The sequence below is a fragment of the Phalangium opilio genome, unplaced genomic scaffold (assembly GCF_054372755.1).
Source record: "Phalangium opilio isolate 3A_F unplaced genomic scaffold, DU_Popi_V2 ptg000087l_1, whole genome shotgun sequence".
Classification (NCBI taxonomy): domain Eukaryota; kingdom Metazoa; phylum Arthropoda; class Arachnida; order Opiliones; family Phalangiidae; genus Phalangium; species Phalangium opilio.
Window position 1 is genome coordinate 2,650,363 of NW_028324192.1, and position 144,179 is coordinate 2,794,541.

The 144,179-nt window shown below is 38.0% G+C and overlaps 6 non-coding genes and 29 pseudogenes across 6 annotated transcripts; 11 read left to right on the forward strand and 24 right to left on the reverse strand.

Moving 5' to 3' along the window:
- The first annotated feature begins 37,579 nt into the window (after positions 1 to 37,579).
- On the forward strand, positions 37,580 to 37,652 carry TRNAT-GGU (transfer RNA threonine (anticodon GGU)). Its single transcript has one exon. It is a non-coding gene; the product is annotated as a tRNA-Thr (tRNA).
- Positions 37,653 to 42,112: 4,460 nt separating this feature from the next.
- Positions 42,113 to 42,185, forward strand: TRNAT-GGU (transfer RNA threonine (anticodon GGU)). The gene has a single exon. It is a non-coding gene; the product is annotated as a tRNA-Thr (tRNA).
- Positions 42,186 to 46,756: 4,571 nt separating this feature from the next.
- Positions 46,757 to 46,875, reverse strand: LOC149650096 (5S ribosomal RNA; annotated as a pseudogene).
- A 122-nt stretch (positions 46,876 to 46,997) lies between these two features.
- LOC149650097 (5S ribosomal RNA) lies at positions 46,998 to 47,100 on the reverse strand (annotated as a pseudogene).
- A 137-nt stretch (positions 47,101 to 47,237) lies between these two features.
- Positions 47,238 to 47,356, reverse strand: LOC149650098 (5S ribosomal RNA; annotated as a pseudogene).
- A 209-nt stretch (positions 47,357 to 47,565) lies between these two features.
- On the forward strand, positions 47,566 to 47,684 carry LOC149650099 (5S ribosomal RNA; annotated as a pseudogene).
- A 361-nt stretch (positions 47,685 to 48,045) lies between these two features.
- LOC149650100 (5S ribosomal RNA) lies at positions 48,046 to 48,164 on the forward strand (annotated as a pseudogene).
- Positions 48,165 to 48,302: 138 nt separating this feature from the next.
- On the forward strand, positions 48,303 to 48,421 carry LOC149650101 (5S ribosomal RNA; annotated as a pseudogene).
- A 138-nt stretch (positions 48,422 to 48,559) lies between these two features.
- On the forward strand, positions 48,560 to 48,678 carry LOC149650102 (5S ribosomal RNA; annotated as a pseudogene).
- A 361-nt stretch (positions 48,679 to 49,039) lies between these two features.
- On the forward strand, positions 49,040 to 49,158 carry LOC149650103 (5S ribosomal RNA; annotated as a pseudogene).
- A 137-nt stretch (positions 49,159 to 49,295) lies between these two features.
- Positions 49,296 to 49,398, forward strand: LOC149650104 (5S ribosomal RNA; annotated as a pseudogene).
- A 122-nt stretch (positions 49,399 to 49,520) lies between these two features.
- On the forward strand, positions 49,521 to 49,639 carry LOC149650105 (5S ribosomal RNA; annotated as a pseudogene).
- A 4,865-nt stretch (positions 49,640 to 54,504) lies between these two features.
- Positions 54,505 to 54,577, reverse strand: TRNAT-GGU (transfer RNA threonine (anticodon GGU)). The gene has a single exon. It is a non-coding gene; the product is annotated as a tRNA-Thr (tRNA).
- A 4,166-nt stretch (positions 54,578 to 58,743) lies between these two features.
- Positions 58,744 to 58,816, reverse strand: TRNAH-GUG (transfer RNA histidin (anticodon GUG)). The gene has a single exon. It is a non-coding gene; the product is annotated as a tRNA-His (tRNA).
- Positions 58,817 to 72,784: 13,968 nt separating this feature from the next.
- Positions 72,785 to 72,857, forward strand: TRNAT-GGU (transfer RNA threonine (anticodon GGU)). Its single transcript has one exon. It is a non-coding gene; the product is annotated as a tRNA-Thr (tRNA).
- A 1,817-nt stretch (positions 72,858 to 74,674) lies between these two features.
- On the forward strand, positions 74,675 to 74,747 carry TRNAT-GGU (transfer RNA threonine (anticodon GGU)). The gene has a single exon. It is a non-coding gene; the product is annotated as a tRNA-Thr (tRNA).
- Positions 74,748 to 78,730: 3,983 nt separating this feature from the next.
- On the reverse strand, positions 78,731 to 78,849 carry LOC149650110 (5S ribosomal RNA; annotated as a pseudogene).
- A 122-nt stretch (positions 78,850 to 78,971) lies between these two features.
- On the reverse strand, positions 78,972 to 79,074 carry LOC149650111 (5S ribosomal RNA; annotated as a pseudogene).
- Positions 79,075 to 79,211: 137 nt separating this feature from the next.
- On the reverse strand, positions 79,212 to 79,330 carry LOC149650112 (5S ribosomal RNA; annotated as a pseudogene).
- A 138-nt stretch (positions 79,331 to 79,468) lies between these two features.
- Positions 79,469 to 79,587, reverse strand: LOC149650113 (5S ribosomal RNA; annotated as a pseudogene).
- A 138-nt stretch (positions 79,588 to 79,725) lies between these two features.
- Positions 79,726 to 79,844, reverse strand: LOC149650114 (5S ribosomal RNA; annotated as a pseudogene).
- A 361-nt stretch (positions 79,845 to 80,205) lies between these two features.
- On the reverse strand, positions 80,206 to 80,324 carry LOC149650115 (5S ribosomal RNA; annotated as a pseudogene).
- A 137-nt stretch (positions 80,325 to 80,461) lies between these two features.
- LOC149650116 (5S ribosomal RNA) lies at positions 80,462 to 80,585 on the reverse strand (annotated as a pseudogene).
- Positions 80,586 to 80,947: 362 nt separating this feature from the next.
- LOC149650117 (5S ribosomal RNA) lies at positions 80,948 to 81,066 on the reverse strand (annotated as a pseudogene).
- Positions 81,067 to 81,203: 137 nt separating this feature from the next.
- Positions 81,204 to 81,327, reverse strand: LOC149650118 (5S ribosomal RNA; annotated as a pseudogene).
- Positions 81,328 to 81,464: 137 nt separating this feature from the next.
- Positions 81,465 to 81,588, reverse strand: LOC149650119 (5S ribosomal RNA; annotated as a pseudogene).
- Positions 81,589 to 81,950: 362 nt separating this feature from the next.
- Positions 81,951 to 82,069, reverse strand: LOC149650120 (5S ribosomal RNA; annotated as a pseudogene).
- A 361-nt stretch (positions 82,070 to 82,430) lies between these two features.
- On the reverse strand, positions 82,431 to 82,549 carry LOC149650121 (5S ribosomal RNA; annotated as a pseudogene).
- Positions 82,550 to 82,686: 137 nt separating this feature from the next.
- Positions 82,687 to 82,810, reverse strand: LOC149650122 (5S ribosomal RNA; annotated as a pseudogene).
- Positions 82,811 to 83,172: 362 nt separating this feature from the next.
- Positions 83,173 to 83,291, reverse strand: LOC149650123 (5S ribosomal RNA; annotated as a pseudogene).
- A 360-nt stretch (positions 83,292 to 83,651) lies between these two features.
- LOC149650124 (5S ribosomal RNA) lies at positions 83,652 to 83,770 on the reverse strand (annotated as a pseudogene).
- A 360-nt stretch (positions 83,771 to 84,130) lies between these two features.
- LOC149650125 (5S ribosomal RNA) lies at positions 84,131 to 84,249 on the reverse strand (annotated as a pseudogene).
- A 137-nt stretch (positions 84,250 to 84,386) lies between these two features.
- LOC149650126 (5S ribosomal RNA) lies at positions 84,387 to 84,505 on the reverse strand (annotated as a pseudogene).
- Positions 84,506 to 84,642: 137 nt separating this feature from the next.
- Positions 84,643 to 84,766, reverse strand: LOC149650127 (5S ribosomal RNA; annotated as a pseudogene).
- A 362-nt stretch (positions 84,767 to 85,128) lies between these two features.
- On the reverse strand, positions 85,129 to 85,247 carry LOC149650128 (5S ribosomal RNA; annotated as a pseudogene).
- Positions 85,248 to 144,179: the final 58,932 nt, after the last annotated feature.

A 144,179-nucleotide genomic window follows, 5' to 3' on the forward strand; every position in this document is an offset into this window, starting at 1 on the left:
CAAAAATTAAATGGTCGTCAGGTATTGTGGAAAAACTTTGGCTTTCTACGTCACATCTGAGACCTCACAACACCGCTCCCGGATGAGCTCGAACCACCAACCTATTGGTTAACAGCCGAACGCGCTAACCATTGAGCCACGGAAGCTCAGAAATTAAATGATTGTCACGTATTGTGGATAAGTTTTGACTTTTTACGCTACATATGAGACCCCACAACACCTCTCCCGGGTGGGCTCGAACCTTCAACCTTTCGATTAACAGCTGAACGCGCTAATCATTGCGCCACGGAAGCCCAAAATTTAAATGTTCGTCAGGTATTGTGAAAAACTCTGACATTTTACAATACATCTGAGACCTCACAACACCGCATCCCGGATGGGCTCGAACCACAAACCTATTGGTTAACAGCCGAACGCGCTAATCATTGAACCACGGAAGCCCAGAAATTAAATGGTTGTCACGTATTGTGGAAAGGTTTTGACTTTTTACGCTACATCTGAGACCCCACAACACCTCTCCCGGGTGGGCTCGTACCACCAACCTCTCGATTAACAGCTGAACGCGCTAACCATTGCGCCACGGAAGCCCAAAAACTCAATGTTCGACAGGTATTGTGGAAAAACTCTGACATTGTATGTTACATTTGAGACGTCACAACACCGCTCCCGGGAGAGCTCAAACCACCAGTCTTTTGAATAGCAGCTGAACGCGCTAACCATTGCGCCACGGAAGCCCAAAAGTTAAATGCTCGTCAGGTATTATGTAAAAACCTTGACTTTTTACGTCACATCTGAGACCTCACAACACCGCTTCCGGATGGGGTCGAACCACCAACCTATTGGTTAACAGCCGAACGCGCTAACCATTGCGCCACGGAAGCCCAAAAATTAAATGGTCGTCATTTATTGTGCAAAAACTTTGGCTTTCTACGTTACATTTGAGATCCCACAACACCGCTCCCGGGTGGGCTCGAACCACCACCCTATTGGTTAAAAGCTGAACGCGCTAACCATTCAGCCACGGAAGCTCAGAAATTAAATGGTTGTCACGTATTGTGGAAAAACTTTGGCTTTCTACGTTACATTTGAGATCCCACAACACCGCTCCCGGGTGGGCTCGAACCACCAACCTATTTGTTAACAGCCGAACGCGTTAACCATTGCGCCACGGAAGCCCAAAAATTAAATGGTCGTCAGGTATTGTGGAAAAACTTTGGCTTTCTACGTTACGTTTGAGATCCCACAACGCCGCTCCCGGGTGGGCTCGAACCACTAACCTCTCGATTAACAGCTGAACGCGCTAACCATTGCGCCACGGAAGCCCAAAAATTCAATGGTCGTCCGGTATTGTGGAAAAACCTGGACTTTTTACGTAACATCTGAGACCTCATAGCACCGCTCCCGGGTGTGCTCGAACCACCAACCTTTCTGTTAACAGCCGAACGCGCTAACGATTGCGCCACGGAAGCCCCAAAATTAAATGGTCGTCCGGTATTGTGGAAAAACCTGGACTTTTTACGTCACATCTGAGACGTCACAACACCGCTCCCGGATGGGCTCGAACCACCAACCTATTGGTTAACAGCCGAACGCGCTAATCATTGAGCCACGGAAGCTCAGAAATTAAATGGTTTTCCCGTATTGCGGAAAATTTTTGACTTTTTACGCTACATCTGAGACCCCACAACAACTCTCTCGGGTGGGCACGAACCTTCAACCTTTCGATTAACAGCTGAACGCGCTAATCATTGCGCCACGGAAGCCCAAAAATTAAATGGTCGTCAGGTATTGTGGAAAAACATTGGCTTTCTACGTTACGTTTGAGATCCCACAACACCGCGCCCGGGTGGGCTCGAACCACCAACCTAATGGTTAACAGCCGAACGCCCTAACCATTGCGCCACGGAAGCCCAAAAATTAAATGATCGTCAGGTATTGTGGAAAAACTTTGGCTTTCTACGTTACATTTGAGATCCCACAACGCCGCTCCCGGGTGGGCTCGAACCACCAACCTTTCGGTTAACAGCCGAACGCGCTAACCATTGCGCCATGGAAGCCCAAAAATTAAATGTTCGTCAGGTATTGTGGAAAAACCTTGACTTTTTACGTCACATCTGAGACCTCACAACACCGCTCCCGGATGGGCTCGAACCACCAACCTATTGGTTAACAGCCGAACGCGCTAACCATTGAGCCACGGAAGCTCAGAAATTAAATGGTCGTCACGTATTGTGGAAAAACTTTGGCTTTCTACGTTACATTTGAGATCCCACAACACCGCTCCCGGGTGGGCTCGAACCACCAACCTATTGGTTAACAGCCGAACGCGCCACGGAAGCCCAAAAATTAAATGCTTGTCAGGTATTGTGGAAAAACCTTGACTTTTTACGTCACATCTGAGACCTCACAACACCGCTCCCGGATGGGCTCGAACCACCAACCTATTGGTTAACAGCCGAAAGCGCTAACCATTGAGCCACGGAAGCTCAGAAATTAAATGGTTGTCACGTATTGTGGAAAAGTTTTGACTTTTTACGCTACATCTGAGACCCCACAACACCTCTCCCGGGTGGGCTCGAACCTTTAACCTTTCGATTAACAGCTGAACGCGCTAATCATTGCGCCACGGAAGCCCAAAAATTCAGTGTTCGACAGGTATTGTGGAAAAACTTTGACATTGTATGTTACATTTGAGACGTCACAACACCGCTCCCGGGAGAGCTCAAACCACCAGTCTTTTGAATAGCAGCTGAACGCGCTAACCATTGCGCCACGGAAGCCCAAAAGTTAAATGCTCGTCAGGTATTATGTAAAAACCTTGACTTTTTACGTCACATCTGAGACCTCACAACACCGCTTCCGGATGGGGTCGAACCACCAACCTATTGGTTAACAGCCGAACGCGCTAACCATTGCGCCACGGAAGCCCAAAAATTAAATGGTCGTCACGTATTGTGCAAAAACTTTGGCTTTCTACGTTACATTTCAGATCCCACAACATCGCTCCCGGGTGGGCTCGAGCCACCAACCTATTGGTTAACAGCCGAACGCGCTAACCATTGAGCCACGGAAGCTCAGAAATTAAATGGTCGTCACGTATTGTGGAAAAACTTTGGCTTTCTACGTTACATTTGAGATCCCACAACACCGCTCCCGGGTGGGCTCGAACCGCCAACCTATTGGTTAACAGCCGAACGCGCCACGGAAGCCCAAAAATTAAATGCTTGTCAGGTATTGTGGAAAAACCTTGACTTTTTACGTCACATCTGAGACCTCACAACACCGCTCCCGGATGGGCTCGAACCACCAACCTATTGGTTAACAGCCGAAAGCGCTAACCATTGAGCCACGGAAGCCCAAAAATTAAATGGTCGTCAGGTATTGTGGAAAAACTTTGGCTTTCTACGTTACATTTGAGATCACACAACACCGCTCCCGGATGGGCTCGAACCACCAACCTATTGGTTAACAGCCGAACGCGCTAACCATTGAGCCACGGAAGCTCAGAAATTAAATGATTGTCACGTATTGTGGATAAGTTTTGACTTTTTACGCTACATATGAGACCCCACAACACCTCTCCCGGGTGGGCTCGAACCTTCAACCTTTCGATTAACAGCTGAACGCGCTAATCATTGCGCCACGGAAGCCCAAAAATTAAATGTTCGTCAGGTATTGTGAAAAACTCTGACATTTTACAATACATCTGAGACCTCTCAACACCGCATCCCGGATGGGCTCGAACCACAAACCTATTGGTTAACAGCCGAACGCGCTAATCATTGAGCCACGGAAGCCCAGAAATTAAATGGTTGTCACGTATTGTGGAAAGGTTTTGACTTTTTACGCTACATCTGAGACCCCACAACACCTCTCCCGGGTGGGCTCGTACCACCAACCTCTCGATTAACAGCTGAACGCGCTAACCATTGCGCCACGGAAGCCCAAAAACTCAATGTTCGACAGGTATTGTGGAAAAACTCTGACATTGTATGTTACATTTGAGACGTCACAACACCGCTCCCGGGAGAGCTCAAACCACCAGTCTTTTGAATAGCAGCTGAACGCGCTAACCATTGCGCCACGGAAGCCCAAAAGTTAAATGCTCGTCAGGTATTATGTAAAAACCTTGACTTTTTACGTCACATCTGAGACCTCACAACACCGCTTCCGGATGGGGTCGAACCACCAACCTATTGGTTAACAGCCGAACGCGCTAACCATTGCGCCACGGAAGCCCAAAAATTAAATGGTCGTCATTTATTGTGCAAAAACTTTGGCTTTCTACGTTACATTTCAGATCCCACAACATCGCTCCCGGGTGGGCTCGAACCACCAACCTATTCGTTAACAGCCGAACGCGCTAACTATTGAGCCACGGAAGCTCAGAAATTAAATGGTTGTCAGGTATTGTGGAAAACCTTGACTTTTTACGTCACATCTGAGACCTCACAACACCGCTCCCGGATGGGCTCGAACCACCAACCTATTGGTTAACAGCCGAACGTGCTAACCATTGCGCCACGGAAGCCCAAAAATTAAATGGTCGTCAGGTATTGTGGAAAAATTTTGGCTTTCTACGTTACATTTGAGATCACACAACACCGCTCCCGGGTGGGCTCGAACCACCAACCTATTGGTTAACAGCCGAACGCGCTAACCATTGCGCCAAGGAAGCCCAAAATTTAAATGCCCGTCAGGTATTGTGTAAAAACCTTGACTTTTTACGCTACATCTGAGACCCCACAACACCTCTCTCGGGTGGGCACGAACCTTCAACCTTTCGATTAACAGCTGAACGCGCTAATCATTGCGCCACGGAAGCCCAAAAATTAAATGGTCGTCAGGTATTGTGGAAAAACATTGGCTTTCTACGTTACGTTTGAGATCCCACAACACCGCGCCCGGGTGGGCTCGAACCACCAACCTAATGGTTAACAGCCGAACGCCCTAACCATTGCGCCACGGAAGCCCAAAAATTAAATGATCGTCAGGTATTGTGGAAAAACTTTGGCTTTCTACGTTACATTTGAGATCCCACAACGCCGCTCCCGGGTGGGCTCGAACCACCAACCTTTCGGTTAACAGCCGAACGCGCTAACCATTGCGCCATGGTAGCCCAAAAATTAAATGTTCGTCAGGTATTGTGGAAAAACCTTGACTTTTTACGTCACATCTGAGACCTCACAACACCGCTCCCGGATGGGCTCGAACCACCAACCTATTGGTTAACAGCTGAACGCGCTAACCATTGAGCCACGGAAGCTCAGAAATTAAATGGTCGTCACGTATTGTGGAAAAACTTTGGCTTTCTACGTTACATTTGAGATCACACAACACCGCTCCCGGATGGGCTCGAACCACCAACCTATTGGTTAACAGCCGAACGCGCTAACCATTGAGCCACGGAAGCCCAAAAATTAAATGGTCGTCAGGTATTGTGGAAAAACTTTGGCTTTCTACGTCACATCTGAGACCTCACAACACCGCTCCCGGATGAGCTCGAACCACCAACCTATTGGTTAACAGCCGAACGCGCTAACCATTGAGCCACGGAAGCTCAGAAATTAAATGATTGTCACGTATTGTGGATAAGTTTTGACTTTTTACGCTACATATGAGACCCCACAACACCTCTCCCGGGTGGGCTCGAACCTTCAACCTTTCGATTAACAGCTGAACGCGCTAATCATTGCGCCACGGAAGCCCAAAAATTAAATGTTCGTCAGGTATTGTGAAAAACTCTGACATTTTACAATACATCTGAGACCTCACAACACCGCATCCCGGATGGGCTCGAACCACAAACCTATTGGTTAACAGCCGAACGCGCTAATCATTGAACCACGGAAGCCCAGAAATTAAATGGTTGTCACGTATTGTGGAAAGGTTTTGACTTTTTACGCTACATCTGAGACCCCACAACACCTCTCCCGGGTGGGCTCGTACCACCAACCTCTCGATTAACAGCTGAACGCGCTAACCATTGCGCCACGGAAGCCCAAAAACTCAATGTTCGACAGGTATTGTGGAAAAACTCTGACATTGTATGTTACATTTGAGACGTCACAACACCGCTCCCGGGAGAGCTCAAACCACCAGTCTTTTGAATAGCAGCTGAACGCGCTAACCATTGCGCCACGGAAGCCCAAAAGTTAAATGCTCGTCAGGTATTATGTAAAAACCTTGACTTTTTACGTCACATCTGAGACCTCACAACACCGCTTCCGGATGGGGTCGAACCACCAACCTATTGGTTAACAGCCGAACGCGCTAACCATTGCGCCACGGAAGCCCAAAAATTAAATGGTCGTCATTTATTGTGCAAAAACTTTGGCTTTCTACGTTACATTTCAGATCCCACAACATCGCTCCCGGGTGGGCTCGAACCACCAACCTATTGGTTAACAGCCGAACGCGCTAACTATTGAGCCACGGAAGCTCAGAAATTAAATGGTTGTCAGGTATTGTGGAAAACCTTGACTTTTTACGTCACATCTGAGACCTCACAACACCGCTCCCGGATGGGCTCGAACCACCAACCTATTGGTTAACAGCCGAACGTGCTAACCATTGCGCCACGGAAGCCCAAAAATTAAATGGTCGTCAGGTATTGTGGAAAAATTTTGGCTTTCTACGTTACATTTGAGATCACACAACACCGCTCCCGGGTGGGCTCGAACCACCAACCTATTGGTTAACAGCCGAACGCGCTAACCATTGCGCCAAGGAAGCCCAAAATTTAAATGCCCGTCAGGTATTGTGTAAAAACCTTGACTTTTTACGCTACATCTGAGACCCCACAACACCTCTCTCGGGTGGGCACGAACCTTCAACCTTTCGATTAACAGCTGAACGCGCTAATCATTGCGCCACGGAAGCCCAAAAATTAAATGGTCGTCAGGTATTGTGGAAAAACATTGGCTTTCTACGTTACGTTTGAGATCCCACAACACCGCGCCCGGGTGGGCTCGAACCACCAACCTAATGGTTAACAGCCGAACGCCCTAACCATTGCGCCACGGAAGCCCAAAAATTAAATGATCGTCAGGTATTGTGGAAAAACTTTGGCTTTCTACGTTACATTTGAGATCCCACAACGCCGCTCCCGGGTGGGCTCGAACCACCAACCTTTCGGTTAACAGCCGAACGCGCTAACCATTGCGCCATGGTAGCCCAAAAATTAAATGTTCGTCAGGTATTGTGGAAAAACCTTGACTTTTTACGTCACATCTGAGACCTCACAACACCGCTCCCGGATGGGCTCGAACCACCAACCTATTGGTTAACAGCTGAACGCGCTAACCATTGAGCCACGGAAGCTCAGAAATTAAATGGTCGTCACGTATTGTGGAAAAACTTTGGCTTTCTACGTTACATTTGAGATCCCACAACACCGCTCCCGGGTGGGCTCGAACCGCCAACCTATTGGTTAACAGCCGAACGCGCCACGGAAGCCCAAAAATTAAATGCTTGTCAGGTATTGTGGAAAAACCTTGACTTTTTACGTCACATCTGAGACCTCACAACACCGCTCCCGGATGGGCTCGAACCACCAACCTATTGGTTAACAGCCGAAAGCGCTAACCATTGAGCCACGGAAGCCCAAAAATTAAATGGTCGTCAGGTATTGTGGAAAAACTTTGGCTTTCTACGTTACATTTGAGATCACACAACACCGCTCCCGGATGGGCTCGAACCACCAACCTATTGGTTAACAGCCGAACGCGCTAACCATTGAGCCACGGAAGCCCAAAAATTAAATGGTCGTCAGGTATTGTGGAAAAACTTTGGCTTTCTACGTCACATCTGAGACCTCACAACACCGCTCCCGGATGAGCTCGAACCACCAACCTATTGGTTAACAGCCGAACGCGCTAACCATTGAGCCACGGAAGCTCAGAAATTAAATGATTGTCACGTATTGTGGATAAGTTTTGACTTTTTACGCTACATATGAGACCCCACAACACCTCTCCCGGGTGGGCTCGAACCTTCAACCTTTCGATTAACAGCTGAACGCGCTAATCATTGCGCCACGGAAGCCCAAAAATTAAATGTTCGTCAGGTATTGTGAAAAACTCTGACATTTTACGTTACATCTGAGACCTCACAACACCGCATCCCGGATGGGCTCGAACCACAAACCTATTGGTTAACAGCCGAACGCGCTAATCATTGAGCCACGGAAGCCCAGAAATTAAATGGTTGTCACGTATTGTGGAAAGGTTTTGACTTTTTACGCTACATCTGAGACCCCACAACACCTCTCCCGGGTGGGCTCGTACCACCAACCTCTCGATTAACAGCAGAACGCGCTAACCATTGCGCCACGGAAGCCCAAAAATTCAATGTTCGACAGGTATTGTGGAAAAACTCTGACATTGTATGTTACATTTGAGACGTCACAACACCGCTCCCGGGAGAGCTCAAACCACCAGTCTTTTGAATAGCAGCTGAACGCGCTAACCATTGCGCCACGGAAGCCCAAAAGTTAAATGCTCGTCAGGTATTATGTAAAAACCTTGACTTTTTACGTCACATCTGAGACCTCACAACACCGCTTCCGGATGGGGTCGAACCACCAACCTATTGGTTAACAGCCGAACGCGCTAACCATTGCGCCACGGAAGCCCAAAAATTAAATGGTCGTCATTTATTGTGCAAAAACTTTGGCTTTCTACGTTACATTTCAGATCCCACAACATCGCTCCCGGGTGGGCTCGAACCACCAACCTATTGGTTAACAGCCGAACGCGCTAACCATTGAGCCACGGAAGCTCAGAAATTAAATGGTTGTCAGGTATTGTGGAAAACCTTGACTTTTTACGTCACATCTGAGACCTCACAACACCGCTCCCGGATGGGCTCGAACCACCAACCTATTGGTTAACAGCCGAACGTGCTAACCATTGCGCCACGGAAGCCCAAAAATTAAATGGTCGTCAGGTATTGTGGAAAAATTTTGGCTTTCTACGTTACATTTGAGATCACACAACACCGCTCCCGGGTGGGCCGAACGCGCTAACCATTGCGCCAAGGAAGCCCAAAATTTAAATGCCCGTCAGGTATTGTGTAAAAACCTTGACTTTTTACGCTACATCTGAGACCCCACAACACTTCTCTCGGGTGGGCACGAACCTTCAACCTTTCGATTAACAGCTGAACGCGCTAATCATTGCGCCACGGAAGCCCAAAAATTAAATGGTCGTCAGGTATTGTGGAAAAACATTGGCTTTCTACGTTACGTTTGAGATCCCACAACACCGCGCCCGGGTGGGCTCGAACCACCAACCTAATGGTTAACAGCCGAACGCCCTAACCATTGCGCCACGGAAGCCCAAAAATTAAATGATCGTCAGGTATTGTGGAAAAACTTTGGCTTTCTACGTTACATTTGAGATCCCACAACACCGCTCCCGGATGGGCTCGAACCACCAACCTATTGGTTAACAGCCGAACGCGCTAACCATTGAGCCACGGAAGCTCAGAAATTAAATGATTGTCACGTATTGTGGATAAGTTTTGACTTTTTACGCTACATATGAGACCCCACAACACCTCTCCCGGGTGGGCTCGAACCTTCAACCTTTCGATTAACAGCTGAACGCGCTAATCATTGCGCCACGGAAGCCCAAAAATTAAATGTTCGTCAGGTATTGTGAAAAACTCTGACATTTTACGTTACATCTGAGACCTCACAACACCGCATCCCGGATGGGCTCGAACCACAAACCTATTGGTTAACAGCCGAACGCGCTAATCATTGAGCCACGGAAGCCCAGAAATTAAATTGTTGTCACGTATTGTGGAAAGGTTTTGACTTTTTACGCTACATCTGAGACCCCACAACACCTCTCCCGGGTGGGCTCGTACCACCAACCTCTCGATTAACAGCTGAACGCGCTAACCATTGCGCCACGGAAGCCCAAAAATTCAATGTTCGACAGGTATTGTGGAAAAACTCTGACATTGTATGTTACATTTGAGACGTCACAACACCGCTCCCGGGAGAGCTCAAACCACCAGTCTTTTGAATAGCAGCTGAACGCGCTAACCATTGCGCCACGGAAGCCCAAAAGTTAAATGCTCGTCAGGTATTATGTAAAAACCTTGACTTTTTACGTCACATCTGAGACCTCACAACACCGCTTCCGGATGGGGTCGAACCACCAACCTATTGGTTAACAGCCGAACGCGCTAACCATTGCGCCACGGAAGCCCAAAAATTAAATGGTCGTCATTTATTGTGCAAAAACTTTGGCTTTCTACGTTACATTTCAGATCCCACAACATCGCTCCCGGGTGGGCTCGAACCACCAACCTATTGGTTAACAGCCGAACGCGCTAACCATTGAGCCACGGAAGCTCAGAAATTAAATGGTTGTCAGGTATTGTGGAAAACCTTGACTTTTTACGTCACATCTGAGACCTCACAACACCGCTCCCGGATGGGCTCGAACCACCAACCTATTGGTTAACAGCCGAACGCGCTAACCATTGCGCCAAGGAAGCCCAAAATTTAAATGCCCGTCAGGTATTGTGTAAAAACCTTGACTTTTTACGCTACATCTGAGACCCCACAACACCTCTCTCGGGTGGGCACGAACCTTCAACCTTTCGATTAACAGCTGAACGCGCTAATCATTGCGCCACGGAAGCCCAAAAATTAAATGGTCGTCAGGTATTGTGGAAAAACATTGGCTTTCTACGTTACGTTTGAGATCCCACAACACCGCGCCCGGGTGGGCTCGAACCACCAACCTAATGGTTAACAGCCGAACGCCCTAACCATTGCGCCACGGAAGCCCAAAAATTAAATGATCGTCAGGTATTGTGGAAAAACTTTGGCTTTCTACGTTACATTTGAGATCCCACAACGCCGCTCCCGGGTGGGCTCGAACCACCAACCTTTCGGTTAACAGCCGAACGCGCTAACCATTGCGCCATGGTAGCCCAAAAATTAAATGTTCGTCAGGTATTGTGGAAAAACCTTGACTTTTTACGTCACATCTGAGACCTCACAACACCGCTCCCGGATGGGCTCGAACCACCAACCTATTGGTTAACAGCCGAACGCGCTAACCATTGAGCCACGGAAGCTCAGAAATTAAATGGTCGTCACGTATTGTGGAAAAACTTTGGCTTTCTACGTTACATTTGAGATCCCACAACACCGCTCCCGGGTGGGCTCGAACCGCCAACCTATTGGTTAACAGCCGAACGCGCCACGGAAGCCCAAAAATTAAATGCTTGTCAGGTATTGTGGAAAAACCTTGACTTTTTACGTCACATCTGAGACCTCACAACACCGCTCCCGGATGGGCTCGAACCACCAACCTATTGGTTAACAGCCGAAAGCGCTAACCATTGAGCCACGGAAGCCCAAAAATTAAATGGTCCTCAGGTATTGTGGAAAAACTTTGGCTTCCTACGTTACATTTGAGATCACACAACACCGCTCCCGGATGGGCTCGAACCACCAACCTATTGGTTAACAGCCGAACGCGCTAACCATTGAGCCACGGAAGCCCAAAAATTAAATGGTCGTCAGGTATTGTGGAAAAACTTTGGCTTTCTACGTCACATCTGAGACCTCACAACACCGCTCCCGGATGAGCTCGTACCACCAACCTATTGGTTAACAGCCGAACGCGCTAACCATTGAGCCACGGAAGCTCAGAAATTAAATGATTGTCACGTATTGTGGAAAGGTTTTGACTTTTTACGCTACATCTGAGACCCCACAACACCTCTCCCGGGTGGGCTCGTACCACCAACCTCTCGATTAACAGCAGAACGCGCTAACCATTGCGCCACGGAAGCCCAAAAATTCAATGTTCGACAGGTATTGTGGAAAAACTCTGACATTGTATGTTACATTTGAGACGTCACAACACCGCTCCCGGGAGAGCTCAAACCACCAGTCTTTTGAATAGCAGCTGAACGCGCTAACCATTGCGCCACGGAAGCCCAAAAGTTAAATGCTCGTCAGGTATTATGTAAAAACCTTGACTTTTTACGTCACATCTGAGACCTCACAACACCGCTTCCGGATGGGGTCGAACCACCAACCTATTGGTTAACAGCCGATCGCGCTAACCATTGCGCCACGGAAGCCCAAAAATTAAATGGTCGTCATTTATTGTGCAAAAACTTTGGCTTTCTACGTTACATTTCAGATCCCACAACATCGCTCCCGGGTGGGCTCGAACCACCAACCTATTGGTTAACAGCCGAACGCGCTAACCATTGAGCCACGGAAGCTCAGAAATTAAATGGTTGTCAGGTATTGTGGAAAACCTTGACTTTTTACGTCACATCTGAGACCTCACAACACCGCTCCCGGATGGGCTCGAACCACCAACCTATTGGTTAACAGCCGAACGTGCTAACCATTGCGCCACGGAAGCCCAAAAATTAAATGGTCGTCAGGTATTGTGGAAAAATTTTGGCTTTCTACGTTACATTTGAGATCACACAACACCGCTCCCGGGTGGGCTCGAACCACCAACCTATTGGTTAACAGCCGAACGCGCTAACCATTGCGCCAAGGAAGCCCAAAATTTAAATGCCCGTCAGGTATTGTGTAAAAACCTTGACTTTTTACGCTACATCTGAGACCCCACAACACTTCTCTCGGGTGGGCACGAACCTTCAACCTTTCGATTAACAGCTGAACGCGCTAATCATTGCGCCACGGAAGCCCAAAAATTAAATGGTCGTCAGGTATTGTGGAAAAACATTGGCTTTCTACGTTACGTTTGAGATCCCACAACACCGCGCCCGGGTGGGCTCGAACCACCAACCTAATGGTTAACAGCCGAACGCCCTAACCATTGCGCCACGGAAGCCCAAAAATTAAATGATCGTCAGGTATTGTGGAAAAACTTTGGCTTTCTACGTTACATTTGAGATCCCACAACACCGCTCCCGGATGGGCTCGAACCACCAACCTATTGGTTAACAGCCGAACGCGCTAACCATTGAGCCACGGAAGCTCAGAAATTAAATGATTGTCACGTATTGTGGATAAGTTTTGACTTTTTACGCTACATATGAGACCCCACAACACCTCTCCCGGGTGGGCTCGAACCTTCAACCTTTCGATTAACAGCTGAACGCGCTAATCATTGCGCCACGGAAGCCCAAAAATTAAATGTTCGTCAGGTATTGTGAAAAACTCTGACATTTTACGTTACATCTGAGACCTCACAACACCGCATCCCGGATGGGCTCGAACCACAAACCTATTGTTTAACAGCCGAACGCGCTAATCATTGAGCCACGGAAGCCCAGAAATTAAATTGTTGTCACGTATTGTGGAAAGGTTTTGACTTTTTACGCTACATCTGAGACCCCACAACACCTCTCCCGGGTGGGCTCGTACCACCAACCTCTCGATTAACAGCTGAACGCGCTAACCATTGCGCCACGGAAGCCCAAAAATTCAATGTTCGTCAGGTATTGTGGAAAAACCTTGACTTTTTACGTCACATCTGAGACCTCACAACACCGCTCCCGGATGGGCTCTAACCACCAACCTATTGGTTAACAGCCGAACGCGCTAACCATTGAGCCACGAAGCTCAGAAATTAAATGGTCGTCACGTATTGTGGAAAAACTTTGGCTTTCTACGTTACATTTGAGATCCCACAACACCGCTCCCGGGTGGGCTCGAACCACCAACCTATTGGTTAACAGCCGAACGCGTTAACCATTGCGCCACGGAAGCCCAAACATTAAATGGTCGTCAGGTATTGTGGAAAAACTTTGGCTTTCTACGTTACGTTTGAGATCCCACAACGCCGCTCCCGGGTGGGCTCGAACCACTAAATTATTTGTTAACTGCTGAACGCGCTAACCATTGCGCCACGGAAGCTCAGAAATTAAATGGTTGTCACGTATTGTGGAAAAGTTTTGACTTTTTACGCTACATCTGAGACCCCACAACACCTCTCCCGGGTGGGCTCGAACCTTCAACCTTTCGATTAACAGCTGAACGTGCTAATCATTGCGCCACGGAAGCCCAAAAATTAAATGGTCGTCAGGTATTGTGGAAAAACTTTGGCTTTCCACGTTACGTTTGAGATCCCACAACACCGCACCCGGGTGGGCTCGAACCACCAACCTATTGGTTAACAGCCGAACGCCCTAAGCATTGCGCCACGGAAGCCCAAAAATTAAATGATCGTCAGGTATTGTGGAAAAACTTTGGCTTTCTACGTTACATTTGAGATCCCACAACGCCGCTCCCGGGTGGGCTCGAACCACTAACCTATTAGTTAACAGCCGAACGCGCTAACCATTGAGCCACGGAAGCTCAGAAATTAAATGGTTGTCACGTATTGTGGAAAAGTTTTGACTTTTTACGCTACATCTGAGACCCCACAACACCTCTCCCGGGTGGGCTCGAACCACCAACCTTTCGATTAACAGCTGAACGCGCTAACCATTGCGCCACGGAAGCCCGAAATTTCAATGTTCGTCAGGTATTGTGGAAAAACTCTGACATTTTATGTTACATCTGAGACGTCACAACACCGCTCCCGGGAGGGCTCAAACCACCAGTCTTTTGAATGAGCCCACCCGGGACCGGTGGTGTGGGATCTCAAATGTAACGTAGAAAGCCAAAGTTTAGCCACAATACCTGACGACCATTAAATTTTTGGGCTTCCTTGGCTCAAAGGTTAGCGCGTTCGGCTGTTAACGAATAGGTGTGTGGTTCGAGCCCATCCGGGAGCGGTGTTGTGACGTCTCAGATGTGACGTAAAAAGTCAAGGTTTTTTCCACAGCACCTGACGACCATTTAATTTTTGGGCTTCCGTGGCGCAATGATTAGCGCGTTCAGCTGTTAATCGAAAGGTTGAAGGTTCGAGCCCACCCGAGAGAGGTGTTGTGGGGTCTCAGATGTAGCGTAAAAAGTCAAAACTTTTCCGCAATACGTGACAACCATTTAAATTCTGAGCTTCCGTGGCTCAATGGTTAGCGCGTTCGCCTGTTAACCAATAGGTTGGTGGTTCGAGCCCATCCGGGAGCGGTGTTGTGACGTCTTAGATGTGACGTAAAAATTCAAGGTTTTTCCACAATACCGGACGACCATTTAATTTTTGGGCTTCCGTGGCGCAATCGTTAGCGCGTTCGGCTGTTAACAGAAAGGTTGGTGGTTCGAGCACACCCGGGAGCGGTGCTATGAGGTCTCAGATGTTACGTAAAAAGTCAAAGTTTTTCCACAATACCGGACGACCATTTAATTTTTGGGCTTCCGTGGCGCAATGGTTAGCGCGTTCAGCTGCTATTCAAAAGACTGGTGGTTTGAGCCCTCCCGGGAGCGGTGTTGTGACGTCTCAGATGTAACATAAAATGTCAGAGTTTTTCCACAATACCTGACGAACATTGAAATTTCGGGCTTCCGTGGCGCAATGGTTAGCGCGTTCAGCTGTTAATCGAAAGGTTGGTGGTTCGAGCCCACCCGGGAGAGGTGTTGTGGGGTCTCAGATGTAGCGTAAAAAGTCAAAACTTTTCCACAATACGTGACAACCATTTAATTTCTGAGCTTCCGTGGCTCAATGGTTAGCGCGTTCGGCTGTTAACTAATAGGTTAGTGGTTCGAGCCCACCCGGGAGCGGCGTTGTGGGATCTCAAATGTAACGTAGAAAGCCAAAGTTTTTCCACAATACCTGACGATCATTTAATTTTTGGGCTTCCGTGGCGCAATGCTTAGGGCGTTCGGCTGTTAACCAATAGGTTGGTGGTTCGAGCCCACCCGGGTGCGGTGTTGTGGGATCTCAAACGTAACGTGGAAAGCCAAAGTTTTTCCACAATACCTGACGACCATTTAATTTTTGGGCTTCCGTGGCGCAATGATTAGCACGTTCAGCTGTTAATCGAAAGGTTGAAGGTTCGAGCCCACCCGGGAGAGGTGTTGTGGGGTCTCAGATGTAGCGTAAAAAGTCAAAACTTTTCCACAATACGTGACAACCATTTAATTTCTGAGCTTCCGTGGCGCAATGGTTAGCGCGTTCAGCAGTTAACAAATAATTTAGTGGTTCGAGCCCACCCGGGAGAGGTGTTGTGGGGTCTCAGATGTAGCGTAAAAAGTCAAAACTTTTCCACAATACGTGACAACCATTTAATTTCTGAGCTTCCGTGGCTCAATGGTTAGCGCGTTCGGCTGTTAACCAATAGGTTGGTGGTTAGAGCCCATCCGGGAGCGGTGTTGTGAGGTCTCAGATGTGACGTAAAAAGTCAAGGTTTTTCCACAATACCTGACGAACATTGAATTTTTGGGCTTCCGTGGCGCAATGGTTAGCGCGTTCAGCTGTTAATCGAAAGGTTGGTGGTTCGAGCCCAACCAGGAGAGGTGTTGTGGGGTCTCAGATGTAGCGTAAAAAGTCAAAACTTTTCCACAATACGTGACAACCATTTAATTTCTGAGCTTCCGTGGCTGAATGGTTAGCGCGTTCGGCTGTTAACCAATAGGTTGGTGGTTAGAGCCCATCCGGGAGCGGTGTTGTGAGGTCTCAGATGTAACGTAAAATGTCAGAGTTTTTCCACAATACCTGACGAACATTTAATTTTTGGGCTTCCCTGGCGCAATTTTTAGCGCGTTCAACTGTTAATCGAAAGGCTGGTGGTTCAGGCCCACCCGGAAGAGGTGTTGTGGGGTCTCAGATGTAGCGTAAAAAGTCAAAACTTATCCACAATACGTGACAACCATTTAATTTCTGAGCTTCCGTGGCTCAATGGTTAGCGCGTTCGGCTGTTAACCAATAGGTTGGTGGTTCGAGCCCATCCGGGAGCGGTGTTGTGAGGTCTCAGATGTGACGTAAAAAGTCAAGGTTTTTCCACAATACCTGACGAACATTGAATTTTTGGGCTTCCGTGGCGCAATGGTTAGCGCGTTCAGCTGTTAATCGAAAGGTTGGTGGTTCGAGCCCAACCGGGAGAGGTGTTGTGGGGTCTCAGATGTAGCGTAAAAAGTCAAAACTTTTCCACAATACGTGACAACCATTTAATTTCTGAGCTTCCGTGGCTGAATGGTTAGCGCGTTCGGCTGTTAACCAATAGGTTGGTGGTTAGAGCCCATCCGGGAGCGGTGTTGTGAGGTCTCAGATGTAACGTAAAATGTCAGAGTTTTTCCACAATACCTGACGAACATTTAATTTTTGGGCTTCCGTGGCGCAATTATTAGCGCGTTCAACTGTTAATCGAAAGGCTTGTGGTTCAGGCCCACCCGGAAGAGGTGTTGTGGGGTCTCAGATGTAGCGTAAAAAGTCAAAACTTATCCACAATACGTGACAACCATTTAATTTCTGAGCTTCTGTGGCTCAATGGTTAGCGCGTTCGGCTGTTAACCAATTGGTTGGTGGTTCGAGCCCACCCGGGAGCGGTGGTGTGGGATCTCAAATGTAACGTAGAAAGCCAAAGTTTTGCCACAATACCTGACGACCATTAAATTTTTGGGCTTCCTTGGCGCAATGGTTAGCGCGTTCGGCTGTTAACCGAAAGGTTGGTGGTTCGAGCCCAACCGGAAGAGGTGTTGTAGGGTCACACATGTAACAAAAAAGTCATAACTTATCCACAATACCTGACAACCATTTAATTTCTGAGCTTCCGTGGCTCAAAGGTTAGCGCGTTCGGCTGTTTACCAATAGGTGTGTGGTTCGAGCCCATCCGGGAGCGGTTTTGTGACGTCTCAGATGTGACGTAAAAAGTCAAGGTTTTTTCCACAACACCTGACGACCATTTAATTTTTGGTCTTCCGTGGCGCAATGGTTAGCGCGTTCGGCTGTTAACCAATAGGTTGGTGGTTCGAGCCCATCCGGGAGCGGTGTTGTGAGGTCTCAGATGTAACGTAAAATGTCAGAGTTTTTCCACAATACCTGACGAACATTTAATTTTTGGGCTTCCGTGGCGCAATGATTAGCGCGTTCAGCTGTTAACCGAAAGGTTGGTGGTTCGAGCCCATCCGGGAGCGGTGTTGTGACGTCTCAAATGTAACGTAAAATGTTAAAACTTTTCCACAATATGTGACAACCACTTAAATTCTGAGCTTCCGTGGCTCAATGGTTAGCGAATTCGGCTGTTAACCAATAGGTTGGTGGTTCGAGCCCACCCGGGAGCGGTATTTTGGGATCTCAAATGTAACGTTGAAAGCCAAAATTTTTCCACAATACCTGACGACCATTTATTTTTTGGGCTTCCGTGGCGCAATGGTCAGCGCGTTCAGCTGTTAATCGAAAGGCTGGCGGTTCAAGCCCACCCGGAAGAGGTGTTGTGGGGTCTCAGATGTAGTGTAAAAAGTCAAAACCTACCCACAATACGTGACAACCATTTAATTTCTGAGCTTCCGTGGCTCAATGGTTAGCGCGTTCGGCTGTTAACCAATAGGTTGGTGGTTTGAGCCCACCCGGGACCGGTGGTGTGGGATCTCAAATGTAACGTAGAAAGCCAAAGTTTTGCCAATATACCTGACGACCATTAAATTTTTGGGCTTCCTTGGCTCAAAGGTTAGCGCGTTCGGCTGTTAACGAATAGGTGTGTGGTTCGAGCCCATCCGGGAGCGGCGTTGTGGGATCTCAGATGTAGCGTAAAAAGTCAAAACTTTTCCACAATACGTGACAACCATTTAATTTCTGAGCTTCCGTGGCTCAATGGTTAGCGCGTTCGGCTGTTAAATAATAGGTTGGTGGTTCGAGCCCATCCGGGAGCGGTGTTGTGAGGTCTCAGATGTAACGTAAAATGTCAGAGTTTTTCCACAATACCTGACGAACATTTAATTTTTGGGCTTCCGTGGCGCAATGATTAGCGCGTTCAGCTGTTAACCGAAAGGTTGGTGGTTCGAGCCCATCCGGGAGCGGTGTTGTGACGTCTCAAATGTAACGTAAAATGTTAAAACTTTTCCACAATATGTGACAACCACTTAAATTCTGAGCTTCCGTGGCTCAATGGTTAGCGAATTCGGCTGTTAACCAATAGGTTGGTGGTTCGAGCCCACCCGGGAGCGGTATTTTGGGATCTCAAATGTAACGTTGAAAGCCAAAATTTTTCCACAATACCTGACGACCATTTATTTTTTGGGCTTCCGTGGCGCAATGGTCAGCGCGTTCAGCTGTTAATCGAAAGGCTGGCGGTTCAAGCCCACCCGGAAGAGGTGTTGTGGGGTCTCAGATGTAGTGTAAAAAGTCAAAACCTACCCACAATACGTGACAACCATTTAATTTCTGAGCTTCCGTGGCTCAATGGTTAGCGCGTTCGGCTGTTAACCAATAGGAAGGTGGTTTGAGCCCACCCGGGACCGGTGGTGTGGGATCTCAAATGTAACGTAGAAAGCCAAAGTTTTGCCACAATACCTGACGACCATTAAATTTTTGGGCTTCCTTGGCTCAAAGGTTAGCGCGTTCGGCTGTTAACGAATAGGTGTGTGGTTCGAGCCCATCCGGGAGCGGTGTTGTGACGTCTCAGATGTGACGTAAAAAGTCAAGGTTTTTTCCACAGCACCTGACGACCATTTAATTTTTGGGCTTCCGTGGCGCAATGATTAGCGCGTTCAGCTGTTAATCGAAAGGTTGAAGGTTCGAGCCCACCCGAGAGAGGTGTTGTGGGGTCTCAGATGTAGCGTAAAAAGTCAAAACTTTTCCGCAATACGTGACAACCATTTAAATTCTGAGCTTCCGTGGCTCAATGGTTAGCGAATTCGGCTGTTAACCAATAGGTTGGTGGTTCGAGCCCACCCGGGAGCGGTATTTTGGGATCTCAAATGTAACGTTGAAAGCCAAAATTTTTCCACAATACCTGACGACCATTTATTTTTTGGGCTTCCGTGGCGCAATGGTCAGCGCGTTCAGCTGTTAATCGAAAGGCTGGCGGTTCAAGCCCACCCGGAAGAGGTGTTGTGGGGTCTCAGATGTAGTGTAAAAAGTCAAAACCTACCCACAATACGTGACAACCATTTAATTTCTGAGCTTCCGTGGCTCAATGGTTAGCGCGTTCGGCTGTTAACCAATAGGAAGGTGGTTTGAGCCCACCCGGGACCGGTGGTGTGGGATCTCAAATGTAACGTAGAAAGCCAAAGTTTTGCCACAATACCTGACGACCATTAAATTTTTGGGCTTCCTTGGCTCAAAGGTTAGCGCGTTCGGCTGTTAACGAATAGGTGTGTGGTTCGAGCCCATCCGGGAGCGGTGTTGTGACGTCTCAGATGTGACGTAAAAAGTCAAGGTTTTTTCCACAGCACCTGACGACCATTTAATTTTTGGGCTTCCGTGGCGCAATGATTAGCGCGTTCAGCTGTTAATCGACAGGTTGAAGGTTCGAGCCCACCCGAGAGAGGTGTTGTGGGGTCTCAGATGTAGCGTAAAAAGTCAAAACTTTTCCGCAATACGTGACAACCATTTAAATTCTGAGCTTCCGTGGCTCAATGGTTAGCGCGTTCGCCTGTTAACCAATAGGTTGGTGGTTCGAGCCCATCCGGGAGCGGTGTTGTGACGTCTTAGATGTGACGTAAAAATTCAAGGTTTTTCCACAATACCGGACGACCATTTAATTTTTGTGCTTCCGTGGCGCAATCGTTAGCGCGTTCGGCTGTTAACAGAAAGGTTGGTGGTTCGAGCACACCCGGGAGCGGTGCTATGAGGTCTCAGATGTTACGTAAAAAGTCAAAGTTTTTCCACAATACCGGACGACCATTTAATTTTTGGGCTTCCGTGGCGCAATGGTTAGCGCGTTCAGCTGCTATTCAAAAGACTGGTGGTTTGAGCCCTCCCGGGAGCGGTGTTGTGACGTCTCAGATGTAACATAAAATGTCAGAGTTTTTCCACAATACCTGACGAACATTGAAATTTCGGGCTTCCGTGGCGCAATGGTTAGCGCGTTCAGCTGTTAATCGAAAGGTTGGTGTTTCGAGCCCACCCGGGAGAGGTGTTGTGGGGTCTCAGATGTAGCGTAAAAAGTCAAAACTTTTCCACAATACGTGACAACCATTTAATTTCTGAGCTTCCGTGGCTCAATGGTTAGCGCGTTCGGCTGTTAACTAATAGGTTAGTGGTTCGAGCCCACCCGGGAGCGGCGTTGTGGGATCTCAAATGTAACGTAGAAAGCCAAAGTTTTTCCACAATACCTGACGATCATTTAATTTTTGGGCTTCCGTGGCGCAATGCTTAGGGCGTTCGGCTGTTAACCAATAGGTTGGTGGTTCGAGCCCACCTGGGTGCGGTGTTGTGGGATCTCAAACGTAACGTGGAAAGCCAAAGTTTTTCCACAATACCTGACGACCATTTAATTTTTGGGCTTCCGTGGCGCAATGATTAGCACGTTCAGCTGTTAATCGAAAGGTTGAAGGTTCGAGCCCACCCGGGAGAGGTGTTGTGGGGTCTCAGATGTAGCGTAAAAAGTCAAAACTTTTCCACAATACGTGACAACCATTTAATTTCTGAGCTTCCGTGGCGCAATGGTTAGCGCGTTCAGCAGTTAACAAATAATTTAGTGGTTCGAGCCCACCCGGGAGCGGCGTTGTGGGATCTCAAACGTAACGTAGAAAGCCAAAGTTTTTCCACAATACCTGACGACCATTTAATGTTTGGGCTTCCGTGGCGCAATGGTTAACGCGTTCGGCTGTTAACCAATAGGTTGGTGGTTCGAGCCCACCCGGGAGCGGTGTTGTGGGATCTCAAATGTAACGTAGAAAGCCAAAGTTTTTCCACAATACGTGACGACCATTTAATTTCTGAGCTTCGTGGCTCAATGGTTAGCGCGTTCGGCTGTTAACCAATAGGTTGGTGGTTAGAGCCCATCCGGGAGCGGTGTTGTGAGGTCTCAGATGTGACGTAAAAAGTCAAGGTTTTTCCACAATACCTGACGAACATTGAATTTTTGGGCTTCCGTGGCGCAATGGTTAGCGCGTTCAGCTGTTAATCGAAAGGTTGGTGGTTCGAGCCCAACCAGGAGAGGTGTTGTGGGGTCTCAGATGTAGCGTAAAAAGTCAAAACTTTTCCACAATACGTGACAACCATTTAATTTCTGAGCTTCCGTGGCTGAATGGTTAGCGCGTTCGGCTGTTAACCAATAGGTTGGTGGTTAGAGCCCATCCGGGAGCGGTGTTGTGAGGTCTCAGATGTAACGTAAAATGTCAGAGTTTTTCCACAATACCTGACGAACATTTAATTTTTGGGCTTCCCTGGCGCAATTATTAGCGCGTTCAACTGTTAATCGAAAGGCTGGTGGTTCAGGCCCACCCGGAAGAGGTGTTGTGGGGTCTCAGATGTAGCGTAAAAAGTCAAAACTTATCCACAATACGTGACAACCATTTAATTTCTGAGCTTCCGTGGCTCAATGGTTAGCGCGTTCGGCTGTTAACCAATAGGTTGGTGGTTCGAGCCCATCCGGGAGCGGTGTTGTGAGGTCTCAGATGTGACGTAAAAAGTCAAGGTTTTTCCACAATACCTGACGAACATTGAATTTTTGGGCTTCCGTGGCGCAATGGTTAGCGCGTTCAGCTGTTAATCGAAAGGTTGGTGGTTCGAGCCCAACCGGGAGAGGTGTTGTGGGGTCTCAGATGTAGCGTAAAAAGTCAAAACTTTTCCACAATACGTGACAACCATTTAATTTCTGAGCTTCCGTGGCTGAATGGTTAGCGCGTTCGGCTGTTAACCAATAGGTTGGTGGTTAGAGCCCATCCGGGAGCGGTGTTGTGAGGTCTCAGATGTAACGTAAAATGTCAGAGTTTTTCCACAATACCTGACGAACATTTAATTTTTGGGCTTCCGTGGCGCAATTATTAGCGCGTTCAACTGTTAATCGAAAGGCTTGTGGTTCAGGCCCACCCGGAAGAGGTGTTGTGGGGTCTCAGATGTAGCGTAAAAAGTCAAAACTTATCCACAATACGTGACAACCATTTAATTTCTGAGCTTCTGTGGCTCAATGGTTAGCGCGTTCGGCTGTTAACCAATTGGTTGGTGGTTCGAGCCCACCCGGGAGCGGTGGTGTGGGATCTCAAATGTAACGTAGAAAGCCAAAGTTTTGCCACAATACCTGACGACCATTAAATTTTTGGGCTTCCTTGGCGCAATGGTTAGCGCGTTCGGCTGTTAACCGAAAGGTTGGTGGTTCGAGCCCAACCGGAAGAGGTGTTGTAGGGTCACACATGTAACGTAAAAAGTCATAACTTATCCACAATACCTGACAACCATTTAATTTCTGAGCTTCCGTGGCTCAAAGGTTAGCGCGTTCGGCTGTTTACCAATAGGTGTGTGGTTCGAGCCCATCCGGGAGCGGTTTTGTGACGTCTCAGATGTGACGTAAAAAATCAAGGTTTTTTCCACAACACCTGACGACCATTTAATTTTTGGTCTTCCGTGGCGCAATGGTTAGCGCGTTCGGCTGTTAACCAATAGGTTGGTGGTTCGAGCCCATCCGGGAGCGGTGTTGTGACGACTCAAATGTAACGTAAAATGTTAAAACTTTTCCACAATATGTGACAACCACTTAAATTCTGAGCTTCCGTGGCTCAATGGTTAGCGCGTTCGCCTGTTAACCAATAGGTTGGTGGTTCGAGCCCATCCGGGAGCGGTGTTGTGACGTCTTAGATGTGACGTAAAAATTCAAGGTTTTTCCACAATACCGGACGACCATTTAATTTTTGTGCTTCCGTGGCGCAATCGTTAGCGCGTTCGGCTGTTAACAGAAAGGTTGGTGGTTCGAGCACACCCGGGAGCGGTGCTATGAGGTCTCAGATGTTACGTAAAAAGTCAAAGTTTTGCCAATATACCTGACGACCATTAAATTTTTGGGCTTCCTTGGCTCAAAGGTTAGCGCGTTCGGCTGTTAACGAATAGGTGTGTGGTTCGAGCCCATCCGGGAGCGGCGTTGTGGGATCTCAGATGTAGTGTAAAAAGTCAAAACCTACCCACAATACGTGACAACCATTTAATTTCTGAGCTTCCGTGGCTCAATGGTTAGCGCGTTCGGCTGTTAACCAATAGGTTGGTGGTTTGAGCCCACCCGGGACCGGTGGTGTGGGATCTCAAATGTAACGTAGAAAGCCAAAGTTTTGCCAATATACCTGACGACCATTAAATTTTTGGGCTTCCTTGGCTCAAAGGTTAGCGCGTTCGGCTGTTAACGAATAGGTGTGTGGTTCGAGCCCATCCGGGAGCGGCGTTGTGGGATCTCAGATGTAGCGTAAAAAGTCAAAACTTTTCCACAATACGTGACAACCATTTAATTTCTGAGCTTCCGTGGCTCAATGGTTAGCGCGTTCGGCTGTTAAATAATAGGTTAGTGGTTCGAGCCCACCCGGGAGCGGCGTTGTGGGATCTCAAATGTAACGTAGAAAGCCAAAGTTTTTCCACAATACCTGACGATCATTTAATTTTTGGGCTTCCGTGGCGCAATGCTTAGGGCGTTCGGCTGTTAACCAATAGGTTGGTGGTTCGAGCCCACCCGGGTGCGGTGTTGTGGGATCTCAAACGTAACGTGGAAAGCCAAAGTTTTTCCACAATACCTGACGACCATTTAATTTTTGGGCTTCCGTGGCGCAATGATTAGCACGTTCAGCTGTTAATCGAAAGGTTGAAGGTTCGAGCCCACCCGGGAGAGGTGTTGTGGGGTCTCAGATGTAGCGTAAAAAGTCAAAACTTTTCCACAATACGTGACAACCATTTAATTTCTGAGCTTCCGTGGCGCAATGGTTAGCGCGTTCAGCAGTTAACAAATAATTTAGTGGTTCGAGCCCACCCGGGAGCGGCGTTGTGGGATCTCAAACGTAACGTAGAAAGCCAAAGTTTTTCCACAATACCTGACGACCATTTAATGTTTGGGCTTCCGTGGCGCAATGGTTAACGCGTTCGGCTGTTAACCAATAGGTTGGTGGTTCGAGCCCACCCGGGAGCGGTGTTGTGGGATCTCAAATGTAACGTAGAAAGCCAAAGTTTTTCCACAATACGTGACGACCATTTAATTTCTGAGCTTCGTGGCTCAATGGTTAGCGCGTTCGGCTGTTAACCAATAGGTTGGTGGTTAGAGCCCATCCGGGAGCGGTGTTGTGAGGTCTCAGATGTGACGTAAAAAGTCAAGGTTTTTCCACAATACCTGACGAACATTGAATTTTTGGGCTTCCGTGGCGCAATGGTTAGCGCGTTCAGCTGTTAATCGAAAGGTTGGTGGTTCGAGCCCAACCAGGAGAGGTGTTGTGGGGTCTCAGATGTAGCGTAAAAAGTCAAAACTTTTCCACAATACGTGACAACCATTTAATTTCTGAGCTTCCGTGGCTGAATGGTTAGCGCGTTCGGCTGTTAACCAATAGGTTGGTGGTTAGAGCCCATCCGGGAGCGGTGTTGTGAGGTCTCAGATGTAACGTAAAATGTCAGAGTTTTTCCACAATACCTGACGAACATTTAATTTTTGGGCTTCCCTGGCGCAATTATTAGCGCGTTCAACTGTTAATCGAAAGGCTGGTGGTTCAGGCCCACCCGGAAGAGGTGTTGTGGGGTCTCAGATGTAGCGTAAAAAGTCAAAACTTATCCACAATACGTGACAACCATTTAATTTCTGAGCTTCCGTGGCTCAATGGTTAGCGCGTTCGGCTGTTAACCAATAGGTTGGTGGTTCGAGCCCATCCGGGAGCGGTGTTGTGAGGTCTCAGATGTGACGTAAAAAGTCAAGGTTTTTCCACAATACCTGACGAACATTGAATTTTTGGGCTTCCGTGGCGCAATGGTTAGCGCGTTCAGCTGTTAATCGAAAGGTTGGTGGTTCGAGCCCAACCGGGAGAGGTGTTGTGGGGTCTCAGATGTAGCGTAAAAAGTCAAAACTTTTCCACAATACGTGACAACCATTTAATTTCTGAGCTTCCGTGGCTGAATGGTTAGCGCGTTCGGCTGTTAACCAATAGGTTGGTGGTTAGAGCCCATCCGGGAGCGGTGTTGTGAGGTCTCAGATGTAACGTAAAATGTCAGAGTTTTTCCACAATACCTGACGAACATTTAATTTTTGGGCTTCCGTGGCGCAATTATTAGCGCGTTCAACTGTTAATCGAAAGGCTTGTGGTTCAGGCCCACCCGGAAGAGGTGTTGTGGGGTCTCAGATGTAGCGTAAAAAGTCAAAACTTATCCACAATACGTGACAACCATTTAATTTCTGAGCTTCTGTGGCTCAATGGTTAGCGCGTTCGGCTGTTAACCAATTGGTTGGTGGTTCGAGCCCACCCGGGAGCGGTGGTGTGGGATCTCAAATGTAACGTAAAAAGCCAAAGTTTTGCCACAATACCTGACGACCATTAAATTTTTGGGCTTTCTTGGCGCAATGGTTAGCGCGTTCGGCTGTTAACCGAAAGGTTGGTGGTTCGAGCCCAACCGGAAGAGGTGTTGTAGGGTCACACATGTAACGTAAAAAGTCATAACTTATCCACAATACCTGACAACCATTTAATTTCTGAGCTTCCGTGGCTCAAAGGTTAGCGCGTTCGGCTGTTTACCAATAGGTGTGTGGTTCGAGCCCATCCGGGAGCGGTTTTGTGACGTCTCAGATGTGACGTAAAAAGTCAAGGTTTTTTCCACAACACCTGACGACCATTTAATTTTTGGTCTTCCGTGGCGCAATGGTTAGCGCGTTCGGCTGTTAACCAATAGGTTGGTGGTTCGAGCCCATCCGGGAGCGGTGTTGTGAGGTCTCAGATGTAACGTAAAATGTCAGAGTTTTTCCACAATACCTGACGAACATTTAATTTTTGGGCTTCCGTGGCGCAATGATTAGCGCGTTCAGCTGTTAACCGAAAGGTTGGTGGTTCGAGCCCATCCGGGAGCGGTGTTGTGACGTCTCAAATGTAACGTAAAATGTTAAAACTTTTCCACAATATGTGACAACCACTTAAATTCTGAGCTTCCGTGGCTCAATGGTTAACGAATTCGGCTGTTAACCAATAGGTTGGTGGTTCGAGCCCACCCGGGAGCGGTATTTTGGGATCTCAAATGTAACGTTGAAAGCCAAAATTTATCCACAATACCTGACGACCATTTATTTTTTGGGCTTCCGTGGCGCAATGGTCAGCGCGTTCAGCTGTTAATCGAAAGGCTGGCGGTTCAAGCCCACCCGGAAGAGGTGTTGTGGGGTCTCAGATGTAGTGTAAAAAGTCAAAACCTACCCACAATACGTGACAACCATTTAATTTCTGAGCTTCCGTGGCTCAATGGTTAGCGCGTTCGGCTGTTAACCAATAGGAAGGTGGTTTGAGCCCACCCGGGACCGGTGGTGTGGGATCTCAAAGGTAACGTAGAAAGCCAAAGTTTTGCCACAATACCTGACGACCATTAAATTTTTGGGCTTCCTTGGCTCAAAGGTTAGCGCGTTCGGCTGTTAACGAATAGGTGTGTGGTTCGAGCCCATCCGGGAGCGGTGTTGTGACGTCTCAGATGTGACGTAAAAAGTCAAGGTTTTTTCCACAGCACCTGACGACCATTTAATTTTTGGGCTTCCGTGGCGCAATGATTAGCGCGTTCAGCTGTTAATCGAAAGGTTGAAGGTTCGAGCCCACCCGAGAGAGGTGTTGTGGGGTCTCAGATGTAGCGTAAAAAGTCAAAACTTTTCCGCAATACGTGACAACCATTTAAATTCTGAGCTTCCGTGGCTCAATGGTTAGCGCGTTCGCCTGTTAACCAATAGGTTGGTGGTTCGAGCCCATCCGGGAGCGGTGTTGTGACGTCTTAGATGTGACGTAAAAATTCAAGGTTTTTCCACAATACCGGACGACCATTTAATTTTTGGGCTTCCGTGGCGCAATCGTTAGCGCGTTCGGCTGTTAACAGAAAGGTTGGTGGTTCGAGCACACCCGGGAGCGGTGCTATGAGGTCTCAGATGTTACGTAAAAAGTCAAAGTTTTTCCACAATACCGGACGACCATTTAATTTTTGGGCTTCCGTTGCGCAATGGTTAGCGCGTTCAGCTGCTGTTCAAAAGACTGGTGGTTTGAGCCCTCCCGGGAGCGGTGTTGTGACGTCTCAGATGTAACATAAAATGTCAGAGTTTTTCCACAATACCTGACGAAAATTGAATTTTTGGGCTTCCGTGGCGCAATGGTTAGCGCGTTCAGCTGTTAATCGAAAGGTTGGTGGTTCGAGCCCACCCGGGAGAGGTGTTGTGGGGTCTCAGATGTAGCGTAAAAAGTCAAAACGTTTCCACAATACGTGACAACCATTTAATTTCTGAGCCTCCGTGGCTCAATGGTTAGCGCGTTCGGCTGTTAACCAATAGGTTAGTGGTTCGAGCCCACCCGGGAGCGGCGTTGTGGGATCTCAAATGTAACGTAGAAAGCCAAAGTTTTTCCACAATACCTGACGATTTAATTTTTGGGCTTCCGTGGCGCAATGGTTAGGGCGTTCGGCTGTTAACCAATAGGTTGGTGGTTCGAGCCCTCCCGGGCGCGGTGTTGTGGGATCTCAAACGTAACGTAGAAAGCCAAAGTTTTTCCACAATACCTGACGACCATTTAATTTTTGGGCTTCCGTGGCGCGATGATTAGCGCGTTCAGCTGTTAATCGAAAGGTTGAAGGTTCGAGCCCACCCGGGAGAGGTGTTGTGGGGTCTCAGATGTAGTGTAAAAATTCAAAACTTTTCCACAATACGTGACAACCATTTAATTTCTGAGCTTCCGTGGCTCAATGGTTAGCGCTTTCGGCTGATAACCAATAGGTTGGTGGTTCGAGCCCATCCGATAGCGGTGTTGTGAAGTCTCAGATGTGACGTAAAAAGTCAAGGTTTTTACACAATACCTGACGAGCATTTAATTTTTGGGCTTCCGTGGCGCAATGGTTAGCGCGTTCAGCAGTTAACAAATAGGTTAGTGGTTCGAGCCCACCCGGGAGCGGCGTTGTGGGATCTCAAACGTAACGTAGAAAGCCAAAGTTTTTCCACAATACCTGACGACCATTTAATTTTTGGGCTTCCGTGGCGCAATGGTTAGCGCGTTCGGCTGTTAACCAATAGGTTGGTGGTTCGAGCCCATCCGGGAGCGGTGTTGTGAGGTCTCAGAAGTGACGTAAAAAGTCAAGGTTTTTCCACAATACCTGACGAACATTTAATTCTTGGGCTTCCTTGGCGCAACGGTTAGCGCGTTCGGCTGTTAACCGAAAGGTTGGTGGTTCGAGCCCAACCGGGAGAGGTGTTGTAGGGTCTCAGATGTAACGTAATAAGTCATAACTTATCCACAATACCTGACAACCATTTAATTTCTGAGCTTCCGTGGCTCAATGGTTAGCGCTTTCGGCTGTTAACCAATAGGTTGGTGGTTCGAGCCCACCCGGGAGCGGTGTTGTGAGGTCTCAGATGTGACGTAAAAAGTCAAGGTTTTTACACAATACCTGACGAGCATTTAATTTTTTAACTTCCGTGGCGCAATGGTTAGCGCGTTCAGCTTTTAACCAATAGGGTGGTGGTTCGAGCCCAACCGGGAGCGGTGTTGTGGGATCTCAAATGTAACGTAGAAAGACAAAGTTTTTCCACAATACCTGACGACCATTTATTTTTTGGGCTTCCTTGGCGCAATGGTTAGCGCGTTCGGCTGTTAACCGAAAGGTTGGTGGTTCGAGCACAACCGAGAGAGGTGTTGTAGGGTCTCAGATGTAACGTAATAAGTCATAATTTATCCACAATACCTGACAACCATTTAATTTCTGAGCTTCCGTGGCTCAATGGTTAGCGCGTTCGGCTGTTAACCAATAGGTTGGTGGTTCGAGCCCATCCGGGAGTGGTGTTGTGAGGTGTCAGATGTAACGTAAAATGTCAGAGTTTTTCCACAATACCTGACGAACATTTAATTTTTGGGCTTCCGTGGCGCAATGGTTAGCGCGTTCGGCTGTTAACCAATAGGTGGGTTGTTCGAGCGGTGTTGTGTGATCTCAAATGTAACGTAGAAAGCCAAAGTTTTTCCACAATACCTGACGACTATTTAATTTTTGGGCTTCCGTGGCGCAATGATTAGCGCGTTCAGCTGTTAACCAATAGGTTGGTGGTTCGACCCCATCCGGAAGCGGTGTTGTGAGGTCTCAGATGTGACGTAAAAAGTCAAGGTTTTTACATAATACCTGACGAGCATTTAACTTTTGGGCTTCCGTGGCGCAATGGTTAGCGCGTTCAGCTGCTATTCAAAAGACTGGTGGTTTGAGCTCTCCCGGGAGCGGTGTTGTGACGTCTCAAATGTAACATAAAATGTCAGAGTTTTTCCACAATACCTGTCGAACATTGAATTTTTGGGCTTCCGTGGCGCAATGGTTAGCGCGTTCAGCTGTTAATCGAGAGGTTGGTGGTACGAGCCCACCCGGGAGAGGTGTTGTGGGGTCTCAGATGTAGCGTAAAAAGTCAAAACCTTTCCACAATACGTGACAACCATTTAATTTCTGGGCTTCCGTGGCTCAATGATTAGCGCGTTCGGCTGTTAACCAATAGGTTTGTGGTTCGAGCCCATCCGGGATGCGGTGTTGTGAGGTCTCAGATGTAACCTAAAATGTCAGAGTTTTTCACAATACCTGACGAACATTTAATTTTTGGGCTTCCGTGGCGCAATGATTAGCGCGTTCAGCTGTTAATCGAAAGGTTGAAGGTTCGAGCCCACCCGGGAGAGGTGTTGTGGGGTCTCATATGTAGCGTAAAAAGTCAAAACTTATCCACAATACGTGACAATCATTTAATTTCTGAGCTTCCGTGGCTCAATGGTTAGCGCGTTCGGCTGTTAACCAATAGGTTGGTGGTTCGAGCTCATCCGGGAGCGGTGTTGTGAGGTCTCAGATGTGACGTAGAAAGCCAAAGTTTTTCCACAATACCTGACGACCATTTAATTTTTGGGCTTCCGTGGCTCAATGGTTAGCGCGTTCGGCTGTTAACCAATAGGTTGGTGGTTCGAGCCCATCCGGGAGCGGTGTTGTGTGATCTCAAATGTAACGTAGAAAGCCAAAGTTTTTCCACAATACCTGACGACCATTTAATTTTTGGGCTTCCGTGGCGCAATGATTAGCGCGTTCAGCTGTTAATCGAAAGGTTGAAGGTTCGAGCCCACCCGGGAGAGGTGTTGTGGGGTCTCAGATGTAGCGTAAAAAGTCAAAACTTTTCCACAATACGTGACAACCATTTAATTTCTGAGCTTCCGTGGCTCAATGGTTAGCGCTTTCGGCTGTTAACCAATAGGTTGGTGGTTCGAGCCCATCCGGGAGCGGTGTTGTGAGATCTCAGATGTGACGTAAAAAGTCAAGATTTTTCCACAATACCTGACGAGCAATTAATTTTTGGGCTTCCGTGGCGCGTTCGGCTGTTAACCAATAGGTTGGTGGTTCGAGCCCACCCGGGAGCGGTGTTGTGGGATCTCAAATGTAACGTAGAAAGCCAAAGTTTTTCCACAATACGTGACGACCATTTAATTTCTGAGCTTCCGTGGCTCAATGGTTAGCGCGTTCGGCTGTTAACCAATAGGTTGGTGGTTCGAGCCCATCCGGGAGCGGTGTTGTGAGGTCTCAGATGTGACGTAAAAAGTCAAGGTTTTACCACAATACCTGACGAACATTTAATTTTTGGGCTTCCATGGCGCAATGGTTAGCGCGTTCGGCTGTTAACCGAAAGGTTGGTGGTTCGAGCCCACCCGGGAGAGGTGTTGTGGGGTCTCAGATGTAGCGTTAAAAGTCAAAACGTTTCCACAATACGTGACAACCATTTAATTTCTGAGCCTCCGTGGCTCAATTGTTAGCGCGTTCGGCTGTTAACCAATAGGTTAGTGGTTCGAGCCCACCCGGGAGCGGCGTTGTGGGATCTCAAATGTAACGTAGAAAGCCAAAGTTTTTCCACAATACCTGACGATCATTTAATTTTTGGGCTTCCGTGGCGCAATGGTTAGGGCGTTCGGCTGTTAACCATTAGGTTGGTGGTTCGAGCCCACCCGGGCGCGGTGTTGTGGGATCTCAAACGTAACGTAGAAAGCCAATGTTTTTCCACAATACCTGACGACCATTTAATTTTTGGGCTTCCGTGGCGCAATGATTGGCGCGTTCAGCTGTTAATCGAAAGGTTGAAGGTTCGTGCCCACCCGAGAGAGGTGTTGTGGGGTCTCAGATGTAGCGTAAAAAGTCAAAAATTTTCCGCAATACGTGAAAACCATTTAATTTCTGAGCTTCCGTGGCTCAATGATTAGCGCGTTCGGCTGTTAACCAATAGGTTGGTGGTTCGAGCCCATCCGGGAGCGGTGTTGTGACGTCTCAGATGTGACGTAAAAAGTCCAGGTTTTTCCACAATACCGGACGACCATTTAATTTTGGGGCTTCCGTGGCGCAATCGTTAGCGCGTTCGGCTGTTAACAGAAAGGTTGGTGGTTCGAGCACACCCGGGAGCGGTGCTATGAGGTCTCAGATGTTACGCAAAAAGTCCAGGTTTTTCCACAATACCGGACGACCATTGAATTTTTGGGCTTCCGTGGCGCAATGGTTAGCGCTTTCAGCTGTTAATCGAGAGGTTAGTGGTTCGAGCCCACCCGGGAGCGGCGTTGTGGGATCTCAAACGTAACGTAGAAAGCCAAAGTTTTTCCACAATACCTGACGACCATTTAATTTTTGGGCTTCCGTGGCGCAATGGTTAACGCGTTCGGCTGTTAACAAATAGGTTGGTGGTTCGAGCCCACCCGGGAGCGGTGTTGTGGGATCTCAAATGTAACGTAGAAAGCCAAAGTTTTTCCACAATACATGACAACCATTTAATTTCTGAGCTTCCGTGGCTGAATGGTTAGCGCGTTCAGCTTTTAACCAATAGGGTGGTGGTTCGAGCCCACCCGGGAGCGGTGTTGTGGGATCTCAAATGTAACGTAGAAAGACAAAGTTTTTCCACAATACCTGACGACCATTTATTTTTTGGGCTTCCTTGGCGCAATGGTTAGCGCGTTCGGCTGTTAACCGAAAGGTTGGTGGTTCGAGACCAACCGAGAGAGGTGTTGTAGGGTCTCAGATGTAACGTAATAAGTCATAACTTATCCACAACACCTGACAACCATTTAATCTCTGAGCTTCCGTGGCTCAATGGTTAGCGCGTTCGGCTGTTAACCAATAGGTTGGTGGTTCGAGCCCATCCGGGAGCGGTGTTGTGAGGTCTCAGATGTAACGTAAAATGTCAGAGTTTTTCCACAATACCTGACGAACATTTAATTTTTGGGCTTCCGTGGCGCAATGGTTAGCGCGTTCGGCTGTTAACCAATAGGTTGGTGGTTCTAGCCCATCCGGGAGCGGTGTTGTGAGGTCTCAGATGTGACGTAAAAAGTCAAGGTTTTTACACAATACCTGACGAGCATTTAATTTTTAGCTTCCGTGGCGCAATGGTTAGCGCGTTCAGCAGTTAACAAATAGGTTAGTGGTTCGAGCCCACCCGGGAGCGGCGTTGTGGGATCTCAAACGTAACGTAGAAAGCCAAAGTTTTTCCACAATACCTGACGACCATTTAATTTTTGGGCTTCCTTGGCGCAATGGTTAACGCGTTCGGCTGTTAACCAATAGGTTGGTGGTTCGAGCCCACCCGGGAGCGGTGTTGTGGGATCTCAAATGTAACGTAGAAAGCCAAAGTTTTTCCACAATACCTGACGACCATTTAATTTCTGAGCTTCCGTGGCTCAATGGTTAGCGCGTTCGGCTGTTAACCAATAGGTTGGTGGTTCGAGCCCATCCGGGAGCGGTGTTGTGAGGTCTCAGAAGTGACGTAAAAAGTCAAGGTTTTTCCACAATACCTGACGAACATTTAATTTTTGGGCTTCCATGGCGCAATGGTTATCGCGTTCGGCTGTTAACCGAAAGGTTGGTGGTTCGAGCCCAACCGGGAGAGGTGTTGTGGGGTCTCAGATGTAGCGTAAAAAGTCAAAACTTTTCCACAATACGTGACGACCATTTAATTTCTGAGCTTCCGTGGCTGAATGGTTAGCGCGTTCAGCTTTTAACCAATAGGGTGGTGGTTCGAGCCCACCCGGGAGCGGTGTTGTGGGATCTCAAATGTAACGTAGAAAGACAAAGTTTTTCCACAATACCTGACGACCATTTATTTTTTGGGCTTCCTTGGCGCAATGGTTAGCGCGTTCGGCTGTCAACCGAAAGGTTGGTGGTTCGAGCCCAACCGTGAGAGGTGTTGTAGGGTCTCAGATGTAACGTAATAAGTCATAACTTATCCACAATACCTGACAACCATTTAGTCTCTGAGCTTCCGTGGCTCAATGGTTAGCGCGTTCGGCTGTTAACCAATAGGTTGGTGGTTCGAACCCATCCGGGAGCGGTGTTGTGAGGTCTTAGATGTAACGTAAAATGTCAGAGTTTTTCCACAATACCTGACGAACATTTAATTTTTGGGCTTCCGTGGCGCAATGGTTAGCGCGTTCGGCTGTTAACCAATAGGTTGGTTGTTCGAGCCCATCCGGGAGCGGTGTTGTGAGGTCTCAGATGTAACGTAAAATGTCAGAGTTTTTCCACAATACCTGACGAACATTTAATTTTTGGGCTTCCTTGGCGCAATTATTAGCGCGTTCAACTGTTAATCGAAAGGCTGGTGGTTCAAGCCCACCCGGAAGAGGTGTTGTGGGGTCTCAGATGTAGCGTAAAAAGTCAAAACTTATCCACAATACGTGACAACCATTTAATTTCTTAGATTCCGTGGCTCAATGGTTAGCGCGTTCGGCTGTTAACCAATAGGTTGGTGGTTCGAGCCCACCCGGGAGCGGTGGTGTGGGATCTCAAATGTAACGTAGAAAGCCAAAGTTTTGCCACAATACCTGACGACCATTAAATTTTTGGGCTTCCTTGGCGCAATTGTTAGTGCGTTCGGCTGTTAACCGAAAGGTTGGTGGTTCGTGCCCAACCGGAAGAGGTGTTGTAGGGTCTCAGATGTAACGTAAAAAGTCATAACTTATCTACAATACCTGACAACCATTTAATTTGTGAGCTTCCGTGGCTCAAAGGTTAGCGCGTTCGGCTGTTAACTAATAGGTGTGTGGTTCGAGCCCATCCGGGAGCGGTGTTGTGACGTCTCAGATGTGATGTAAAAAGTCAAGGTTTTTTCCACAACACCTGACGACCATTTAAATTTTGGGCTTCCGTGGCGCAATGGTTAGCGCGTTCGGCTGTTAACCAATAGGTTGGTGGTTCGAGCCCATCCGGGAGCGGTGTTGTGAGGTCTCAGATGTAACGTAAAATGTCAAGGTTTTTACACAATACCTGACGAGCATTTAACTTTGGGCTTCCGTGGCTCAATGGTTAGCGCGTTCGGCTGTTAACCAATAGGTTGGTGGTTCGAGCCCATCCGGGAGCGGTGTTGTGAGGTCTCAGATGTGACGTAAAAAGTCAAGGTTTTTACACAATACCTGACGAGCATTTAATTTTGGGCTTCCGTGGCTCAATGGTTAGCGCGTTCGGCTGTTAACCAATAGGTTGGTGGTTCGAGCCCATCCGGGAGCGGTATTGTGACGTCTCAGATGTGACGTTAAAAGTCAAGGTTTTTCCAAAATACCTGACGACCATTTAATTTTTGGGCTTCCGTGGCGCAATGGTTAGCGCGTTCAGCTGCTATTCAAAAGACTGGTGGTTTGAGCTCTCCCGGGAGCGGTGTTGTGACGTCTCAAATGTAACATAAAATGTCAGAGTTTTTCCACAATACCTGTCGAACATTGAATTTTTGGGCTTCCGTGGCGCAATGGTTAGCGCGTTCAGCTGTTAATCGAAAGGTTGGTGGTACGAGCCCACCCGGGAGAGGTGTTGTGGGGTCTCAGATGTAGCGTAAAAAGTCAAAACTCTTCCACAATACGTGAAAACCATTTAATTTCTGGGCTTCCGTGGCTCAATGATTAGCGCGTTCGGCTGTTAACCAATAGGTTGGTGGTTCGAGCCCACCCGGGAGCGGTGTTGTGGGATCTCAAATGTAACGTAAAATTTCAAGGTTTTTCCACAATACCTGACGAACATTTAATTTTTGGGCTTCCTTGGGGCAATGGTTAGCGCGTTCGGCTGTTAACCGAAAGGTTGGTGGTTCGATCCCAACCGGGAGAGGTGTTGTAGGGTATCAGATGTAACGTAATAAGTCATAACTTATCCACAATACCTGACAACCATTTAATTTCCGAGCTTCCTTGGCTCAATGGTTATCGCGTTCGGCTGTTAACCAATAGGTTTGTGGTTCGAGCCCATCCGGGATGCGGTGTTGTGAAGTCTCAGATGTAACGTAAAATGTCAGAGTTTTTCACAATACCTGACGAACATTTAATTTTTGGGCTTCCGTGGCGCAATGGTTAGCGCGTTCAGCTGTTAATCGAAAGGTTGAAGGTTCGAGCCCACCCGGGAGAGGTGTTGTGGGGTCTCATATGTAGCGTAAAAAGTCAAAACTTATCCACAATACGTGACAATCATTTAATTTCTGAGCTTCCGTGGCTCAATGGTTAGCGCGTTCGGCTGTTAACCAATAGGTTGGTGGTTCGAGCCCATCCGGGAGCGGTATTGTGACGTCTCAGATGTGACGTTAAAAGTCAAGGTTTTTCCAAAATACCTGACGACCATTTAATTTTTGGGCTTCCGTGGCGCAATGGTTAGCGCGTTCAGCTGCTATTCAAAAGACTGGTGGTTTGAGCTCTCCCGGGAGCGGTGTTGTGACGTCTCAAATGTAACATAAAATGTCAGAGTTTTTCCACAATACCTGTCGAACATTGAATTTTTGGGCTTCCGTGGCGCAATGGTTAGCGCGTTCAGCTGTTAATCGAAAGGTTGAAGGTTCGAGCCCACCCGGGAGAGGTGTTGTGGGGTCTCATATGTAGCGTAAAAAGTCAAAACTTATCCACAATACGTGACAATCATTTAATTTCTGAGCTTCCGTGGCTCAATGGTTAGCGCGTTCGGCTGTTAACCAATAGGTTGGTGGTTCGAGCTCATCCGGGAGCGGTGTTGTGAGGTCTCAGATGTGACGTAAAAAGTCAAGGTTTTTACGCAAAACCTGACGAGCATTTAATTTTTGGGCTTCCGTGGCGCAATGGTTAGCGCGTTCTGCTGTTGACCCATAGGTTGGTGGTTCGAGCCCACCCAGGAGCGGTGTTGTGGGATCTCAAATGTAACGTAGAAAGCCAAAGTTTTTCCACAATACCTGACAACCATTTAATTTCTGAGCTTCCGTGGCTCAATGGTTAGCGCGTTCGGCTGTTAGCCAATAGGTTGGTGCTTCAAGCATACCCGGGAGCGGTGTTGTGGGATCTCGAATGTAACGTAGAAAGCCAAAGTTTTTCCACAATACCTGACGACCATTTAATTTTTGGGCTTCCGTGGCGCAATGGTTAGCGCGTTCGGCTGTTAACCGAAAGGTTGGTGGTTCAAGCCCATCCGGGAGCGGTGTTGTGACGTCTCAGATGTTACGTAAAAAGTCAAGGTTTTTCCACAATACCTGACGAACATTTAATTTTTGGGCTTCCGTGGCTCAATAGTTAGCGCGTTCGGCTGTTAACCAATAGGTTGGTGGTTCGAGGCCACCCGGGAGCGGTGTTGTGGGATCTCACATGTAACGTAGAAAGCCAAAGTTTTTCCACAATACCTGACGACCATTTAATTTTTGGGCTTCCTTGGCGCAATGGTTAGCGCGTTCGGCTGGTAACCGAAAGGTTGGTGGTTCAAGCCCACCCGGGAGCGGTGTTGTGGGATCACGAATGTAACGTAGAAAGCCAAAGTTTTTCCAGAATACCTGACGACCATTTAATTTTTGGGCTTCCGTGGCGCAATAATTAGCGCGTTCAGCTGTTAATCGAAAGGTTGGTGGTTCGAGCCCACCCGAGAGAGGTGTTGTGGGGTCTCAGATGTAGCGTAAAAAGTCAAAAATTTTCCACAATTCGTGACAACCATTTAATTTCTGAGCTTTCGTGGCTCAATGGTTAGCGCTTTCAGCTGTTAATCGAGAGGTTAGTGGTTCGAGCCCACCCGGGAGCGGCGTTGTGGGATCTCAAACGTAACGTAGAAAGCCAAAGTTTTTCCACAATACCTGACGACCATTTAATTTTTGGGCTTCCGTGGCGCAATGGTTAACGCGTTCGGCTGTTAACAAATAGGTTGGTGGTTCGAGCCCACCCGGGAGCGGTGTTGTGGGATCTCAAATGTAACGTAGAAAGCCAAAGTTTTTCCACAATACGTGACAACCATTTAATTTCTGAGCTTCCGTGGCTGAATGGTTAGCGCGTTCAGCTTTTAACCAATAGGGTGGTGGTTCGAGCCCACCCGGGAGCGGTGTTGTGGGATCTCAAATGTAACGTAGAAAGACAAAGTTTTTCCACAATACCTGACGACCATTTATTTTTTGGGCTTCCTTGGCGCAATGGTTAGCGCGTTCGGCTGTTAACCGAAAGGTTGGTGGTTCGAGACCAACCGAGAGAGGTGTTGTAGGGTCTCAGATGTAACGTAATAAGTCATAACTTATCCACAACACCTGACAACCATTTAATCTCTGAGCTTCCGTGGCTCAATGGTTAGCGCGTTCGTCTGTTAACCGATAGGTTGGTGGTTCGAGCCCATCCGGGAGCGGTGTTGTGAGGTCTCAGATGTAACGTAAAATGTCAGAGTTTTTCCACAATACCTGACGAACATTTAATTTTTGGGCTTCCGTGGCGCAATGGTTAGCGCGTTCGGCTGTTAACCAATAGGTTGGTGGTTCGAGCCCATCCGGGAGCGGTGTTGTGAGGTCTCAGATGTGACGTAAAAAGTCAAGGTTTTTACACAATACCTGACGAGCATTTAATTTTTAGCTTCCGTGGCGCAATGGTTAGCGCGTTCAGCAGTTAACAAATAGGTTAGTGGTTCGAGCCCACCCGGGAGCGGCGTTGTGGGATCTCAAACGTAACGTAGAAAGCCAAAGTTTTTCCACAATACCTGACGACCATTTAATTTTTGGGCTTCCGTGGCGCAATGGTTAACGCGTTCGGCTGTTAACCAATAGGTTGGTGGTTCGAGCCCACCCGGGAGCGGTGTTGTGGGATCTCAAATGTAACGTAGAAAGCCAAAGTTTTTCCACAATACGTGACGACCATTTAATTTCTGAGCTTCCGTGGCTCAATGGTTAGCGCGTTCGGCTGTTAACCAATAGGTTGGTTTTTCGAGCCCATCCGGGAGCGGTGTTGTGAGGTCTCAGAAGTGACGTAAAAAGTCAAGGTTTTTCCACAATACCTGACGAACATTTAATTTTTGGGCTTCCATGGCGCAATGGTTAGCGCGTTCGGCTGTTAACCGAAAGGTTGGTGGTTCGAGCCCAACCGGGAGAGGTGTTGTGGGGTCTCAGATGTAGCGTAAAAAGTCAAAACTTTTCCACAATACGTGACGACCATTTAATTTCTGAGCTTCCGTGGCTGAATGGTTAGCGCGTTCAGCTTTTAACCAATAGGGTGGTGGTTCGAGCCCACCCGGGAGCGGTGTTGTGGGATCTCAAATGTAACGTAGAAAGACAAAGTTTTTCCACAATACCTGACGACCATTTATTTTTTGGGCTTCCTTGGCGCAATGGTTAGCGCGTTCGGCTGTCAACCGAAAGGTTGGTGGTTCGAGCCCAACCGTGAGAGGTGTTGTAGGGTCTCAGATGTAACGTAATAAGTCATAACTTATCCACAATACCTGACAACCATTTAGTCTCTGAGCTTCCGTGGCTCAATGGTTAGCGCGTTCGACTGTTAACCAATAGGTTGGTGGTTCGAGCCCATCCGGGAGCGGTGTTGTGAGGTCTTAGATGTAACGTAAAATGTCAGAGTTTTTCCACAATACCTGACGAACATTTAAATTTTGGGCTTCCGTGGCGCAATGGTTAGCGCGTTCGGCTGTTAACCAATAGGTTGGTTGTTCGAGCCCATCCGGGAGCGGTGTTGTGAGGTCTCAGATGTAACGTAAAATGTCAGAGTTTTTCCACAATACCTGACGAACATTTAATTTTTGGGCTTCCTTGGCGCAATTATTAGCGCGTTCAACTGTTTATCGAAAGGCTGGTGGTTCAAGCCCACCCGGAAGAGGTGTTGTGGGGTCTCAGATGTAGCGTAAAAAGTCAAAACTTATCCACAATACGTGACAACCATTTAATTTCTGAGATTCCGTGGCTCAATGGTTAGCGCGTTCGGCTGTTAACCAATAGGTGTGTGGTTCGAGCCCATCCGGGAGCGGTGTTGTGACGTCTCAGATGTGATGTAAAAAGTCAAGGTTTTTTCCACAACACCTGACGACCATTTAAATTTTGGGCTTCCGTGGCGCAATGGTTAGCGCGTTCGGCTGTTAACCAATAGGTTGGTGGTTCGAGCCCATCCGGGAGCGGTGTTGTGAGGTCTCAGATGTAACGTAAAATGTCAAGGTTTTTACACAATACCTGACGAGCATTTAACTTTGGGCTTCCGTGGCTCAATGGTTAGCGCGTTCGGCTGTTAACCAATAGGTTGGTGGTTCGAGCCCATCCGGGAGCGGTGTTGTAAGGTCTCAGATGTGACGTAAAAAGTCAAGGTTTTTACACAATACCTGACGAGCATTTAACTTTGGGCTTCCGTGGCTCAATGGTTAGCGCGTTCGGCTGTTAACCAATAGGTTGGTGGTTCGAGCCCATCCGGGAGCGGTATTGTGACGTCTCAGATGTGACGTTAAAAGTCAAGGTTTTTCCAAAATACCTGACGACCATTTTAATTTTTGGGCTTCCGTGGCGCAATGGTTAGCGCGTTCAGCTGCTATTCAAAAGATTGGTGGTTTGAGCTCTCCCGGGAGCGGTGTTGTGACGTCTCAAATGTAACATAAAATGTCAGAGTTTTTCCACAATACCTGTCGAACATTGAATTTTTGGGCTTCCGTGGCGCAATGGTTAGCGCGTTCAGCTGTTAATCGAAAGGTTGGTGGTACGAGCCCACCCGGGAGAGGTGTTGTGGGGTCTCAGATGTAGCGTAAAAAGTCAAAACTCTTCCACAATACGTGAAAACCATTTAATTTCTGGGCTTCCGTGGCTCAATGATTAGCCCGTTCGGCTGTTAACCAATAGGTTGGTGGTTCGAGCCCACCCGGGAGCGGTGTTGTGGGATCTCAAATGTAACGTAAAATTTCAAGGTTTTTCCACAATACCTGACGAACATTTAATTTTTGGGCTTCCTTGGGGCAATGGTTAGCGCGTTCGGCTGTTAACCGAAAGGTTGGTGGTTCGATCCCAACCGGGAGAGGTGTTGTAGGGTATCAGATGTAACGTAATAAGTCATAACTTATCCACAATACCTGACAACCATTTAATTTCCGAGCTTCCTTGGCTCAATGGTTATCGCGTTCGGCTGTTAACCAATAGGTTTGTGGTTCGAGCCCATCCGGGATGCGGTGTTGTGAAGTCTCAGATGTAACGTAAAATGTCAGAGTTTTTCACAATACCTGACGAACATTTAATTTTTGGGCTTCCGTGGCGCAATGGTTAGCGCGTTCAGCTGTTAATCGAAAGGTTGAAGGTTCGAGCCCACCCGGGAGAGGTGTTGTGGGGTCTCATATGTAGCGTAAAAAGTCAAAACTTATCCACAATACGTGACAATCATTTAATTTCTGAGCTTCCGTGGCTCAATGGTTAGCGCGTTCGGCTGTTAACCAATAGGTTGGTGGTTCGAGCTCATCCGGGAGCGGTGTTGTGAGGTCTCAGATGTGACGTAAAAAGTCAAGGTTTTTACGCAAAACCTGACGAGCATTTAATTATTGTGCTTCCGTGGCGCAATGGTTAGCGCGTTCGGCTGTTAGCCAATAGGTTGGTGGTTCGAGCCCACCCGGGAGCAGTGTTGTGGGATCTCAAATGTAACGTAGAAAGCCAAAGTTTTTCCACAATACCTGACGACCATTTAATTTCTGAGCTTCCGTGGCTCAATGGTTAGCGCGTTCAGCTGTTAATCGAAAGGTTGGTGGTTGTGGGGTCTCAAATGTAACGTAGAAAGCCAAAGTTTTTCCACAATACCTGACAACCATTTAATTTCTGAGCTTCCGTGGCTCAATGGTTAGCGCGTTCGGCTGTTAGCCAATAGGTTGGTGCTTCAAGCATACCCGGGAGCGGTGTTGTGGGATCTCACATGTAACGTAGAAAGCCAAAGTTTTTCCACAATACCTGACGACCATTTAATTTTTGGGCTTCCTTGGCGCAATGGTTAGCGCGTTCGGCTGGTAACCGAAAGGTTGGTGGTTCAAGCCCACCCGGGAGCGGTGTTGTGGGATCACGAATGTAACGTAGAAAGCCAAAGTTTTTCCAGAATACCTGACGACCATTTAATTTTTGGGCTTCCGTGGCGCAATAATTAGCGCGTTCAGCTGTTAATCGAAAGGTTGGTGGTTCGAGCCCACCCGAGAGAGAGGTGTTGTGGGGTCTCAGATGTAGCGTAAAAAGTCAAAACTTTTCCACAATACGTGACAACCATTTAATTTCTGAGCTTTCGTGGCTCAATGGTTAGCGCGTTCGGCTGTTAGCCAATAGGTTGGTGGTTCGAGCCCACCCGGGAGCGGTGTTGTGGGATCTCAAATGTAACGTAGAAAGCCAAAGTTTTTCCACAATACCTGACGATCATTTAATTTTTGGGCTTCCGTGGCGCAATGGTTAGCGCGTTCAGCTGTTATTCAAAAGACTGGTGGTTTGAGCCCTTTCGGGAGCGGTGTTGTGAGGTCTCAGATGTGACGTAAAAAGTCAAGGTTTTTCCACAATACCTGACGACCATTTAATTTTTGAGCTTCCGTGGCGCAATGTTTAGCGCGTTCTTCTGTTAATCGAAAGGTTGGTGGTTCGAGCCCACCCGGGAGAGATGTTGTGGGGTCTCAGATGTGACGTAAAAAGTCAAGGTTTTTCCACAATACCTGACGACCATTTAATTTTTGAGCTTCCGTGGCGCAATGGTTAGCGCGTTCTTCTGTTAATCGAAAGGTTGGTGGTTCGAGCCCACCCGGGAGAGGTGTTGTGGGGTCTCAGATGTAGCGTAAAAAGTCAAAACTTTTCCACAATACGTGACAACGATTTAATTTCTGAGCTTCCGTGGCTCAATGTTTAGCGTGTTCGGCTGTTAACCAATAGGTTGGTGGTTCGGGCCCACCCGGGAGCGGTGTTGTGAGTTCTCAGATGTGACGTAAAATGTCAGAGTTTTTCCACAATACCTGACGAATATTTAATATTTGGGCTTCCTTGGCGCAATGGTTAGCGCGTTTGGCTGTTAACAGAAAGTTTGGTGGTTCGAGCACACCCGGGAGCGGTGCTATGAGGTCTCAGATGTTACGTAAAAAGTCAAAGTTTTTCCACAATACCGGACGACCATTTAATTTCAGAGCTTCCGTGGCTCAATGGCTAGCGCTTTCGGCTTTTAACCGAAATTTTGGTTTTTCGAGCCCATCCGGGAGCGTTTTGTGAGGTCTCAGATGTAACGTAAAAAGTCAGAGTTTTTCCACAATACATGACGACCATTTAATATTTAGGCTTCCGTGGCGCAATGGTTAGCGCGTTCAGCTGCTATTCAAAAGACTGGTGGTTTGAGCCCTCCCGGGAGCGGTGTTGTGACGTCTCGAATGTAACGTAAAATGTCAGAGTTTTTCCACAATACCTGACGAACATTTAATTTTTGGGCTTCCGTGGCGCAATAATTAGCGCGTTCAGCTGTTAATCGAAAGGTTGGTGGTTCGAGCCCACCCGGGAGAGGTTTTGTGGGGTCTCAGATGTAGCGTAAAATGTCAAAACTTTTCCACAATACGTAACAACCTTTTAATTTCTGAGCTTCCGTGGCTCAATGCTTAGCGCGTTCGGCTGTTAGCCAATAGGTTGGTGGTTCGAGCCCACCCGGGAGCGGTGTTGTGGGATCTCAAATGTAACGTAGAAAGCCAAAGTTTTTCCACAATACCTGACGACCATTTATTTTTTGGGCTTCCTTGGCGCAATGGTTAGAGCGTTCGGCTGTTAACCGAAAGGTTGGTGGTTCGAGCCCAACCGAGAGAGGTGTTGTAGGGTCTCAGATGTAACGTAATAAGTCATAACTTATCCACAATACGTGACAACCATTTAATTTCTGAACTTCCGTGGCTCAATGGTTAGCGCGTTCGGCTGTTAACCAATAGGTTGGTGGTTCGAGCCCTCCCAGGAGCGGTGGTGTGGGATCTCAAATGTAACGTAGAAAGCCAAAGTTTTGCCACAATACCTGACGACCATTAAATTTTTGGGCTTCCTTGGCGCAATGGTTAGCGCGTTCGGCTGTTAACCGAAAGGTTGGTGGTTCGAGCCCAACCGGAATAGGTGTTGTGACGTCTCAGGTGTGACGTAAAAAGCCAAGGTTTTTTCCACAACACCTGACGACCATTTAATTTTTGGGCTTCCGTGGCGCAATGGTTAGCGCGTTCGGCTTTTAACCAATAGGTTGGTGGTTCGAGCCCATCCGGGAGCGGTGTAGTGAGGTCTCAGATGTAACGTAAAATGTCAGAGTTTTTCCACAATACCTGACGAACATTTAATTTTTGGGCTTCCGTGCCGCAATGACTAGCGCGTTCAGCTGTTAATCGAAAGGTTGAAGGTTCGAGCCCACCCGGGAGAGGTGTTGTGGGGTCTCAGATGTAGCGTAAAAAGTCAAAACTTTTCCACAATACGTGACAACCATTTAATTTTTGGGCTTCCGTGGCGCAATGGTTAGCGCGTTCAGCTGCTATTCAAAAGACTGGTGGTTTGAGCCCTCCCGGGAGCGGTGTTGTGACGTCTCAGATGTAACATAAAATGTCAGAGTTTTTCCACAATACCTGACGAACATTGAAATTTTGGGCTTCCGTGGCGCAATGGTTAGCGCGTTCAGCTGTTAATCGAAAGGTTGGTGGTTCGAGCCCACCCGGGAGAGGTGTTGTGGGGTCTGAGATGTAGCGTAAAAAGTCAAAACTTTTCCACAATACGTGACAACCATTTAATTTCTGAGCTTCCGTGGCTCAATGGTTAGCGCGTTCGGCTGTTAACTAATAGGTTAGTGGTTCGAGCCCACCCGGGAGCGGCGTTGTGGGATCTCAAATGTAACGTAGAAAGCCAAAGTTTTTCCACAATACCTGACGATCATTTAATTTTTGGGCTTCCGTGGCGCAATGCTTAGGGCGTTCGGCTGTTAACCAATAGGTTGGTGGTTCGAGCCTATCTGGGAGAAGTGTTGTGACGTCTCAGATGTAACGTAAAATGTCAGAGTTTTTCCACAATACCTGACGAACATTTAATTTTTGGGCTTGCGTGGCGCAATGGTTAGCGCGTTCAGCTGTTAATCGAAAGGTTGTAGGTTCGAGCCCACCCGGGAGAGGTGTTGTTGGGTCTCATATGTAGCGTAAAAAGTCAAAACTTTTCCACAATACGTGACAACCATTTATTTTCTGAGCTTTCGTGGCTCAATGGTTAGCGCGTTCGGCTGTTAAACAATAGGTTGGTGGTTCGAGCCCACCCGGGAGTGGTGTTTTTGGATCTCAAATGTAACGTAAATAGCCAAAGTTTTTCTACAATACCTGACGACCATTTAATTTTTGGGCTTCCGTGGCGCAATGGTTAGTGCGTTCAGCTGTTAACCGAAAGGTTGGTGGTTCGAGCCCAAACGAGAGAGGATTTGTGGGGTCTCAGATGTAGCGTGAAAAGTCGTAACTTTTCAACAATACCTGACAACCATTTAATTTTTGGGCTTCCGTGGCGCAGTAATTAGCGCGTCCAGCTCTTAATCGAAAGGTTGGTGGTTCGAGCCCACCCGGAAGAGGTGTTGTGGGGTCTCAGATGTAGCGTTAAAAGTCAAAACTTTTCCACAATACGTGACAACCATTTAATTTTTGGGCTTCCTTGGCGCAATAGTTAGCGCGTTCGGCTGTTAACCGAAAGGATGGTGGTTCGAGCCCACCTGGGAGAGGTGTTGTAGGGTCTCAGATGTAACGTAAAAAGTCATAACTTATCCACAAAACCTAACAACCATTTAATTTCTGAGCTTCTGTGGCTCAATGGTTAGCGCGTTCGGCTGTTAACCAATTGGTTGGTGGTTCGAGCCTATCTGGGAGAAGTGTTGTGACGTCTCAGATGTTACGTAAAATGTCAGAGTTTTTCCACAATACCTGACGAACATTTAATTTTTGGGCTTCCGTGGCGCAGTAATTAGCGCGTCCAGCTCTTAATCGAAAGGTTGGTGGTTCGAGCCCACCCGGAAGAGGTGTTGTGGGGTCTCAGATGTAGCGTTAAAAGTCAAAACTTTTCCACAATTCGTGACAACCATTTAATTTTTGGGCTTCCTTGGCGCAATGGTTAGCGCGTTCGGCTGTTAACCGAAAGGATGGTGGTTCGAGCCCACCTGGGAGAGGTGTTGTAGGGTCTCAGATGTAACGTAAAAAGTCATAACTTATCCACAAAACCTAACAACCATTTAATTTCTGAGCTTCTGTGGCTCAATGGTTAGCGCGTTCGGCTGTTAACCAATTGGTTGGTGGTTCGAGCCTATCTGGGAGAAGTGTTGTGACGTCTCAGATGTAACGTAAAATGTCAGAGTTTTTCCACAATACCTGACAACCATTTATTTTCTGAGCTTTCGTGGCTCAATGGTTAGCGCGTTCGGCTGTTAACCAATAGGTTGGTGGTTCGAGCCCACCCGGGAGCGGTGTTTTTGGATCTCAAATGTAACGTAAATAGCCAAAGTTTTTCTACAATACCTGACGACCATTTAATTTTTGGGCTTCCGTGGCGCAATGGTTAGTGCGTTCAGCTGTTAACCGAAAGGTTGGTGGTTCGAGCCCAAACGAGAGAGGATTTGTGAAAAAGCCAACGGCACGCAGTGTTCCTAAGTGGTCTCCCTCCCAAGTAGTGACTGCGCTCGACGCTGCTTAACTTCGGTTATCGAACGAGAAACGGTGTATTCAGCGTGATATGGCCGTTGCCGAGAGTGCTAGTTAATAATTTGAATTTAATTAACTTTCATCACTATATAACAATAACAAAAAAGAAGATATGTTTGCTTTTTTCATATCTGGTGGAATTTGAAAGAGGAAACAAAAGTGAAAAGCCAACGGCACGCAGTATTCCCAAGTACTGTATGCGCTCGACGCTGCTTAACTTCGGTGATCGGACGTGAACAGGTGTTTTCAGCGTGATATGGCCGTTGCCGAGAGTGCTAGTTAATAATTCGGATTTAAATTAAGTGAGACAAATTAACCTTCATCATTTTAAAACAATAACAAAAAGAAAACCTGTTTGCTTTTTACATATCTATTAAAATTTAAAAGAGGAAAAAAAAGTGAAAAAGCCATCGGCACGCAGTGTTCCTAAGTGGTCTCCCTCCCAAGTAATGACCGCGCTCGACGCTGCTTAACTTCGGTTATCGGACGAGAATCGGTGTATTCAGCGTGATATGGCCGTTGCCGAGAGTGCTAGTTAATAATTTGAATTTAATTAACTTACATCTTTATAAAACAATAACTGCGTGCCGTTGGCTTTTTCACTTTTTTTTCCTCTTTTAAATTTTAATAGATATGAAAAAAGCAAACATGTTTTCTTTTTGTTATTGTTTTAAAATGATGAAGGTTAATTTGTCTCACTTAATTTAAATTCGAATTATTAACTAGCACTCTCGGCAACGGCCAAATCACGCTGAATACACCGGTTCTCGTCCGATAACCGAAGTTAAGCAGCGTCGAGCGCAGTCAGTACTTGGGAGGGCGACCACTTAGGAACATTGCGTGCCGTTAGCTTTTTCACTTTTTTTTTCTCTTTTAAATTCCAATAGATATGAAAAAAGCAAACATATTTTCTTTTTGTTATTGTTTGAAAAAGATGAAGGTTAATTTGTCTCACTTAATTTAAATTCGAATTATTATCTAGCACTCTCGGCAACGGCCATATCACGCTGAGAACACCGGTTCTCGTCCGATCGCCGACGTTAGCAGCGTCGAGCGCAGTCAGTACTTGGGAATACTGCGTGCCGTTTGCTTTTTCACTTTTGTTTCCTCTTTTAAATTCCACCAGATATGAAAAAAGCAAACATATCTTCTTTTTGTTATTGTTTTATAAAGATGAAGGTTAATTAAATTCAAATTATTAACTAGCTCTCTCGGCAACGGCCATATCACGCTGAATACACCGGTTCTCGTCCGATAACCGAAGTTAAGCAGCGTCGAGCGCAGTCAGTACTTGGGAGGGCGACCACTTAGGAACACTGCGTGCCGTTAACTTTTTCACTTTTTTTTCCTCTTTTAAATTCCAATAGATATGAAAAAAGCAAACATATTTTCTTTTTTGTTATTGTTTGAAAAAGATGAAGGTAAATTTGTCTCACTTAATTTAAATTCGAATTATTATCTAGCACTCTCGGCAACGGCCATATCACGCTGAATACACCGGTTCTCGTCCGATAACCGAAGTTAAGCAGCGTCGAGCGCAGTCATTACTTGGGAGGGAGACCACTTAGGAACACTGCGTGCCGTTGGCTTTTTCACTTTTTTTTCCTCTTTTAAATTTTAATAGATATGAAAAAAGCAAATATATTTTCTTTTTTGTTATTGTTTGAAAAAGATGAAGGTTAATTTGTCTCACTTAATTTAAATTCGAATTATTATCTAGCACTCTCGGCAACGGCCATATCACGCTGAATACACCGGTTCTCGTCCGATAACCGAAGTTAAGCAACGTCGAGCGCAGTCATTACTTGGGAGGGAGACCACTTAGGAACACTGCGTGCCGTTGGCTTTTTCACTTTTTTTTCCTCTTTTAAATTTTAATAGATATGTAAAAAGCAAACGGGTTTTCTTTTTGTTATTGTTTTTAAATGATGAAGGTTAATTTGTCTCACTTAATTTAAATCCGAATTATTAAATAGCACTCTCGGCAACGGCCATATCACGCTGAGAACACCGGTTCTCGTCCGATCGCCGACGTTAGCAGCGTCGAGCGCAGTCAGTACTTGGGAATACTGCGTGCCGTTTGCTTTTTCACTTTTGTTTCCTCTTTCAAATTCCACCAGATATGAAAAAAGCAAACATATCTTCTTTTTGTTATTGTTTTATAAAGATGTAAGTTAATTAAATTCAAATTATTAACTAGCACTCTCGGCAACGGCCATATCACGCTGAATACACCGATTCTCGTCCGATAACCGAAGTTAAGCAGCGTCGAGCGCGGTCATTACTTGGGAGGGAGACCACTTAGGAACACTGCGTGCCGATGGCTTTTTCACTTTTTTTTCCTCTTTTAAATTTTAATAGATATGTAAAAAGCAAACAGGTTTTCTTTTTGTTATTGTTTTAAAATGATGAAGGTTAATTTGTCTCACTTAATTTAAATCCGAATTATTAACTAGCACTCTCGGCAACGGCCATATCACGCTGAAAACACCTGTTCACGTCCGATCACCGAAGTTAAGCAGCGTCGAGCGCATACAGTACTTGGGAATACTGCGTGCCGTTGGCTTTTCACTTTTGTTTCCTCTTTCAAATTCCACCAGATATGAAAAAAGCAAACATATCTTCTTTTTTGTTATTGTTATATAGTGATGAAAGTTAATTAAATTCAAATTATTAACTAGCACTCTCGGCAACGGCCATATCACGCTGAATACACCGTTTCTCGTTCGATAACCGAAGTTAAGCAGCGTCGAGCGCAGTCACTACTTGGGAGGGAGACCACTTAGGAACACTGCGTGCCGTTGGCTTTTTCACAAATCCTCTCTCGTTTGGGCTCGAACCACCAACCTTTCGGTTAACAGCTGAACGCACTAACCATTGCGCCACGGAAGCCCAAAAATTAAATGGTCGTCAGGTATTGTAGAAAAACTTTGGCTATTTACGTTACATTTGAGATCCAAAAACACCGCTCCCGGGTGGGCTCGAACCACCAACCTATTGGTTAACAGCCGAACGCGCTAACCATTGAGCCACGAAAGCTCAGAAAATAAATGGTTGTCAGGTATTGTGGAAAAACTCTGACATTTTACGTTACATCTGAGACGTCACAACACTTCTCCCAGATAGGCTCGAACCACCAACCAATTGGTTAACAGCCGAACGCGCTAACCATTGAGCCACAGAAGCTCAGAAATTAAATGGTTGTTAGGTTTTGTGGATAAGTTATGACTTTTTACGTTACATCTGAGACCCTACAACACCTCTCCCAGGTGGGCTCGAACCACCATCCTTTCGGTTAACAGCCGAACGCGCTAACCATTGCGCCAAGGAAGCCCAAAAATTAAATGGTTGTCACGAATTGTGGAAAAGTTTTGACTTTTAACGCTACATCTGAGACCCCACAACACCTCTTCCGGGTGGGCTCGAACCACCAACCTTTCGATTAAGAGCTGGACGCGCTAATTACTGCGCCACGGAAGCCCAAAAATTAAATGTTCGTCAGGTATTGTGGAAAAACTCTGACATTTTACGTAACATCTGAGACGTCACAACACTTCTCCCAGATAGGCTCGAACCACCAACCAATTGGTTAACAGCCGAACGCGCTAACCATTGAGCCACAGAAGCTCAGAAATTAAATGGTTGTTAGGTTTTGTGGATAAGTTATGACTTTTTACGTTACATCTGAGACCCTACAACACCTCTCCCAGGTGGGCTCGAACCACCATCCTTTCGGTTAACAGCCGAACGCGCTAACCATTGCGCCAAGGAAGCCCAAAAATTAAATGGTTGTCACGTATTGTGGAAAAGTTTTGACTTTTAACGCTACATCTGAGACCCCACAACACCTCTTCCGGGTGGGCTCGAACCACCAACCTTTCGATTAAGAGCTGGACGCGCTAATTACTGCGCCACGGAAGCCCAAAAATTAAATGGTTGTCAGGTATTGTTGAAAAGTTACGACTTTTCACGCTACATCTGAGACCCCACAAATCCTCTCTCGTTTGGGCTCGAACCACCAACCTTTCGGTTAACAGCTGAACGCACTAACCATTGCGCCACGGAAGCCCAAAAATTAAATGGTCGTCAGGTATTGTAGAAAAACTTTGGCTATTTACGTTACATTTGAGATCCAAAAACACCGCTCCCGGGTGGGCTCGAACCACCAACCTATTGTTTAACAGCCGAACGCGCTAACCATTGAGCCACGAAAGCTCAGAAAATAAATGGTTGTCACGTATTGTGGAAAAGTTTTGACTTTTTACGCTACATATGAGACCCAACAACACCTCTCCCGGGTGGGCTCGAACCTACAACCTTTCGATTAACAGCTGAACGCGCTAACCATTGCGCCACGCAAGCCCAAAAATTAAATGTTCGTCAGGTATTGTGGAAAAACTCTGACATTTTACGTTACATCTGAGACGTCACAACACTTCTCCCAGATAGGCTCGAACCACCAACCTATTGGTTAACAGCCGAACGCCCTAAGCATTGCGCCACGGAAGCCCAAAAATTAAATGATCGTCAGGTATTGTGGAAAAACTTTGGCTTTCTACGTTACATTTGAGATCCCACAACGCCGCTCCCGGGTGGGCTCGAACCACTAACCTATTAGTTAACAGCCGAACGCGCTAACCATTGAGCCACGGAAGCTCAGAAATTAAATGGTTGTCACGTATTGTGGAAAAGTTTTGACTTTTTACGCTACATCTCAGACCCCACAACACCTCTCCCGGGTGGGCTCGAACCACCAACCTTTCGATTAACAGCTGAACGCGCTAACCATTGCGCCACGGAAGCCCAAAATTTCAATGTTCGTCAGGTATTGTGGAAAAACTCTGACATTTTATGTTACATCTGAGACGTCACAACACCGCTCCCGGGAGGGCTCAAACCACCAGTCTTTTGAATAGCAGCTGAACGCGCTAACCATTGCGCCACGGAAGCCCAAAAATTAAATGGTCGTCCGGTATTGTGGAAAAACTTTGACTTTTTACGTAACATCTGAGACCTCATAGCACCGCTCCCGGGTGTGCTCGAACCACCAACCTTTCTGTTAACAGCTGAACGCGCTAACCATTGCGCCACGGAAGCCCAAAATTTCAATGTTCGTCAGGTATTGTGGAAAAACTCTGACATTTTATGTTACATCTGAGACGTCACAACACCGCTCCCGGATGGGCTCGAACCACCAACCTATTGGTTAAAAGCCGAACGCGCTAACCATTGAGCCACGGAAGCTCAGAAATTAAATGGTTGTCACGTATTGTGGAAAAGTTTTGACTTTTTACGCTACATCTGAGACCCCACAACACCTCTCCCGGGTGGGCTCGAACCTTCAACCTTTCGATTAACAGCTGAACGCGCTAGTCATTGCGGCACGGAAGCCCAAAAATTAAATGTTCGTCAGGTATTGTGGAAAAACTCTGACATTTTACGTTACATCTGAGACCTCACTACACCGCTCCCGGATGGGCTCGAACCACCAACCTATTGGTTAAAAGCCGAACGCGCTAACCATTGCGCCACGGAAGCCCAAAAATTAAATGGTCGTCAGGTGTTGTGGAAAAAACCTTGGCTTTTTACGTCACACCTGAGACGTCACAACACCTATTCCGGTTGGGCTCGAACCACCAACCTTTCGGTTAACAGCCGAACGCGCTAACCATTGCGCCAAGGAAGCCCAAAAATTTAATGGTCGTCAGGTATTGTGGCAAAACTTTGGCTTTCTACGTTACATTTGAGATCCCACACCACCGCTCCTGGGAGGGCTCGAACCACCAACCTATTGGTTAACAGCCGAACGCGCTAACCATTGGGCCACGGAAGTTCAGAAATTAAATGGTTGTCACGTATTGTGGATAAGTTATGACTTATTACGTTACATCTGAGACCCTACAACACCTCTCTCGGTTGGGCTCGAACCACCAACCTTTCGGTTAACAGCCGAACGCTCTAACCATTGCGCCAAGGAAGCCCAAAAAATAAATGGTCGTCAGGTATTGTGGAAAAACTTTGGCTTTCTACGTTACATTTGAGATCCCACAACACCGCTCCCGGGTGGGCTCGAACCACCAACCTATTGGCTAACAGCCGAACGCGCTAAGCATTGAGCCACGGAAGCTCAGAAATTAAAAGGTTGTTACGTATTGTGGAAAAGTTTTGACATTTTACGCTACATCTGAGACCCCACAAAACCTCTCCCGGGTGGGCTCGAACCACCAACCTTTCGATTAACAGCTGAACGCGCTAATTATTGCGCCACGGAAGCCCAAAAATTAAATGTTCGTCAGGTATTGTGGAAAAACTCTGACATTTTACGTTACATTCGAGACGTCACAACACCGCTCCCGGGAGGGCTCAAACCACCAGTCTTTTGAATAGCAGCTGAACGCGCTAACCATTGCGCCACGGAAGCCTAAATATTAAATGGTCGTCATGTATTGTGGAAAAACTCTGACTTTTTACGTTACATCTGAGACCTCACAAAACGCTCCCGGATGGGCTCGAAAAACCAAAATTTCGGTTAAAAGCCGAAAGCGCTAGCCATTGAGCCACGGAAGCTCTGAAATTAAATGGTCGTCCGGTATTGTGGAAAAACTTTGACTTTTTACGTAACATCTGAGACCTCATAGCACCGCTCCCGGGTGTGCTCGAACCACCAAACTTTCTGTTAACAGCCAAACGCGCTAACCATTGCGCCAAGGAAGCCCAAATATTAAATATTCGTCAGGTATTGTGGAAAAACTCTGACATTTTACGTCACATCTGAGAACTCACAACACCGCTCCCGGGTGGGCCCGAACCACCAACCTATTGGTTAACAGCCGAACACGCTAAACATTGAGCCACGGAAGCTCAGAAATTAAATCGTTGTCACGTATTGTGGAAAAGTTTTGACTTTTTACGCTACATCTGAGACCCCACAACACCTCTCCCGGGTGGGCTCGAACCACCAACCTTTCGATTAACAGAAGAACGCGCTAACCATTGCGCCACGGAAGCTCAAAAATTAAATGGTCGTCAGGTATTGTGGAAAAACCTTGACTTTTTACGTCACATCTGAGACCCCACAACATCTCTCCCGGGTGGGCTCGAACCACCAACCTTTCGATTAACAGAAGAACGCGCTAAACATTGCGCCACGGAAGCTCAAAAATTAAATGGTCGTCAGGTATTGTGGAAAAACCTTGACTTTTTACGTCACATCTGAGACCTCACAACACCGCTCCCGAAAGGGCTCAAACCACCAGTCTTTTGAATAACAGCTGAACGCGCTAACCATTGCGCCACGGAAGCCCAAAAATTAAATGATCGTCAGGTATTGTGGAAAAACTTTGGCTTTCTACGTTACATTTGAGATCCCACAACACCGCTCCCGGGTGGGCTCGAACCACCAACCTATTGGCTAACAGCCGAACGCGCTAACCATTGAGCCACGAAAGCTCAGAAATTAAATGGTTGTCACGTATTGTGGAAAAGTTTTGACTTTTTACGCTACATCTGAGACCCCACAACACCTCTCTCTCGGGTGGGCTCGAACCACCAACCTTTCGATTAACAGCTGAACGCGCTAATTATTGCGCCACGGAAGCCCAAAAATTAAATGGTCGTCAGGTATTCTGGAAAAACTTTGGCTTTCTACGTTACATTCGTGATCCCACAACACCGCTCCCGGGTGGGCTTGAACCACCAACCTTTCGGTTACCAGCCGAACGCGCTAACCATTGCGCCAAGGAAGCCCAAAAATTAAATGGTCGTCAGGTATTGTGGAAAAACTTTGGCTTTCTACGTTACATGTGAGATCCCACAACACCGCTCCCGGGTATGCTTGAAGCACCAACCTATTGGCTAACAGCCGAACGCGCTAACCATTGAGCCACGGAAGCTCAGAAATTAAATGGTTGTCAGGTATTGTGGAAAAACTTTGGCTTTCTACGTTACATTTGAGACCCCACAACCACCAACCTTTCGATTAACAGCTGAACGCGCTAACCATTGAGCCACGGAAGCTCAGAAATTAAATGGTCGTCAGGTATTGTGGAAAAACTTTGGCTTTCTACGTTACATTTGAGATCCCACAACACTGCTCCCGGGTGGGCTCGAACCACCAACCTATTGGCTAACAGCCGAACGCGCTAACCATTGCGCCACGGAAGCACAATAATTAAATGCTCGTCAGGTTTTGCGTAAAAACCTTGACTTTTTACGTCACATCTGAGACCTCACAACACCGCTCCCGGATGAGCTCGAACCACCAACCTATTGGTTAACAGCCGAACGCGCTAACCATTGAGCCACGGAAGCTCAGAAATTAAATGATTGTCACGTATTGTGGATAAGTTTTGACTTTTTACGCTACATATGAGACCCCACAACACCTCTCCCGGGTGGGCTCGAACCTTCAACCTTTCGATTAACAGCTGAACGCGCTAACCATTGCGCCACGGAAGCCCAAAAATTAAATGTTCGTCAGGTATTGTGAAAAACTCTGACATTTTACGTTACATCTGAGACTTCACAACACCGCATCCCGGATGGGCTCGAACCACAAACCTATTGGTTAACAGCCGAACGCGATAACCATTGAGCCAAGGAAGCTCGGAAATTAAATGGTTGTCAGGTATTGTGGATAAGTTATGACTTATTACGTTACATCTGATACCCTACAACACCTCTCCCGGTTGGGATCGAACCACCAACCTTTCGGTTAACAGCCGAACGCGCTAACCATTGCCCCAAGGAAGCCCAAAAATTAAATGTTCGTCAGGTATTGTGGAAAAACCTTGAAATTTTACGTTACATTTGAGATCCCACAACACCGCTCCCGGGTGGGCTCGAACCACCAACCTATTGGTTAACAGCCGAACGGGCTAATCATTGAGCCACGGAAGCCCAGAAATTAAATGGTTTTCACGTATTGTGGAAGAGTTTTGACTTTTTACGCTACATCTGAGACCCCACAACACCTCTCCCGGGTGGGCTCGTACCACCAACCTTTCGATTAACAGCTGAACGCGCTAACCATTGCGCCACGGAAGCCCAAAAATTCAATGTTCGACAGGTATTGTGGAAAAACTCTGACATTTTATGTTACATTTGAGACGTCACAACACCGCTCCCGGGAGAGCTCAAACCACCAATCTTTTGAATAGCAGCTGAACGCGCTAACCATTGCGCCACGGAAGCCCAAAAATTAAAATGGTCGTCAGGTATTTTGGAAAAACCTTGACTTTTAACGTCACATCTGAGACGTCACAATACCGCTCCCGGATGGGCTCGAACCACCAACCTATTGGTTAACAGCCGAACGCGCTAACCATTGAGCCACGGAAGCCCAAAGTTAAATGCTCGTCAGGTATTGTGTAAAAACCTTGACTTTTTACGTCACATCTGAGACCTTACAACACCGCTCCCGGATGGGCTCGAACCACCAACCTATTGGTTAACAGCCGAACGCGCTAACCATTGAGCCACGGAAGCCCAAAGTTAAATGCTCGTCAGGTATTGTGTAAAAACCTTGACATTTTACGTTACATCTGAGACCTCACAACACCGCTCCCGGATGGGCTCGAACCACCAACCTATTGGTTAACAGCCGAACGCGCTAACCATTGCGCCACGGAAGCCCAAAATTTAAATGGTCGTCAGGTGTTGTGGAAAAAACCTTGACTTTTTACATCACATCTGAGACGTCACAACACCGCTCCCGGATGGGCTCGAACCACACACCTATTGGTTAACAGCCGAACGCGCTAACCATTGAGCCACGGAATCTCAGAAATTAAATGGTTGTCACGTATTGTGGATAAGTTTTGACTTTTTACGCTACATCTGAGACCCCACAACACCTCTTCCGGGTGGGCTTGAACCACCAGCCTTTCGATAAACAGTTGAACGCGCTAATAATTGCGCCAAGGAAGCCCAAAAATTAAATGTTCGTCAGGTATTGTGGAAAAACTCTGACATTTTACGTTACATCTGAGACCTCACAACACCGCTCCCGGATGGGCTCGAACAACCAACCTATTGGTTAACAGCCGAACGCGCTAACCATTGCGCCACGGAAGCCCAAAATTTAAATGTTCGTCAGGTATTGTGGAAAAACTCTGACATTTTACGTTACATCTAAGACCTCACAACACCGCTCCCGGATGGGCTCGAACCACCAACCTATTGGTTAACAGTCGAACGCGCTAACCATTGAGCCACGGAAGCTCAGAGACTAAATGGTTGTCAGGTATTGTGGATAAGTTATGACTTATTACGTTACATCTGAGACCCTACAACACCTCTCACGGTTGGGCTCGAACCACCAACCTTTCGGTTGACAGCCGAACGCGCTAACCATTGCGCCAAGGAAGCCCAAAAAATAAATGGTCGTCAGGTATTGTGGAAAAACTTTGTCTTTCTACGTTACATTTGAGATCCCACAACACCGCTCCCGGGTGGGCTCGAACCACCACCCTATTGGTTAAAAGCTGAACGCGCTAACCATTCAGCCACGGAAGCTCAGAAATTAAATGGTCGTCACGTATTGTGGAAAAGTTTTGACTTTTTACGCTACATCTGAGACCCCACAACACCTCTCCCGGTTGGGCTCGAACCACCAACCTTTCGGTTAACAGCCGAACGCGCTAACCATTGCGCCATGGAAGCCCAAAAATTAAATGTTCGTCAGGTATTGTGGAAAAACCTTGACTTTTTACGTCACTTCTGAGACCTCACAACACCGCTCCCGGATGGGCTCGAACCACCAACCTATTGGTTAACAGCCGAACGCGCTAACCATTGAGCCACGGAAGCTCAGAAATTAAATGGTCGTCACGTATTGTGGAAAAACTTTGGCTTTCTACGTTACATTTGAGATCCCACAACACCGCTCCCGGGTGGGCTCGAACCACCAACCTATTGGTTAACAGCCGAACGCGTTAACCATTGCGCCACGGAAGCCCAAAAATTAAATGGTCGTCAGGTATTGTGGAAAAACTTTGGCTTTCTACGTTACGTTTGAGATCCCACAACGCCGCTCCCGGGTGGGCTCGAACCACTAACCTATTTGTTAACTGCTGAACGCGCTAACCATTGCGCCACGGAAGCTAAAAATTAAATGCTCGTCAGGTATTGTGTAAAAACCTTGACTTTTTACGTCACATCTGAGACCTCACAACACCGCTCCCGGATGGGCTCGAACCACCAACCTATTGGTTAACAGCCGAACGCGCTAACCATTGCGCCACGGAAGCCCAAAAATTAAATGTTCGTCAGGTATTGTGGAAAAACTCTGACATTTTACGTTACATCTGAGACCTCACAACACCGCTCCCGGATGGGCTCGAACCACCAACCTATCGGTTAACAGACGAACGCGCTAACCATTGAGCCACGGAAGCTCAGAGATTAAATGGTTGTCAGGTGTTGTGGATAAGTTATGACTTATTACGTTACATCTGAGACCCTACAACACCTCTCTCGGTTGGTCTCGAACCACCAACCTTTCGGTTAACAGCCGAACGCGCTAACCATTGCGCCAAGGAAGCCCAAAAAATAAATGGTCGTCAGGTATTGTGGAAAAACTTTGTCTTTCTACGTTACATTTGAGATCCCACAACACCGCTCCCGGGTGGGCTCGAACCACCACCCTATTGGTTAAAAGCTGAACGCGCTAACCATTCAGCCACGGAAGCTCAGAAATTAAATGGTTGTCACGTATTGTGGAAAAACTTTGGCTTTCTACGTTACATTTGAGATCCCACAACACCGCTCCCGGGTGGGCTCGAACCACCAACCTATTTGTTAACAGCCGAACGCGTTAACCATTGCGCCACGGAAGCCCAAAAATTAAATGGTCGTCAGGTATTGTGGAAAAACTTTGGCTGTCTACGTTACGTTTGAGATCCCACAACGCCGCTCCCGGGTGGGCTCGAACCACTAACCTCTCGATTCACAGCTGAAAGCGCTAACCATTGCGCCACGGAAGCCCAAAAATTAAACGGTCGTCAGGTATTGTGGAAAAACTTTGGCTTTCTACGTTACGTTTGAGATCCCACAACACCGCGCCCGGGAGGGCTCGAACCACCAACCTATTGGTTAACAGCCGAACGCCCTAACCATTGCGCCCCGGAAGCCCAAAAATTAAATCGTCAGGTATTGTGGAAAAACTTTGGCTTTCTACGTTACATTTGAGATCCCACAACGCCGCTCCCGGGTGGGCTCGAACCACTAACCTATTGGTTAACAGCCGAACGCGCTAACCATTGAGCCACGGAGGCTCAGAAATTAAATGGTTGTCACGTATTGTGGAAAAACTTTGGCTTTCTACGTTCCCTATAAAACACTCTTTGAAAGTGATTTCATCTTGATTGAACAATAATTAAAAATTTACCTCGATTTTTAATAACATTTTCAAAATCGACGTTTCACGGCCAAACAAGCATACTTTGAGTATTTCTTCACTATTTTCAAATATAACCACTGAAACCATTATTTTTATACTTTTTGCTTTAATTCAAGCAATGTAACGATATTCATTCAAAAAACTGTTAAAATTAAATTTTCAATAAGAAATCGTATTCACGGATTTTGTGTCTTGAAGAAGAAAAACCTGCGATTTTTTCGGTACTTTTTTGAATGAATTTTTTTCTGGAGAAATTTTTGACCGAATTCAGCTTAATTCCCAATAAAACACTCATTGAAAGTGATTTCATCTCGATTGAACAATAAATAAAAATGTACCTCGATTTTTAATAACATTTTCAAAATCGACGTTTCACGGCCAAAGAAGCATATTTTGAGTATTTCTTCACTATTTTCAAAAATAACCACTGAAACCATTATTTTTATACTTTTTGCTTTAATTCAAGCAAGTGTAACGATATTCATTCAAAAAACTGTTAAAATTCAATTTTCAATAAGAAATCGTATTCACGGATTTTGTGTCTTGAAGAAGAAAAACCTGCGATTTTTTCGGTACTTTTTTGAATGAATTTTTTTCTGGAGAAATTTTTGACCGAATTCAGCTTAATTCCCTATAAAACACTCATTAAAAGTGATTTCATCTCGATTGAACAATAAATAAAAATGTACCTCGATTTTTAATAACATTTTCAAAATCGACGTAACTCGGCCTAAGAAAAACATTTTGAGTATTTGTTCACTGTTTTCAAATATAACCACTGAAACCATTATTTTTGTAATTTTTGCGTTAATTCAAGCAAATGTAACGATATTCATTCAACAAACTGTTAAAATTCAATTTTCAATAAGAAATCGTTGTCACGGATTTTGTATCTTGAAGAAAAAAAACATGCGATTTTTTCGGTACACTTTTGAATGCATTTTTTTCTGGAGAAATGTTTGACCGAATTCAGCTTAATTCCCTATAAAACACTCATTGAAAGTGATTTCATCTCGATTGAACAATAATTAAAAATTTACCTCGATTTTTAATAACATTTTCAAAATCGACGTTTCACGGCCAAAGAAGCTTACTTTGAGTATTTCTTCACTATTTTCAAATATGTTCACTGAAACCATTATTTTTATACTTTTTGCTTTAATTCAAGCAAATGTAACGATATTCAATCAAAAAACTGTTAAAATTAAATTTTTCAATAAGAAATCGTTGTCACGGATTTTGTATCTTGAAGAAGAAAAACATGCGATTTTTTCGGTACTTTTTTGAATGCATTTTTTTCAGGAGAAATTTTGGACCGAATTCAGCTTAATTCCCTATAAAACACTCATTAAAAGTGATTTCATCTCGATTGAACAATAAATAAAAATGTACCTCGATTTTTAATAACATTTTCAAAATCGACGTTTCACGGCCAAAGAAGCATACTTTGAGTATTTCTTCACTATTTTCAAATATGTTCACTGAAAGCATTATTTTTATACTTTTTGCTTTAATTCAAGCAAATGTAACGATATTCAATCAAAAAACTGTTAAAATTAAATTTTTCAATAAGAAATCGTTGTCACGGATTTTGTATCTTGAAGAAGAAAAACATGCGATTTTTTCGGTACTTTTTTGAATGCATTTTTTTCAGGAGAAATTTTTGACCGAATTCAGCTTAATTCCCTATAAAACACTCATTAAAAGTGATTTCATCTCGATTGAACAATAAATAAAAATGCACCTCGATTTTTAATAACATTTTCAAAATCGACGTAACTCGGCCTAAGAAAAACATTTTGAGTATTTGTTCACTGTTTTCAAATATAACCAATGAAACCATTATTTTTGTAATTTTTGCGTTAATTCAAGCAAATGTAACGATATTCATTCAACAAACTGTTAAAATTCAATTTTAAATAAGAAATCGTTGTCACGGATATTGTATCTTGAAGAAAAAAAACATGCGATTTTTTCGGTACACTTTTGAATGCATTTTTTTTTGGAGAAATGTTTGACCGAATTCAGCTTGAATTAACGCAAAAATTACAAAAATAATGGTTTCAGTGGTTATATTTGAAAACAGTGAACAAATACTCAAAATGTTTTTCTTAGGCCGAGTTACGTCGATTTTGAAAATGTTATTAAAAATCGAGGTACATTTTTATTTATTGTTCAATCGAGATGAAATCACTTTTAATGAGTGTTTTATAGGGAATTAAGCTGAATTCGGTCAAAAATTTCTCCAAAAAAAAATTCATTCAAAAAAGTACCGAAAAAATCGCAGGTTTTTCTTCTTCAAGACACAAAATCCGTGAATACGATTTCTTATTGAAAATTGATTTTTAACAGTTTTTTGAATGAATATCGTTACACTTGCTTGAATTAAAGCAAAAAGTATAAAAATAATGGTTTCAGTGGTTATTTTTGAAAATAGTGAAGAAATACTCAAAATATGCTTCTTTGGCCGTGAAACGTCGATTTTGAAAATGTTATTAAAAATCGAGGTACATTTTTATTTATTGTTCAATCGAGATGAAATCACTTTCAATGAGTGTTTTATTGGGAATTAAGCTGAATTCGGTCAAAAATTTCTCCAGAAAAAAATTCATTCAAAAAAGTACCGAAAAAATCGCAGGTTTTTCTTCTTCAAGACACAAAATCCGTGAATACGATTTCTTATTGAAAATTGATTTTTAACAGTTTTTTGAATGAATATCGTTACACTTGCTTGAATTAAAGCAAAAAGTATAAAAATAATGGTTTCAGTGGTTATTTTTGAAAATAGTGAAGAAATACTCAAAATATGCTTCTTTGGCCGTGAAACGTCGATTTTGAAAATGTTATTAAAAATCGAGGTACATTTTTATTTATTGTTCAATCGAGATGAAATCACTTTCAATGAGTGTTTTATTGGGAATTAAGCTGAATTCGGTCAAAAATTTCTCCAGAAAAAAATTCATTCAAAAAAGTACCGAAAAAATCGCAGGTTTTTCTTCTTCAAGACACAAAATCCGTGAATACGATTTCTTATTGAAAATTGAATTTTAACAGTTTATTGAATGAATATCGTTACATTGCTTGAATTAAAGCAAAAAGTATAAAAATAATGGTTTCAATGAATATATTTGAAAATAGTGAAGAAATACTCAAAGTATGCTTCTTTGGCCGTAAAACGTCGATTTTGAAAATGTTATTAAAAATCGAGGTAAATTTTTAATTATTGGTCAATCGAGATGAAATCACTTTTAATGAGTGTTTTATAGGGAGTAAGGCTGAATTCGGTCAAAAATTTCTCCAGAAAAAAATGCATTCAAAAGTGTACCGAAAAAATCGCATGTTTTTTTTCTTCAAGATACAAAATCCGTGACAACGATTTCTTATTTAAAATTGAATTTTAACAGTTTTTGAATGAATATCGTTACATTTGCTTGAATTAAAGCAAAAAGTATAAAAATAATGGTTTCAGTGGTTATTTTTGAAAATAGTGAAGAAATACTCAAAATATGCTTCTTTGGCCGTGAAACGTCGATTTTGAAAATGTTATTAAAAATCGAGGTACATTTTTATTTATTGTTCAATCGAGATGAAATCACTTTTAATGAGTGTTTTATGGGGAATTAAGCTGAATTCGGTCAAAAATTTCTCCAGAAAAAAATTCATTCAAAAAAGTACCGAAAAAATCCCAGGTTTTTCTTCTTCAAGACACAAAATCCGTGAATACGATTTCTTACTGAAAATTGAATTTTAACAGTTTTTTGAATGAATATCGTTACATTGCTTGAATTAAAGCAAAAAGTATAAAAATAATGGTTTCAGTGAACATATTTGAAAATAGTGAAGAAATACTCAAAGTATGCTTCTTTGGCCGTGAAACGTCGATTTTGAAAATGTTATTAAAAATCGAGGTAAATTTTTAATTATTGTTCAATCGAGATGAAATCACTTTCAAAGAGTGTTTTATAGGGAATTAAGCTGAATTCGGTCAAACATTTCTCCAAAAAAAAATGCATTCAAAAGTGTACCGAAAAAATCGCATGTTTTTTTTCTTCAAGATACAATATCCGTGACAACGATTTCTTATTTAAAATTGAATTTTAACAGTTTGTTGAATGAATATCGTTACATTTGCTTGAATTAACGCAAAAATTACAAAAATAATGGTTTCATTGGTTATATTTGAAAACAGTGAACAAATACTCAAAATGTTTTTCTTAGGCCGAGTTACGTCGATTTTGAAAATGTTATTAAAAATCGAGGTGCATTTTTATTTATTGTTCAATCGAGATGAAATCACTTTTAATGAGTGTTTTATAGGGAATTAAGCTGAATTCGGTCAAAAATTTCTCCTGAAAAAAATGCATTCAAAAAAGTACCGAAAAAATCGCATGTTTTTCTTCTTCAAGATACAAAATCCGTGACAACGATTTCTTATTGAAAAATTTAATTTTAACAGTTTTTTGATTGAATATCGTTACATTTGCTTGAATTAAAGCAAAAAGTATAAAAATAATGCTTTCAGTGAACATATTTGAAAATAGTGAAGAAATACTCAAAGTATGCTTCTTTGGCCGTGAAACGTCGATTTTGAAAATGTTATTAAAAATCGAGGTACATTTTTATTTATTGTTCAATCGAGATGAAATCACTTTTAATGAGTGTTTTATAGGGAATTAAGCTGAATTCGGTCCAAAATTTCTCCTGAAAAAAATGCATTCAAAAAAGTACCGAAAAAATCGCATGTTTTTCTTCTTCAAGATACAAAATCCGTGACAACGATTTCTTATTGAAAAATTTAATTTTAACAGTTTTTTGATTGAATATCGTTACATTTGCTTGAATTAAAGCAAAAAGTATAAAAATAATGGTTTCAGTGAACATATTTGAAAATAGTGAAGAAATACTCAAAGTAAGCTTCTTTGGCCGTGAAACGTCGATTTTGAAAATGTTATTAAAAATCGAGGTAAATTTTTAATTATTGTTCAATCGAGATGAAATCACTTTCAATGAGTGTTTTATAGGGAATTAAGCTGAATTCGGTCAAACATTTCTCCAGAAAAAAATGCATTCAAAAGTGTACCGAAAAAATCGCATGTTTTTTTTCTTCAAGATACAAAATCCGTGACAACGATTTCTTATTGAAAATTGAATTTTAACAGTTTGTTGAATGAATATCGTTACATTTGCTTGAATTAACGCAAAAATTACAAAAATAATGGTTTCAGTGGTTATATTTGAAAACAGTGAACAAATACTCAAAATGTTTTTCTTAGGCCGAGTTACGTCGATTTTGAAAATGTTATTAAAAATCGAGGTACATTTTTATTTATTGTTCAATCGAGATGAAATCACTTTTAATGAGTGTTTTATAGGGAATTAAGCTGAATTCGGTCAAAAATTTCTCCAGAAAAAAATTCATTCAAAAAAGTACCGAAAAAATCGCAGGTTTTTCTTCTTCAAGACACAAAATCCGTGAATACGATTTCTTATTGAAAATTGAATTTTAACAGTTTTTTGAATGAATATCGTTACACTTGCTTGAATTAAAGCAAAAAGTATAAAAATAATGGTTTCAGTGGTTATTTTTGAAAATAGTGAAGAAATACTCAAAATATGCTTCTTTGGCCGTGAAACGTCGATTTTGAAAATGTTATTAAAAATCGAGGTACATTTTTATTTATTGTTCAATCGAGATGAAATCACTTTCAATGAGTGTTTTATTGGGAATTAAGCTGAATTCGGTCAAAAATTTCTCCAGAAAAAAATTCATTCAAAAAAGTACCGAAAAAATCGCAGGTTTTTCTTCTTCAAGACACAAAATCCGTGAATACGATTTCTTATTGAAAATTTAATTTTAACAGTTTTTTGAATGAATATCGTTACATTGCTTGAATTAAAGCAAAAAGTATAAAAATAATGGTTTCAGTGGTTATATTTGAAAATAGTGAAGAAATACTCAAAGTATGCTTGTTTGGCCGTGAAACGTCGATTTTGAAAATGTTATTAAAAATCGAGGTAAATTTTTAATTATTGTTCAATCAAGATGAAATCACTTTCAAAGAGTGTTTTATAGGGAACGTAGAAAGCCAAAGTTTTTCCACAATACGTGACAACCATTTAATTTCTGAGCCTCCGTGGCTCAATGGTTAGCGCGTTCGGCTGTTAACCAATAGGTTAGTGGTTCGAGCCCACCCGGGAGCGGCGTTGTGGGATCTCAAATGTAACGTAGAAAGCCAAAGTTTTTCCACAATACCTGACGATTTAATTTTTGGGCTTCCGTGGCGCAATGGTTAGGGCGTTCGGCTGTTAACCAATAGGTTGGTGGTTCGAGCCCTCCCGGGCGCGGTGTTGTGGGATCTCAAACGTAACGTAGAAAGCCAAAGTTTTTCCACAATACCTGACGACCGTTTAATTTTTGGGCTTCCGTGGCGCAATGGTTAGCGCTTTCAGCTGTTAATCGAGAGGTTAGTGGTTCGAGCCCACCCGGGAGCGGCGTTGTGGGATCTCAAACGTAACGTAGAAAGCCAAAGTTTTTCCACAATACCTGACGACCATTTAATTTTTGGGCTTCCGTGGCGCAATGGTTAACGCGTTCGGCTGTTAACAAATAGGTTGGTGGTTCGAGCCCACCCGGGAGCGGTGTTGTGGGATCTCAAATGTAACGTAGAAAGCCAAAGTTTTTCCACAATACGTGACAACCATTTAATTTCTGAGCTTCCGTGGCTGAATGGTTAGCGCGTTCAGCTTTTAACCAATAGGGTGGTGGTTCGAGCCCACCCGGGAGCGGTGTTGTGGGATCTCAAATGTAACGTAGAAAGACAAAGTTTTTCCACAATACCTGACGACCATTTATTTTTTGGGCTTCCTTGGCGCAATGGTTAGCGCGTTCGGCTGTTAACCGAAAGGTTGGTGGTTCGAGACCAACCGAGAGAGGTGTTGTAGGGTCTCAGATGTAACGTAATAAGTCATAACTTATCCACAACACCTGACAACCATTTAATCTCTGAGCTTCCGTGGCTCAATGGTTAGCGCGTTCGTCGGGACGGAGATACGCAACCCAAAACGGACTAATTGGGCCGGCTATAGGGAAGACCTAATCCTACGCTACGGAGGGGGTCACACTCTTAAACTTACTTCACCTAAGGATCTTGATCGGGCTGCTGGTGATTTACAGTGCTCCATCATGGAGTCGTTCCACCGGAACTGCCCACTTAAGACCGTCAACCGCTCGAGGCTTGTCCCTTGGTGGAACGCGGATCTCAGCCGGCTTCGTAAATACACGCGCAGGCTCTTTAACAAAGCCAAGCGCACGGGTGACTGGGCTGGATACAGGCAGTCCCTTAACGCCTACAACAGGGCCATTAGAGCTGCTAAGAAGGACTCCTGGCGGACCTTCTGTGAGCAAATCTCCAATGTCCCTGCCACGGCTAGGGTCATGAAGATTCTAGCGCACGACAGCACACATCGACTTAATGCTATTAAGCTACGGGAGGGTGTGTACACTAAATCTGGGGCTGAGACTCTCAAGCATATGCTGGAGGTCCATTTTCCTGATTCTACTTTTATTAATCCAACAAACCCTGACTCTCTCTACCCTGTCCTGCACAGGGCTAAGAGGGAAGACTGGCTTGTAGCCAGACAGGTTGTCACGATTCCCAAGCTTCGGTGGGCTGTCAACTGTTTTGAGCCCTACAAGTCTCCGGGACCCGATGGGGTCTTCCCTCTGCTTTTGCAGGAGGGCTTAGACCACATCGCCTCTCCGCTATGCAAGATCTACAGACTTTGCATTGCTCTCGGTCACATACCTCGTGACTGGAAACGCTCTAGGGTCATCTTTATTCCCAAGCCCGGGAAGGCTTCCTATCTCGAGGCGAAAGCATTTAGACCCATATGCCTGACCTCCTTCTTCCTCAAAATTCTGGAGAAGTTGGTGGACAGGTACATCAGAGACGAGGTACTTTCGATAACTCCTCTCTCTTCTTCACAATTTGCCTACCAAAAAGGCAAATCCACTGAGACGGCCCTTCACGGCCTTACGAATTGCCTGGATAGGGCATTCGAGTTTCAGGAAATTTCACTGGCTGTCTTCCTCGATATCGAGGGGGCCTTTGACAAAGTCTCTAGCTCGGTTATTACTGAAGCTGTTGAGAGATTTGGCATCAGCGCCACTCTTGGCCGCTGGATCAAGTCCATGCTTACCGACCGCGAGGTGTCGGCGTCCCTCCTTGGGGACTCTCTAGGGGTGACTACCAGCAGGGGCTGCCCTCAGGGTGGAGTGCTCTCCCCCCTGTTGTGGTGCCTGGTGGTGGACGAGCTCCTGGGGAGGCTCGGGGGTGCTGGGGGCTGTTGCTGCTTCGGGTATGCGGACGATGTAGCGATAGTCTTTACGGGGAAGTTCCCGGATACTGTTACCGCGCTTATGAGATCTGCTCTCTCTAGCGTGGAGCAATGGTGTCAGGCGGTTAACCTCACCGTTAATCCTGATAAAACTGTCCTTGTTCCTTTTACGAGGAAGAATACTAAGGATCTGTTCAATGATATCTCTTTCTTTGGCCAGGTCCTGACAAAGTCCTCCGAGGTGAAATACCTGGGGGTGACTTTTGATTGTAGACTCACATGGAAGCCGCATCTTGATCGGTGTATTAAGAAGGCCAAGATGCTCTTCTGGAGGACCAGGAGCTCTGTCGGCCAGACTTGGGGCCTCAACCCCAAGGCTGTACACTGGCTCTATACTGGGATCATCAGACCCATACTATCTTACGGGGCACTTGTCTGGTGGACAAGGGTCCGGCTTAAGACGGTGCAGGCTGCCCTGCGCAAGCTTCAAAGGCTTGCCTGCATTGGTGTTACGGGGGCCATGAGATCGACCCCAACTGCTTCCCTGGAGGTGCTCCTTGACATGCTTCCTCTTCATCTCTTCATTGAGGAGGAGGCTGTCATGGGAGCCTACAGGCTCAACATTAGTGGCTGTTGGGTTCCAAGACTTTGGGATTACAGCCATACGAAGCTCTTTCGGGAGTACGCCGCACTTGAGCCGTCGCTTACGATGTGCTCTGACAAAACCGTTACCAGTTTTGATTTCACTAAGCCATTCAGTATCCACTTCCCCAGTCGGGCAGAGTGGACTAACCTGCTGCCTCTTGGCACTGGGGGTGAAACCATTTGGTTCACCGATGGCTCCAAGACTGATTCCGGCGCCGGCGCCGGCTATTACTGTCAAACCACAAGGGTCGGCTTTTCTGCTTGCCTGGGCACCTTCGCTAGTGTGTTCCAGGCTGAAATTGCCGCGATCTGTTATTGCACAGATTACTGTATTAACAAAGGGTATACCGGACGGACTGTGAGAATTTATTCTGACAGTCAGGCTGCCCTGAACGCTCTGAACCAGTGTCAGATTTCTTCTCAACTGGTGCGTAGCTGCCTCGACCTGCTAGCGCGACTGGCATCCTGCAACAGGGTTCTGCTGTACTGGGTGCCAGGGCATAGCGGTTATTATGGCAATGAGCAAGCCGATAGATTTGCGAAAAGGGGTGCGGAGGCCAAGCTCTTGGGGCCGGAGCCGGCCGTCCCCATCCCCTACAGGCACGTCAAACGGTGTCTGCATGACAGGTTGACTGTCATACAAAATCAGCTCTGGCACAGCATGGAGGGCCAGAGACAGACAAAGTTGTTTGTCGATGGTCCCTGCAGGTCTCGTGCTAGGGACCTAATTTCGCTCGGCAGATGGGATATTAGGCTGGCCACCGGTCTTTTGACCGGGCATTGCCGGCTTAATAGGCACCTCCATCTGATGGGTTTTGCCGACGACCCTCTCTGTAGGTCGTGTCAGGAGATGGAAGAAACATCCGCCCACGTACTTTGCGAGTGCGACTACTTCGCCTCGCTTAGATTAGAATATTTTGATTCACACACCCTGGAACCCTCGAGGGTCTCCTCTCTCACGGTGGAGCGAATTCTTCGCTACGCTGCAGCTACAGGCCTATTCAAGGCCTGATTACGAGGATGCACAATATGCCTTTGGCATCGGTGCTAGGGCGCGTACCCTCCTCATCAACAATAATAATAAATAGCGCGTTCGTCTGTTAACCGATAGGTTGGTGGTTCGAGCCCATCCGGGAGCGGTGTTGTGAGGTCTCAGATGTGACGTAAAAAGTCAAGGTTTTTACACAATACCTGACGAGCATTTAATTTTTAGCTTCCGTGGCGCAATGGTTAGCGCGTTCAGCAGTTAACAAATAGGTTAGTGGTTCGAGCCCACCCGGGAGCGGCGTTGTGGGATCTCAAACGTAACGTAGAAAGCCAAAGTTTTTCCACAATACCTGACGACCATTTAATTTTTGGGCTTCCGTGGCGCAATGGTTAACGCGTTCGGCTGTTAACCAATAGGTTGGTGGTTCGAGCCCACCCGGGAGCGGTGTTGTGGGATCTCAAATGTAACGTAGAAAGCCAAAGTTTTTCCACAATACGTGACGACCATTTAATTTCTGAGCTTCCGTGGCTCAATGGTTAGCGCGTTCGGCTGTTAACCAATAGGTTGGTGGTTCGAGCCCATCCGGGAGCGGTGTTGTGAGGTCTCAGAAGTGACGTAAAAAGTCAAGGTTTTTCCACAATACCTGACGAACATTTAATTTTTGGGCTTCCATGGCGCAATGGTTAGCGCGTTCGGCTGTTAACCGAAAGGTTGGTGGTTCGAGCCCAACCGGGAGAGGTGTTGTGGGGTCTCAGATGTAGCGTAAAAAGTCAAAACTTTTCCACAATACGTGACGACCATTTAATTTCTGAGCTTCCGTGGCTGAATGGTTAGCGCGTTCAGCTTTTAACCAATAGGGTGGTGGTTCGAGCTCACCCGGGAGCGGTGTTGTGGGATCTCAAATGTAACGTAGAAAGACAAAGTTTTTCCACAATACCTGACGACCATTTATTTTTTGGGCTTCCTTGGCGCAATGGTTAGCGCGTTCGGCTGTCAACCGAAAGGTTGGTGGTTCGAGCCCAACCGTGAGAGGTGTTGTAGGGTCTCAGATGTAACGTAATAAGTCATAACTTATCCACAATACCTGACAACCATTTAGTCTCTGAGCTTCCGTGGCTCAATGGTTAGCGCGTTCGACTGTTAACCAATAGGTTGGTGGTTCGAGCCCATCCGGGAGCGGTGTTGTGAGGTCTTAGATGTAACGTAAAATGTCAGAGTTTTTCCACAATACCTGACGAACATTTAAATTTTGGGCTTCCGTGGCGCAATGGTTAGCGCGTTCGGCTGTTAACCAATAGGTTGGTTGTTCGAGCCCATCCGGGAGCGGTGTTGTGAGGTCTCAGATGTAACGTAAAATGTCAGAGTTTTTCCACAATACCTGACGAACATTTAATTTTTGGGCTTCCTTGGCGCAATTATTAGCGCGTTCAACTGTTTATCGAAAGGCTGGTGGTTCAAGCCCACCCGGAAGAGGTGTTGTGGGGTCTCAGATGTAGCGTAAAAAGTCAAAACTTATCCACAATACGTGACAACCATTTAATTTCTGAGATTCCGTGGCTCAATGGTTAGCGCGTTCGGCTGTTAACCAATAGGTGTGTGGTTCGAGCCCATCCGGGAGCGGTGTTGTGACGTCTCAGATGTGATGTAAAAAGTCAAGGTTTTTTCCACAACACCTGACGACCATTTAAATTTTGGGCTTCCGTGGCGCAATGGTTAGCGCGTTCGGCTGTTAACCAATAGGTTGGTGGTTCGAGCCCATCCGGGAGCGGTGTTGTGAGGTCTCAGATGTAACGTAAAATGTCAAGGTTTTTACACAATACCTGACGAGCATTTAACTTTGGGCTTCCGTGGCTCAATGGTTAGCGCGTTCGGCTGTTAACCAATAGGTTGGTGGTTCGAGCCCATCCGGGAGCGGTGTTGTAAGGTCTCAGATGTGACGTAAAAAGTCAAGGTTTTTACACAATACCTGACGAGCATTTAACTTTGGGCTTCCGTGGCTCAATGGTTAGCGCGTTCGGCTGTTAACCAATAGGTTGGTGGTTCGAGCCCATCCGGGAGCGGTATTGTGACGTCTCAGATGTGACGTTAAAAGTCAAGGTTTTTCCAAAATACCTGACGACCATTTTAATTTTTGGGCTTCCGTGGCGCAATGGTTAGCGCGTTCAGCTGCTATTCAAAAGATTGGTGGTTTGAGCTCTCCCGGGAGCGGTGTTGTGACGTCTCAAATGTAACATAAAATGTCAGTGTTTTTCCACAATACCTGTCGAACATTGAATTTTTGGGCTTCCGTGGCGCAATGGTTAGCGCGTTCAGCTGTTAATCGAAAGGTTGGTGGTACGAGCCCACCCGGGAGAGGTGTTGTGGGGTCTCAGATGTAGCGTAAAAAGTCAAAACTCTTCCACAATACGTGAAAACCATTTAATTTCTGGGCTTCCGTGGCTCAATGATTAGCCCGTTCGGCTGTTAACCAATAGGTTGGTGGTTCGAGCCCACCCGGGAGCGGTGTTGTGGGATCTCAAATGTAACGTAAAATTTCAAGGTTTTTCCACAATACCTGACGAACATTTAATTTTTGGGCTTCCTTGGGGCAATGGTTAGCGCGTTCGGCTGTTAACCGAAAGGTTGGTGGTTCGATCCCAACCGGGAGAGGTGTTGTAGGGTATCAGATGTAACGTAATAAGTCATAACTTATCCACAATACCTGACAACCATTTAATTTCCAAGCTTCCTTGGCTCAATGGTTATCGCGTTCGGCTGTTAACCAATAGGTTTGTGGTTCGAGCCCATCCGGGATGCGGTGTTGTGAAGTCTCAGATGTAACGTAAAATGTCAGAGTTTTTCACAATACCTGACGAACATTTAATTTTTGGGCTTCCGTGGCGCAATGGTTAGCGCGTTCAGCTGTTAATCGAAAGGTTGAAGGTTCGAGCCCACCCGGGAGAGGTGTTGTGGGGTCTCATATGTAGCGTAAAAAGTCAAAACTTATCCACAATACGTGACAATCATTTAATTTCTGAGCTTCCGTGGCTCAATGGTTAGCGCGTTCGGCTGTTAACCAATAGGTTGGTGGTTCGAGCTCATCCGGGAGCGGTGTTGTGAGGTCTCAGATGTGACGTAAAAAGTCAAGGTTTTTACGCAAAACCTGACGAGCATTTAATTATTGTGCTTCCGTGGCGCAATGGTTAGCGCGTTCGGCTGTTAGCCAATAGGTTGGTGGTTCGAGCCCACCCGGGAGCAGTGTTGTGGGATCTCAAATGTAACGTAGAAAGCCAAAGTTTTTCCACAATACCTGACGACCATTTAATTTCTGAGCTTCCGTGGCTCAATGGTTAGCGCGTTCAGCTGTTAATCGAAAGGTTGGTGGTTGTGGGGTCTCAAATGTAACGTAGAAAGCCAAAGTTTTTCCACAATACCTGACAACCATTTAATTTCTGAGCTTCCGTGGCTCAATGGTTAGCGCGTTCGGCTGTTAGCCAATAGGTTGGTGCTTCAAGCATACCCGGGAGCGGTGTTGTGGGATCTCACATGTAACGTAGAAAGCCAAAGTTTTTCCACAATACCTGACGACCATTTAATTTTTGGGCTTCCTTGGCGCAATGGTTAGCGCGTTCGGCTGGTAACCGAAAGGTTGGTGGTTCAAGCCCACCCGGGAGCGGTGTTGTGGGATCACGAATGTAACGTAGAAAGCCAAAGTTTTTCCAGAATACCTGACGACCATTTAATTTTTGGGCTTCCGTGGCGCAATAATTAGCGCGTTCAGCTGTTAATCGAAAGGTTGGTGGTTCGAGCCCACCCGAGAGAGAGGTGTTGTGGGGTCTCAGATGTAGCGTAAAAAGTCAAAACTTTTCCACAATACGTGACAACCATTTAATTTCTGAGCTTTCGTGGCTCAATGGTTAGCGCGTTCGGCTGTTAGCCAATAGGTTGGTGGTTCGAGCCCACCCGGGAGCGGTGTTGTGGGATCTCAAATGTAACGTAGAAAGCCAAAGTTTTTCCACAATACCTGACGATCATTTAATTTTTGGGCTTCCGTGGCGCAATGGTTAGCGCGTTCAGCTGTTATTCAAAAGACTGGTGGTTTGAGCCCTTTCGGGAGCGGTGTTGTGAGGTCTCAGATGTGACGTAAAAAGTCAAGGTTTTTCCACAATACCTGACGACCATTTAATTTTTGAGCTTCCGTGGCGCAATGTTTAGCGCGTTCTTCTGTTAATCGAAAGGTTGGTGGTTCGAGCCCACCCGGGAGAGGTGTTGTGGGGTCTCAGATGTAGCGTAAAAAGTCAAAACTCTTCCACAATACGTGAAAACCATTTAATTTCTGGGCTTCCGTGGCTCAATGATTAGCCCGTTCGGCTGTTAACCAATAGGTTGGTGGTTCGAGCCCACCCGGGAGCGGTGTTGTGGGATCTCAAATGTAACGTAAAATTTCAAGGTTTTTCCACAATACCTGACGAACATTTAATTTTTGGGCTTCCTTGGGGCAATGGTTAGCGCGTTCGGCTGTTAACCGAAAGGTTGGTGGTTCGATCCCAACCGGGAGAGGTGTTGTAGGGTATCAGATGTAACGTAATAAGTCATAACTTATCCACAATACCTGACAACCATTTAATTTCCAAGCTTCCTTGGCTCAATGGTTATCGCGTTCGGCTGTTAACCAATAGGTTTGTGGTTCGAGCCCATCCGGGATGCGGTGTTGTGAAGTCTCAGATGTAACGTAAAATGTCAGAGTTTTTCACAATACCTGACGAACATTTAATTTTTGGGCTTCCGTGGCGCAATGGTTAGCGCGTTCAGCTGTTAATCGAAAGGTTGAAGGTTCGAGCCCACCCGGGAGAGGTGTTGTGGGGTCTCATATGTAGCGTAAAAAGTCAAAACTTATCCACAATACGTGACAATCATTTAATTTCTGAGCTTCCGTGGCTCAATGGTTAGCGCGTTCGGCTGTTAACCAATAGGTTGGTGGTTCGAGCTCATCCGGGAGCGGTGTTGTGAGGTCTCAGATGTGACGTAAAAAGTCAAGGTTTTTACGCAAAACCTGACGAGCATTTAATTATTGTGCTTCCGTGGCGCAATGGTTAGCGCGTTCGGCTGTTAGCCAATAGGTTGGTGGTTCGAGCCCACCCGGGAGCAGTGTTGTGGGATCTCAAATGTAACGTAGAAAGCCAAAGTTTTTCCACAATACCTGACGACCATTTAATTTCTGAGCTTCCGTGGCTCAATGGTTAGCGCGTTCAGCTGTTAATCGAAAGGTTGGTGGTTGTGGGGTCTCAAATGTAACGTAGAAAGCCAAAGTTTTTCCACAATACCTGACAACCATTTAATTTCTGAGCTTCCGTGGCTCAATGGTTAGCGCGTTCGGCTGTTAGCCAATAGGTTGGTGCTTCAAGCATACCCGGGAGCGGTGTTGTGGGATCTCACATGTAACGTAGAAAGCCAAAGTTTTTCCACAATACCTGACGACCATTTAATTTTTGGGCTTCCTTGGCGCAATGGTTAGCGCGTTCGGCTGGTAACCGAAAGGTTGGTGGTTCAAGCCCACCCGGGAGCGGTGTTGTGGGATCACGAATGTAACGTAGAAAGCCAAAGTTTTTCCAGAATACCTGACGACCATTTAATTTTTGGGCTTCCGTGGCGCAATAATTAGCGCGTTCAGCTGTTAATCGAAAGGTTGGTGGTTCGAGCCCACCCGAGAGAGAGGTGTTGTGGGGTCTCAGATGTAGCGTAAAAAGTCAAAACTTTTCCACAATACGTGACAACCATTTAATTTCTGAGCTTTCGTGGCTCAATGGTTAGCGCGTTCGGCTGTTAGCCAATAGGTTGGTGGTTCGAGCCCACCCGGGAGCGGTGTTGTGGGATCTCAAATGTAACGTAGAAAGCCAAAGTTTTTCCACAATACCTGACGATCATTTAATTTTTGGGCTTCCGTGGCGCAATGGTTAGCGCGTTCAGCTGTTATTCAAAAGACTGGTGGTTTGAGCCCTTTCGGGAGCGGTGTTGTGAGGTCTCAGATGTGACGTAAAAAGTCAAGGTTTTTCCACAATACCTGACGACCATTTAATTTTTGAGCTTCCGTGGCGCAATGTTTAGCGCGTTCTTCTGTTAATCGAAAGGTTGGTGGTTCGAGCCCACCCGGGAGAGATGTTGTGGGGTCTCAGATGTGACGTAAAAAGTCAAGGTTTTTCCACAATACCTGACGACCATTTAATTTTTGAGCTTCCGTGGCGCAATGGTTAGCGCGTTCTTCTGTTAATCGAAAGGTTGGTGGTTCGAGCCCACCCGGGAGAGGTGTTGTGGGGTCTCAGATGTAGCGTAAAAAGTCAAAACTTTTCCACAATACGTGACAACGATTTAATTTCTGAGCTTCCGTGGCTCAATGTTTAGCGTGTTCGGCTGTTAACCAATAGGTTGGTGGTTCGGGCCCACCCGGGAACGGTGTTGTGAGTTCTCAGATGTGACGTAAAATGTCAGAGTTTTTCCACAATACCTGACGAATATTTAATATTTGGGCTTCCTTGGCGCAATGGTTAGCGCGTTTGGCTGTTAACAGAAAGTTTGGTGGTTCGAGCACACCCGGGAGCGGTGCTATGAGGTCTCAGATGTTACGTAAAAAGTCAAAGTTTTTCCACAATACCGGACGACCATTTAATTTCAGAGCTTCCGTGGCTCAATGGCTAGCGCTTTCGGCTTTTAACCGAAATTTTGGTTTTTCGAGCCCATCCGGGAGCGTTTTGTGAGGTCTCAGATGTAACGTAAAAAGTCAGAGTTTTTCCACAATACATGACGACCATTTAATATTTAGGCTTCCGTGGCGCAATGGTTAGCGCGTTCAGCTGCTATTCAAAAGACTGGTGGTTTGAGCCCTCCCGGGAGCGGTGTTGTGACGTCTCGAATGTAACGTAAAATGTCAGAGTTTTTCCACAATACCTGACGAACATTTAATTTTTGGGCTTCCGTGGCGCAATAATTAGCGCGTTCAGCTGTTAATCGAAAGGTTGGTGGTTCGAGCCCACCCGGGAGAGGTTTTGTGGGGTCTCAGATGTAGCGTAAAATGTCAAAACTTTTCCACAATACGTAACAACCTTTTAATTTCTGAGCTTCCGTGGCTCAATGCTTAGCGCGTTCGGCTGTTAGCCAATAGGTTGGTGGTTCGAGCCCACCCGGGAGCGGTGTTGTGGGATCTCAAATGTAACGTAGAAAGCCAAAGTTTTTCCACAATACCTGACGACCATTTATTTTTTGGGCTTCCTTGGCGCAATGGTTAGAGCGTTCGGCTGTTAACCGAAAGGTTGGTGGTTCGAGCCCAACCGGAATAGGTGTTGTGACGTCTCAGGTGTGACGTAAAAAGCCAAGGTTTTTTCCACAACACCTGACGACCATTTAATTTTTGGGCTTCCGTGGCGCAATGGTTAGCGCGTTCGGCTTTTAACCAATAGGTTGGTGGTTCGAGCCCATCCGGGAGCGGTGTAGTGAGGTCTCAGATGTAACGTAAAATGTCAGAGTTTTTCCACAATACCTGACGAACATTTAATTTTTGGGCTTCCGTGCCGCAATGACTAGCGCGTTCAGCTGTTAATCGAAAGGTTGAAGGTTCGAGCCCACCCGGGAGAGGTGTTGTGGGGTCTCAGATGTAGCGTAAAAAGTCAAAACTTTTCCACAATACGTGACAACCATTTAATTTCTGAGCTTCCGTGGCTCAATGGTTAGCGCGTTCGGCTTTTAACCAATAGGTTGGTGGTTCGAGCCCATCCGGGAGCGGTGTTGTGACGTCTCAGATGTAACATAAAATGTCAGAGTTTTTCCACAATACCTGACGAACATTGAAATTTTGGGCTTCCGTGGCGCAATGGTTAGCGCGTTCAGCTGTTAACAGAAAGGTTGGTGGTTCGAGCACACCCGGGAGCGGTGCTATGAGGTCTCAGATGTTACGTAAAAAGTCAAAGTTTTTCCACAATACCGGACGACCATTTAATTTTTGGGCTTCCGTGGCGCAATGGTTAGCGCGTTCAGCTGCTATTCAAAAGACTGGTGGTTTGAGCCCTCCCGGGAGCGGTGTTGTGACGTCTCAGATGTAACATAAAATGTCAGAGTTTTTCCACAATACCTGACGAACATTGAAATTTTGGGCTTCCGTGGCGCAATGGTTAGCGCGTTCAGCTGTTAATCGAAAGGTTGGTGGTTCGAGCCCACCCGGGAGAGGTGTTGTGGGGTCTGAGATGTAGCGTAAAAAGTCAAAACTTTTCCACAATACGTGACAACCATTTAATTTCTGAGCTTCCGTGGCTCAATGGTTAGCGCGTTCGGCTGTTAACTAATAGGTTAGTGGTTCGAGCCCACCCGGGAGCAGCGTTGTGGGATCTCAAATGTAACGTAGAAAGCCAAAGTTTTTCCACAATACCTGACGATCATTTAATTTTTGGGCTTCCGTGGCGCAATGCTTAGGGCGTTCGGCTGTTAACCAATAGGTTGGTGGTTCGAGCCTATCTGGGAGAAGTGTTGTGACGTCTCAGATGTAACGTAAAATGTCAGAGTTTTTCCACAATACCTGACGAACATTTAATTTTTGGGCTTGCGTGGCGCAATGGTTAGCGCGTTCAGCTGTTAATCGAAAGGTTGTAGGTTCGAGCCCACCCGGGAGAGGTGTTGTTGGGTCTCATATGTAGCGTAAAAAGTCAAAACTTTTCCACAATACGTGACAACCATTTATTTTCTGAGCTTTCGTGGCTCAATGGTTAGCGCGTTCGGCTGTTAAACAATAGGTTGGTGGTTCGAGCCCACCCGGGAGCGGTGTTTTTGGATCTCAAATGTAACGTAAATAGCCAAAGTTTTTCTACAATACCTGACGACCATTTAATTTTTGGGCTTCCGTGGCGCAATGGTTAGTGCGTTCAGCTGTTAACCGAAAGGTTGGTGGTGCGAGCCCAAACGAGAGAGGATTTGTGGGGTCTCAGATGTAGCGTGAAAAGTCGTAACTTTTCAACAATACCTGACAACCATTTAATTTTTGGGCTTCCGTGGCGCAGTAATTAGCGCGTCCAGCTCTTAATCGAAAGGTTGGTGGTTCGAGCCCACCCGGAAGAGGTGTTGTGGGGTCTCAGATGTAGCGTTAAAAGTCAAAACTTTTCCACAATACGTGACAACCATTTAATTTTTGGGCTTCCTTGGCGCAATGGTTAGCGCGTTCGGCTGTTAACCGAAAGGATGGTGGTTCGAGCCCACCTGGGAGAGGTGTTGTAGGGTCTCAGATGTAACGTAAAAAGTCATAACTTATCCACAAAACCTGACAACCATTTATTTTCTGAGCTTTCGTGGCTCAATGGTTAGCGCGTTCGGCTGTTAACCAATAGGTTGGTGGTTCGAGCCCACCCGGGAGCGGTGTTTTTGGATCTCAAATGTAACGTAAATAGCCAAAGTTTTTCTACAATACCTGACGACCATTTAATTTTTGGGCTTCCGTGGCGCAATGGTTAGTGCGTTCAGCTGTTAACCGAAAGGTTGGTGGTTCGAGCCCAAACGAGAGAGGATTTGTGAAAAAGCCAACGGCACGCAGTGTTCCTAAGTGGTCTCCCTCCCAAGTAGTGACTGCGCTCGACGCTGCTTAACTTCGGTTATCGAACGAGAAACGGTGTATTCAGCGTGATATGGCCGTTGCCGAGAGTGCTAGTTAATAATTTGAATTTAATTAACTTTCATCACTATATAACAATAACAAAAAAGAAGATATGTTTGCTTTTTTCATATCTGGTGGAATTTGAAAGAGGAAACAAAAGTGAAAAGCCAACGGCACGCAGTATTCCCAAGTACTGTATGCGCTCGACGCTGCTTAACTTCGGTGATCGGACGTGAACCGGTGTTCTCAGCGTGATATGGCCGTTGCCGAGAGTGCTATTTAATAATTCGGATTTAAATTAAGTGAGACAAATTAACCTTCATCATTTAAAAACAATAACAAAAAGAAAACCCGTTTGCTTTTTACATATCTATTAAAATTTAAAAGAGGAAAAAAAAGTGAAAAAGCCAACGGCACGCAGTGTTCCTAAGTGGTCTCCCTCCCAAGTAATGACTGCGCTCGACGTTGCTTAACTTCGGTTATCGGACGAGAACCGGTGTATTCAGCGTGATATGGCCGTTGCCGAGAGTGCTAGATAATAATTCGAATTTAAATTAAGTGAGACAAATTAACCTTCATCTTTTTCAAACAATAACAAAAAAGAAAATATATTTGCTTTTTTCATATCTATTAAAATTTAAAAGAGGAAAAAAAAGTGAAAAAGCCAACGGCACGCAGTGTTCCTAAGTGGTCTCCCTCCCAAGTAATGACTGCGCTCGACGCTGCTTAACTTCGGTTATCGGACGAGAACCGGTGTATTCAGCGTGATATGGCCGTTGCCGAGAGTGCTAGATAATAATTCGAATTTAAATTAAGTGAGACAAATTTACCTTCATCTTTTTCAAACAATAACAAAAAAGAAAATATGTTTGCTTTTTTCATATCTATTGGAATTTAAAAGAGGAAAAAAAAGTGAAAAAGTTAACGGCACGCAGTGTTCCTAAGTGGTCGCCCTCCCAAGTACTGACTGCGCTCGACGCTGCTTAACTTCGGTTATCGGACGAGAACCGGTGTATTCAGCGTGATATGGCCGTTGCCGAGAGAGCTAGTTAATAATTTGAATTTAATTAACCTTCATCTTTATAAAACAATAACAAAAAGAAGATATGTTTGCTTTTTTCATATCTGGTGGAATTTAAAAGAGGAAACAAAAGTGAAAAAGCAAACGGCACGCAGTATTCCCAAGTACTGACTGCGCTCGACGCTGCTAACGTCGGCGATCGGACGAGAACCGGTGTTCTCAGCGTGATATGGCCGTTGCCGAGAGTGCTAGATAATAATTCGAATTTAAATTAAGTGAGACAAATTAACCTTCATCTTTTTCAAACAATAACAAAAAGAAAATATGTTTGCTTTTTTCATATCTATTGGAATTTAAAAGAGAAAAAAAAAGTGAAAAAGCTAACGGCACGCAATGTTCCTAAGTGGTCGCCCTCCCAAGTACTGACTGCGCTCGACGCTGCTTAACTTCGGTTATCGGACGAGAACCGGTGTATTCAGCGTGATTTGGCCGTTGCCGAGAGTGCTAGTTAATAATTCGAATTTAAATTAAGTGAGACAAATTAACCTTCATCATTTTAAAACAATAACAAAAAGAAAACATGTTTGCTTTTTTCATATCTATTAAAATTTAAAAGAGGAAAAAAAAGTGAAAAAGTCAACGGCACGCAGTGTTCCTATCCTAAGTGGTCTCCCTCCCAAGTAGTGACTGCGCTCGACGCTGCTTAACTTCGGTTATCGGACGGGAATCGGTGTATTCAGCGTGATATGGCCGTTGCCGAGAGTGCTAGTTAATAATTTGAATTTAATTAACTTTCATCTTTATAAAACAATAACAAAAAGAAGATATGTTTGCTTTTTTCATATCTGGTGGAATTTGAAAGAGGAAACAAAAGTGAAAAAAGCAAACGGCACGCAGTATTCCCAAGTACTGACTGCGCTCGACGCTGCTAACGTCGGCGATCGGACGAGATCCGGTGTTCTCAGCGTGATATGGCCGTTGCCGAGAGTGCTAGATAATAATTCGAATTTAAATTAAGTGAGACAAATTAACCTTCATCTTTTTCAAACAATAACAAAAAGAAAATATGTTTGCTTTTTTCATATCTATTGGAATTTAAAAGAGGAAAAAAAAGTGAAAAAGCTAACGGCAAGCAGTGTTCCTAAGTGGTCGCCCTCCCAAGTACTGACTGCGCTCGACGCTGCTTAACTTCGGTGATCGGACGTGAACCGGTGTATTCAGCGTGATATGGCCGTTGCCGAGAGTGCTAGTTAATAATTCGAATTTAAATTAAGTGAGACAAATCAACCTTCATCATTTTAAAACAATAACAAAAAGAAAACATGTTTGCTTTTTTCATATCTATTAAAATTTAAAAGAGGAAAAAAAAGTGAAAAAGTCAACGGCACGCAGTGTTCCTATCCTAAGTGGTCTCCCTCCCAAGTAGTGACTGCGCTCGACGCTGCTTAACTTCGGTGATCGGACGTGAACCGGTGTATTCAGCGTGATATGGCCGTTGCCGAGAGTGCTAGTTAATAATTCGAATTTAAATTAAGTGAGACAAATTAACCTTCATCATTTTAAAACAATAACAAAAAGAAAACATGTTTGCTTTTTTCATATCTATTAAAATTTAAAAGAGGAAAAAAAAGTGAAAAAGTCAACGGCACGCAGTGTTCCTATCCTAAGTGGTCTCCCTCCCAAGTAGTGACTGCGCTCGACGCTGCTTAACTTCGGTTATCGGACGAGAACCGGTGTATTCAGCGTGATATGGCCGTTGCCGAGAATGCTAGTTAATAATTTGAATTTAATTAACTTTCATCTTTATAAAACAATAACAAAAAGTAGATATGTTTGCTTTTTTCATATCTGGTGGAATTTGAAAGAGCAAACAAAAGTGAAAAAACAAACGGCACGCAGTATTCCCAAGTACTGTATGCGCTCGACGCTACTTAACTTCGGTGATCGGACGTGAACCGGTGTTTTCAGCGTGATATGGCCGTTGCCGAGAGTGCTAGTTAATAATTCGAATTTAAATTAAGTGAGACAAATTAACCTTCATCATTTTAAAACTATAACAAAAAGAAAACATGTTTGCTTTTTTCATATCTATTAAAATTTAAAAGAGGAAAAAAAAGTGAAAAAGCCAACGGCACGCAGTGTGCCTAAGTGGTCTCTCTCCCAAGTAGTGACTGCGCTCGACGCTGCTTAACTTCGGTTATCGGACGGGAATCGGTGTATTCAGCGTGATATGGCCGTTGCCGAGAGTGCTAGTTAATAATTTGAATTTAATTAACTTTCATCTTTATAAAACAATAACAAAAAGAAGATATGTTTGCTTTTTTCATATCTATTGGAATTTAAAAGAGGAAAAAAAGTGAAAAAGCAAACGGCACGCAGTATTCCCAAGTACTGTATGCGCTCGACGCTGCTTTACTTCGGTGATCGGACGTGAACCGGTGTTTTCAGCGTGATTTGGCCGTTGCCGAGAGTGCTAGATAATAATTCGAATTTAAATTAAGTGAGACAAATTAACCTTCATCTTTTTCAAACAATAACAAAAAGAAAATATGTTTGCTTTTTTCATATCTATTGGAATTTAAAAGAGGAAAAAAAAGTGAAAAAGCTAACGGCAAGCAGTGTTCCTAAGTGGTCGCCCTCCCAAGTACTGACTGCGCTCGACGCTGCTTAACTTCGGTGATCGGACGTGAACCGGTGTATTCAGCGTGATATGGCCGTTGCCGAGAGTGCTAGTTAATAATTCGAATTTAAATTAAGTGAGACAAATTAACCTTCATCATTTTAAAACAATAACAAAAAGAAAACAAGTTTGCTTTTTTCATATCTATTAAAATTTAAAAGAGGAAAAAAAAGTGAAAAAGTCAACGGCACGCAGTGTTCCTATCCTAAGTGGTCTCCCTCCCAAGTACTGACTGCGCTCGACGCTGCTTAACTTCGGTTATCGGACGAGAACCGGTGTATTCAGCGTGATATGGCCGTTGCCGAGAATGCTAGTTAATAATTTGAATTTAATTAACTTTCATCTTTATAAAACAATAACCAAAAGTAGATATGTTTGCTTTTTTCATATCTGGTGGAATTTGAAAGAGCAAACAAAAGTGAAAAAACAAACGGCACGCAGTATTCCCAAGTACTGTATGCGCTCGACGCTACTTAACTTCGGTGATCGGACGTGAACCGGTGTTTTCAGCGTGATATGGCCGTTGCCGAGAGTGCTAGTTAATAATTCGAATTTAAATTAAGTGAGACAAATTAACCTTCATCATTTTAAAACTATAACAAAAAGAAAACATGTTTGCTTTTTTCATATCTATTAAAATTTAAAAGAGGAAAAAAAAGTGAAAAAGCCAACGGCACGCAGTGTGCCTAAGTGGTCTCTCTCCCAAGTAGTGACTGCGCTCGACGCTGCTTAACTTCGGTTATCGGACGGGAATCGGTGTATTCAGCGTGATATGGCCGTTGCCGAGAGTGCTAGTTAATAATTTGAATTTAATTAACTTTCATCTTTATAAAACAATAACAAAAAGAAGATATGTTTGCTTTTTTCATATCTATTGGAATTTAAAAGAGGAAAAAAAGTGAAAAAGCAAACGGCACGCAGTATTCCCAAGTACTGTATGCGCTCGACGCTGCTTTACTTCGGTGATCGGACGTGAACCGGTGTTTTCAGCGTGATTTGGCCGTTGCCGAGAGTGCTAGTTAATAATTCGAATTTAAATTAAGTGAGACAAATTAACCTTCATCATTTTAAAACAATAACAAAAAGAAAACGTGTTTGCTTTTTTCATATCTATTTAAATTTAAAAGAGGAAAAAAAGTGAAAAAGCCAACGGCACGCAGTGTTCCTAAGTGGTCTCCCTCCCAAGTAATGACTGCGCTCGACGCTGCTTAACTTCGGTTATCGGACGAGAATCGGTGTATTCAGCGTGATATGGCCGTTGCCGAGAGTGCTAGTTAATAATTGAATTTAATTAACTTTCATCTTTATAAAACAATAACAAAAAGAAGATATGTTTGCTTTTTTCATATCTGGTGGAATTTGAAAGAGGAAACAAAAGTGAAAAAGCAAACGGCACGCAGTATTCCCAAGTACTGACTGCGCTCGACGCTGCTAACTTCGGCGATCGGACGAGAACCGGTGTTCTCAGCGTGATATGGCCGTTGCCGAGAGTGCTAGATAATAATTCGAATTTAAATTAAGTGAGACAAATTAACCTTCATCTTTTTCAAACAATAACAAAAAGAAAATGTGTTTGCTTTTTTCATATCTATTGGAATTTAAAAGAGAAAAAAAAAGTGAAAAAGCTAACGGCACGCAGTGTTCCTAAGTGGTCGCCCTCCCAAGTACTGACTGCGCTCGACGCTGCTTAACTTCGGTTATCGGACGAGAACCGGTGTATTCAGCGTGATATGGCCGTTGCCGAGAGTGCTAGTTAATAATTCGAATTTAAATTAAGTGAGACAAATTAACCTTCATCATTTTAAAACAATAACAAAAAGAAAACATGTTTGCTTTTTTCATATCTATTAAAATTTAAAAGAGGAAAAAAAAGTGAAAAAGCCAACGGCACGCAGTGTTCCTAAGTGGTCTCCCTCCCAAGTAGTGACTGCGCTCGACGCTGCTTAACTTCGGTTATCTGACGAGAACCGGTGTATTCAGCGTGATATGGCCGTTGCCGAGAGTGCTAGTTAATAATTCGAATTTAAATTAAGTGAGACATATTAACCTTCATCATTTTAAAACAATAACAAAAAGAAAACATGTTTGCTTTTTTCATATCTATTAAAATTTAAAAGAGGAAAAAAAAGTGAAAAAGTCAACGGCACGCAGTGTTCCTATCCTAAGTGGTCTCCCTCCCAAGTAGTGACTGCGCTCGACGCTGCTTAACTTCGGTTATCGGACGAGAACCGGTGTATTCAGCGTGATATGGCCGTTGCCGAGAGTGCTAGTTAATAATTTGAATTTAATTAACTTTCATCTTTATAAAACAATAACAAAAAGTAGATATGTTTGCTTTTTTCATATCTGGTGGAATTTGAAAGAGCAAACAAAAGTGAAAAAACAAACGGCACGCAGTATTCCCAAGTACTGTATGCGCTCGACGCTACTTAACTTCGGTGATCGGACGTGAACCGGTGTTTTCAGCGTGATATGGCCGTTGCCGAGAGTGCTAGTTAATAATTCGAATTTAAATTAAGTGAAACAAATTAACCTTCATCATTTTAAAACTATAACAAAAAGAAAACATGTTTGCTTTTTTCATATCTATTAAAATTTAAAAGAGGAAAAAAAAGTGAAAAAGCCAACGGCACGCAGTGTGCCTAAGTGGTCTCTCTCCCAAGTAGTGACTGCGCTCGACGCTGCTTAACTTCGGTTATCGGACGGGAATCGGTGTATTCAGCGTGATATGGCCGTTGCCGAGAGTGCTAGTTAATAATTTGAATTTAATTAACTTTCATCTTTATAAAACAATAACAAAAAGAAGATATGTTTGCTTTTTTCATATCTGGTGGAATTTGAAAGAGGAAACAAAAGTGAAAAAAGCAAACGGCACTTTTTGCTTTAATTCAAGCAAATGTAACGATATTCATTCAAAAAACTGTTAAAATTCAATTTTTCAATAAGAAATCGTTGTCACGGATTTTGTATCTTGAAGAAGAAAAACATGCGATTTTTTTCGGTACTTTTTTGAATGCATTTTTTTCAGGAGAAATTTTTGACCGAATTCAGCTTAATTCCCTATAAAACACTCATTGAAAGTGATTTCATCTCGATTGAACAATAATTAAAAATTTACCTCGATTTTTAATAACATTTTCAAAATCGACGTTTCACGGCCAAAGAAGCATACTTTGAGTATTTCTTCACTATTTTCAAATATAACCACTGAAACCATTATTTTTATACTTTTTGCTTTAATTCAAGCAATGTAACGATATTCATTCAAAAAACTGTTAAAATTAAATTTTTCAATAAGAAATCGTTGTCACGGATTTTGTATCTTGAAGAAGAAAAACATGCGATTTTTTCGGTACTTTTTTGAATGCATTTTTTTCTAAAAATTTTTGACCGAATTCAGCTTAATTCCCTATAAAACACTCATTAAAAGTGATTTCATCTCGATTGAACAATAAATAAAAATGTACCTCGATTTTTAATAACATTTTCAAAATCGACGTTTCACGGCCAAAGAAGCATATTTTGAATATTTCTTCACTATTTTCAAATATAACCACTGAAACCATTATTTTTATACTTTTTGCTTTAATTCAAGCAAATGTAACGATATTCATTCAAAAAACTGTTAAAATTCAATTTTTCAATAAGAAATCGTTGTCACGGATTTTGTATCTTGAAGAAGAAAAACATGCGATTTTTTTCGGTACTTTTTTGAATGCATTTTTTTCTGGAGAAATTTTTGACCGAATTCAGCTTAATTCCCTATAAAACACTCATTGAAAGTGATTTCATCTCGATTGACCAATAATTAAAAATTTACCTCGATTTTTAATAACATTTTCAAAATCGACGTTTTACGGCCAAAGAAGCATACTTTGAGTATTTCTTCACTATTTTCAAATATATTCATTGAAACCATTATTTTTATACTTTTTGCTTTAATTCAAGCAATGTAACGATATTCATTCAAAAAACTGTTAAAATTCAATTTTCAATAAGAAATCGTATTCACGGATTTTGTGTCTTGAAGAAGAAAAACCTGCGATTTTTTCGGTACTTTTTTGAATGAATTTTTTTCTGGAGAAATTTTTGACCGAATTCAGCTTAATTCCCAATAAAACACTCATTGAAAGTGATTTCATCTCGATTGAACAATAAATAAAAATGTACCTCGATTTTTAATAACATTTTCAAAATCGACGTTTCACGGCCAAAGAAGCATATTTTGAGTATTTCTTCACTATTTTCAAAAATAACCACTGAAACCATTATTTTTATACTTTTTGCTTTAATTCAAGCAAGTGTAACGATATTCATTCAAAAAACTGTTAAAATTCAATTTTCAATAAGAAATCGTATTCACGGATTTTGTGTCTTGAAGAAGAAAAACCTGCGATTTTTTCGGTACTTTTTTGAATGAATTTTTTCTGGAGAAATTTTTGACCGAATTCAGCTTAATTCCCTATAAAACACTCATTAAAAGTGATTTCATCTCGATTGAACAATAAATAAAAATGTACCTCGATTTTAAATAACATTTTCAAAATCGACGTAACTCGGCCTAAGAAAAACATTTTGAGTATTTGTTCACTGTTTTCAAATATAACCACTGAAACCATTATTTTTGTAATTTTTGCGTTAATTCAAGCAAATGTAACGATATTCATTCAACAAACTGTTAAAATTCAATTTTCAATAAGAAATCGTTGTCACGGATTTTGTATCTTGAAGAAAAAAAACATGCGATTTTTTCGGTACACTTTTGAATGCATTTTTTTCTGGAGAAATGTTTGACCGAATTCAGCTTAATTCCCTATAAAACACTCATTGAAAGTGATTTCATCTCGATTGAACAATAATTAAAAATTTACCTCGATTTTGAATAACATTTTCAAAATCGACGTTTCACGGCCAAAGAAGCTTACTTTGAGTATTTCTTCACTATTTTCAAATATGTTCACTGAAACCATTATTTTTATACTTTTTGCTTTAATTCAAGCAAATGTAACGATATTCAATCAAAAAACTGTTAAAATTAAATTTTTCAATAAGAAATCGTTGTCACGGATTTTGTATCTTGAAGAAGAAAAACATGCGATTTTTTCGGTACTTTTTTGAATGCATTTTTTTCAGGAGAAATTTTGGACCGAATTCAGCTTAATTCCCTATAAAACACTCATTAAAAGTGATTTCATCTCGATTGAACAATAAATAAAAATGTACCTCGTTTTTAATAACATTTTCAAAATCGACGTTTCACGGCCAAAGAAGCATACTTTGAGTATTTCTTCACTATTTTCAAATATGTTCACTGAAAGCATTATTTTTATACTTTTTGCTTTAATTCAAGCAAATGTAACGATATTCAATCAAAAAACTGTTAAAATTAAATTTTTCAATAAGAAATCGTTGTCACGGATTTTGTATCTTGAAGAAGAAAAACATGCGATTTTTTCGGTACTTTTTTGAATGCATTTTTTTCAGGAGAAATTTTTGACCGAATTCAGCTTAATTCCCTATAAAACACTCATTAAAAGTGATTTCATCTCGATTGAACAATAAATAAAAATGCACCTCGATTTTTAATAACATTTTCAAAATCGACGTAACTCGGCCTAAGAAAAACATTTTGAGTATTTCTTCACTATTTTCAAAAATAACCACTGAAACCATTATTTTTATACTTTTTGCTTTAATTCAAGCAAATGTAACGATATTCATTCAAAAACTGTTAAAATTCAATTTTAAATAAGAAATCGTTGTCACGGATTTTGTATCTTGAAGAAAAAAAACATGCGATTTTTTCGGTACACTTTTGAATGCATTTTTTTCTGGAGAAATTTTTGACCGAATTCAGCCTTACTCCCTATAAAACACTCATTAAAAGTGATTTCATCTCGATTGACCAATAATTAAAAATTTACCTCGATTTTTAATAACATTTTCAAAATCGACGTTTTACGGCCAAAGAAGCATACTTTGAGTATTTCTTCACTATTTTCAAATATATTCATTGAAACCATTATTTTTATACTTTTTGCTTTAATTCAAGCAATGTAACGATATTCATTCAAAAAACTGTTAAAATTCAATTTTCAATAAGAAATCGTATTCACGGATTTTGTGTCTTGAAGAAGAAAAACCTGCGATTTTTTCGGTACTTTTTTGAATGAATTTTTTTTTGGAGAAATTTTTGACCGAATTCAGCTTAATTCCCTATAAAACACTCATTAAAAGTGATTTCATCTCGATTGAACAATAAATAAAAATGTACCTCGATTTTTAATAACATTTTCAAAATCGACGTAACTCGGCCTAAGAAAAACATTTTGAGTATTTGTTCACTGTTTTCAAATATAACCACTGAAACCATTATTTTTGTAATTTTTGCGTTAATTCAAGCAAATGTAACGATATTCATTCAACAAACTGTTAAAATTCAATTTTCAATAAGAAATCGTTGTCACGGATTTTGTATCTTGAAGAAGAAAAACATGCGGTTTTTTCGGTACTTTTTTGAATGCATTTTTTTCAGGAGAAATTTTTGACCGAATTCAGCTTAATTCCCTATAAAACACTCATTAAAAGTGATTTCATCTCGATTGAACAATAAATAAAAATGCACCTCGATTTTTAATAACATTTTCAAAATCGACGTAACTCGGCCTAAGAAAAACATTTTGAGTATTTGTTCACTGTTTTCAAATATAACCAATGAAACCATTATTTTTGTAATTTTTGCGTTAATTCAAGCAAATGTAACGATATTCATTCAACAAACTGTTAAAATTCAATTTTAAATAAGAAATCGTTGTCACGGATATTGTATCTTGAAGAAAAAAAACATTCGATTTTTTCGGTACACTTTTGAATGCATTTTTTTTTGGAGAAATGTTTGACCGAATTCAGCTTAATTCCCTATAAAACACTCTTTGAAAGTAATTTCATCTCGATTGAACAATAATTAAAAATTTACCTCGATTTTTAATAACATTTTCAAAATCGACGTTTCACGGCCGAAGAATCATATTTTGAGTATTTCTTCACTATTTTCAAATATAACCACTGAAACCATTATTTTTATACTTTTTGCTTTAATTCAAGCAAATGTAACGATATTCATTCAAAAAACTGTTAAAATTCAATTTTTCAATAAGAAATCGTTGTCACGGATTTTGTATCTTGAAGAAGAAAAACATGCGATTTTTTCGGTACACTTTTGAATGCATTTTTTTCTGGAGAAATTTTTGACCGAATTCAGCTTAATTCCCTATAAAACACTCATTGAAAGTGATTTCATCTCGATTTAACAATAATTAAAAATTTACCTCGATTTTTAATAACATTTTCAAAATCGACGTTTCACGGCCAAAGAAGCATACTTTGAGTATTTCTTCACTATTTTCAAATATGTTCACTGAAACCATTATTTTTATACTTTTTGCTTTAATTCAAGCAAATGTAACGATATTCAATCAAAAAACTGTTAAAATTAAATTTTTCAATAAGAAATCGTTGTCACGGATTTTGTATCTTGAAGAAGAAAAACATGCGATTTTTTCGGTACTTTTTTGAATGCATTTTTTCTGGAGAAATTTTTGACCGAATTCAGCTTAATTCCCTATAAAACACTCATTGAAAGTGATTTCATCTCGATTGAACAATAAATAAAAATGTACCTCGATTTTTAATAACATTTTCAAAATCGACGTAACTCGGCCTAAGAAAAACATTTTGAGTATTTGTTCACTGTTTTCAAATATAACCACTGAAACCATTATTTTTGTAATTTTTGCGTTAATTCAAGCAAATGTAACGATATTCATTCAACAAACTCTTAAAATTCAAATTTAAATAAGAAATCGTTGTCACGGATTTTGTAACTTGAAGAAAAAAAACATGCGATTTTTTCGGTACACTTTTGAATGCATTTTTTTCTGGAGAAATGTTTTACTGAATTCAGCTTAATTGCCTATAAAACACTCATTGAAAGTGATTTCATCTCGATTGAACAATAATTAAAAATTTACCTCGATTTTTAATAACATTTTCAAAATCGACGTTTCACGGCCAAAGAAGCATACTTTGAGTATTTCTTCACTATTTTCAAATATATTCATTGAAACCATTATTTTTATACTTTTTGCTTTAATTCAAGCAATGTAACGATATTCATTCAAAAAACTGTTAAAATTCAATTTTCAATAAGAAATCGTATTCACGGATTTTGTGTCTTGAAGAAGAAAAACCTGCGATTTTTTCAGTACATTTTTGAATGACTTTTTTTCTGGAGAAATTTTTGACCGAATTCAGCTTAATTCCCTATAAAACACTCATTGAAAGTGATTTCATCTCGATTGAACAATAAATAAAAATGTACCTCGATTTTTAATAACATTTTCAAAATCGACGTTTCACGGCCAAAGAAGCATATTTTGAGTATTTCTTCACTATTTTCAAAAATAACCACTGAAACCATTATTTTTATACTTTTTGCTTTAATTCAAGCAAGTGTAACGATATTCATTCAAAAAACTGTTAAAAATCACTTTTCAATAAGAAATCGTATTCACGGATTTTGTGTCTTGAAGAAGAAAAACCTGCGATTTTTTCGGTACTTTTTTGAATGAATTTTTTTTTGGAGAAATTTTTGACCGAATTCAGCTTAATTCCCTATAAAACACTCATTAAAAGTGATTTCATCTCGATTGAACAATAAATAAAAATGTACCTCGATTTTTAATAACATTTTCAAAATCGACGTAACTCGGCCTAAGAAAAACATTTTGAGTATTTGTTCACTGTTTTCAAATATAACCACTGAAACCATTATTTTTGTAATTTTTGCGTTAATTCAAGCAAATGTAACGATATTCATTCAACAAACTGTTAAAATTCAATTTTCAATAAGAAATCGTTGTCACGGATTTTGTATCTTGAAGAAGAAAAACATGCGGTTTTTTCGGTACTTTTTTGAATGCATTTTTTTCAGGAGAAATTTTTGACCGAATTCAGCTTAATTCCCTATAAAACACTCATTAAAAATGATTTCATCTCGATTGAACAATAAATAAAAATGCACCTCGATTTTTAATAACATTTTCAAAATCGACGTAACTCGGCCTAAGAAAAACATTTTGAGTATTTGTTCACTGTTTTCAAATATAACCAATGAAACCATTATTTTTGTAATTTTTGCGTTAATTCAAGCAAATGTAACGATATTCATTCAACAAACTGTTAAAATTCAATTTTAAATAAGAAATCGTTGTCACGGATATTGTATCTTGAAGAAAAAAAACATGCGATTTTTTCGGTACACTTTTGAATGCATTTTTTTTTGGAGAAATGTTTGACCGAATTCAGCTTAATTCCCTATAAAACACTCTTTGAAAGTAATTTCATCTCGATTGAACAATAATTAAAAATTTACCTCGATTTTTAATAACATTTTCAAAATCGACGTTTCACGGCCGAAGAATCATATTTTGAGTATTTCTTCACTATTTTCAAATATAACCACTGAAACCATTATTTTTATACTTTTTGCTTTAATTCAAGCAAATGTAACGATATTCATTCAAAAAACTGTTAAAATTCAATTTTTCAATAAGAAATCGTTGTCACGGATTTTGTATCTTGAAGAAGAAAAACATGCGATTTTTTCGGTACACTTTTGAATGCATTTTTTTCTGGAGAAATTTTTGACCGAATTCAGCTTAATTCCCTATAAAACACTCATTGAAAGTGATTTCATCTCGATTTAACAATAATTAAAAATTTACCTCGATTTTTAATAACATTTTCAAAATCGACGTTTCACGGCCAAAGAAGCATACTTTGAGTATTTCTTCACTATTTTCAAATATGTTCACTGAAACCATTATTTTTATACTTTTTGCTTTAATTCAAGCAAATGTAACGATATTCAATCAAAAAACTGTTAAAATTAAATTTTTCAATAAGAAATCGTTGTCACGGATTTTGTATCTTGAAGAAGAAAAACATGCGATTTTTTCGGTACTTTTTTGAATGCATTTTTTCTGGAGAAATTTTTGACCGAATTCAGCTTAATTCCCTATAAAACACTCATTGAAAGTGATTTCATCTCGATTGAACAATAAATAAAAATGTACCTCGATTTTTAATAACATTTTCAAAATCGACGTAACTCGGCCTAAGAAAAACATTTTGAGTATTTGTTCACTGTTTTCAAATATAACCACTGAAACCATTATTTTTGTAATTTTTGCGTTAATTCAAGCAAATGTAACGATATTCATTCAACAAACTCTTAAAATTCAAATTTAAATAAGAAATCGTTGTCACGGATTTTGTAACTTGAAGAAAAAAAACATGCGATTTTTTCGGTACACTTTTGAATGCATTTTTTTCTGGAGAAATGTTTTACTGAATTCAGCTTAATTGCCTATAAAACACTCATTGAAAGTGATTTCATCTCGATTGAACAATAATTAAAAATTTACCTCGATTTTTAATAACATTTTCAAAATCGACGTTTCACGGCCAAAGAAGCATACTTTGAGTATTTCTTCACTATTTTCAAATATGTTCACTGAAACCATTATTTTTATACTTTTTGCTTTAATTCAAGCAAATGTAACGATATTCAATCAAAAAACTGTTAAAATTAAATTTTTCAATAAGAAATCGTTGTCACGGATTTTGTATCTTGAAGAAGAAAAACATGCGATTTTTTCGGTACTTTTTTGAATGCATTTTTTCTGGAGAAATTTTTGACCGAATTCAGCTTAATTCCCTATAAAACACTCATTGAAAGTGATTTCATCTCGATTGAACAATAAATAAAAATGTACCTCGATTTTTAATAACATTTTCAAAATCGACGTAACTCGGCCTAAGAAAAACATTTTGAGTATTTGTTCACTGTTTTCAAATATAACCACTGAAACCATTATTTTTGTAATTTTTGCGTTAATTCAAGCAAATGTAACGATATTCATTCAACAAACTCTTAAAATTCAAATTTAAATAAGAAATCGTTGTCACGGATTTTGTAACTTGAAGAAAAAAACATGCGATTTTTTCGGTACACTTTTGAATGCATTTTTTTCTGGAGAAATGTTTTGATGAATTCAGCTTAATTGCCTATAAAACACTCATTGAAAGTGATTTCATCTCGATTGAACAATAATTAAAAATTTACCTCGATTTTTAATAACATTTTCAAAATCGACGTTTCACGGCCAAAGAAGCATACTTTGAGTATTTCTTCACTATTTTCAAATATATTCATTGAAACCATTATTTTTATACTTTTTGCTTTAATTCAAGCAATGTAACGATATTCATTCAAAAAACTGTTAAAATTCAATTTTCAATAAGAAATCGTATTCACGGATTTTGTGTCTTGAAGAAGAAAAACCTGCGATTTTTTCAGTACATTTTTGAATGAATTTTTTTCTGGAGAAATTTTTGACCGAATTCAGCTTAATTCCCTATAAAACACTCATTGAAAGTGATTTCATCTCGATTGAACAATAATTAAAAATTTACCTCGATTTTTAATAACATTTTCAAAATCGACGTTTCACGGCCAAAGAACCATACTTTGAGTATTTCTTCACTATTTTCAAATATGTTCACTGAAAGCATTATTTTTATACTTTTTGCTTTAATTCAAGCAAATGTAACGATATTCATTCAAAAAACTGTTAAAATTCAATTTTAAATAAGAAATCGTTGTCACGGATTTTGTATCTTGAAGAAAAAAAACATGCGATTTTTTCGGTACACTTTTGAATGCATTTTTTTCTGGAGAAATGTTTGACCGAATTCAGCTTAATTCCCTATAAAACACTCAATAAAAGTGATTTCATCTCGATTGAACAATAAATAAAAATGTACCTCGATTTTTAATAACATTTTCAAAATCGACGTAACTCGGCCTAAGAAAAACATTTTGAGTATTTGTTCACTGTTTTCAAATATAACCACTGAAACCATTATTTTTGTAATTTTTGCGTTAATTCAAGCAAATGTAACGATATTCATTCAACAAACTGTTAAAATTCAATTTTAAATAAGAAATCGTTGTCACGGATTTTGTATCTTGAAGAAAAAAAACATGCGATTTTTTCGGTACACTTTTAAATGCATTTTTTTCTGGAGAAATGTTTGACCGAATTCAGCTTAATTCCCTATAAAACACTCATTAAAAGTGATTTCATCTCGATTGAACAATAATTAAAAATGTACCTCGATTTTTAATAACATTTTAAAAATCGACGTTTCACCGCCAACGAAGCATATTTTGAGTATTTCTTCACTATTTACAAATATATTCACTGAAACCATTATTTTTATACTTTTTGCTTTAATTCAAGCAAATGTAACGATATTCATTCAAAAAACTGTTAAAATTCAATTTTTCAATAAGAAATCGTTGTCACGGATTTTGTATCTTGAAGAAGAAAAACATGCGATTTTTTCGGTACTTTTTTGAATGCATTTTTTTCTGGAGATATTTTTGACCGAATTCAGCTTAATTCCCTATAAAACACTCATTTAAAGTGATTTCATCTCGATTGAACAATAAATAAAAATGTACCTCGATTTTTAATAACATTTTCAAAATCGACGTAACTCGGCCTAAGAAAATCATTTTGAGTATTTGTTCACTGTTTTCAAATATAACCACTGAAACCATTATTTTTGTAATTTTTGCGTTAATTCAAGCAAATGTAACGATATTCAATCAAAAAACTGTTAAAATTAAATTTTTCAATAAGAAATCGTTGTCACGGATTATGTATCTTGAAGAAGAAAAACATGCGATTTTTTTGGTACTTTTTTGAATGCATTTTTTTCAGGAGAAATTTTTGACCGAATTCAGCTTAATTCCCTATAAAACACTCATTAAAAGTGATTTCATCTCGATTGAACAATAAATAAAAATGTACCTCGATTTTTAATAACATTTTCAAAATCGACGTTTCACGGCCAAAGAAGCATAGTTTGAGTATTTCTTCACTCTTTTCAAATATGTTCACTGAAAGCATTATTTTTATACTTTTTGCTTTAATTCAAGCAAATGTAACGATATTCAATCAAAACACTGTTAAAATTAAATTTTTCAATAAGAAATCGTTGTCACGGATTTTGTATCTTGAAGAAGAAAAACATGAGATTTTTTCGGTACTTTTTTGAATGCATTTTTTTCAGGAGAAATTTTTGACCGAATTCAGCTTAATTCCCTATAAAACACTCATTAAAAGTGATTTCATCTCGATTGAACAATAAATGAAAATGTACCTCGATTTTTAATAACATTTTCAAAATCGACGTAACTCGGCCTAAGAAAAACATTTTGAGTATTTGTTCACTGTTTTCAAATATAACCACTGAAACCATTATTTTTGTAATTTTTGCGTTAATTCAAGCAAATGTAACGATATTCATTCAACAAACTGTTAAAATTCAATTTTAAATAAGAAATCGTTGTCACGGATTTTGTATCTTGAAGAAAAAAAACATGCGATTTTTTCGGTACACTTTTAAATGCATTTTTTTCTGGAGAAATGTTTGACCGAATTCAGCTTAATTCCCTATAAAACACTCATTAAAAGTGATTTCATCTCGATTGAACAATAATTAAAAATGTACCTCGATTTTTAATAACATTTTAAAAATCGACGTTTCACCGCCAACGAAGCATATTTTGAGTATTTCTTCACTATTTACAAATATATTCACTGAAACCATTATTTTTATACTTTTTGCTTTAATTCAAGCAAATGTAACGATATTCATTCAAAAAACTGTTAAAATTCAATTTTTCAATAAGAAATCGTTGTCACGGATTTTGTATCTTGAAGAAGAAAAACATGCGATTTTTTCGGTACTTTTTTGAATGCATTTTTTTCTGGAGAAATTTTTGACCGAATTCAGCTTAATTCCCTATAAAACACTCATTTAAAGTGATTTCATCTCGATTGAACAATAAATAAAAATGTACCTCGATTTTTAATAACATTTTCAAAATCGACGTAACTCGGCCTAAGAAAAACATTTTGAGTATTTGTTCACTGTTTTCAAATATAACCACTGAAACCATTATTTTTGTAATTTTTGCGTTAATTCAAGCAAATGTAACGATATTCAATCAAAAAACTGTTAAAATTAAATTTTTCAATAAGAAATCGTTGTCACGGATTATGTATCTTGAAGAAGAAAAACATGCGATTTTTTCGGTACTTTTTTGAATGCATTTTTTTCAGGAGAAATTTTTGACCGAATTCAGCTTAATTCCCTATAAAACACTCATTAAAAGTGATTTCATCTCGATTGAACAATAAATGAAAATGTACCTCGATTTTTAATAACATTTTCAAAATCGACGTAACTCGGCCTAAGAAAAACATTTTGAGTATTTGTTCACTGTTTTCAAATATAACCACTGAAACCATTATTTTTGTAATTTTTGCGTTAATTCAAGCAAATGTAACGAAATTCAATCAAAAAACTGTTAAAATTAAATTTTTCAATAAGAAATCGTTGTCACGGATTTTGTATCTTGAAGAAAAAAAACATGCGATTTTTTCGGTACACTTTTGAATGCATTTTTTTCTGGAGAAATGTTTGACCGAATTCAGCTTAATTCCCTATAAAACACTCAATAAAAGTGATTTCATCTCGATTGAACAATAAATAAAAATGTACCTCGATTTTTAATAACATTTTCAAAATCGACGTAACTCGGCCTAAGAAAAACATTTTGAGTATTTGTTCACTGTTTTCAAATATAACCACTGAAACCATTATTTTTGTAATTTTTGCGTTAATTCAAGCAAATGTAACGATATTCATTCAACAAACTGTTAAAATTCAATTTTAAATAAGAAATCGTTGTCACGGATTTTGTATCTTGAAGAAAAAAAACATGCGATTTTTTCGGTGTACTTTTAAATGCATTTTTTTCTGGACAAATGTTTGACCGAATTCAGCTTAATTCCCTATAAAACACTCATTAAAAGTGATTTCATCTCGATTGAACAATAATTAAAAATGTACCTCGATTTTTAATAACATTTTAAAAATCGACGTTTCACCGCCAACGAATCATATTTTGAGTATTTCTTCACTATTTACAAATATATTCACTGAAACCATTATTTTTATACTTTTTGCTTTAATTCAAGCAAATGTAACGATATTCATTCAAAAAACTGTTAAAATTCAATTTTTCAATAAGAAATCGTTGTCACGGATTTTGTATCTTGAAGAAGAAAAACATGCGATTTTTTCGGTACTTTTTTGAATGCATTTTTTTCTGGAGAAATTTTTGACCAAATTCAGCTTAATTCCCTATAAAACACTCATTTAAAGTGATTTCATCTCGATTGAACAATAATTAAAAATTTACCTCGATTTTTAATAACATTTTCAAAATCGACGTTTCACGGCCAAAGAAGCATACTTTGAGTATTTCTTCACTATTTTCAAATATGTTCACTGAAACCATTATTTTTATACTTTTTGCTTTAATTCAAGCAATGTAACGATATTCATTCAAAAAACTGTTAAAATTCAATTTTCAGTAAGAAATCGTATTCACGGATTTTGTGTCTTGAAGAAGAAAAACCTGCGATTTTTTCGGTACTTTTTTGAATGAATTTTTTTCTGGAGAAATTTTTGAGCGAATTCAGCTTAATTCCCTATAAAACACTCATTGAAAGTGATTTCATCTCGATTGAACAATAATTAAAAATTTACCTCGAATTTTAATAACATTTTCAAAATCGACGTTTCACGGCCAAAGAAGCATACTTTGAGTATTTCTTCACTATTTTCAAATATGTTCACTGAAACCATTATTTTTATACTTTTTGCTTTAATTCAAGCAAATGTAACGATATTCAATCAAAAAACTGTTAAAATTAAATTTTTCAATAAGAAATCGTTGTCACGGATTTTGTATCTTGAAGAAAAAAAACATGCGATTTTTTCGGTACTTTTTTGAATGCATTTTTTTCAGGAGAAATTTTTGACCGAATTCAGCTTAATTCCCTATAAAACACTCATTAAAAGTGATTTCATCTCGATTGAACAATAAATAAAAATGTACCTCGATTTTTAATAACATTTTCAAAATCGACGTTTCACGGCCAAAGAAGCATATTTTGAGTATTTCTTCACTATTTTCAAAAATAACCACTGAAACCATTATTTTTATACTTTTTGCTTTAATTCAAGCAAATGTAACGATATTCATTCAAAAAACTGTTAAAATTCAATTTTCAATAAGAAATCGTATTCACGGATTTTGTGTCTTGAAGAAGAAAAACCTGCGATTTTTTCGGTACTTTTTTGAATGAATTTTTTTCTGGAGAAATTTTTGACCGAATTCAGCTTAATTCCCTATAAAACACTCATTTAAAGTGATTTCATCTCGATTGAACAATAAATAAAAATGTACCTCGATTTTTAATAACATTTTCAAAATCGACGTAACTCGGCCTAAGAAAAACATTTTGAGTATTTGTTCACTGTTTTCAAATATAACCACTGAAACCATTATTTTTGTAATTTTTGCGTTAATTCAAGCAAATGTAACGACATTCAATCAAAAAACTGTTAAAATTAAATTTTTCAATAAGAAATCGTTGTCACGGATTATGTATCTTGAAGAAGAAAAACATGCGATTTTTTCGGTACTTTTTTGAATGCATTTTTTTCAGGAGAAATTTTTGACCGAATTCAGCTTAATTCCCTATAAAACACTCACTAAAAGTGATTTCATCTCGATTGAACAATAAATAAAAATGTACCTCGATTTTTAATAACATTTTCAAAATCGACGTTTCACGGCCAAAGAAGCATACTTTGAGTATTTCTTCACTATTTTCAAATATAACCACTGAAACCATTATTTTTATACTTTTTGCTTTAATTCAAGCAATGTAACGATATTCATTCAAAAAACTGTTAAAATTAAATTTTTCAATAAGAAATCGTTGTCACGGATTTTGTATCTTGAAGAAGAAAAACATGCGATTTTTTCGGTACTTTTTTGAATGCATTTTTTTCTGGAGAAATTTTTGACCGAATTCAGCTTAATTCCCTATAAAACACTCATTAAAAGTGATTTCATCTCGATTGAACAATAAATAAAAATGTACCTCGATTTTTAATAACATTTTCAAAATCGACGTTTCACGGCCAAAGAAGCATATTTTGAATATTTCTTCACTATTTTCAATTATAACCACTGAAACCATTATTTTTATACTTTTTGCTTTAATTCAAGCAAATGTAACGATATTCATTCAAAAAACTGTTAAAATTCAATTTTTCAATAAGAAATCGTTGTCACGGATTTTGTATCTTGAAGAAGAAAAACATGCGATTTTTTTCGGTACTTTTTTGAATGCATTTTTTTCTGGAGAAATTTTTGACCGAATTCAGCTTAATTCCCTATAAAACACTCATTGAAAGTGATTTCATCTCGATTGACCAATAATTAAAAATTTACCTCGATTTTTAATAACATTTTCAAAATCGACGTTTTACGGCCAAAGAAGCATACTTTGAGTATTTCTTCACTATTTTCAAATATATTCATTGAAACCATTATTTTTATACTTTTTGCTTTAATTCAAGCAATGTAACGATATTCATTCAAAAAACTGTTAAAATTCAATTTTCAATAAGAAATCGTATTCACGGATTTTGTGTCTTGAAGAAGAAAAACCTGCGATTTTTTCGGTACTTTTTTGAATGAATTTTTTTCTGGAGAAATTTTTGACCGAATTCAGCTTAATTCCCAATAAAACACTCATTGAAAGTGATTTCATCTCGATTGAACAATAAATAAAAATGTACCTCGATTTTTAATAACATTTTCAAAATCGACGTTTCACGGCCAAAGAAGCATATTTTGAGTATTTCTTCACTATTTTCAAAAATAACCACTGAAACCATTATTTTTATACTTTTTGCTTTAATTCAAGCAAGTGTAACGATATTCATTCAAAAAACTGTTAAAATTCAATTTTCAATAAGAAATCGTATTCACGGATTTTGTGTCTTGAAGAAGAAAAACCTGCGATTTTTTCGGTCCTTTTTTGAATGAATTTTTTCTGGAGAAATTTTTGACCGAATTCAGCTTAATTCCCTATAAAACACTCATTAAAAGTGATTTCATCTCGATTGAACAATAAATAAAAATGTACCTCGATTTTAAATAACATTTTCAAAATCGACGTAACTCGGCCTAAGAAAAACATTTTGAGTATTTGTTCACTGTTTTCAAATATAACCACTGAAACCATTATTTTTGTAATTTTTGCGTTAATTCAAGCAAATGTAACGATATTCATTCAACAAACTGTTAAAATTCAATTTTCAATAAGAAATCGTTGTCACGGATTTTGTATCTTGAAGAAAAAAAACATGCGATTTTTTCGGTACACTTTTGAATGCATTTTTTTCTGGAGAAATGTTTGACCGAATTCAGCTTAATTCCCTATAAAACACTCATTGAAAGTGATTTCATCTCGATTGAACAATAATTAAAAATTTACCTCGATTTTTAATAACATTTTCAAAATCGACGTTTCACGGCCAAAGAAGCTTACTTTGAGTATTTCTTCACTATTTTCAAATATGTTCACTGAAACCATTATTTTTATACTTTTTGCTTTAATTCAAGCAAATGTAACGATATTCAATCAAAAAACTGTTAAAATTAAATTTTTCAATAAGAAATCGTTGTCACGGATTTTGTATCTTGAAGAAGAAAAACATGCGATTTTTTCGGTACTTTTTTGAATGCATTTTTTTCAGGAGAAATTTTGGACCGAATTCAGCTTAATTCCCTATAAAACACTCATTAAAAGTGATTTCATCTCGATTGAACAATAAATAAAAATGTACCTCGATTTTTAATAACATTTTCAAAATCGACGTTTCACGGCCAAAGAAGCATACTTTGAGTATTTCTTCACTATTTTCAAATATGTTCACTGAAAGCATTATTTTTATACTTTTTGCTTTAATTCAAGCAAATGTAACGATATTCAATCAAAAAACTGTTAAAATTAAATTTTTCAATAAGAAATCGTTGTCACGGATTTTGTATCTTGAAGAAGAAAAACATGCGATTTTTTCGGTACTTTTTTGAATGCATTTTTTTCAGGAGAAATTTTTGACCGAATTCAGCTTAATTCCCTATAAAACACTCATTAAAAGTGATTTCATCTCGATTGAACAATAAATAAAAATGCACCTCGATTTTTAATAACATTTTCAAAATCGACGTAACTCGGCCTAAGAAAAACATTTTGAGTATTTGTTCACTGTTTTCAAATATAACCAATGAAACCATTATTTTTGTAATTTTTGCGTTAATTCAAGCAAATGTAACGATATTCATTCAACAAACTGTTAAAATTCAATTTTAAATAAGAAATCGTTGTCACGGATATTGTATCTTGAAGAAAAAAAACATGCGATTTTTTCGGTACACTTTTGAATGCATTTTTTTTTGGAGAAATGTTTGACCGAATTCAGCTTAATTCCCTATAAAACACTCTTTGAAAGTGATTTCATCTCGATTGAACAATAATTAAAAATTTACCTCGATTTTTAATAACATTTTCAAAATCGACGTTTCACGGCCAAAGAAGCATACTTTGAGTATTTCTTCACTATTTTCAAATATGTTCACTGAAACCATTATTTTTATACTTTTTGCTTTAATTCAAGCAATGTAACGATATTCATTCAAAAAACTGTTAAAATTCAATTTTCAGTAAGAAATCGTATTCACGGATTTTGTGTCTTGAAGAAGAAAAACCTGCGATTTTTTCGGTACTTTTTTGAATGAATTTTTTTCTGGAGAAATTTTTGACCGAATTCAGCTTAATTCCCAATAAAACACTCATTGAAAGTGATTTCATCTCGATTGAACAATAAATAAAAATGTACCTCGATTTTTAATAACATTTTCAAAATCGACGTTTCACGGCCAAAGAAGCATATTTTGAGTATTTCTTCACTATTTTCAAAAATAACCACTGAAACCATTATTTTTATACTTTTTGCTTTAATTCAAGCAAGTGTAACGATATTCATTCAAAAAACTGTTAAAATTCAATTTTCAATAAGAAATCGTATTCACGGATTTTGTGTCTTGAAGAAGAAAAACCTGCGATTTTTTCGGTACTTTTTTGAATGAATTTTTTCTGGAGAAATTTTTGACCGAATTCAGCTTAATTCCCTATAAAACACTCATTAAAAGTGATTTCATCTCGATTGAACAATAAATAAAAATGTACCTCGATTTTAAATAACATTTTCAAAATCGACGTAACTCGGCCTAAGAAAAACATTTTGAGTATTTGTTCACTGTTTTCAAATATAACCACTGAAACCATTATTTTTGTAATTTTTGCGTTAATTCAAGCAAATGTAACGATATTCATTCAACAAACTGTTAAAATTCAATTTTCAATAAGAAATCGTTGTCACGGATTTTGTATCTTGAAGAAAAAAAACATGCGATTTTTTCGGTACACTTTTGAATGCATTTTTTTCTGGAGAAATGTTTGACCGAATTCAGCTTAATTCCCTATAAAACACTCATTGAAAGTGATTTCATCTCGATTGAACAATAATTAAAAATTTACCTCGATTTTTAATAACATTTTCAAAATCGACGTTTCACGGCCAAAGAAGCTTACTTTGAGTATTTCTTCACTATTTTCAAATATGTTCACTGAAACCATTATTTTTATACTTTTTGCTTTAATTCAAGCAAATGTAACGATATTCATTCAACAAACTGTTAAAATTCAATTTTAAATAAGAAATCGTTGTCACGGATATTGTATCTTGAAGAAAAAAAACATGCGATTTTTTCGGTACACTTTTGAATGCATTTTTTTTGGAGAAATGTTTGACCGAATTCAGCTTAATTCCCTATAAAACACTCTTTGAAAGTAATTTCATCTCGATTGACCAATAATTAAAAATTTACCTCGATTTTTAATAACATTTTCAAAATCGACGTTTCACGGCCGAAGAATCATATTTTGAGTATTTCTTCACTATTTTCAAATATAACCACTGAAACCATTATTTTTATACTTTTTGCTTTAATTCAAGCAAATGTAACGATATTCATTCAAAAAACTGTTAAAATTCAATTTTTCAATAAGAAATCGTTGTCACGGATTTTGTATCTTGAAGAAGAAAAACATGCGATTTTTTCGGTACACTTTTGAATGCATTTTTTTCTGGAGAAATTTTTGACCGAATTCAGCTTAATTCCCTATAAAACACTCATTGAAAGTGATTTCATCTCGATTTAACAATAATTAAAAATTTACCTCGATTTTTAATAACATTTTCAAAATCGACGTTTCACGGCCAAAGAAGCATACTTTGAGTATTTCTTCACTATTTTCAAATATGTTCACTGAAACCATTATTTTTATACTTTTTGCTTTAATTCAAGCAAATGTAACGATATTCAATCAAAAAACTGTTAAAATTAAATTTTTCAATAAGAAATCGTTGTCACGGATTTTGTATCTTGAAGAAGAAAAACATGCGATTTTTTCGGTACTTTTTTGAATGCATTTTTCCTGGAGAAATTTTTGACCGAATTCAGCTTAATTCCCTATAAAACACTCATTGAAAGTGATTTCATCTCGATTGAACAATAAATAAAAATGTACCTCGATTTTTAATAACATTTTCAAAATTGACGTAACTCGGCCTAAGAAAAACATTTTGAGTATTTGTTCACTGTTTTCAAATATAACCACTGAAACCATTATTTTTGTAATTTTTGCGTTAATTCAAGCAAATGTAACGATATTCATTCAACAAACTGTTAAAATTCAATTTTCAATAAGAAATCGTTGTCACGGATTTTGTATCTCGAAGAAAAAAAACATGCGATTTTTTCGGTACACTTTTGAATGCATTTTTTTCTGGAGAAATGTTTGACCGAATTCAGCTTAATTCCCTATAAAACACTCATTGAAAGTGATTTCATCTCGATTGAACAATAATTAAAAATTTACCTCGATTTTTAATAACATTTTCAAAATCGACGTTTCACGGCCAAAGAAGCTTACTTTGAGTATTTCTTCACTATTTTCAAATATGTTCACTGAAACCATTATTTTTATACTTTTTGCTTTAATTCAAGCAAATGTAACGATATTCAATCAAAAAACTGTTAAAATTAAATTTTTCAATAAGAAATCGTTGTCACGGATTTTGTATCTTGAAGAAGAAAAACATGCGATTTTTTCGGTACTTTTTTGAATGCATTTTTTTCAGGAGAAATTTTGGACCGAATTCAGCTTAATTCCCTATAAAACACTCATTAAAAGTGATTTCATCTCGATTGAACAATAAATAAAAATGTACCTCGATTTTTAATAACATTTTCAAAATCGACGTTTCACGGCCAAAGAAGCATACTTTGAGTATTTCTTCACTATTTTCAAATATGTTCACTGAAAGCATTATTTTTATACTTTTTGCTTTAATTCAAGCAAATGTAACGATATTCAATCAAAAAACTGTTAAAATTAAATTTTTCAATAAGAAATCGTTGTCACGGATTTTGTATCTTGAAGAAGAAAAACATGCGATTTTTTCGGTACTTTTTTGAATGCATTTTTTTCAGGAGAAATTTTTGACCGAATTCAGCTTAATTCCCTATAAAACACTCATTAAAAGTGATTTCATCTCGATTGAACAATAAATAAAAATGCACCTCGATTTTTAATAACATTTTCAAAATCGACGTAACTCGGCCTAAGAAAAACATTTTGAGTATTTGTTCACTGTTTTCAAATATAACCAATGAAACCATTATTTTTGTAATTTTTGCGTTAATTCAAGCAAATGTAACGATATTCATTCAACAAACTGTTAAAATTCAATTTTAAATAAGAAATCGTTGTCACGGATATTGTATCTTGAAGAAAAAAAACATGCGATTTTTTCGGTACACTTTTGAATGCATTTTTTTTTGGAGAAATGTTTGACCGAATTCAGCTTAATTCCCTATAAAACACTCTTTGAAAGTGATTTCATCTCGATTGAACAATAATTAAAAATTTACCTCGATTTTTAATAACATTTTCAAAATCGACGTTTCACGGCCAAAGAAGCATACTTTGAGTATTTCTTCACTATTTTCAAATATGTTCACTGAAACCATTATTTTTATACTTTTTGCTTTAATTCAAGCAATGTAACGATATTCATTCAAAAAACTGTTAAAATTCAATTTTCAGTAAGAAATCGTATTCACGGATTTTGTGTCTTGAAGAAGAAAAACCTGCGATTTTTTCGGTACTTTTTTGAATGAATTTTTTTCTGGAGAAATTTTTGACCGAATTCAGCTTAATTCCCAATAAAACACTCATTGAAAGTGATTTCATCTCGATTGAACAATAAATAAAAATGTACCTCGATTTTTAATAACATTTTCAAAATCGACGTTTCACGGCCAAAGAAGCATATTTTGAGTATTTCTTCACTATTTTCAAAAATAACCACTGAAACCATTATTTTTATACTTTTTGCTTTAATTCAAGCAAGTGTAACGATATTCATTCAAAAAACTGTTAAAATTCAATTTTCAATAAGAAATCGTATTCACGGATTTTGTGTCTTGAAGAAGAAAAACCTGCGATTTTTTCGGTACTTTTTTGAATGAATTTTTTCTGGAGAAATTTTTGACCGAATTCAGCTTAATTCCCTATAAAACACTCATTAAAAGTGATTTCATCTCGATTGAACAATAAATAAAAATGTACCTCGATTTTAAATAACATTTTCAAAATCGACGTAACTCGGCCTAAGAAAAACATTTTGAGTATTTGTTCACTGTTTTCAAATATAACCACTGAAACCATTATTTTTGTAATTTTTGCGTTAATTCAAGCAAATGTAACGACATTCAATCAAAAAACTGTTAAAATTAAATTTTTCAATAAGAAATCGTTGTCACGGATTATGTATCTTGAAGAAGAAAAACATGCGATTTTTTCGGTACTTTTTTGAATGCATTTTTTTCAGGAGAAATTTTTGACCGAATTCAGCTTAATTCCCTATAAAACACTCACTAAAAGTGATTTCATCTCGATTGAACAATAAATAAAAATGTACCTCGATTTTTAATAACATTTTCAAAATCGACGTTTCACGGCCAAAGAAGCATACTTTGAGTATTTCTTCACTATTTTCAAATATAACCACTGAAACCATTATTTTTATACTTTTTGCTTTAATTCAAGCAATGTAACGATATTCATTCAAAAAACTGTTAAAATTAAATTTTTCAATAAGAAATCGTTGTCACGGATTTTGTATCTTGAAGAAGAAAAACATGCGATTTTTTCGGTACTTTTTTGAATGCATTTTTTTCTGGAGAAATTTTTGACCGAATTCAGCTTAATTCCCTATAAAACACTCATTAAAAGTGATTTCATCTCGATTGAACAATAAATAAAAATGTACCTCGATTTTTAATAACATTTTCAAAATCGACGTTTCACGGCCAAAGAAGCATATTTTGAATATTTCTTCACTATTTTCAATTATAACCACTGAAACCATTATTTTTATACTTTTTGCTTTAATTCAAGCAAATGTAACGATATTCATTCAAAAAACTGTTAAAATTCAATTTTTCAATAAGAAATCGTTGTCACGGATTTTGTATCTTGAAGAAGAAAAACATGCGATTTTTTTCGGTACTTTTTTGAATGCATTTTTTTCTGGAGAAATTTTTGACCGAATTCAGCTTAATTCCCTATAAAACACTCATTGAAAGTGATTTCATCTCGATTGACCAATAATTAAAAATTTACCTCGATTTTTAATAACATTTTCAAAATCGACGTTTTACGGCCAAAGAAGCATACTTTGAGTATTTCTTCACTATTTTCAAATATATTCATTGAAACCATTATTTTTATACTTTTTGCTTTAATTCAAGCAATGTAACGATATTCATTCAAAAAACTGTTAAAATTCAATTTTCAATAAGAAATCGTATTCACGGATTTTGTGTCTTGAAGAAGAAAAACCTGCGATTTTTTCGGTACTTTTTTGAATGAATTTTTTTCTGGAGAAATTTTTGACCGAATTCAGCTTAATTCCCAATAAAACACTCATTGAAAGTGATTTCATCTCGATTGAACAATAAATAAAAATGTACCTCGATTTTTAATAACATTTTCAAAATCGACGTTTCACGGCCAAAGAAGCATATTTTGAGTATTTCTTCACTATTTTCAAAAATAACCACTGAAACCATTATTTTTATACTTTTTGCTTTAATTCAAGCAAGTGTAACGATATTCATTCAAAAAACTGTTAAAATTCAATTTTCAATAAGAAATCGTATTCACGGATTTTGTGTCTTGAAGAAGAAAAACCTGCGATTTTTTCGGTCCTTTTTTGAATGAATTTTTTCTGGAGAAATTTTTGACCGAATTCAGCTTAATTCCCTATAAAACACTCATTAAAAGTGATTTCATCTCGATTGAACAATAAATAAAAATGTACCTCGATTTTAAATAACATTTTCAAAATCGACGTAACTCGGCCTAAGAAAAACATTTTGAGTATTTGTTCACTGTTTTCAAATATAACCACTGAAACCATTATTTTTGTAATTTTTGCGTTAATTCAAGCAAATGTAACGATATTCATTCAACAAACTGTTAAAATTCAATTTTCAATAAGAAATCGTTGTCACGGATTTTGTATCTTGAAGAAAAAAAACATGCGATTTTTTCGGTACACTTTTGAATGCATTTTTTTCTGGAGAAATGTTTGACCGAATTCAGCTTAATTCCCTATAAAACACTCATTGAAAGTGATTTCATCTCGATTGAACAATAATTAAAAATTTACCTCGATTTTTAATAACATTTTCAAAATCGACGTTTCACGGCCAAAGAAGCTTACTTTGAGTATTTCTTCACTATTTTCAAATATGTTCACTGAAACCATTATTTTTATACTTTTTGCTTTAATTCAAGCAAATGTAACGATATTCAATCAAAAAACTGTTAAAATTAAATTTTTCAATAAGAAATCGTTGTCACGGATTTTGTATCTTGAAGAAGAAAAACATGCGATTTTTTCGGTACTTTTTTGAATGCATTTTTTTCAGGAGAAATTTTGGACCGAATTCAGCTTAATTCCCTATAAAACACTCATTAAAAGTGATTTCATCTCGATTGAACAATAAATAAAAATGTACCTCGATTTTTAATAACATTTTCAAAATCGACGTTTCACGGCCAAAGAAGCATACTTTGAGTATTTCTTCACTATTTTCAAATATGTTCACTGAAAGCATTATTTTTATACTTTTTGCTTTAATTCAAGCAAATGTAACGATATTCAATCAAAAAACTGTTAAAATTAAATTTTTCAATAAGAAATCGTTGTCACGGATTTTGTATCTTGAAGAAGAAAAACATGCGATTTTTTCGGTACTTTTTTGAATGCATTTTTTTCAGGAGAAATTTTTGACCGAATTCAGCTTAATTCCCTATAAAACACTCATTAAAAGTGATTTCATCTCGATTGAACAATAAATAAAAATGCACCTCGATTTTTAATAACATTTTCAAAATCGACGTAACTCGGCCTAAGAAAAACATTTTGAGTATTTGTTCACTGTTTTCAAATATAACCAATGAAACCATTATTTTTGTAATTTTTGCGTTAATTCAAGCAAATGTAACGATATTCATTCAACAAACTGTTAAAATTCAATTTTAAATAAGAAATCGTTGTCACGGATATTGTATCTTGAAGAAAAAAAACATGCGATTTTTTCGGTACACTTTTGAATGCATTTTTTTTTGGAGAAATGTTTGACCGAATTCAGCTTAATTCCCTATAAAACACTCTTTGAAAGTGATTTCATCTCGATTGAACAATAATTAAAAATTTACCTCGATTTTTAATAACATTTTCAAAATCGACGTTTCACGGCCAAAGAAGCATACTTTGAGTATTTCTTCACTATTTTCAAATATGTTCACTGAAACCATTATTTTTATACTTTTTGCTTTAATTCAAGCAATGTAACGATATTCATTCAAAAAACTGTTAAAATTCAATTTTCAGTAAGAAATCGTATTCACGGATTTTGTGTCTTGAAGAAGAAAAACCTGCGATTTTTTCGGTACTTTTTTGAATGAATTTTTTTCTGGAGAAATTTTTGACCGAATTCAGCTTAATTCCCAATAAAACACTCATTGAAAGTGATTTCATCTCGATTGAACAATAAATAAAAATGTACCTCGATTTTTAATAACATTTTCAAAATCGACGTTTCACGGCCAAAGAAGCATATTTTGAGTATTTCTTCACTATTTTCAAAAATAACCACTGAAACCATTATTTTTATACTTTTTGCTTTAATTCAAGCAAGTGTAACGATATTCATTCAAAAAACTGTTAAAATTCAATTTTCAATAAGAAATCGTATTCACGGATTTTGTGTCTTGAAGAAGAAAAACCTGCGATTTTTTCGGTACTTTTTTGAATGAATTTTTTCTGGAGAAATTTTTGACCGAATTCAGCTTAATTCCCTATAAAACACTCATTAAAAGTGATTTCATCTCGATTGAACAATAAATAAAAATGTACCTCGATTTTAAATAACATTTTCAAAATCGACGTAACTCGGCCTAAGAAAAACATTTTGAGTATTTGTTCACTGTTTTCAAATATAACCACTGAAACCATTATTTTTGTAATTTTTGCGTTAATTCAAGCAAATGTAACGACATTCAATCAAAAAACTGTTAAAATTAAATTTTTCAATAAGAAATCGTTGTCACGGATTATGTATCTTGAAGAAGAAAAACATGCGATTTTTTCGGTACTTTTTTGAATGCATTTTTTTCAGGAGAAATTTTTGACCGAATTCAGCTTAATTCCCTATAAAACACTCACTAAAAGTGATTTCATCTCGATTGAACAATAAATAAAAATGTACCTCGATTTTTAATAACATTTTCAAAATCGACGTTTCACGGCCAAAGAAGCATACTTTGAGTATTTCTTCACTATTTTCAAATATAACCACTGAAACCATTATTTTTATACTTTTTGCTTTAATTCAAGCAATGTAACGATATTCATTCAAAAAACTGTTAAAATTAAATTTTTCAATAAGAAATCGTTGTCACGGATTTTGTATCTTGAAGAAGAAAAACATGCGATTTTTTCGGTACTTTTTTGAATGCATTTTTTTCTGGAGAAATTTTTGACCGAATTCAGCTTAATTCCCTATAAAACACTCATTAAAAGTGATTTCATCTCGATTGAACAATAAATAAAAATGTACCTCGATTTTTAATAACATTTTCAAAATCGACGTTTCACGGCCAAAGAAGCATATTTTGAATATTTCTTCACTATTTTCAATTATAACCACTGAAACCATTATTTTTATACTTTTTGCTTTAATTCAAGCAAATGTAACGATATTCATTCAAAAAACTGTTAAAATTCAATTTTTCAATAAGAAATCGTTGTCACGGATTTTGTATCTTGAAGAAGAAAAACATGCGATTTTTTTCGGTACTTTTTTGAATGCATTTTTTTCTGGAGAAATTTTTGACCGAATTCAGCTTAATTCCCTATAAAACACTCATTGAAAGTGATTTCATCTCGATTGACCAATAATTAAAAATTTACCTCGATTTTTAATAACATTTTCAAAATCGACGTTTTACGGCCAAAGAAGCATACTTTGAGTATTTCTTCACTATTTTCAAATATATTCATTGAAACCATTATTTTTATACTTTTTGCTTTAATTCAAGCAATGTAACGATATTCATTCAAAAAACTGTTAAAATTCAATTTTCAATAAGAAATCGTATTCACGGATTTTGTGTCTTGAAGAAGAAAAACCTGCGATTTTTTCGGTACTTTTTTGAATGAATTTTTTTCTGGAGAAATTTTTGACCGAATTCAGCTTAATTCCCAATAAAACACTCATTGAAAGTGATTTCATCTCGATTGAACAATAAATAAAAATGTACCTCGATTTTTAATAACATTTTCAAAATCGACGTTTCACGGCCAAAGAAGCATATTTTGAGTATTTCTTCACTATTTTCAAAAATAACCACTGAAACCATTATTTTTATACTTTTTGCTTTAATTCAAGCAAGTGTAACGATATTCATTCAAAAAACTGTTAAAATTCAATTTTCAATAAGAAATCGTATTCACGGATTTTGTGTCTTGAAGAAGAAAAACCTGCGATTTTTTCGGTCCTTTTTTGAATGAATTTTTTCTGGAGAAATTTTTGACCGAATTCAGCTTAATTCCCTATAAAACACTCATTAAAAGTGATTTCATCTCGATTGAACAATAAATAAAAATGTACCTCGATTTTAAATAACATTTTCAAAATCGACGTAACTCGGCCTAAGAAAAACATTTTGAGTATTTGTTCACTGTTTTCAAATATAACCACTGAAACCATTATTTTTGTAATTTTTGCGTTAATTCAAGCAAATGTAACGATATTCATTCAACAAACTGTTAAAATTCAATTTTCAATAAGAAATCGTTGTCACGGATTTTGTATCTTGAAGAAAAAAAACATGCGATTTTTTCGGTACACTTTTGAATGCATTTTTTTCTGGAGAAATGTTTGACCGAATTCAGCTTAATTCCCTATAAAACACTCATTGAAAGTGATTTCATCTCGATTGAACAATAATTAAAAATTTACCTCGATTTTTAATAACATTTTCAAAATCGACGTTTCACGGCCAAAGAAGCTTACTTTGAGTATTTCTTCACTATTTTCAAATATGTTCACTGAAACCATTATTTTTATACTTTTTGCTTTAATTCAAGCAAATGTAACGATATTCAATCAAAAAACTGTTAAAATTAAATTTTTCAATAAGAAATCGTTGTCACGGATTTTGTATCTTGAAGAAGAAAAACATGCGATTTTTTCGGTACTTTTTTGAATGCATTTTTTTCAGGAGAAATTTTGGACCGAATTCAGCTTAATTCCCTATAAAACACTCATTAAAAGTGATTTCATCTCGATTGAACAATAAATAAAAATGTACCTCGATTTTTAATAACATTTTCAAAATCGACGTTTCACGGCCAAAGAAGCATACTTTGAGTATTTCTTCACTATTTTCAAATATGTTCACTGAAAGCATTATTTTTATACTTTTTGCTTTAATTCAAGCAAATGTAACGATATTCAATCAAAAAACTGTTAAAATTAAATTTTTCAATAAGAAATCGTTGTCACGGATTTTGTATCTTGAAGAAGAAAAACATGCGATTTTTTCGGTACTTTTTTGAATGCATTTTTTTCAGGAGAAATTTTTGACCGAATTCAGCTTAATTCCCTATAAAACACTCATTAAAAGTGATTTCATCTCGATTGAACAATAAATAAAAATGCACCTCGATTTTTAATAACATTTTCAAAATCGACGTAACTCGGCCTAAGAAAAACATTTTGAGTATTTGTTCACTGTTTTCAAATATAACCAATGAAACCATTATTTTTGTAATTTTTGCGTTAATTCAAGCAAATGTAACGATATTCATTCAACAAACTGTTAAAATTCAATTTTAAATAAGAAATCGTTGTCACGGATATTGTATCTTGAAGAAAAAAAACATGCGATTTTTTCGGTACACTTTTGAATGCATTTTTTTTTGGAGAAATGTTTGACCGAATTCAGCTTAATTCCCTATAAAACACTCTTTGAAAGTGATTTCATCTCGATTGAACAATAATTAAAAATTTACCTCGATTTTTAATAACATTTTCAAAATCGACGTTTCACGGCCAAAGAAGCATACTTTGAGTATTTCTTCACTATTTTCAAATATGTTCACTGAAACCATTATTTTTATACTTTTTGCTTTAATTCAAGCAATGTAACGATATTCATTCAAAAAACTGTTAAAATTCAATTTTCAGTAAGAAATCGTATTCACGGATTTTGTGTCTTGAAGAAGAAAAACCTGCGATTTTTTCGGTACTTTTTTGAATGAATTTTTTTCTGGAGAAATTTTTGACCGAATTCAGCTTAATTCCCAATAAAACACTCATTGAAAGTGATTTCATCTCGATTGAACAATAAATAAAAATGTACCTCGATTTTTAATAACATTTTCAAAATCGACGTTTCACGGCCAAAGAAGCATATTTTGAGTATTTCTTCACTATTTTCAAAAATAACCACTGAAACCATTATTTTTATACTTTTTGCTTTAATTCAAGCAAGTGTAACGATATTCATTCAAAAAACTGTTAAAATTCAATTTTCAATAAGAAATCGTATTCACGGATTTTGTGTCTTGAAGAAGAAAAACCTGCGATTTTTTCGGTACTTTTTTGAATGAATTTTTTCTGGAGAAATTTTTGACCGAATTCAGCTTAATTCCCTATAAAACACTCATTAAAAGTGATTTCATCTCGATTGAACAATAAATAAAAATGTACCTCGATTTTAAATAACATTTTCAAAATCGACGTAACTCGGCCTAAGAAAAACATTTTGAGTATTTGTTCACTGTTTTCAAATATAACCACTGAAACCATTATTTTTGTAATTTTTGCGTTAATTCAAGCAAATGTAACGATATTCATTCAACAAACTGTTAAAATTCAATTTTCAATAAGAAATCGTTGTCACGGATTTTGTATCTTGAAGAAAAAAAACATGCGATTTTTTCGGTACACTTTTGAATGCATTTTTTTCTGGAGAAATGTTTGACCGAATTCAGCTTAATTCCCTATAAAACACTCATTGAAAGTGATTTCATCTCGATTGAACAATAATTAAAAATTTACCTCGATTTTTAATAACATTTTCAAAATCGACGTTTCACGGCCAAAGAAGCTTACTTTGAGTATTTCTTCACTATTTTCAAATATGTTCACTGAAACCATTATTTTTATACTTTTTGCTTTAATTCAAGCAAATGTAACGATATTCATTCAACAAACTGTTAAAATTCAATTTTAAATAAGAAATCGTTGTCACGGATATTGTATCTTGAAGAAAAAAAACATGCGATTTTTTCGGTACACTTTTGAATGCATTTTTTTTGGAGAAATGTTTGACCGAATTCAGCTTAATTCCCTATAAAACACTCTTTGAAAGTAATTTCATCTCGATTGACCAATAATTAAAAATTTACCTCGATTTTTAATAACATTTTCAAAATCGACGTTTCACGGCCGAAGAATCATATTTTGAGTATTTCTTCACTATTTTCAAATATAACCACTGAAACCATTATTTTTATACTTTTTGCTTTAATTCAAGCAAATGTAACGATATTCATTCAAAAAACTGTTAAAATTCAATTTTTCAATAAGAAATCGTTGTCACGGATTTTGTATCTTGAAGAAGAAAAACATGCGATTTTTTCGGTACACTTTTGAATGCATTTTTTTCTGGAGAAATTTTTGACCGAATTCAGCTTAATTCCCTATAAAACACTCATTGAAAGTGATTTCATCTCGATTTAACAATAATTAAAAATTTACCTCGATTTTTAATAACATTTTCAAAATCGACGTTTCACGGCCAAAGAAGCATACTTTGAGTATTTCTTCACTATTTTCAAATATGTTCACTGAAACCATTATTTTTATACTTTTTGCTTTAATTCAAGCAAATGTAACGATATTCAATCAAAAAACTGTTAAAATTAAATTTTTCAATAAGAAATCGTTGTCACGGATTTTGTATCTTGAAGAAGAAAAACATGCGATTTTTTCGGTACTTTTTTGAATGCATTTTTCCTGGAGAAATTTTTGACCGAATTCAGCTTAATTCCCTATAAAACACTCATTGAAAGTGATTTCATCTCGATTGAACAATAAATAAAAATGTACCTCGATTTTTAATAACATTTTCAAAATTGACGTAACTCGGCCTAAGAAAAACATTTTGAGTATTTGTTCACTGTTTTCAAATATAACCACTGAAACCATTATTTTTGTAATTTTTGCGTTAATTCAAGCAAATGTAACGATATTCATTCAACAAACTGTTAAAATTCAATTTTCAATAAGAAATCGTTGTCACGGATTTTGTATCTCGAAGAAAAAAAACATGCGATTTTTTCGGTACACTTTTGAATGCATTTTTTTCTGGAGAAATGTTTGACCGAATTCAGCTTAATTCCCTATAAAACACTCATTGAAAGTGATTTCATCTCGATTGAACAATAATTAAAAATTTACCTCGATTTTTAATAACATTTTCAAAATCGACGTTTCACGGCCAAAGAAGCTTACTTTGAGTATTTCTTCACTATTTTCAAATATGTTCACTGAAACCATTATTTTTATACTTTTTGCTTTAATTCAAGCAAATGTAACGATATTCAATCAAAAAACTGTTAAAATTAAATTTTTCAATAAGAAATCGTTGTCACGGATTTTGTATCTTGAAGAAGAAAAACATGCGATTTTTTCGGTACTTTTTTGAATGCATTTTTTTCAGGAGAAATTTTGGACCGAATTCAGCTTAATTCCCTATAAAACACTCATTAAAAGTGATTTCATCTCGATTGAACAATAAATAAAAATGTACCTCGATTTTTAATAACATTTTCAAAATCGACGTTTCACGGCCAAAGAAGCATACTTTGAGTATTTCTTCACTATTTTCAAATATGTTCACTGAAAGCATTATTTTTATACTTTTTGCTTTAATTCAAGCAAATGTAACGATATTCAATCAAAAAACTGTTAAAATTAAATTTTTCAATAAGAAATCGTTGTCACGGATTTTGTATCTTGAAGAAGAAAAACATGCGATTTTTTCGGTACTTTTTTGAATGCATTTTTTTCAGGAGAAATTTTTGACCGAATTCAGCTTAATTCCCTATAAAACACTCATTAAAAGTGATTTCATCTCGATTGAACAATAAATAAAAATGCACCTCGATTTTTAATAACATTTTCAAAATCGACGTAACTCGGCCTAAGAAAAACATTTTGAGTATTTGTTCACTGTTTTCAAATATAACCAATGAAACCATTATTTTTGTAATTTTTGCGTTAATTCAAGCAAATGTAACGATATTCATTCAACAAACTGTTAAAATTCAATTTTAAATAAGAAATCGTTGTCACGGATATTGTATCTTGAAGAAAAAAAACATGCGATTTTTTCGGTACACTTTTGAATGCATTTTTTTTTGGAGAAATGTTTGACCGAATTCAGCTTAATTCCCTATAAAACACTCTTTGAAAGTGATTTCATCTCGATTGAACAATAATTAAAAATTTACCTCGATTTTTAATAACATTTTCAAAATCGACGTTTCACGGCCAAAGAAGCATACTTTGAGTATTTCTTCACTATTTTCAAATATGTTCACTGAAACCATTATTTTTATACTTTTTGCTTTAATTCAAGCAATGTAACGATATTCATTCAAAAAACTGTTAAAATTCAATTTTCAGTAAGAAATCGTATTCACGGATTTTGTGTCTTGAAGAAGAAAAACCTGCGATTTTTTCGGTACTTTTTTGAATGAATTTTTTTCTGGAGAAATTTTTGACCGAATTCAGCTTAATTCCCAATAAAACACTCATTGAAAGTGATTTCATCTCGATTGAACAATAAATAAAAATGTACCTCGATTTTTAATAACATTTTCAAAATCGACGTTTCACGGCCAAAGAAGCATATTTTGAGTATTTCTTCACTATTTTCAAAAATAACCACTGAAACCATTATTTTTATACTTTTTGCTTTAATTCAAGCAAGTGTAACGATATTCATTCAAAAAACTGTTAAAATTCAATTTTCAATAAGAAATCGTATTCACGGATTTTGTGTCTTGAAGAAGAAAAACCTGCGATTTTTTCGGTACTTTTTTGAATGAATTTTTTCTGGAGAAATTTTTGACCGAATTCAGCTTAATTCCCTATAAAACACTCATTAAAAGTGATTTCATCTCGATTGAACAATAAATAAAAATGTACCTCGATTTTAAATAACATTTTCAAAATCGACGTAACTCGGCCTAAGAAAAACATTTTGAGTATTTGTTCACTGTTTTCAAATATAACCACTGAAACCATTATTTTTGTAATTTTTGCGTTAATTCAAGCAAATGTAACGATATTCATTCAACAAACTGTTAAAATTCAATTTTCAATAAGAAATCGTTGTCACGGATTTTGTATCATGAAGAAAAAAAACATGCGATTTTTTCGGTACACTTTTGAATGCATTTTTTTCTGGAGAAATGTTTGACCGAATTCAGCTTAATTCCCTATAAAACACTCATTGAAAGTGATTTCATCTCGATTGAACAATAATTAAAAATTTACCTCGATTTTTAATAACATTTTCAAAATCGACGTTTCACGGCCAAAGAAGCTTACTTTGAGTATTTCTTCACTATTTTCAAATATGTTCACTGAAACCATTATTTTTATACTTTTTGCTTTAATTCAAGCAAATGTAACGATATTCATTCAACAAACTGTTAAAATTCAATTTTAAATAAGAAATCGTTGTCACGGATATTGTATCTTGAAGAAAAAAAACATGCGATTTTTTCGGTACACTTTTGAATGCATTATTTTTTGGAGAAATGTTTGACCGAATTCAGCTTAATTCCCTATAAAACACTCTTTGAAAGTAATTTCATCTCGATTGAACAATAATTAAAAATTTACCTCGATTTTTAATAACATTTTCAAAATCGACGTTTCACGGCCGAAGAATCATATTTTGAGTATTTCTTCACTATTTTCAAATATAACCACTGAAACCATTATTTTTATACTTTTTGCTTTAATTCAAGCAAATGTAACGATATTCATTCAAAAAACTGTTAAAATTCAATTTTTCAATAAGAAATCGTTGTCACGGATTTTGTATCTTGAAGAAGAAAAACATGCGATTTTTTCGGTACACTTTTGAATGCATTTTTTTCTGGAGAAATTTTTGACCGAATTCAGCTTAATTCCCTATAAAACACTCATTGAAAGTGATTTCATCTCGATTTAACAATAATTAAAAATTTACCTCGATTTTTAATAACATTTTCAAAATCGACGTTTCACGGCCAAAGAAGCATACTTTGAGTATTTCTTCACTATTTTCAAATATGTTCACTGAAACCATTATTTTTATACTTTTTGCTTTAATTCAAGCAAATGTAACGATATTCAATCAAAAAACTGTTAAAATTAAATTTTTCAATAAGAAATCGTTGTCACGGATTTTGTATCTTGAAGAAGAAAAACATGCGATTTTTTCGGTACTTTTTTGAATGCATTTTTCCTGGAGAAATTTTTGACCGAATTCAGCTTAATTCCCTATAAAACACTCATTGAAAGTGATTTCATCTCGATTGAACAATAAATAAAAATGTACCTCGATTTTTAATAACATTTTCAAAATCGACGTAACTCGGCCTAAGAAAAACATTTTGAGTATTTGTTCACTGTTTTCAAATATAACCACTGAAACCATTATTTTTGTAATTTTTGCGTTAATTCAAGCAAATGTAACGATATTCATTCAACAAACTCTTAAAATTCAAATTTAAATAAGAAATCGTTGTCACGGATTTTGTAACTTGAAGAAAAAAAACATGCGATTTTTTCGGTACACTTTTGAATGCATTTTTTTCTGGAGAAATGTTTTACTGAATTCAGCTTAATTGCCTATAAAACACTCATTGAAAGTTATTTCATCTCGATTGAACAATAATTAAAAATTTACCTCGATTTTTAATAACATTTTCAAAATCGACGTTTCACGGCCAAAGAAGCATACTTTGAGTATTTCTTCACTATTTTCAAATATATTCATTGAAACCATTATTTTTATACTTTTTGCTTTAATTCAAGCAATGTAACGATATTCATTCAAAAAACTGTTAAAATTCAATTTTCAATAAGAAATCGTATTCACGGATTTTGTGTCTTGAAGAAGAAAAACCTGCGATTTTTTCAGTACATTTTTGAATGAATTTTTTTCTGGAGAAATTTTTGACCGAATTCAGCTTAATTCCCTATAAAACACTCATTGAAAGTGATTTCATCTCGATTGAACAATAATTAAAAATTTACCTCGATTTTTAATAACATTTTCAAAATCGACGTTTCACGGCCAAAGAACCATACTTTGAGTATTTCTTCACTATTTTCAAATATGTTCACTGAAAGCATTATTTTTATACTTTTTGCTTTAATTCAAGCAAATGTAACGATATTCATTCAAAAAACTGTTAAAATTCAATTTTAAATAAGAAATCGTTGTCACGGATTTTGTATCTTGAAGAAAAAAAACATGCGATTTTTTCGGTACACTTTTGAATGCATTTTTTTCTGGAGAAATGTTTGACCGAATTCAGCTTAATTCCCTATAAAACACTCAATAAAAGTGATTTCATCTCGATTGAACAATAAATAAAAATGTACCTCGATTTTTAATAACATTTTCAAAATCGACGTAACTCGGCCTAAGAAAAACATTTTGAGTATTTGTTCACTGTTTTCAAATATAACCACTGAAACCATTATTTTTGTAATTTTTGCGTTAATTCAAGCAAATGTAACGATATTCATTCAACAAACTGTTAAAATTCAATTTTAAATAAGAAATCGTTGTCACGGATTTTGTATCTTGAAGAAAAAAAACATGCGATTTTTTCGGTACACTTTTAAATGCATTTTTTTCTGGAGAAATGTTTGACCGAATTCAGCTTAATTCCCTATAAAACACTCATTAAAAGTGATTTCATCTCGATTGAACAATAATTAAAAATGTACCTCGATTTTTAATAACATTTTAAAAATCGACGTTTCACCGCCAACGAAGCATATTTTGAGTATTTCTTCACTATTTACAAATATATTCACTGAAACCATTATTTTTATACTTTTTGCTTTAATTCAAGCAAATGTAACGATATTCATTCAAAAAACTGTTAAAATTCAATTTTTCAATAAGAAATCGTTGTCACGGATTTTGTATCTTGAAGAAGAAAAACATGCGATTTTTTCGGTACTTTTTTGAATGCATTTTTTTCTGGAGAAATTTTTGACCGAATTCAGCTTAATTCCCTATAAAACACTCATTAAAAGTGATTTCATCTCGATTGAACAATAAATGAAAATGTACCTCGATTTTTAATAACATTTTCAAAATCGACGTAACTCGGCCTAAGAAAAACATTTTGAGTATTTGTTCACTGTTTTCAAATATAACCACTGAAACCATTATTTTTGTAATTTTTGCGTTAATTCAAGCAAATGTAACGATATTCAATCAAAAAACTGTTAAAATTAAATTTTTCAATAAGAAATCGTTGTCACGGATTATGTATCTTGAAGAAGAAAAACATGCGATTTTTTCGGTACTTTTTTGAATGCATTTTTTTCAGGAGAAATTTTTGACCGAATTCAGCTTAATTCCCTATAAAACACTCATTAAAAGTGATTTCATCTCGATTGAACAATAAATAAAAATGTACCTCGATTTTTAATAACATTTTCAAAATCGACGTTTCACGGCCAAAGAAGCATAGTTTGAGTATTTCTTCACTCTTTTCAAATATGTTCACTGAAAGCATTATTTTTATACTTTTTGCTTTAATTCAAGCAAATGTAACGATATTCAATCAAAACACTGTTAAAATTAAATTTTTCAATAAGAAATCGTTGTCACGGATTTTGTATCTTGAAGAAGAAAAACATGAGATATTTCGGTACTTTTTTGAATGCATTTTTTTCAGGAGAAATTTTTGACCGAATTCAGCTTAATTCCCTATAAAACACTCATTAAAAGTGATTTCATCTCGATTGAACAATAAATGAAAATGTACCTCGATTTTTAATAACATTTTCAAAATCGACGTAACTCGGCCTAAGAAAAACATTTTGAGTATTTGTTCACTGTTTTCAAATATAACCACTGAAACCATTATTTTTGTAATTTTTGCGTTAATTCAAGCAAATGTAACGATATTCATTCAACAAACTGTTAAAATTCAATTTTAAATAAGAAATCGTTGTCACGGATTTTGTATCTTGAAGAAAAAAAACATGCGATTTTTTCGGTACACTTTTAAATGCATTTTTTTCTGGAGAAATGTTTGACCGAATTCAGCTTAATTCCCTATAAAACACTCATTAAAAGTGATTTCATCTCGATTGAACAATAATTAAAAATGTACCTCGATTTTTAATAACATTTTAAAAATCGACGTTTCACCGCCAACGAAGCATATTTTGAGTATTTCTTCACTATTTACAAATATATTCACTGAAACCATTATTTTTATACTTTTTGCTTTAATTCAAGCAAATGTAACGATATTCATTCAAAAAACTGTTAAAATTCAATTTTTCAATAAGAAATCGTTGTCACGGATTTTGTATCTTGAAGAAGAAAAACATGCGATTTTTTCGGTACTTTTTTGAATGCATTTTTTTCTGGAGAAATTTTTGACCGAATTCAGCTTAATTCCCTATAAAACACTCATTTAAAGTGATTTCATCTCGATTGAACAATAAATAAAAATGTACCTCGATTTTTAATAACATTTTCAAAATCGACGTAACTCGGCCTAAGAAAAACATTTTGAGTATTTGTTCACTGTTTTCAAATATAACCACTGAAACCATTATTTTTGTAATTTTTGCGTTAATTCAAGCAAATGTAACGATATTCAATCAAAAAACTGTTAAAATTAAATTTTTCAATAAGAAATCGTTGTCACGGATTATGTATCTTGAAGAAGAAAAACATGCGATTTTTTCGGTACTTTTTTGAATGCATTTTTTTCAGGAGAAATTTTTGACCGAATTCAGCTTAATTCCCTATAAAACACTCATTAAAAGTGATTTCATCTCGATTGAACAATAAATAAAAATGTACCTCGATTTTTAATAACATTTTCAAAATCGACGTTTCACGGCCAAAGAAGCATACTTTGAGTATTTCTTCACTCTTTTCAAATATGTTCACTGAAAGCATTATTTTTATACTTTTTGCTTTAATTCAAGCAAATGTAACGATATTCAATCAAAACACTGTTAAAATTAAATTTTTCAATAAGAAATCGTTGTCACGGATTTTGTATCTTGAAGAAGAAAAACATGAGATTTTTTCGGTACTTTTTTGAATGCATTTTTTTCAGGAGAAATTTTTGACCGAATTCAGCTTAATTCCCTATAAAACACTCATTAAAAGTGATTTCATCTCGATTGAACAATAAATGAAAATGTACCTCGATTTTTAATAACATTTTCAAAATCGACGTAACTCGGCCTAAGAAAAACATTTTGAGTATTTGTTCACTGTTTTCAAATATAACCACTGAAACCATTATTTTTGTAATTTTTGCGTTAATTCAAGCAAATGTAACGAAATTCAATCAAAAAACTGTTAAAATTAAATTTTTCAATAAGAAATCGTTGTCACGGATTTTGTATCTTGAAGAAAAAAAACATGCGATTTTTTCGGTACACTTTTGAATGCATTTTTTTCTGGAGAAATGTTTGACCGAATTCAGCTTAATTCCCTATAAAACACTCAATAAAAGTGATTTCATCTCGATTGAACAATAAATAAAAATGTACCTCGATTTTTAATAACATTTTCAAAATCGACGTAACTCGGCCTAAGAAAAACATTTTGAGTATTTGTTCACTGTTTTCAAATATAACCACTGAAACCATTATTTTTGTAATTTTTGCGTTAATTCAAGCAAATGTAACGATATTCATTCAACAAACTGTTAAAATTCAATTTTAAATAAGAAATCGTTGTCACGGATTTTGTATCTTGAAGAAAAAAAACATGCGATTTTTTCGGTACACTTTTAAATGCATTTTTTTCTGGACAAATGTTTGACCGAATTCAGCTTAATTCCCTATAAAACACTCATTAAAAGTGATTTCATCTCGATTGAACAATAATTAAAAATGTACCTCGATTTTTAATAACATTTTAAAAATCGACGTTTCACCGCCAACGAAGCATATTTTGAGTATTTCTTCACTATTTACAAATATATTCACTGAAACCATTATTTTTATACTTTTTGCTTTAATTCAAGCAAATGTAACGATATTCATTCAAAAAACTGTTAAAATTCAATTTTTCAATAAGAAATCGTTGTCACGGATTTTGTATCTTGAAGAAGAAAAACATGCGATTTTTTCGGTACTTTTTTGAATGCATTTTTTTCTGGAGAAATTTTTGACCGAATTCAGCTTAATTCCCTATAAAACACTCATTTAAAGTTATTTCATCTCGATTGAACAATAAATAAAAATGTACCTCGATTTTTAATAACATTTTCAAAATCGACGTAACTCGGCCTAAGAAAAACATTTTGAGTATTTGTTCACTGTTTTCAAATATAACCACTGAAACCATTATTTTTGTAATTTTTGCGTTAATTCAAGCAAATGTAACGATATTCAATCAAAAAACTGTTAAAATTAAATTTTTCAATAAGAAATCGTTGTCACGGATTATGTATCTTGAAGAAGAAAAACATGCGATTTTTTCGGTACTTTTTTGAATGCATTTTTTTCAAGAGAAATTTTTGACCGAATTCAGCTTAATTCCCTATAAAACACTCATTAAAAGTGATTTCATCTCGATTGAACAATAAATAAAAATGTACCTCGATTTTTAATAACATTTTCAAAATCGACGTTTCACGGCCAAAGAAGCATACTTTGAGTATTTCTTCACTCTTTTCAAATATGTTCACTGAAAGCATTATTTTTATACTTTTTGCTTTAATTCAAGCAAATGTAACGATATTCATTCAAAAAACTGTTAAAATTCAATTTTTCAATAAGAAATCGTTGTCACGGATTTTGTATCTTGAAGAAGAAAAACATGCGATTTTTTCGGTACTTTTTTGAATGCATTTTTTTCTGGAGAAATGTTTGACCGAATTCAGCTTAATTCCCTATAAAACACTCATTAAAAGTGATTTCATCTCGATTGAACAATAATTAAAAATGTACCTCGATTTTTAATAACATTTTAAAAATCGACGTTTCACCGCCAACGAAGCATATTTTGAGTATTTCTTCACTATTTACAAATATATTCACTGAAACCATTATTTTTATACTTTTTGCTTTAATTCAAGCAAATGTAACGATATTCATTCAAAAAACTGTTAAAATTCAATTTTTCAATAAGAAATCGTTGTCACGGATTTTGTATCTTGAAGAAGAAAAACATGCGATTTTTTCGGTACTTTTTTGAATGCATTTTTTTCTGGAGAAATTTTTGACCGAATTCAGCTTAATTCCCTATAAAACACTCATTTAAAGTTATTTCATCTCGATTGAACAATAAATAAAAATGTACCTCGATTTTTAATAACATTTTCAAAATCGACGTAACTCGGCCTAAGAAAAACATTTTGAGTATTTGTTCACTGTTTTCAAATATAACCACTGAAACCATTATTTTTGTAATTTTTGCGTTAATTCAAGCAAATGTAACGATATTCAATCAAAAAACTGTTAAAATTAAATTTTTCAATAAGAAATCGTTGTCACGGATTATGTATCTTGAAGAAGAAAAACATGCGATTTTTTCGGTACTTTTTTGAATGCATTTTTTTCAAGAGAAATTTTTGACCGAATTCAGCTTAATTCCCTATAAAACACTCATTAAAAGTGATTTCATCTCGATTGAACAATAAATAAAAATGTACCTCGATTTTTAATAACATTTTCAAAATCGACGTTTCACGGCCAAAGAAGCATACTTTGAGTATTTCTTCACTCTTTTCAAATATGTTCACTGAAAGCATTATTTTTATACTTTTTGCTTTAATTCAAGCAAATGTAACGATATTCATTCAAAAAACTGTTAAAATTCAATTTTTCAATAAGAAATCGTTGTCACGGATTTTGTATCTTGAAGAAGAAAAACATGCGATTTTTTCGGTACTTTTTTGAATGCATTTTTTTCTGGAGAAATGTTTGACCGAATTCAGCTTAATTCCCTATAAAACACTCATTAAAAGTGATTTCATCTCGATTGAACAATAAATAAAAATGTACCTCGATTTTTAATAACATTTTCAAAATCGACGTTTCACGGCCAAAGAAGCATACTTTGAGTATTTCTTCACTCTTTTCAAATATGTTCACTGAAAGCATTATTTTTATACTTTTTGCTTTAATTCAAGCAAATGTAACGATATTCAATCAAAACACTGTTAAAATTAAATTTTTCAATAAGAAATCGTTGTCACGGATTTTGTATCTTGAAGAAGAAAAACATGAGATTTTTTCGGTACTTTTTTGAATGCATTTTTTTCAGGAGAAATTTTTGACCGAATTCAGCTTAATTCCCTATAAAACACTCATTTAAAGTTATTTCATCTCGATTGAACAATAAATAAAAATGTACCTCGATTTTTAATAACATTTTCAAAATCGACGTAACTCGGCCTAAGAAAAACATTTTGAGTATTTGTTCACTGTTTTCAAATATAACCACTGAAACCATTATTTTTGTAATTTTTGCGTTAATTCAAGCAAATGTAACGATATTCAATCAAAAAACTGTTAAAATTAAATTTTTCAATAAGAAATCGTTGTCACGGATTATGTATCTTGAAGAAGAAAAACATGCGATTTTTTCGGTACTTTTTTGAATGCATTTTTTTCAGGAGAAATTTTTGACCGAATTCAGCTTAATTCCCTATAAAACACTCATTAAAAGTGATTTCATCTCGATTGAACAATAAATAAAAATGTACCTCGATTTTTAATAACATTTTCAAAATCGACGTTTCACGGCCAAAGAAGCATACTTTGAGTATTTCTTCACTCTTTTCAAATATGTTCACTGAAAGCATTATTTTTATACTTTTTGCTTTAATTCAAGCAAATGTAACGATATTCATTCAAAAAACTGTTAAAATTCAATTTTTCAATAAGAAATCGTTGTCACGGATTTTGTATCTTGAAGAAGAAAAACATGCGATTTTTTCGGTACTTTTTTGAATGCATTTTTTTCTGGAGAAATGTTTGACCGAATTCAGCTTAATTCCCTATAAAACACTCATTAAAAGTGATTTCATCTCGATTGAACAATAAATAAAAATGTACCTCGATTTTTAATAACATTTTCAAAATCGACGTTTCACGGCCAAAGAAGCATACTTTGAGTATTTCTTCACTCTTTTCAAATATGTTCACTGAAAGCATTATTTTTATACTTTTTGCTTTAATTCAAGCAAATGTAACGATATTCAATCAAAACACTGTTAAAATTAAATTTTTCAATAAGAAATCGTTGTCACGGATTTTGTATCTTGAAGAAGAAAAACATGAGATTTTTTCGGTACTTTTTTGAATGCATTTTTTTCAGGAGAAATTTTTGACCGAATTCAGCTTAATTCCCTTTAAAACACTCATTAAAAGTGATTTCATCTCGATTGAACAATAAATGAAAATGTACCTCGATTTTTAATAACATTTTCAAAATCGACGTAACTCGGCCTAAGAAAAACATTTTGAGTATTTGTTCACTGTTTTCAAATATAACCACTGAAACCATTATTTTTGTAATTTTTGCGTTAATTCAAGCAAATGTAACGAAATTCAATCAAAAAACTGTTAAAATTAAATTTTTCAATAAGAAATCGTTGTCACGGATTTTGTATCTTGAAGAAAAAAAACATGCGATTTTTTCGGTACACTTTTGAATGCATTTTTTTCTGGAGAAATGTTTGACCGAATTCAGCTTAATTCCCTATAAAACAGTCAATAAAAGTGATTTCATCTCGATTGAACAATAAATAAAAATGTACCTCGATTTTTAATAACATTTTCAAAATCGACGTAACTCGGCCTAAGAAAAACATTTTGAGTATTTGTTCACTGTTTTCAAATATAACCACTGAAACCATTATTTTTGTAATTTTTGCGTTAATTCAAGCAAATGTAACGATATTCATTCAACAAACTGTTAAAATTCAATTTTAAATAAGAAATCGTTGTCACGGATTTTGTATCTTGAAGAAAAAAAACATGCGATTTTTTCGGTACACTTTTAAATGCATTTTTTTCTGGACAAATGTTTGACCGAATTCAGCTTAATTCCCTATAAAACACTCATTAAAAGTGATTTCATCTCGATTGAACAATAATTAAAAATGTACCTCGATTTTTAATAACATTTTAAAAATCGACGTTTCACCGCCAACGAAGCATATTTTGAGTATTTCTTCACTATTTACAAATATATTCACTGAAACCATTATTTTTATACTTTTTGCTTTAATTCAAGCATATGTAACGATATTCATTCAAAAAACTGTTAAAATTCAATTTTTCAATAAGAAATCGTTGTCACGGATTTTGTATCTTGAAGAAGAAAAACATGCGATTTTTTCGGTACTTTTTTGAATGCATTTTTTTCTGGAGAAATGTTTGACCGAATTCAGCTTAATTCCCTATAAAACACTCATTTAAAGTGATTTCATCTCGATTGAACAATAAATAAAAATGTACCTCGATTTTTAATAACATTTTCAAAATCGACGTAACTCGGCCTAAGAAAAACATTTTGAGTATTTGTTCACTGTTTTCAAATATAACCACTGAAACCATTATTTTTGTAATTTTTGCGTTAATTCAAGCAAATGTAACGATATTCAATCAAAAAACTGTTAAAATTAAATTTTTCAATAAGAAATCGTTGTCACGGATTATGTATCTTGAAGAAGAAAAACATGCGATTTTTTCGGTACTTTTTTGAATGCATTTTTTTCAGGAGAAATTTTTGACCGAATTCAGCTTAATTCCCTATAAAACACTCATTAAAAGTGATTTCATCTCGATTGAACAATAAATAAAAATGTACCTCGATTTTTAATAACATTTTCAAAATCGACGTTTCACGGCCAAAGAAGCATACTTTGAGTATTTCTTCACTCTTTTCAAATATGTTCACTGAAAGCATTATTTTTATACTTTTTGCTTTAATTCAAGCAAATGTAACGATATTCAATCAAAACACTGTTAAAATTAAATTTTTCAATAAGAAATCGTTGTCACGGATTTTGTATCTTGAAGAAGAAAAACATGAGATTTTTTCGGTACTTTTTTGAATGCATTTTTTTCAGGAGAAATTTTTGACCGAATTCAGCTTAATTCCCTATAAAACACTCATTAAAAGTGATTTCATCTCGATTGAACAATAAATGAAAATGTACCTCGATTTTTAATAACATTTTCAAAATCGACGTAACTCGGCCTAAGAAAAACATTTTGAGTATTTGTTCACTGTTTTCAAATATAACCACTGAAACCATTATTTTTGTAATTTTTGCGTTAATTCAAGCAAATGTAACGATATTCAATCAAAAAACTGTTAAAATTAAATTTTTCAATAAGAAATCGTTGTCACGGATTATGTATCTTGAAGAAGAAAAACATGCGATTTTTTCGGTACTTTTTTGAATGCATTTTTTTCAGGAGAAATTTTTGACCGAATTCAGCTTAATTCCCTATAAAACACTCATTAAAAGTGATTTCATCTCGATTGAACAATAAATAAAAATGTACCTCGATTTTTAATAACATTTTCAAAATCGACGTTTCACGGCCAAAGAAGCATACTTTGAGTATTTCTTCACTCTTTTCAAATATGTTCACTGAAAGCATTATTTTTATACTTTTTGCTTTAATTCAAGCAAATGTAACGATATTCAATCAAAACACTGTTAAAATTAAATTTTTCAATAAGAAATCGTTGTCACGGATTTTGTATCTTGAAGAAGAAAAACATGAGATTTTTTCGGTACACTTTTGAATGCATTTTTTTCTGGAGAAATGTTTGACCGAATTCAGCTTAATTCCCTATAAAACAGTCAATAAAAGTGATTTCATCTCGATTGAACAATAAATAAAAATGTACCTCGATTTTTAATAACATTTTCAAAATCGACGTAACTCGGCCTAAGAAAAACATTTTGAGTATTTGTTCACTGTTTTCAAATATAACCACTGAAACCATTATTTTTGTAATTTTTGCGTTAATTCAAGCAAATGTAACGATATTCATTCAACAAACTGTTAAAATTCAATTTTAAATAAGAAATCGTTGTCACGGATTTTGTATCTTGAAGAAAAAAAACATGCGATTTTTTCGGTACACTTTTAAATGCATTTTTTTCTGGACAAATGTTTGACCGAATTCAGCTTAATTCCCTATAAAACACTCATTAAAAGTGATTTCATCTCGATTGAACAATAATTAAAAATGTACCTCGATTTTTAATAACATTTTAAAAATCGACGTTTCACCGCCAACGAAGCATATTTTGAGTATTTCTTCACTATTTACAAATATATTCACTGAAACCATTATTTTTATACTTTTTGCTTTAATTCAAGCAAATGTAACGATATTCATTCAAAAAACTGTTAAAATTCAATTTTTCAATAAGAAATCGTTGTCACGGATTTTGTATCTTGAAGAAAAAAAACATGCGATTTTTTCGGTACACTTTTGAATGCATTTTTTTCTGGAGAAATGTTTGACCGAATTCAGCTTAATTCCCTATAAAACACTCAATAAAAGTGATTTCATCTCGATTGAACAATAAATAAAAATGTACCTCGATTTTTAATAACATTTTCAAAATCGACGTAACTCGGCCTAAGAAAAACATTTTGAGTATTTGTTCACTGTTTTCAAATATAACCACTGAAACCATTATTTTTGTAATTTTTGCGTTAATTCAAGCAAATGTAACGATATTCATTCAACAAACTGTTAAAATTCAATTTTAAATAAGAAATCGTTGTCACGGATTTTGTATCTTGAAGAAAAAAAACATGCGATTTTTTCGGTACACTTTTAAATGCATTTTTTTCTGGACAAATGTTTGACCGAATTCAGCTTAATTCCCTATAAAACACTCATTAAAAGTGATTTCATCTCGATTGAACAATAATTAAAAATGTACCTCGATTTTTAATAACATTTTAAAAATCGACGTTTCACGGCCAAAGAAGCATACTTTGAGTATTTCTTCACTATTTTCAAATATATTCATTGAAACCATTATTTTTATACTTTTTGCTTTAATTCAAGCAATGTAACGATATTCATTCAAAAAACTGTTAAAATTCAATTTTCAGTAAGAAATCGTATTCACGGATTTTGTGTCTTGAAGAAGAAAAACCTGCGATTTTTTCGGTACTTTTTTGAATGAATTTTTTTCTGGAGAAATTTTTGAGCGAATTCAGCTTAATTCCCTATAAAACACTCATTGAAAGTGATTTCATCTCGAATGAACATTAATTAAAAATTTACCTCGAATTTTAATAACATTTTCAAAATCGACGTTTCACGGCCAAAGAAGCATACTTTGAGTATTTCTTCACTATTTTCAAATATGTTCACTGAAACCATTATTTTTATACTTTTTGCTTTAATTCAAGCAAATGTAACGATATTCAATCAAAAAACTGTTAAAATTAAATTTTTCAATAAGAAATCGTTGTCACGGATTTTGTATCTTGAAGAAGAAAAACATGAGATTTTTTCGGTACTTTTTTGAATGCATTTTTTTCAGGAGAAATTTTTGACCGAATTCAGCTTAATTTCCTATAAAACACTCAATAAAAGTGATTTCATCTCGATTGAACAATAAATAAAAATGTACCTCGATTTTTAATAACATTTTCAAAATCGACGTTTCACGGCCAAAGAAGCATATTTTGAGTATTTCTTCACTATTTTCAAATATAACCACTGAAACCATTATTTTTATACTTTTTGCTTTAATTCAAGCAATGTAACGATATTCATTCAAAAAACTGTTAAAATTCAATTTTCAATAAGAAATCGTATTCACGGATTTTGTGTCTTGAAGAAGAAAAAGCTGCGATTTTTTCGGTACTTTTTTGAATGCTTTTTTTTCTGGAGAAATTTTTTTTTCTGGAGATGAAATCACTTTTAATTCGTGTTTTATAGGGAATTAAGCTGAATTCGGTCAAAAATTTCTCCAGAAAAAAATGCATTCAAAAAAGTACCGAAAAAATCGCACGTTTTTCTTCTTCAAGACACAAAATCCGTGACAACGATTTCTTATTGAAAATTGAATTTTAAAAGTTTTTTGAATGAATATCGTTACATTGCTTGAATTAAAGCAAAAAGTATAAAAATAATGGTTTCAGTGAACATATTTGAAAATAGTGAAGAAATACTCAAAGTATGCTTCTTTGGCCGTGAAACGTCGATTTTGAAAATGTTATTAAAATTCGAGGTAAATTTTTAATTATTGTTCAATCGAGATGAAATCACTTTCAATGAGTGTTTTATAGGGAATTAAGCTGAATTCGGTCAAACATTTCTCCAAAAAAAAATGCATTCAAAAGTGTACCGAAAAAATCGCATGTTTTTTTTCTTCAAGATACAAAATCCGTGACAACGATTTCTTATTGAAAATTGAATTTTAACAGTTTGTTGAATGAATATCGTTACATTTGCTTGAATTAACGCAAAAATTACAAAAATAATGGTTTCAGTGGTTATATTTGAAAACAGTGAACAAATACTCAAAATGTTTTTCTTAGGCCGAGTTACGTCGATTTTGAAAATGTTATTAAAAATCGAGGTACATTTTTATTTATTGTTCAATCGAGATGAAATCACTTTTATTGAGTGTTTTATAGGGAATTAAGCTGAATTCGGTCAAAAATTTCTCCAGAAAAAAATGAATTCAAAAAAGTACCGAAAAAATCGCATGTTTTTCTTCTTCAAGATACAAAATCCGTGACAACGATTTCTTATTGAAAAATTGAATTTTAACAGTTTTTTGAATGAATATCGTTACATTTGCTTGAATTAAAGCAAAAAGTATAAAAATAATGGTTTCAGTGAATATATTTGTAAATAGTGAAGAAATACTCAAAATATGCTTCGTTGGCGGTGAAACGTCGATTTTTAAAATGTTATTAAAAATCGAGGTACATTTTTAATTATTGTTCAATCGAGATGAAATCACTTTTAATGAGTGTTTTATAGGGAATTAAGCTGAATTCGGTCAAACATTTCTCCAGAAAAAAATGCATTCAAAAGTGTACCGAAAAAATCGCATGTTTTTTTTCTTCAAGATACAAAATCCGTGACAACGATTTCTTATTGAAAAATTTAATTTTAACAGTTTTTTGATTGAATTTCGTTACATTTGCTTGAATTAACGCAAAAATTACAAAAATAATGGTTTCAGTGGTTATATTTGAAAACAGTGAACAAATACTCAAAATGTTTTTCTTAGGCCGAGTTACGTCGATTTTGAAAATGTTATTAAAAATCGAGGTACATTTTCATTTATTGTTCAATCGAGATGAAATCACTTTTAATGAGTGTTTTATAGGGAATTAAGCTGAATTCGGTCAAAAATTTCTCCTGAAAAAAATGCATTCAAAAAAGTACCGAAAAAATCTCATGTTTTTCTTCTTCAAGATACAAAATCCGTGACAACGATTTCTTATTGAAAAATTTAATTTTAACAGTTTTTTGATTGAATATCGTTACATTTGCTTGAATTAAAGCAAAAAGTATAAAAATAATGCTTTCAGTGAACATATTTGAAAAGAGTGAAGAAATACTCAAAGTATGCTTCTTTGGCCGTGAAACGTCGATTTTGAAAATGTTATTAAAAATCGAGGTACATTTTTATTTATTGTTCAATCGAGATGAAATCACTTTTAATGAGTGTTTTATAGGGAATTAAGCTGAATTCGGTCAAAAATTTCTCCTGAAAAAAATGCATTCAAAAAAGTACCGAAAAAATTGCATGTTTTTCTTCTTCAAGATACATAATCCGTGACAACGATTTCTTATTGAAAAATTTAATTTTAACAGTTTTTTGATTGAATATCGTTACATTTGCTTGAATTAAGGCAAAAATTACAAAAATAATGGTTTCAGTGGTTATATTTGAAAACAGTGAACAAATACTCAAAATGTTTTTCTTAGGCCGAGTTACGTCGATTTTGAAAATGTTATTAAAAATCGAGGTACATTTTTATTTATTGTTCAATCGAGATGAAATCACTTTAAATGAGTGTTTTATAGGGAATTAAGCTGAATTCGCTCAAAAATTTCTCCAGAAAAAAATTCATTCAAAAAAGTACCGAAAAAATCGCAGGTTTTTCTTCTTCAAGACACAAAATCCGTGAATACGATTTCTTATTGAAAATTGAATTTTAACAGTTTTTTGAATGAATATCGTTACATTGCTTGAATTAAAGCAAAAAGTATAAAAATAATGGTTTCAATGAATATATTTGAAAATAGTGAAGAAATACTCAAAGTATGCTTCTTTGGCCGTGAAACGTCGATTTTGAAAATGTTATTAAAAATCGAGGTAAATTTTTAATTATTGGTCAATCGAGATGAAATCACTTTCAATGAGTGTTTTATAGGGAATTAAGCTGAATTCGATCAAAAATTTCTCCAGAAAAAAATGCATTCAAAAAAGTACCGAAAAAAATCGCATGTTTTTCTTCTTCAAGATACAAAATCCGTGACAACGATTTCTTATTGAAAAATTGAATTTTAACAGTTTTTTGAATGAATATCGTTACATTTGCTTGAATTAAAGCAAAAAGTATAAAAATAATGGTTTCAGTGAACATATTTGAAAATAGTGAAGAAATACTCAAAGTAAGCTTCTTTGGCCGTGAAACGTCGATTTTGAAAATGTTATTTAAAATCGAGGTAAATTTTTAATTATTGTTCAATCGAGATGAAATCACTTTCAATGAGTGTTCTATAGGGAATTAAGCTGAATTCGGTCAAACATTTCTCCAGAAAAAAATGCATTCAAAAGTGTACCGAAAAAATCGCATGTTTTTTTTCTTCAAGATACAAAATCCGTGACAACGATTTCTTATTTAAAATTGAATTTTAACAGTTTTTTGAATGAATATCGTTACATTTGCTTGAATTAAAGCAAAAAGTATAAAAATAATGCTTTCAGTGAACATATTTGAAAATAGTGAAGAAATACTCAAAGTATGGTTCTTTGGCCGTGAAACGTCGATTTTGAAAATGTTATTAAAAATCGAGGTAAATTTTTAATTATTGTTCAATCGAGATGAAATCACTTTCAATGAGTGTTTTATAGGGAATTAAGCTGAATTCGGTCAAAAATTTCTCCAGAAAAAAATTCATTCAAAAATGTACTGAAAAAATCGCAGGTTTTTCTTCTTCAAGACACAAAATCCGTGAATACGATTTCTTATTGAAAATTGAATTTTAACAGTTTTTTGAATGAATATCGTTACATTGCTTGAATTAAAGCAAAAAGTATAAAAATAATGGTTTCAATGAATATATTTGAAAATAGTGAAGAAATACTCAAAGTATGCTTCTTTGGCCGTGAAACGTCGATTTTGAAAATGTTATTAAAAATCGAGGTAAATTTTTAATTATTGTTCAATCGAGATGAAATCACTTTCAATGAGTGTTTTATAGGCAATTAAGCTGAATTCAGTAAAACATTTCTCCAGAAAAAAATGCATTCAAAAGTGTACCGAAAAAATCGCATGTTTTTTTTCTTCAAGATACAAAATCCGTGACAACGATTTCTTATTGAAAAATTTAATTTTAACAGTTTTTTGATTGAATTTCGTTACATTTGCTTGAATTAACGCAAAAATTACAAAAATAATGGTTTCAGTGGTTATATTTGAAAACAGTGAACAAATACTCAAAATGTTTTTCTTAGGCCGAGTTACGTCGATTTTGAAAATGTTATTAAAAATCGAGGTACATTTTCATTTATTGTTCAATCGAGATGAAATCACTTTTAATGAGTGTTTTATAGGGAATTAAGCTGAATTCGGTCAAAAATTTCTCCTGAAAAAAATGCATTCAAAAAAGTACCGAAAAAATCTCATGTTTTTCTTCTTCAAGATACAAAATCCGTGACAACGATTTCTTATTGAAAAATTTAATTTTAACAGTTTTTTGATTGAATATCGTTACATTTGCTTGAATTAAAGCAAAAAGTATAAAAATAATGCTTTCAGTGAACATATTTGAAAAGAGTGAAGAAATACTCAAAGTATGCTTCTTTGGCCGTGAAACGTCGATTTTGAAAATGTTATTAAAAATCGAGGTACATTTTTATTTATTGTTCAATCGAGATGAAATCACTTTTAATGAGTGTTTTATAGGGAATTAAGCTGAATTCGGTCAAAAATTTCTCCTGAAAAAAATGCATTCAAAAAAGTACCGAAAAAATTGCATGTTTTTCTTCTTCAAGATACATAATCCGTGACAACGATTTCTTATTGAAAAATTTAATTTTAACAGTTTTTTGATTGAATATCGTTACATTTGCTTGAATTAAGGCAAAAATTACAAAAATAATGGTTTCAGTGGTTATATTTGAAAACAGTGAACAAATACTCAAAATGTTTTTCTTAGGCCGAGTTACGTCGATTTTGAAAATGTTATTTAAAATCGAGGTAAATTTTTAATTATTGTTCAATCGAGATGAAATCACTTTCAATGAGTATTCTATAGGGAATTAAGCTGAATTCGGTCAAACATTTCTCCAGAAAAAAATGCATTCAAAAGTGTACCGAAAAAATCGCATGTTTTTTTTCTTCAAGATACAAAATCCGTGACAACGATTTCTTATTTAAAATTGAATTTTAACAGTTTTTTGAATGAATATCGTTACATTTGCTTGAATTAAAGCAAAAAGTATAAAAATAATGCTTTCAGTGAACATATTTGAAAATAGTGAAGAAATACTCAAAGTATGGTTCTTTGGCCGTGAAACGTCGATTTTGAAAATGTTATTAAAAATCGAGGTAAATTTTTAATTATTGTTCAATCGAGATGAAATCACTTTCAATGAGTGTTTTATAGGGAATTAAGCTGAATTCGGTCAAAAATTTCTCCAGAAAAAAATTCATTCAAAAATGTACTGAAAAAATCGCAGGTTTTTCTTCTTCAAGACACAAAATCCGTGAATACGATTTCTTATTGAAAATTGAATTTTAACAGTTTTTTGAATGAATATCGTTACATTGCTTGAATTAAAGCAAAAAGTATAAAAATAATGGTTTCAATGAATATATTTGAAAATAGTGAAGAAATACTCAAAGTATGCTTCTTTGGCCGTGAAACGTCGATTTTGAAAATGTTATTAAAAATCGAGGTAAATTTTTAATTATTGTTCAATCGAGATGAAATCACTTTCAATGAGTGTTTTATAGGCAATTAAGCTGAATTCAGTAAAACATTTCTCCAGAAAAAAATGCATTCAAAAGTGTACCGAAAAAATCGCATGTTTTTTTTCTTCAAGTTACAAAATCCGTGACAACGATTTCTTATTTAAATTGGAATTTTAACAGTTTTTTGAATGAATATCGTTACATTTGCTTGAATTAACGCAAAAATTACAAAAATAATGGTTTCAGTGGTTATATTTGAAAACAGTGAACAAATACTCAAAATGTTTTTCTTAGGCCGAGTTACGTCGATTTTGAAAATGTTATTTAAAATCGAGGTAAATTTTTAATTATTGTTCAATCGAGATGAAATCACTTTCAATGAGTGTTCTATAGGGAATTAAGCTGAATTCGGTCAAACATTTCTCCAGAAAAAAATGCATTCAAAAGTGTACCGAAAAAATCGCATGTTTTTTTTCTTCAAGATACAAAATCCGTGACAACGATTTCTTATTTAAAATTGAATTTTAACAGTTTTTTGAATGAATATCGTTACATTTGCTTGAATTAAAGCAAAAAGTATAAAAATAATGCTTTCAGTGAACATATTTGAAAATAGTGAAGAAATACTCAAAGTATGGTTCTTTGGCCGTGAAACGTCGATTTTGAAAATGTTATTAAAAATCGAGGTAAATTTTTAATTATTGTTCAATCGAGATGAAATCACTTTCAATGAGTGTTTTATAGGGAATTAAGCTGAATTCGGTCAAAAATTTCTCCAGAAAAAAATTCATTCAAAAATGTACTGAAAAAATCGCAGGTTTTTCTTCTTCAAGACACAAAATCCGTGAATACGATTTCTTATTGAAAATTGAATTTTAACAGTTTTTTGAATGAATATCGTTACATTGCTTGAATTAAAGCAAAAAGTATAAAAATAATGGTTTCAATGAATATATTTGAAAATAGTGAAGAAATACTCAAAGTATGCTTCTTTGGCCGTGAAACGTCGATTTTGAAAATGTTATTAAAAATCGAGGTAAATTTTTAATTATTGTTCAATCGAGATGAAATCACTTTCAATGAGTGTTTTATAGGCAATTAAGCTGAATTCAGTAAAACATTTCTCCAGAAAAAAATGCATTCAAAAGTGTACCGAAAAAATCGCATGTTTTTTTTCTTCAAGATACAAAATCCGTGACAACGATTTCTTATTGAAAAATTTAATTTTAACAGTTTTTTGATTGAATTTCGTTACATTTGCTTGAATTAACGCAAAAATTACAAAAATAATGGTTTCAGTGGTTATATTTGAAAACAGTGAACAAATACTCAAAATGTTTTTCTTAGGCCGAGTTACGTCGATTTTGAAAATGTTATTAAAAATCGAGGTACATTTTCATTTATTGTTCAATCGAGATGAAATCACTTTTAATGAGTGTTTTATAGGGAATTAAGCTGAATTCGGTCAAAAATTTCTCCTGAAAAAAATGCATTCAAAAAAGTACCGAAAAAATCTCATGTTTTTCTTCTTCAAGATACAAAATCCGTGACAACGATTTCTTATTGAAAAATTTAATTTTAACAGTTTTTTGATTGAATATCGTTACATTTGCTTGAATTAAAGCAAAAAGTATAAAAATAATGCTTTCAGTGAACATATTTGAAAAGAGTGAAGAAATACTCAAAGTATGCTTCTTTGGCCGTGAAACGTCGATTTTGAAAATGTTATTAAAAATCGAGGTACATTTTTATTTATTGTTCAATCGAGATGAAATCACTTTTAATGAGTGTTTTATAGGGAATTAAGCTGAATTCGGTCAAAAATTTCTCCTGAAAAAAATGCATTCAAAAAAGTACCGAAAAAATTGCATGTTTTTCTTCTTCAAGATACATAATCCGTGACAACGATTTCTTATTGAAAAATTTAATTTTAACAGTTTTTTGATTGAATATCGTTACATTTGCTTGAATTAAGGCAAAAATTACAAAAATAATGGTTTCAGTGGTTATATTTGAAAACAGTGAACAAATACTCAAAATGTTTTTCTTAGGCCGAGTTACGTCGATTTTGAAAATGTTATTTAAAATCGAGGTAAATTTTTAATTATTGTTCAATCGAGATGAAATCACTTTCAATGAGTGTTCTATAGGGAATTAAGCTGAATTCGGTCAAACATTTCTCCAGAAAAAAATGCATTCAAAAGTGTACCGAAAAAATCGCATGTTTTTTTTCTTCAAGATACAAAATCCGTGACAACGATTTCTTATTTAAAATTGAATTTTAACAGTTTTTTGAATGAATATCGTTACATTTGCTTGAATTAAAGCAAAAAGTATAAAAATAATGCTTTCAGTGAACATATTTGAAAATAGTGAAGAAATACTCAAAGTATGGTTCTTTGGCCGTGAAACGTCGATTTTGAAAATGTTATTAAAAATCGAGGTAAATTTTTAATTATTGTTCAATCGAGATGAAATCACTTTCAATGAGTGTTTTATAGGGAATTAAGCTGAATTCGGTCAAAAATTTCTCCAGAAAAAAATTCATTCAAAAATGTACTGAAAAAATCGCAGGTTTTTCTTCTTCAAGACACAAAATCCGTGAATACGATTTCTTATTGAAAATTGAATTTTAACAGTTTTTTGAATGAATATCGTTACATTGCTTGAATTAAAGCAAAAAGTATAAAAATAATGGTTTCAATGAATATATTTGAAAATAGTGAAGAAATACTCAAAGTATGCTTCTTTGGCCGTGAAACGTCGATTTTGAAAATGTTATTAAAAATCGAGGTAAATTTTAAATTATTGTTCAATCGAGATGAAATCACTTTCAATGAGTGTTTTATAGGGAATTAAGCTGAATTCGGTCAAAAATTTCTCCAGAAAAAAATTCATTCAAAAATGTACTGAAAAAATCGCAGGTTTTTCTTCTTCAAGACACAAAATCCGTGAATACGATTTCTTATTGAAAATTGAATTTTAACAGTTTTTTGAATGAATATCGTTACATTGCTTGAATTAAAGCAAAAAGTATAAAAATAATGGTTTCAATGAATATATTTGAAAATAGTGAAGAAATACTCAAAGTATGCTTCTTTGGCCGTGAAACGTCGATTTTGAAAATGTTATTAAAAATCGAGGTAAATTTTTAATTATTGTTCAATCGAGATGAAATAACTTTCAATGAGTGTTTTATAGGCAATTAAGCTGAATTCAGTAAAACATTTCTCCAGAAAAAAATGCATTCAAAAGTGTACCGAAAAAATCGCATGTTTTTTTTCTTCAAGTTACAAAATCCGTGACAACGATTTCTTATTTAAATTGGAATTTTAAGAGTTTGTTGAATGAATATCGTTACATTTGCTTGAATTAACGCAAAAATTACAAAAATAATGGTTTCAGTGGTTATATTTGAAAACAGTGAACAAATACTCAAAATGTTTTTCTTAGGCCGAGTTACGTCGATTTTGAAAATGTTATTAAAAATCGAGGTACATTTTTATTTATTGTTCAATCGAGATGAAATCACTTTCAATGAGTGTTTTATAGGGAATTAAGCTGAATTCGGTCAAAAATTTCTCCAGAAAAAATGCATTCAAAAAAGTACCGAAAAAATCGCATGTTTTTCTTCTTCAAGATACAAAATCCGTGAATACGATTTCTTATTGAAAATTGAATTTTAACAGTTTTTTGAATGAATATCGTTACATTGCTTGAATTAAAGCAAAAAGTATAAAAATAATGGTTTCAATGAATATATTTGAAAATAGTGAAGAAATACTCAAAGTATGCTTCTTTGGCCGTGAAACGTCGATTTTGAAAATGTTATTAAAAATCGAGGTAAATTTTTAATTATTGTTCAATCGAGATGAAATCACTTTCAATGAGTGTTTTATAGGCAATTAAGCTGAATTCAGTAAAACATTTCTCCAGAAAAAAATGCATTCAAAAGTGTACCGAAAAAATCGCATGTTTTTTTTCTTCAAGTTACAAAATCCGTGACAACGATTTCTTATTTAAATTGGAATTTTAACAGTTTTTTGAATGAATATCGTTACATTTGCTTGAATTAACGCAAAAATTACAAAAATAATGGTTTCAGTGGTTATATTTGAAAACAGTGAACAAATACTCAAAATGTTTTTCTTAGGCCGAGTTACGTCGATTTTGAAAATGTTATTTAAAATCGAGGTAAATTTTTAATTATTGTTCAATCGAGATGAAATCACTTTCAATGAGTGTTCTATAGGGAATTAAGCTGAATTCGGTCAAACATTTCTCCAGAAAAAAATGCATTCAAAAGTGTACCGAAAAAATCGCATGTTTTTTTTCTTCAAGATACAAAATCCGTGACAACGATTTCTTATTTAAAATTGAATTTTAACAGTTTTTTGAATGAATATCGTTACATTTGCTTGAATTAAAGCAAAAAGTATAAAAATAATGCTTTCAGTGAACATATTTGAAAATAGTGAAGAAATACTCAAAGTATGGTTCTTTGGCCGTGAAACGTCGATTTTGAAAATGTTATTAAAAATCGAGGTAAATTTTTAATTATTGTTCAATCGAGATGAAATCACTTTCAATGAGTGTTTTATAGGGAATTAAGCTGAATTCGGTCAAAAATTTCTCCAGAAAAAAATTCATTCAAAAATGTACTGAAAAAATCGCAGGTTTTTCTTCTTCAAGACACAAAATCCGTGAATACGATTTCTTATTGAAAATTGAATTTTAACAGTTTTTTGAATGAATATCGTTACATTGCTTGAATTAAAGCAAAAAGTATAAAAATAATGGTTTCAATGAATATATTTGAAAATAGTGAAGAAATACTCAAAGTATGCTTCTTTGGCCGTGAAACGTCGATTTTGAAAATGTTATTAAAAATCGAGGTAAATTTTTAATTATTGTTCAATCGAGATGAAATCACTTTCAATGAGTGTTTTATAGGCAATTAAGCTGAATTCAGTAAAACATTTCTCCAGAAAAAAATGCATTCAAAAGTGTACCGAAAAAATCGCATGTTTTTTTTCTTCAAGATACAAAATCCGTGACAACGATTTCTTATTGAAAAATTTAATTTTAACAGTTTTTTGATTGAATTTCGTTACATTTGCTTGAATTAACGCAAAAATTACAAAAATAATGGTTTCAGTGGTTATATTTGAAAACAGTGAACAAATACTCAAAATGTTTTTCTTAGGCCGAGTTACGTCGATTTTGAAAATGTTATTAAAAATCGAGGTACATTTTCATTTATTGTTCAATCGAGATGAAATCACTTTTAATGAGTGTTTTATAGGGAATTAAGCTGAATTCGGTCAAAAATTTCTCCTGAAAAAAATGCATTCAAAAAAGTACCGAAAAAATCTCATGTTTTTCTTCTTCAAGATACAAAATCCGTGACAACGATTTCTTATTGAAAAATTTAATTTTAACAGTTTTTTGATTGAATATCGTTACATTTGCTTGAATTAAAGCAAAAAGTATAAAAATAATGCTTTCAGTGAACATATTTGAAAAGAGTGAAGAAATACTCAAAGTATGCTTCTTTGGCCGTGAAACGTCGATTTTGAAAATGTTATTAAAAATCGAGGTACATTTTTATTTATTGTTCAATCGAGATGAAATCACTTTTAATGAGTGTTTTATAGGCAATTAAGCTGAATTCGGTCAAAAATTTCTCCTGAAAAAAATGCATTCAAAAAAGTACCGAAAAAATTGCATGTTTTTCTTCTTCAAGATACATAATCCGTGACAACGATTTCTTATTGAAAAATTTAATTTTAACAGTTTTTTGATTGAATATCGTTACATTTGCTTGAATTAAGGCAAAAATTACAAAAATAATGGTTTCAGTGGTTATATTTGAAAACAGTGAACAAATACTCAAAATGTTTTTCTTAGGCCGAGTTACGTCGATTTTGAAAATGTTATTTAAAATCGAGGTAAATTTTTAATTATTGTTCAATCGAGATGAAATCACTTTCAATGAGTGTTCTATAGGGAATTAAGCTGAATTCGGTCAAACATTTCTCCAGAAAAAAATGCATTCAAAAGTGTACCGAAAAAATCGCATGTTTTTTTTCTTCAAGATACAAAATCCGTGACAACGATTTCTTATTTAAAATTGAATTTTAACAGTTTTTTGAATGAATATCGTTACATTTGCTTGAATTAAAGCAAAAAGTATAAAAATAATGCTTTCAGTGAACATATTTGAAAATAGTGAAGAAATACTCAAAGTATGGTTCTTTGGCCGTGAAACGTCGATTTTGAAAATGTTATTAAAAATCGAGGTAAATTTTTAATTATTGTTCAATCGAGATGAAATCACTTTCAATGAGTGTTTTATAGGGAATTAAGCTGAATTCGGTCAAAAATTTCTCCAGAAAAAAATTCATTCAAAAATGTACTGAAAAAATCGCAGGTTTTTCTTCTTCAAGACACAAAATCCGTGAATACGATTTCTTATTGAAAATTGAATTTTAACAGTTTTTTGAATGAATATCGTTACATTGCTTGAATTAAAGCAAAAAGTATAAAAATAATGGTTTCAATGAATATATTTGAAAATAGTGAAGAAATACTCAAAGTATGCTTCTTTGGCCGTGAAACGTCGATTTTGAAAATGTTATTAAAAATCGAGGTAAATTTTAAATTATTGTTCAATCGAGATGAAATCACTTTCAATGAGTGTTTTATAGGCAATTAAGCTGAATTCAGTAAAACATTTCTCCAGAAAAAAATGCATTCAAAAGTGTACCGAAAAAATCGCATGTTTTTTTTCTTCAAGTTACAAAATCCGTGACAACGATTTCTTATTTAAATTGGAATTTTAAGAGTTTGTTGAATGAATATCGTTACATTTGCTTGAATTAACGCAAAAATTACAAAAATAATGGTTTCAGTGGTTATATTTGAAAACAGTGAACAAATACTCAAAATGTTTTTCTTAGGCCGAGTTACGTCGATTTTGAAAATGTTATTAAAAATCGAGGTACATTTTTATTTATTGTTCAATCGAGATGAAATCACTTTCAATGAGTGTTTTATAGGGAATTAAGCTGAATTCGGTCAAAAATTTCTCCAGAAAAAATGCATTCAAAAAAGTACCGAAAAAATCGCATGTTTTTCTTCTTCAAGATACAAAATCCGTGACAACGATTTCTTATTGAAAAATTTAATTTTAACAGTTTTTTGATTGAATATCGTTACATTTGCTTGAATTAAAGCAAAAAGTATAAAAATAATGATTTCAGTGAACATATTTGAAAATAGTGAAGAAATACTCAAAGTAAGCTTCTTTGGCCGTGAAACGTCGATTTTGAAAATGTTATTAAAAATCGAGGT